This window comes from Podarcis tiliguerta (assembly GCF_965153285.1).
Source record: "Podarcis tiliguerta genome assembly, chromosome: 4".
Lineage (NCBI taxonomy): Eukaryota > Metazoa > Chordata > Lepidosauria > Squamata > Lacertidae > Podarcis > Podarcis tiliguerta.
Genome location: NC_139537.1, coordinates 83,144,305 through 83,288,483, shown reverse-complemented (window position 1 = coordinate 83,288,483; position 144,179 = coordinate 83,144,305). Strand labels below are relative to the sequence as shown.

The 144,179-nt window shown below is 44.2% G+C and overlaps 1 protein-coding gene and 3 long non-coding RNA genes across 4 annotated transcripts; 2 read left to right on the top strand and 2 right to left on the bottom strand.

Annotated features, from left to right (window-relative positions):
• Positions 1-8,100: 8,100 nt before the first annotated feature.
• LOC310676401 lies at positions 8,101-31,706 on the bottom strand. Its single transcript, XR_014510537.1, has 3 exons — positions 30,937-31,706; positions 22,582-22,690; positions 8,101-8,476 (listed from the first exon to the last, which is right to left on the bottom strand). It is a non-coding gene; the product is annotated as an uncharacterized lncRNA (long non-coding RNA).
• Positions 31,707-31,921: 215 nt separating this feature from the next.
• LOC310676316 (uncharacterized protein) lies at positions 31,922-34,993 on the top strand. Its single transcript, XM_083438145.1, has 10 exons — positions 31,922-32,208; positions 32,812-32,888; positions 33,271-33,302; positions 33,437-33,553; positions 33,682-33,761; positions 33,907-34,000; positions 34,107-34,190; positions 34,278-34,382; positions 34,511-34,562; positions 34,779-34,993. The coding sequence occupies exons 1-10, from the start codon at positions 32,198-32,200 to the stop codon at positions 34,802-34,804; spliced, it is 678 nt and encodes a 225-aa protein (XP_083294271.1). The 5' UTR covers positions 31,922-32,197; the 3' UTR covers positions 34,805-34,993.
• A 14,886-nt stretch (positions 34,994-49,879) lies between these two features.
• On the bottom strand, positions 49,880-56,313 carry LOC310676429. Its single transcript, XR_014510565.1, has 2 exons — positions 56,237-56,313; positions 49,880-50,947 (listed from the first exon to the last, which is right to left on the bottom strand). It is a non-coding gene; the product is annotated as an uncharacterized lncRNA (long non-coding RNA).
• LOC310676351 lies at positions 56,245-100,060 on the top strand. The gene is made up of 4 exons (XR_014510481.1): positions 56,245-56,488; positions 64,654-64,753; positions 99,167-99,758; positions 99,833-100,060. It is a non-coding gene; the product is annotated as an uncharacterized lncRNA (long non-coding RNA).
• The last annotated feature ends 44,119 nt before the right edge of the window (positions 100,061-144,179 follow it).

Below are 144,179 nucleotides of genomic sequence, written 5' to 3'. Positions count from 1 at the left end.
ATGATATCCAGGTGGATTTTCCCAACAACTTTGTCTGGACTTCCACTTTTGGAAATATGGCAACCCTATGTTAGCTGACTTAACTTTTAAAGTGAAGACTTGCATTTCATACTTGTTCCTGGCCTGGACAACAACCAGCTTTGTGTTTACATGACCTCTCTGTTGACTTGCTCCTGGCCTGGACAACCACCAGCTTTGACTGTGTTTGCATGACCTCTTGCTCAGGCTTAGGAATGGGGAACAATAGGGGAAATTGTTCCAGGCCTCACCAACAATGGGGACCCCACCAATACTGAAAACAGTGCAATCCAGCCTAGAAAAACGTAATTGACACCAGTGGCTCCAAGGGTCATCCTATAGACCTACACCAAATTTACTTAGGGGTAAGCCCCTTTGAACTCAGTGGGACTGATTTTGGGTTAGAGAGATATAAGATTGCATTATCAAAAAAAACCCCATGGGCTTCCCTATATTGCCCAACTATTTCCACACCTACCTATGATTTCCTTGAGGTCCCATTCTCAGAAACTCACATCTTCTGCTTCCTTCCTCAGATCCGTTAAGATTTAGCATCAGTGTCCAATTTCATTGTAAGGCTGTTAAGATATGGCTTAATTGAATATATGAGCTACAGGGCTTCATTATCGTCCATGACAGGACTTCTAGAATGGGCAATGCCCATTCTCACCAATGCCTAGCAGTTTGCTAAATATAACTGCAATCATTAAAAAAATAAGAAAGAGACTCAAGAGACTCAAGAAAGGGAGTCATTAGTGGGTAGATGTTGTAAATTGGTCACTGTTTACCCTAAGGAGTTTAATATGCTTCAGTTATTATGTTATTATAAATTTAATTACTGTTTATTCTGTTTTCTTCTATATGTTGTTCTCCTCCTAAGGAACTGTTTATGTAGAAACATGGGAAACAAATTTCAATAACAATGACTTCTGCCACTGCTAACATTTTCCTCAAAATGTGCCCCTCTCCTAATATCTTAGCCTTAGTTATATATATATGTTTCGTAGTGTCATGATCTGAAAAGCCAGATTTTAACCTGTCATGTTGCATCATGACTCTTTTGGCCCTGACACCATCTCTAACTCCAAACTGGTTCCACTGAAAGGAGGAGGAGGAGGAGGAGGAGGAAGAAGAAGGCATTGCCTTCTGTTCTGTCTAACATTTGTCACATGCAGCACTGTTTCCATTCTACTGCAGGTCGGCTTCCAACAAAAATATTATTTGTTTCACTGTCTGCTAAAGTGGAAATTAGATAATTAGATATGTAATTAATGACATTGTAGTTACGTTATTCCACACCTTTCATTTCAATGCAAAGGACATATAATTGCTGGGGGAGGGGCACCATCAATTACATGTTGTTTCTGGACTGAAAAGAACAACAACAGCAAATACCAATTGTATTCTCTGGATTAATTTCCATTCCGGACATAGGATGAATATGCAAACATTGGCAGTTTCCATCAGAATTCTCCTATATCCTCTGTGTGTGAAGACATTTAAACATCACCTTTCTTATTTCATACAGAACAATTCACACAGGAAAAAGCCCAAATTCATCTAGTCCCAAAGAAGACGAAGGGTGAATACTAAATATTAGGGCTTCTATATTTACTGCCTCTTTCCATTTCTCGTTTATGCTGCTGACTTTACATTTCTTTTCGTTCTTCTTCTTTTCTTTCTCCTTGCATTCCCAGGCTTCCACTTCCTGTGTGTGGAGCAGCTCTTCCAAATGCATTATCTCCCAAACTCCCTTGATAATAGCGAATCACTTTTGCAGTTCCTGGGGAAAGCTGCTGACATGATATGCTATTATCTCTTTTATTCTTTCCTCCTCCTCCATCCTCCCTGAGGGAGGAAAACATCTGTGCATCCATCACCAAATGAATGAGTAGTTCTGTTTCACTGCCCTTGCAGACCTCTCCTTTCCGCCCTGACTGTTCCTGTACAAGGGGGAGCGTTGGGATTCCCAGCACATGCTGTATAATTGTGAGTGACTACTTTACGGGCCATCACTGACTACTAAAGTCAATCTTATGTATCTGTTTGTCTCCCCACAGCAGAGTCCAAGACTCCACGCAGGTCATCAATACTGCTCCCCACTATTGGTAAACAGGGTATTGATTACCATACATTAAGCTAAGATTAATTTCGCTGGCTTGCAAATTTTTGCCATAAGGTAATTCTTTCCGTTGCTTGAGTTACAACAACTTTCAGCTAGCATATCCATTACCTCCCGCATCTGAGAAACAGTTTGCAATGGATCTAAATGTTAGACGATTAGTCTAGGGCTCTACATATATAATGTGATTGCTACATAATGGTTTTTGAAAAGTGTTACTTGGTTTTAAGTATCAGAGCGAGCTAACCCTCAACTTCCAGTTGTTATTTCTTATGTAATCTACCTCTTTTTTATTATTTAAATATTTCCAAAGGATGTTACAGATGTTATTCTGAGTGATTTTTTTATTTTGCATCAAATTCATATGTAAAATGTAAATGGCCTTAAATCCATAGAATACAAAGGTACAGAAATATGTGTCAGCCCAGTACTTATAAAAGCTTAAAAACAGATCAACTCAATGCTTGTAAAACACTATTTGCATCCCGATAAGCAAATAAAGAGGCAGACACAAAAGCTGGGGTTGAACTGGCCCACTTTTATTAAATTAAAATCAGCAGAGGGGGATGGCTATGGGGCAAGGACTAACTTAACTGGGTAACTATAGCCATTGGGTAAACCCCCTTTGCCTAAGGAATTAGGGCATAGCTCCCTAACCTACCCCAATTGCAGGGCCACACCCAGGCCCCCTCAATGTTCAGAGCCCCCCTCCCCCCAATGTCAGTATAGTATAGCTGTGATAGGACCCTGTGCTTCTGAATTTGAAATGACAGGGATCGAAACTGGTACCTGTTTCATTTAGGATAGATACTCTACCACTGATCTATGAACCTTCCCTGAAAATAAATATGTTTAGGAGTATGGCGTAATTTAGAAACACAGACCAACTCTCTTTACACACAAACAGGGTTGCCAGATGTTGTGGTGTATAGGACTCCTGTACATATTTAATCATTGTGTAGAAGATGGAAATTTCAGTTGGATCAGATATGCTCATCCCTCTATAATGAACTGTACTTGCTACACAAGCCTCTTCAATATAATTATAGATAGATGATTCATTGATTGATGATAGATAGATATATATAATTATGAAATGTCACTGCTCTGTCCTGCTTCAGATCTGGTTGCCCTTTATCTAAATATGGATAGATCAGGCATTGATTTTTGGATAAAGATATAGCTCATTGCTGAAGATGTAAACATTTGTTGCAAATAGCATTATTTCAATGCAATGAGTAACACGTTTGTTCCCAGTTACGGCGATAATAGTCCTTGAAACACGGGAATAAAAGGGCATGTCTCTGAAATTTAATTGCATGTTTTAAGGTTGCTAGAACACTTCCCTGGAAATTATATATATATAATCATTCATAGAAGACGAAGTAGACAAGTGAATGGATTTTAAGTGGTTGCATTTGTATTGATTTTAATGTTAAGTGTTCTAAGAGCAGGAAGATGGGGAAAATATTAAATATCTGACGCTTTTTTCTGAACTGCCAGACATTAATCTGGCCCATTGTGTGACTCATTCTGAAAGTAAGAAGGGAATGTGAACCAGTAAGAATGGCAGAAACTATCATTTAGGTCGGGGGCGGCGAATCGCTGACCCTTTAGATGTTTTCAAACATCAGCCCTGACCATTGGCCATGTTGGGTAGCGGCAGCTGAGAGTGGGAGCCCAACAACCACTGGAGGACCACTGGTTCCCTATCCCTGGTTTAGACAATTGGTCTTCAACTGACAATGTACAGCAGGACTGCAAGTTTCCCTAAGGAAGGTTGCTCCACAGCTATCTTTCAGAATGAGAAAAGGAGAATGAAAACACATGGAACAAAATAGATCAGACCCTCCAAGTGTCCCTACTTTCCAGGGACAGTCCAGGATTTAGAGAAGCCGTCCCAGTTTCTGATTTGATCCTGGAATGTCCTGCTTTTCTTAGGACACCCTTATTTCCATCAGAGAAATGCTGGAGGGTATGGTAGACATCCCTGTTTTCAACAGAGAAATGTTGGAGGGTATGGTAGGACGTCCCTATTTTCATCGGGAAAATGTTGGAGGGTATGAATAGATTGGTCGTATATGAGTCATGACCCTACTTATAAACAATTTCCATTAGGTTTAACTGGTTTTTTTCATGATAGATGGATATAGCAGCATAATATATAAGAAAACAGCAAGAGAACCTCTATTTCAGTAGACCCTGGGTTTGAAAATGTCAAAGGCTTCATAAGTCTCCAAATTTAGAAATCAGATACTATTAGGGACTTACTTTAATCTCGGTGGCTGAGGCTCATTAGATTGCACCACCATCCTTTAGCATATTGCAGCAGTGTGTTACTGGACATACAAATCCTTTTGACAGCAAAGAATCTATTTTTTTCCAGTAGATTTTATTAAATCTAGACCAGTATTCCATTACTCAAAGTGGACAGCCAGATGCGTCTTGGAAGCTGACTATGGAATGTCCCTCTCCTATGGCTTATCCCCAGAATTATCTGTGAAACACAGACATTCCACTTAGCGATCATAGCAAATAGAAATTAATAAGATGTCTCCCATAAATCTGTCTAATCTGCTTAATGAGCTGTATTTTCACAATAGCAATCTACATGGATTCCAAGTAACTTTACTAAGAGGATCAAGCTGCATTTGTTATTGACAAAGGACACATCTGTCAGCTCCACATCCTGATCTTGACAGCAATTGCTCTTTAAGGACACAGTTGCCTTTGGGATCTGATTCACAAAACATACCGTATTTTTTGCTCTATAAGACTCACTTTTCCCCTCCTCAAAAGTAAGGGGAAATGTGTGTGCGTCTTATGGAGCGAATGCAGGCTGCGCAGCTATCCCAGAAGCCACAACAGCAAGAGGGATTGCTGCTTTCACTGCACAGCGATTCCTCTTGCTGTTCTGGCTCCTGAGATTCAGAATATTTTTTTCTTGTTTTCCTCCTCCAAAAACTAGGTGCGTTTTGTGGTCTGGTGCGTCTTATAGAGCGAAAAATACGGTATAAACCTAGAGTTCGAAGATTCGCACATTTGGTTCTGCATACCCCAGGGGATTTAGGACCTGTGCTTCTTTCATCGGCATCCCACCTCAGTCATGCTGAAACAATTTTGCAATCAGTTTTTTTTTAAATAGGAAAACATCTGCTGTCCCTAGGTGCACAGAAGATCATGGTAACATCTAAAGTAATCCTTTGGCTCTCCGCTTTAGGAAAGCACCATAAATATTACTGCTACTAATATTGAAACACCAGTAAGTATAAAATATATTTGTTATTATATGTGGAAGACCCATAAACAGATGAAAGGTGACCGTGAGATCTGGTATGGGTTAACAGTACTTCCATTTATTTGAAAAAAACACGGTTTCTCCACTCTTTTTTCAGTACATTTTCAACTTTTATTTGGAGAGCTATTATATTTATATAAAATCCTGCAGAACTCTTAAACCCACTGGCAGTCCCAGTGGCAGTACTTTGCTTGGCCTTGGTATCCAGTCTAGGGCTGTTGAGGACTTAAAGAGTACCTTTTGTTCTGAACAGTGTTTGCACATATGTTACAAAGGAGAGTCAAACACTACTCAGATTACAGCAGAAGTTTGTGGCAAACTCTGACCTGCTAGCTCCTTCATTCCGATGAGTTTCTATCAATGCAAACCAACAGCTTTACGAAGATGCAACGCTTTTCATCCACCTCAAAAGATTATTATTATTATTATTATTATTATTATTATTATTATTATTATTAATACCTACCTTCCCGGCCAGAGCCGGGCTCAGGGCGGCCGACACTAGTAAAATTACAATAAAAACATAATGGGAGGGAGGGGGAATCAATTTAAAATACGGGTTAAAATACAATTTAAAATGCAGCCTCATTTTAATAGTAGCCCATAGATCAAAACCATAAGGGGAGGGAAACATAAGGGTCAGACTGAGTCCAAACCAAAGGCCAGGGGGAACAGCTCTGTCTTGCAGGCCCTGTGGAAAGATGTCAAGTCCCACAGGGTCCTAGTCTCTTGTGACAGAGCATTCCACCAAGTCGGGGCCTGTACTGAAAAGGCCCTGGCCCTAGTTGAGACCAACCTAACTACCTTACGACTTGGGACCTCCAAAGTTTTGTCATTTGTGGACCTTAAGGTCCTCTGCGGGGCATACCAGGAGAGGCGACCCCAGAGACGCACTCTCTCAAATGCCATTAGACACCCACTGCCCTGCACCTTCAGCCCAAATGTTACACCCTTTTCCTGCATCCCCGTGAATTGTAAACCATCATTGACCAACCATGTGGCACGCTTGGGGGGGGGGGAGTGGGAAGCCTCGTGGCAGAGTGTCCAAGTATCTTACTTCACAGAGAACAGTTTTCTATTTGAAGCATCTTCTCTTAAAAAGCGCTGTTTTAAAGCTAAAGAAACCAAGGGACTTGAAACTGCCCAGCAGCGGTTAGCACCTGGCAGCAGAGTGAAGAGGAACACAGGACTCAGCTACACGCAGTTGTAACACCATTGTACAGATGCGACACCAGATGGCACTGTAGAGCACAAAATTTGTCTACGCAATTTTACACAGGGTTTTTTTTTTCTTTTGTTATAACAATCTAACTTATGACTTATTGATAGTGGATTTTTCCCCTGTGTGTAGATCCAGCCACAGTCACAGTCTTCCACAGTATGGTTAGCAGAGGAAACCTTGGCTGGATCTACATTGACCTGTTTAACGTTATTAGAACAATATTAGAGATATCATTCTAAAATGTAACAGCATACTTGTAAATAAACTCTCTTTTTTCACCTTTGTTTCTTTTGTCATAACGCTGTTTCCCTACTGTCAATAGCTGATTTCTCTGCCATGCCCTCTAGTGTCACATTTTAATAACACATTATGAATGTTAAAAGTAGTCACATGTTCATATAGTTATCAAAACCATTCCTTAACCCTTCCTTAACGTTAAAAACCATGAGTGCAGATCCGCCCCTTAAAATTAAGGCATTGCGATCCAGCAAAAAGGAACATATCTGATGCAGATGTAGGCTTTGACTGGGTTCCTACTGACCTTCATGGATGTATTTCAGGAGAGTGAGTGACTCTGTTACCTTTTTACAAGCCATGCTGGATCATGGTTTGTAAAAAGGTGCCCCCAAAACAATGAATTAATCTGGAAGGCTTCTGGGGTTATGATGAACTAAATCATCACTATCCAGGCTAATACCAGCAACATTAAAGAGCATGCCGTGAGAAGTTAGCTGAGATGATCATTAACTTCCAAGTTATTTTTACATTTCACTTCTTAAGACTATGGTGGTTTGAAAACAATTTGGATTAAAGGATTCTGCTCCAGGCCATTAGAAACTGACTCATTGCAGACAGATGCCCAATGGGACTTTGTGAATCTACCTTGGTAATATCTGCAGGAACAATTTCCAAGTACTGGCTAAAGTGCATTCCTGTGTATTTCCACTTAAACCATCTGCCAATCTTAATGCTTATTCCTGAGGGAGGAAACCTTCCAGAGCTGTTTTTCATTTAATTTACAAGGACATCCTGTTTAGGTACTTATCAAAAGAACAGAAGAAATGATGCCAAATACCACAGCCTCAAAAACTAAAAAAATAACCTAAAAACTTAATGGGTTAGGCTGAAGTAGAAACCTACATTTCAAGGGAGTTGCAACATCCCAGTTTTCTCCTCATTAAATCCAAAATACTTTTCTTTTTTACTTCACTTGGTAATAATTGTGCATTGTTGAGATAATTCTGTCACTAAGGAGTGTTTGTGTCTCTACAAACATGGGAATTAAACATTGTGAAGTATTTAAGTGAAGGCTCACGTAACACTCCCTGGTGCTAGATCTAAACCACATTGGTTTAGAAAAGGCATCCTGTGACTTTGGGATCAAAATGGCATATAAGATCACTGCAGACAGACAGACAGACGGACAGACAGACAGATAGATGAGGTGCAATGGAGCAGATTTTGAATATGGTCCAGGAAGACACTCATCCATGAAGCTCTTTGAGTGGCTTTGACCAAACTTTCCACCAATTTCTGTTTCTCTCTTTCATTTTTCAAATGCTAAATGAAGCCATTGGTTCAAGTAGTCCTGCCCTCCAGAGCAGGAGAAAACAAGTTTGAGATATTTGAGGTTGGCTATTATATCTCCTCTCAGTCTCCTCTTTTCCAGGCTAAACATACCCAGCTCCTTCAACCGTTCCTCATAAGGCTTGGTTTCCAGATCATCTTGATTGCCCTCCTCTGCACACATTCCAGCTTGCCAGCATCCTTCTTTAATTGTGGTGCCAAGGATTGGACACTGTATTCCAGTTCTGGTCTGACCAAGGCAGAAGAGAATGGTACTATTACTTCCCTTGATCTGGACACTATACTTGTGTTGGTGTAGCCTAGAATAGCATTTGTCGTTTATAAAGACGTTGAACAACAACGGGCCCAGGACAGAACCCGGAAGCACTCTCCTAAATTTCAGGTCAAAGTCTCTCAGCCCTACGTGGAGTTGCCAGAAAAGGAGTTTTGCATGCAGAGTCTATGCTCTTCCCCTGACCTACAGTCCCAACAGTCCTGTTCATATGGGTGGTCAACCTACCCTCTTTTTTCTGTTTCTGCTAGAACTATTATACCCTTAAGAATGACACTGTAATTGTGGATGCATTCCTCTGCATTCTGAAGCTTGCGCCTGTCAATTGGCCCTTTATGGCACTCAGTAGAAGCCGGATGTTTGCTGTGGATGGCAGCTGTTGTTCAATATCCAGCGAACAGCTGATAGACTGGCCGTGTTACATGGTGGCGGGGGGGGGAGTGCAAGTCAGAGCCTGGGAAAGGTCCTATTGCTGAATGCTCTTGACTCTGACTAGTAATTAGCTGACTACATGCAAGATTAGGAAAAAGACCAGAGCTGGAGAAACCGCTTTTCAGAAGTCATTCGGAATTAGAAACGGCCATTCCATCACACACACACAAAACACTGCAAAAGAATTTATGAATGGCTTTCCTTTCCTAAAAGGGAGGGGATGGATCATGCCAGACAAAGTCTGAAAATGTCATAACTAATGGCGCAAATCATACTCTTTCAATTTCTGTGGAAGGGAATCGGAGAGCTATACTATCAAATACTTTTCCACGTTGTCCTGCTGAGATTCAGCCATTGCCAAGTCAAAACTTTGTTTTCTTGTGGCAGAGAATTAAGCTACAAGCTAAAATGAGATAATTTGATTGAATGGGCTGCATCTTTTCTGTTCCTATCCTCCCTTCTTCAGAACAGCACTCTTCATGTTCATGTTTACAGCAAAATCGACAAACTTCACACCTGCTTCTCCCCCCCCCTCCCCACACAAATAATGTATTTAATAACCTACTTATTGCCCTTTCGGTGGTGAAAAAATACTTTGGGCTTGGCCAGATTCAGTCTGGAAGTGTTGTAAACTGAGGTGTCTACTTCCTCAGCAAAATTAAAGGGAATGACCCATGTCTCAACAGAAGGGGGAACAAAAACAACCAATAATGGTGACATTAGATGCTATGGCAAATGTTTGCCTACTGCAAGTATGTAGTTGTCTTCCCTAGAGCAGCTGGAAACGATGCATGCAGCATAACAGTATTGGGAATATTTTTCAGACAGAGGGCATTATTCATTTTTTTGGCAACTTTACGAGGGTCAGATGACAGAAGCAAAAGTGGATGAAGCGAGGAGCCCGTAGTTCACCTTTGTGCTCTCGCACATTCCTCTCTATCTTCCGTTCAGATGAGCCAGAAACATTATCAGAGGTCAAGAATACATTCCAGCCAGTCAAAATAAAATAAAATAAAACCTCAATGAAAGCATAAGGCAGGACTAGTAGGGGTGTGGCTTGGGGAGAGTGCCATGCGCCAGACAGTGAAGCCTGGAGGACAGCCAAGGAATTAGAGGAAGGCAAACCTCACAGTACAATGTCAGTTTGTGCTTTGAGTCCCCCTAGATGTTTGCAGGGGAAAGACAACAGCGATAGAAGGGGCAACAGATTTTCATCTGCCATAATATTTAGCTCTAGCTGTTTCCAGCACTTCGTAACCAGAGACAAAATAAAATGGCAAGTGCTCAGTCCTGTTCTGTTTTTCTATTTTGACTGAAGTGGCAATTTTTTATTTTATTTTATCCACATAACTTTTTAAACAAATGTTCTATTTCTTGCCTTGAGGATTATCTGGTGAAAAAGGTACCGGCTCGCATATGATAAATGAAGGAGTGTGTGTTCCCTTTTGTGCCCTTTCTTCTACTTTTATGTGCACTTAGTAGCTGCAGATTAACATCTTACCTAACATGTGCATGGGGAAAATGGAAACATGCCATTAAGTGACAGAGAAAAGGCGGAACTGCTCAACACCTACTTTTCCTCTATCTTCACCCAGAAGGAAAGCACTGCCCAAACTGGTGATAACAGAGTAAAAGACAGAGGGAAAGCAACAGACCCCACCAAATGGCCCTATTTTCAAGTCCTGGATTTACAGAAGCCATCTTAGTTTCTGATTTGATCCCAGAATGTCCCACTTTTCCTTAGAGCAACTCTATTTTCATCGGAGAAATGTTGGAGGGTATGGAGTTATTTGATTCCCAAGCCAAGGAGATAAGTAACTATACAACTTTTAGAAGACATCTATACAGGCAGCCCTGTATAGGGAAGGGTTTTTTGTTTAAGTGTTTAATGTTTTAAAGGTAAAGGTACCCCTGCCCGTACGGGCCAGTCTTGACAGACTCTAGGGTTGTGCGCCCATCTCACTCAAAGTGGCCAAGGATCAGCACTGTCCGAAGACACTTCCGGGTCACGTGGCCAGCATGACATCGCTGCTCTGGCGAGCCAGAGCCGCACACGGAAACGCCGTTTACCTTCCCGTTAGTAAGCGGTCCCTATTTATCTACTTGCACCCAGGGGTGCTTTCGAACTACTAGGTTGGCAGGCGCTGGGACCAAACAGCGGGAGCGCACCCTGCTGCGGGGATTCGAACCGCCGACCTTTCGATCGGCAAGCCCTAGGCACTTTAACCCACAGCGCCACCCGTCTCCCTGTTTAATGTTTTACTATGGTTTTATATATGTTGGAAGCCACCCAGAGTGGCTGCAGCAATGCAGTCAGATGGGCAGGGCAAAAATAATAAAAATATTGTTTTTCTTAGTCTTATAGAATAGGAACTCCCTATTTTCATTGGAGAAATGTTGGAGGGTATGACAGAAGCCTTTAAAATCGTGTTCTATGCCAGAGGAGGAATGGTGGAGACCACTTCCCTAGCCTGACCCTTCCAGAGAAGAAGAAGACAGTTCAGAATTACAGCAGTGGTTTGTGGCAGATCACAGCTCAGGGGAAGATGAGGGAGAAAGCTGGGAAATAATGGGAGAGGAGGAGGGGGAGGCTGGCTGACACATTATCACTAGAAAGCATTCCAGACCCACCATCTCCCAGAACCCGGCAAGCCTTAAAAGTAGGAGAGCTCGGGGACAGATGGCCCTAAGCAGCAACCGTACGGGTGGTGGTGCTGTTGATGAATGAAGCAGAGGGGTGGGGGGTGGGGTAGAGATTTACTCAGGACACGATTCTTCCAAGAGGCTGCATTTCCAAGCCTCTCTCTGTGAATATTGAATAAAAAGCAGATGGTAAGGACTTTTCCTTGTCTTATCTATTCCTGGCAACCTGCCAAGAGGGATGGTTCCTCTGCTGCCTGACAGGTTGCCAGGTCATGTGACAACACTGAAAGGGCTTAGGATCGAGCCTAAGCCCCACCCCACCCTGGTCCTCATCCCACAATGCACATTTCTGAAGATTTACATTGGCCATGGCTCAGCCAGCATCTATGTAGCAAGCTAAGCTGGCATATATGAGCTGAAGAGGAGTTGGGGACCTAACACCTGCTAAACTGGGAATCAACCAACCGAGCCAGAAATCCTCTGCATCCTAAACTGCTTATCCCAGCAGATCTTGCCGTCGGTTTGCCCCCTTATGGCGGAATTTATATTGCTGCTTAGAGCGAATGTACTTCCTACCCATTCTTAACAACTGTACAATTATTTATATTGCTTTCTACTATCTACAGGAAATCACCATCAGTTTTATTACAGTCAACAGACCAGAAATGCAACAGACAATAAAGCCAATCAGAGGCCATTTTGGTAATACTAAAACCTCAATTAAGCATAGCGGAGCTATTAGCTGAGCAAAAGCAACATCTGGAAAGCCATGAGAAAAATGAAATAGCAGGGTGGCTGAATCCACTATGAAAATCTACAGCATACACATTCATTTTCTTTGGTTGGGCATTTTAAATGTGTAAAATGAAGAAGAAACAAAATTAAGGCAGTTCTAGGAATAGGTAATCTTCCTAAGACTTATATGGTTTGATAAGAGCTCTTTAGAAGAAACAATGTTGATATATATTTTGTGTTCAAAAATATTATTGGTGTGAAAAGCACAGCTCTCAACATTCTGCTGAATAAAGGATAATGTAACAGTTGATAGTGATCTTTTTTTAAGTCAGAAAGATGATTTCAGATACGTCTTGAACTGGGGTTGCATTCTTATGGACTGAAATATGCCTCTGCATGGACCTGGGGAATTCTATTTTTTTTTCAGTCAGCTATTTCTCTTGGATTCTTTGGAAACTGTTGGTGTACAATGCTTATGGGACGGTTATATAATGTGGACTGTTGAACTTGGTCATCCAATTATTTCAGAGTATTCACTCCATTAAAATTCAGTTTTGCTTACAAATAATGACAGTTGATAATGGAGTAAATTTGTTTCTGGAGTAGATGGCTTTTCAAACTAGTTGCAGACATCTTGTGACAGACTTTTGGGGGTGCGGGGAGCCTGACAGCATTTTTCACAATAATGAACCTGATTCTTGCTTTCTCCACTATAGCTATTCATTTAGGATTCCAACTCAACAAATCATTATTACTACTACAACTGTAAGACCACGTTCAGAGAGCATATATTCTAGGGTTGCCATTTTCCCCAAAGTGAAAATCCGGTTGCTGAGCTTTTTTGGGGAACATCTCCCCCCATAAATTAAGTTTTGGGCTTTTGGGGGGAATTTTGAAGCTTTTTAAAATTATTTAATTGCCCTCCTTGCTATATGTCTGGGTTTTTCTGGACATTTTGCTGATTCGGCAAAAATCCGCCCGGACGCCATTTTGCGGCCTGATTCCCAGAAGTGTCCACAAAAACCCATACATGTGACAGCCCTATTTAAACAGCATGGCTTCCCCCCAAAATCTTGGTAGCTGTAGTTTAAGGGTGCTAAGTGTCACTGGTAGACCTTACAGTGGTACCTTGGGTTACATACGCTTCAGGTTACATACGCTTCAGGTTACAGACTCCGCTAACCCAGAAATAGTGCTTCAGGTTAAGAACTTTGCTTCAGGATGAGAACAGAAATCGTGCTCCGGCGGCACGGCGGCAGCGGGAGGCCCCATTAGCTAAAGCGGTGCTTCAGGTTAAGAACAGTTTCAGGTTAAGTACGGACCTCCGGAACGAATTAAGTACTTAACCCGAGGTACCACTGTATTCCTGTCCCAGAGCTGCAGCTCCCAGATTGGTTGAACAGTTCATCCTTCTTTACAGGGAACTCTGGGAATAGTAGCTCTGTGGCAACTAAGAAACCTACAGTGATACTAAATCACTAGCAAAATGTCAGTGATTCCATTACAGTGGTGCCCCATAAGACGAATGCCTCGCAAGACGGAAAACCCGCTAGACGAAAGGGTTTTCCGTTTTGGAGGTGCTTCGCAAAACGAATTTGCTATGGGCTTGCTTCGCAAGACGAAAATGTCTTGCGAGTTCTGCGGGGGGTTTGCCCCTCCCCCCCTTTTTCCCCAGCCCCTAAGCCGCTTAACAGCTGTTCTCTAAGCTGCTTGACAGCTGATGCTAAGCCGCTTGACAGCTGATCTAAGCCGCTTATCAGCTGATCCACTAAGCCGCTAATAGCCTTTTAGCAGCTAATCCGCTAATCCCTTAATAGCCGCTAATCCCTTAATAGCTGCTAATCCCTTAATAGCCGCTAATAGCCACTAAACCGCTAATAGCGCTAATAGCGCTAATCCGCTAATGGGCTTGCTTCGCAAGACGGAAAAAACCGCAAGACGAAGAGACTCGCGGAATGGATTCTTTTCGTCTTGCGAGGCACCACTGTATAAAAATTGCCAGGTATTCTGCCATTTTGAGCAAGCCTCATCACTTTCCTATGCAGGTCACAGCCTGCCACCTGCTGGAACTGCCCAAGGTGGTTACATACCCCATACGTTGGTCATCCGACAGAGCATCTAGTGCCAGCCTCAAAGCATCTCTCATTACTACTCCCAAGGCCTATATTAATACAAAGTTAAAGAGAGTTATATACATCATATGCACTATTTTGAAATGTGGCTTGAGTTAACTTCATACTAGTCCCAAACACTACAGATTATTTTTCTTTTAAAAGCTCTATTTGTAGGAAGGGCATTTTTTCAATAATCTCATATATCCATTTTAAATGTTTGCAGATTTCCTGTTTCCATTAATTCTTCCCAGAGGAAAGTGGGGGAGGGCTAGATAAATCTGGTCCGAGCATTTGGAGAGAGCGCTTCACATTGTGCGTGCAAACACACTTTCAGGTTATCTCGACCCCTCGATCAATGCAGAATGACCCAACACTGACAAATGGGACAGGAAGAATATAAACATTATCTTGATGAATGGGAGAACTTGGCTCTTGTGTAAAAGCGAAACTGAATAATGCCACATGAAGTATTATAAGAAGGAAGGGTAAGAAACAAACAGTTGTGTGTAAGGTGTGGAGGCAGCCTCAGTTCTTCTTATATTATCTTAGTTGTTACCTTTTAAAAAGTTTTACATTTCAAAAACGAAAGCGCAAATGTTAAATCACATCTAGGGCAACAGACCAATAAGATCTAATCATTATCAGTAACAGATCAGAAATATCAAGATCCGAGAAATATACGAAGTGTTACAAAGCAGAAAAACAGGGCGCTACTGCATAAAAGACGCGTTCTTGTGTTGCCACCTTCCAGACCTCTTGAGGAGGAGGCACACGAAGGAGGGCCTCAGAAGATGATCTCAGTGTCCAGGTAGGTTCATATGGGAAGAGGTGGTCCTGAGCAATAATGTTTCAAGTTAATCAAGCACTAGCTAATATGTTAAAATGGTGAGCAAACACAGTGATGCAGCAAGAAGGGACCTCAAATACCTGCTCCCATAGAAGAAGAGGTCTACTTTTTCAATGGAGATGATGCCAACATCATAATACAGTGTGTGTGTGTGTGTGTGAGAGAGAGAGAGAGAGAGAGACTACGTTGATGATTTGAAAGGCAAAACAACAATATTCTTTCTATTGGAGCCACGCAGGGTGAGTTGTATTTACACAGCCTCTGTTAGTTTCCTTTTACCACGAACAAGGCGAAAGTCCAAATGTTCCAGCCTCCCGGCTCTTATTGTACATCTGCTGCTGTATTATTCTTTAGCACACTAAGAACTCATTGACCAGAGGGCAAGTTAACATATTGGTTCCCCCGCAAGACATCAGCTGCAGCAGATGTTTTAAAAAATGCATATTATGTTATTTTGAGATTTCTCCCCCCAAAATATCTTGGAAGCCATCAAATGCAGAGTCTACATATGTAGCCGTAAGGTAAACGCTTTTGAAGAAAGGGAAATGGCACCAAATAAGGAACAGGCTTTCCTGTTTTGATATATTATTTACGATATTTGAGGAAGTATTTTCCAAATGGCAAAATGCCACAGAATAAAGGACTGGCTTAAAGTGTATAGGGTACGAGTTAGTCAAAATAAAGCATGTTGGAGTCCCACAGATTTCAGTAGCATGGAATGAAGCATGTGCTTTAGTCTACCATGGAAGTGAATGGAAGTTAACAGGGTTCTACTTTGGCTGAATTTCTGAGAGAAAGAGAAGATATACAAGGGAATCCTACAGAAATTTAAAGTTGACCAATTTGGCTAGCATACACCAGTCCCTCATTCTTGAACCTTAAGAAACAGTGAGTAACCAAATGGCAGGTTTACGCTTTAGTCCCACTCTCTCACATTTTATTAAATACAGGACAGTCTTCAGGAAGGGAAAGTGTTTGCCCTGACAGGAGTAATATGTGACCCAGAAGAACAGCAAATGAGCTGGCAGAACACCAGGAGTTGGAATGAAATCTTTATTGACCGCAGCAGGTAGGGTAGGAGTTGGCATGGCTCCAGCATCAGTACATCATTCCATTCACCTGATGCTGGTGGAATGGAATCCACAGGGCTGGACAGAGGCAAAAAAGCTTTCCCACGAGCCCTTGCAAAGGGATGAGGTCAAGGCCATTTTGCCTTGAGAGATTCCTGCCCACCCACTCTCAGGTTAGAGACTTTACTGAGAAATTATGGGGCGCTGGTTAATAGGGCCAGAAATAATTTTTTCCTCTCTCAACCGGATTGGCTCTTTTTCCACCTTTCCCTCAGTGACATTATGGCCTTACTTTGTTAGGCAGAAGAATGTAGTTTGTATGAGGGCAGAAATGGTATTGGGCAGATCAACATAGTATAGGGCAGGGGTGTCCAACTGCTCGACCGTAATTGACAGGTCGATCCCTGGTGATAGCGGTTGATCGTGGTTGATCGTGTGCTGACTTTCCTCCGCAGGGGGGAAAGAGCAGCTGGCCTGGCCCCCTCGCTCTGTCTGTCACTCACGCACGATTGCCAATACGGAAGACGGAGTTATCACTATTGGGTTTACTACCTGGTAAGCGATTTATGACATGTTCCCCCCAAGCAGCATCAGAAGTATGCCCCCCCCCAAAAAAAAAGTGCTCAAGAAGTTTGGCTTGCCCCCTAAAAAAAGCTCAAGAAGTTTGGCTTTGCCCCCCACCCCCAGTATATCACTGCTAGTTTTTTAGGGTTTTTTCCCCCGGGAGTAGATCGCATTCTCTTGGGAATTGAATGTCGCTGGTAGAGAGGAGCCCCCATAAGGTGCCTAAAGGGAGGATTGACTGAAGCTCAGTGCTGGGATATCTGCCTGGTAGGAATCTGCACCCTGGTCACGCAGTGAGACTTTGCTTGCTCAGTTTACACCACAGCAAGGTTCAACACTGGCCAACTCCCATGGAACAGGTTTGGGGCAGATCCATTCCATCAACGTGGGGCTTGTGGAATGATCACCTGATCCTGGGACCCTATGCCATGCCAACCCTTGCCCTGCCTGCTGCTGTCAATAAAGATTTGGCCTGGATTTTATCCCATCAGCATTGTACAGTCTGGTTCTTTTGCTGTTCTCATGGGTCACATAATGTGCCTCCCTGGGCAATACATGCATCAGAAAACTGGTTGGACAAACATGCTCATTCTGAGTATAAATTGAGAGATCATGTTACATGGGGCTATAGCTAATAAAGAGGCACTAGTGCAGAATTTTTGGTTTGAGCATCTATTTGGAGGAGGGCGGGGATGTTGCAAGAACAAAGCTTGAAGGCCAAGAAAACAATATAGCCAGAAACCCAAGCATTCTTGGCCAAAGCAAGTGGCCTTTGGCCGTCTTTGTTTATAGCTCATTCTTCATAGACTAAACTCTGGTAAATTGCAAACTTGTAGATGGCCTCTTCCTCTCTCCATATACACAAACTACACGCATACACAGTTTACACTGCATTCTCTGTAAACACAATGAGGGAGGTAAGGAAATGGAAGCCTCTGTTCTCATGTTAGTGGAACTGACCCACAGATATTTAAAAGTATTTTGATAAGTTAAGAGCAAGGTTTTTAAAGACTTCATGAATTAGAACAGAAAATTTCAGTTCACTCCAGTAGATCTGAAAACCTACAAAGATTTCATTTTCAGCTAGACACAGAAGCTCATTTAGAAGCCTGTTTCAGTGGAAAACATTTTCTGTTTGCATATGTAATTGATAAGTGCCCCTCCAGTACGAAGCGGAGCGGTTTGAGTTTTAGCTTAGTTTTCAATGTTTACAAGGCATTGACAGCATTTCCGTTGAACTGAAAATCCTTTAAAAAGCCTATTTTCCAGGGTTTTTGACTGCACACTCTTTGCATCCTGGCATAAGCATAGTACACGTGTCGAATCCCTCCCATTCCCCTGATCCAGTTATGTCCATATGTGCTCAGTTCCCTAGCTGCACCAGGAACTGCAGACTCAAATGGATACCATGTGTGCATTTGGCAAGGCCCAAAAGAGGAAATCCCCATGGAGGGATTGGTCTGTATAACACATGCTCAGTCTGGTGGCCTATCACGCATATAGGGGAGTTGGGACTGAGCCCTTCACCCCATTCTATTCCTGAATGGATCATCTCTCTTTGGTGGCTGCTGACTTGTTTTACACACACACACACCAATGGCAGATTTTGGGGTCTCACATTTAACCAGCGCCCTGCACAACCAGTGTGGTGTAGTGGTTAAGAGCGGTAGGCTCGTAATCTGGGGAACCGGGTTCGTGTCTCCGCTCCTCCACATGCAGCTGCTGGGTGACCTTGGGCCAGTCACACTTCTCTGAAGTCTCTCAGCCCCACTCACCTCACAGAGTGTTTGTTGTGGGGGAGGAAGGGAAAGGAGAATGTTAGCCGCTTTGAGACTCCTTAAAGGGAGTGAAAGGCGGGATATCAAATCCAAACTCTTCTTCTACTTCTTCTAAGGTTGCCATACCTTGAAGAGCAAAAAAGAGGACAGCCTGAGCCACAGCCAGCCCGAGCTGGGGAATAAGGTGTGTGGGTGAAGGCATGCAGGGCCACCGCTGCCATGCCCATGCCCCTCTTTCCCCGGCTTGGGCTGGCAGAGGCCATGGCATGAACAGCAGCCCGTGCCCACACCCGAGCTGCTTGCGTCTCAGCCCAAGCCCAAGGCTCTGTCAGGCTTTGGAGGAATTCTATCCCTCCCCTGGTGGCAGCAAGCAGCAGAGAAAAACAAAGAAGCATTCTTACTAGTAAGTTTATTCAGTCGTCACTGTGAGAGACAAAGGAATGGAGTTTATCTGCCGTTAATGGCGTTGCTCCAACTGAACTCCTCCTACCACTCTTCCTAGCTATAGCAGTTCCCCTTATGGTGGCCGCCAGAGGCTAATTGTCTCTGAGTCCTTTGCTCTTGCACTCTCAACGAACACCAGGTTCTGGGAGAAGGGGAACCAGAAACACTCTCCAGTGATAACGTGTCAGCTGGCTGCTCTGCCTCTGTCTCCCCCTTCTCTTCTCCCAGCACCTCCCAACTCTTCTGTTCAGCTGTCTCTGAGCTGTGACCTCCCTCAAACCATGCTGTAATTCAGGCTTCCTCAACCTCGGCCCTCCAGATGTTTTTGGCCTACAACTCCCATGATCCCTAGCTAGCAGGACCAATGCTCAGGGATGATGGGAATTGTAGTCTCAAAAACATCTGGAGGGCCAAGGCTGAAGAAGCCTGCTGTAATTCGATACTGCCTTCCTCTTCCATGGAAGCTTCAGGAGAAGGGGGGATGATCTCCACCATTCCTCCTCAATCTGGTCCCCTTCAGTCCAGTCCCTGACAGCCACTCAAGCCATATGCCCCAAACCCGAAACATTTCCCTTAAAATGTAAAAATCCACTCAAATGGGCATGTTGGCCCCCCAAAAGAGGGCATGTCTGGGTCTTCCTGGACGTATGTTGACCCTATGCAACACCAAAATTTGGCACCCCTTTGCCACTCTATTCTAAATCATAGTTGTGGCCTTCCCAGTAGCACCCCAGAGACTCCACACCCAGTGCAAGTGAGCCAGTACCACTCTGCACAATTCACCTCTGCACAAACACACCACTCAAATGTAGGATTACCCTGAGAAGGACATGTGAGAAGAAGGTGAATTTCTGGGAGGGGCGTCGTGCAGGGAGGCTGGCATAATGAAACGCCCTAGCAGAGTCAATCTTGTTGGTGCAACTGCACTATATTGACCTTCCCACCATCTCACCCCTGTCTCCCAGTGAACAACAGCTACCCACCTGCCCGGAAGCTAACAATCTGGCAATCTGGCAAGCTACTTCTGACCTAATCCTCAAGCAGCAGTGTAACCTTGTCCAGAACAGGTCAAATACCACTTCCAAGCAATTCACCAACAGCACCTGTCTTGATCTTGATTATTTTGTTAGCCTTAATCCCACCCAAGTTAGCCGACTCCGGACGCCCATTTGGGGCCTCCACCACTACTCATGGTTTAGATGAAAGAGAGAGAGAGAGAGAGAGCTGGGTGTTCTCTGCATATCTGTGTCACCCAACTCCAAACCACAAGTCAAGACAGTATTAATACATTGACAGTGAATGGAAGGTGATGCTAGGCTTTTCCATCTTCGTCGATGGCTGTTGCTAGTCCAACAGTTATGGTGATCTCCGCAGCCCTATGCAGCCTTGTTTTTAAACAGCTGAAACCCCGCTGATTTGCACGTTGGATGGAATAGGAGATGTAAGCGATGCTGACTCCAGTTCCCACACTCTCCCATAACCAGCTGACCTGTGGAATTTCAAGTATGTTGATTGTTGTATTGCAAAGGAGAAACATGTGTGGACATGTGGGTTATTCCAGCTAGGAATACGTGCGCCAATTCCTGCATTTTCATCCCGGTGGTTTTGGGGTGTTGCCTTATGTTTAAAGATGGGAACAGAGGGCGTTTCTTTGGCACCAGAAAGGTGAATGTGACCTGAGACAGTTTTCTTGACACCCGTCCTGATTTATTTCATCCCTGCTTGCAAGATAGATTCGTAATTGACAGAGACAGGCATTTCAGTTGAAGTCAGGACTCAAAAGCATTCGTCCCTGGGCTTGGTAGGCTAGTCTCTGATGAACAAATACGACATAATTTATTGATGGACAACATGATAGCATCAGATCTGTCTATGGGTAGAACTGTGCTCAGATTACTCACTGTTTTGCACAAATGTTTGATTGTATCGAAAACTACCTGGAGCAAATCCATTGGGAGAAAGTTGGAGGACTATGCAGTTCTTCATCTTTCTTTCCATGTGTTTGCAAGTGACACTGATATATATATATATATATATATATATATATATTCCCTCAGGCACTGATACTTCACTATAGAAACGCAACTGTTAATATAGTCAAGCACCTGGTCAAAGATGAAATGCAGAGCCCTCAGCAAAACAATAGAAGGTATTGTTGGTGCTCTGTGCAGAAATTGCACACAACAGTTGAAGCCAAATTTGCATACCTTGTAAACTGGCCATAAAGCTGAGCCTGTCCCATAGGCAATCTCTTATTTATTCCTATTTTCTTCTAGCTGGAAACATGGAGGCCGGACTCAGTTGATAGCCATTGGGTTCCAAGTTGTGTAGACTCAGTCTAAACTGATTCTGAAATTCCTCTACTGCGGTAAATTGGTAGGTTTCTATTAACGGAGTTTTACAAGTAAATCAAACTTTAATTTCATACCCTCCAACATTTCTCCACTGAAAATAGGGACGTCCCATTCCATAATTTACTTTTTATACCCCACACACCTTACTGGGTTGCTCCAGACACTCTGGGCAGCTTCCAACATATATAAAGACATAAGAAAGCATTAAAAAGAAACCTTCCCTATACAGGATTGCTTTCATTCTTTTTTCTCATTTTGTGTTCTTTTCTTAATTGCATTCTGTTGTATCAAAAAAACCTCTCATGACCGCCTTACTTGCATCCCAAATTACTCTTTTTTTCCACTGTAGTATTCATGTTTATCTCAAAATAGTCTCTCAGAGTTTTTTGGGCCTTCTTGGTCACTTCCTCACTTCGAAACAGGGCATCATTCATTCTCCATCTAAAGGAACCAGTTGGTGTCAATTTCATTTCCATCTTCACAGCATTATGGTCGGAGCAAGTTTTAGGGCTGATTTCTACTTTATTATACAGGATTGCTTTCAGATGGCTCGGGAGTCGGATAACTCCATACCCTCCAACAGTTCTCCAATGAAAATAGCCACATCCTAAGGAAAAGTGGGACATTCTGGGATCAAATCTGAAACTGGGATGGCTTCTCTAAATCAAGGACATTCCTGGAAAATAGGGACACTTGGAGGATATGTAATTTTTTTCTTGGGCATAATTATGATTACCAATGGAAGTGTGTTTTCCATGTTAATTTTGTCTCAAGTTAATGTGAGGCCTCTTCTAATACCTGGCAAGTTACCTGTTCTGGGTGGGGTTGAATTCCCTCTAAAGGAGCAAGTTTGGGGTTACATCTCTTTCACTGGAAGCCCAAGTGTCTCATTATCCAAATATATAATAAGCTGACTAGTTCTCCACACTTGCATTTAAGGACGGAAGCAGCATATTCAGAGCTATGCAATTTCAAAGTGTTTGTGAATTTTGACTTTGACATATGCCCTTTGGATATATGCAGCCAACCACTTTACCAGATGAATGGCAGCATGATGTTGAATTGCTTTGGAGGTGACCTACCTTTTCTTCACATATTTACCACAAATTCATCCAGCTATAGACGTTCTCTGATGGCTTTAGCATGAGGGTTGGCTTGGAGTTCAAGGCAGAAGTTGTGGTTGACCACATCCTAGCAGACAAAATATAATTGCTATATTAGGATCTTATACATATTTCAGTAGATTCCCTATAAATAATCCCCAAAGCTCAACTCCTTTACATGAAATATATTCAGATTTTGCCCTTGGAAAAAAAGAGAGAAAGATGGGGCTGGAATCCCTGATTCAGCATTTACTGACCACATTGCCATATTGTAACTTTTATTTGACTCGAGCACATCCAGTGATCAAACAAAACACTTTGAGGCTTAAGCAGGGATTGTTATGCAATGCCCTGAGGATTTACTATTTATTTATTTTAAAAAATATCCATGTCACCCTTCTGTAAGATCTGGAGCAAAATATAACCAACCAGGACACTCTATATTAAAATCTCTCTCTGCCCTGATTTTCCATCTCCCCACCCCACCCCACAATCCAATTCTCAGCCAGCATCTTGTAGAACAACTCTGAATGTTCATCCTTATTGGGCTGTTTGGGTGTCCCCCTCTCCCTGCTAAGGGTTCTCTTTGTCTCTTTTGGTAATTAACCTTTGGGTTCACTCAGCCCTACAGATGTGGATGGTGGCACTGATCCACACTCAGGGAATCAGCACTAGGGAATTAGCATTTACTAGCCTTCCCCAACCTTTTGCCCAGTGGCATAGCATGGGTTACCAGTGCCCAGGGCTGCACAGAGGGGTGGGAGGGAGGGAATGCATGATTAATGGTCAAGGGTGATAGGAACTGTATTCTAAAAGCATCTGACAGCACAAGTTTTGGGAAGGCTAGCGTACATAGGCTATACTGAGCAGATGCTACTTCGTATGTCCTTAATTAATGTAAAAAAACATCCCAAACCCAACAGGGAATTTGTGGCACATCTGGGCAGCAGCAGGAAATCCTGTGGCCATAGAGACAATTCTGCAGGGATCCATTGCCTCAGAAGAACAGGCCAAATGACAGATTTTATGTACTTTATCATGCACTAGAAAGGCATTTGCTTCTGTTTTGCACATTATTTGGGGGTGGGGGTGGGGGTGGGGAACCATGACCATCACTGTTTCTGGAGTACAGTATTCTTGATAGGGCATGCACATTTAAAAATGCAAGTTTGCTGGCTGACCTTTGAAAGCTAACATCTTGGAGCAAACCCCTGAATCACAGATGATGGGGCAAGCTACTTAACAACATACATACATTCAGCTCTATTAAAGGGCATGAACATTTTCTATGGATAAGCTAGCCCAGTCCATGAGGTCTATACAGACTAGCTAAGAGTCATATTTGGCGACAACACTGATATTTAAGCATATTGACCATTTGAGAAGACCCCTTCTAGGGTTGAAACATCTTTGGTCTATAGCAATATCGTTGGTCACATTTTGCTGGCCATATAAGATGATGTTCTGATGTAATTTTATATTGTGAAAACATGTGTAACAGACAAGTACACTCACCCAGGTTCTGTTGAGTTATTCTTCCCTGATGGGAATAAACTCAGTGTGGCAACTTGAACTGTCTACCATGTAATTTGTGAAACAGCCCTGAGCAAAGTAGAATGCTTTTTCTTCGTAGTGCATAAGCTTAGGATCACAGCCTTAGTGATCTGAGCAACTTAAGATTATGACACGCTGCCTACCTTGTGGGGCATAAAGAATCGCAGGAGAAATTTCTCCTTAACGATCTACTGATAAGGTGATGAAAGTATGAATATCCCTGCTGGAAAACAAGCATGCAATGACATTCCGAGATTGCATAAACTGTGTTTCAGAAGCGAGGTATTGGCATTTTTACAAAACTATATGTACTCTGAAAGAAGGGTTAGCTCAAACAATGCCAAATATGTACCACAGTAGAAAACAAATATTTGCCTAAGGTGCTGAGCAAGCAGCAATAAGCAAGCTCAGGTAAGATCCATTCATAGGCATTTTTCTCTCTCTCTTGTAAAGAGCTTTCCCTGAGCTGCAGCATTAACACTGGAGTTCAGTGTCATGGCTATGCTTTTTTCTTTTTAACTAGCAAGATGTCATTGTCGGTACGTGTGTTTTGAGAAAAGCCTTCAATTCATAAAGAGCCCTGAGGGTGCAGTGCATTCTGCGCAGAGACAAATTTACACACACATACACACACCATGCCCTCAACAGGACAGTATCCCCAAGGACATCACTTTACCTATTTCAGATCTGAAAGAATGGGAACCATTTATTTATATGGGAAAAACACCATTGGGTTAATGGCAAGCAAGAGCTGCTTCTGGCTTCCTGCAGTGAGCTCAGTCACCAGCAAGAATGAACAAACTTCTCTCTGTCTCTCAAAAGAAAATACGAGAGTTTCTGTTGTATGCGTTCATTCTAGAAGGGAACTTGAAATGTTCAATACATTTTATTATTATTATTATTTTGCTCTGACCTTATTCTTTCTGGTTAGCTCCAGCAAATCTTGCAAGGTTGAGCAGCTTGTGTACAGCTCTGGGAAAACAGATTTGCATAAATATTTTCAAACCCGATCAGGAATATAGCCTCACCGTTGTCCCCGTGGGAACTGACTTGTAATCATTGCAATGCCATGAGCGCAGGAATGCTGCACATCCAAAGCTAAAGGGTAAGGGAAAGAACCGAAATCATTCCAATGAGGGCTGGGTATACTCAGTGGTGACCGAATACTGAAACGAAACCTAGAAAAGAGGGAATGGAATGGAGTATCCTGGAATGGAACAGCCGGCTGACTGGCACTTTGAACAGCCATCCTCACATTGTGTTGCGTGTCGAGGTTCCCAAGCCACACAAAATAAAACACAATTCACACAGAATTTTTGTTTAAGGCTTTTGACATAATTTTGGCCACAACTTTATTAAAATACAAAAAATGTGAGTGGTTGCTGAGGCATTGGTTGCAACTATCTGACCCCACACGGGGACAGACTGACATTCGCACGCCCGCGAAAGTCAGAAAGGGAAAACATTTTGGGGAGAAAGATGGAGCTGGGTACCATGCCTCACCTCTCCCCAAATGCTCCCAAGGGCTCTTGCGTGGCCCTAGCCCCTTGACAGGATTTGGACAAAAGCATGGCAAGCCCCTGGATTCCTGTAACAGAATACTCTTGCAGCAGCAGCACTGGAGGGGCAGGCACAGCCAATCCATGCCCCTCCACCAACCAATTCATAAAACCAATGCCTAACTGCAACCTTATAAGTTGTGACGATTTGCTGCGCAGTAGGCAAAAACCAAATGGCACCAGCCGATCAGCCAAATGAACAAAATTCCTACCAGGCCCCTGCCCCCAAAGCAGACGACCCCATGACAGGCATAGCAAGGTCAAGCAAACAACCCTAAATATAGGGAGGGTGGGTGGGTGATCCGATGCACGTAGCGAAAAGAGGAATCTCAATGCTGCACGCAGGGAATATAAAGCTTATGGCTGTCAATCACAAAATGGCAACATTAAATTCTCCCTAACGATTGGAGGAGCCCAATTGCAATGGTGGCCAACTTATCTGGTGGAACACTCTGTCACAAGAGACCAGGGCCCTGCGGGACTTGACATCTTTCCGCAGGGCCTGCAAGACAGAACTGTTCCACCAGGCCTTTGGCCAGGGCACAGCCTGACTCCCTCCCTCGGAAATCTTCGCAGAGCTCTGGCCCAATGGTTGCCAGTGGCTTGAATTAATTAATTTTATAATGAATGATTTTAGACTGTTGTTTGTGCTGTACGTCTGTACTGTTTTATTGTTGTTAGCCGCCCTGAGCCCGGCTTCGGCTGGGGAGGGCGGGATATAAATAAAATTTTTTATTATTATTATTATTATTATTATTATTATTATTATTATTATTATTATCTTTCCCGCCCAGCAACAGTGGGATGTCTTGTTAGACTCCACCACAACACGTGCTCTCCATGAAGGAGAACACGCTTTGTAGTTCTCACTTCTTTGCTTACATGTGAGAAAGCAAAAGCGTACTCAGCTGAGGAGTGGGATAAACCTGTTACCTGTCTCCAGTGACCCCATCCAAATAAGAACCAAGCTTGGAGAAGGAGAGGCAGGCTGACAAATCTAAAAAGAGAAAACGCAGAAGGGGAGGGGAATGGAAGGGGGAAAGGGAGAACAGTTTGACAGTGCCAGAAACAAAGTGGTGAACTAAAAACAGGGATTTATATACAGTTTGGGACCAGGCTGATCTTCCAGCCCTGGTGGTCTTGCTTGGATGGAGGGTCTGAAAATGACCCAGCAGTCTTTCGTCCCCTGGCTGATGGATGGGGCCATAGTGTACTTCCCTTCTGCTCTGCAATTGGAGCCAAGTGTTCTTTCTGGCAGGCAAGGAGGAAACAAACTCATTGCTTCCTGATGGATGGGGACAGACTTGTCTTCCTCCGGCCATAACGTTCTTCCTGGGAGGCAGGGGCTGTGGCCTCCCTCGGTCCCTTGGGTCCCTGGCCAATGGCAGAGGCCAGAGTGTACTTCCCTCAAGGTCTGATGTCTGAGGGCAACAGGCAGATCATGAACACATGGAGAACATCTCCGGTGCTATTAAATATGTCAGCATTCAAATACTTCATAATGCTTAAATGGAGTTTTGTAATAAACCACACACACACTCAAAATTCCAGATGGCTGCATTGGTTCAGCAGAAGAATTATCTCCAAGCAAAAGTAGAGTACCTTCACCAGGACCAAGCAAACAGCCGCAATAAATCCTTATGCATTGAGGCCTGACCCATATATTGAGGATTGCTAAGGGCATTGTCAGGGACTGACTAGGTGAGGTGGAGTGGTAAAAACCTCCTGACCGAGAGCCCTCTCAGGGAAAGTGCAAAGAAAGAGAATTTGGATCCGGGATCCTGGGCAACTGGACGCACCCCAGAGGAGGGGAAGAGCTGAGATGTACTAGAGACTGGAAGCTTGGAGGATGAGGAAAAGGGGGAAACAGGCAGGTGCCCCAGCACAGAGCAAAGAGAGGAGTCAGACTTAGCAGCTTTACAGAGCTCCCCGGAACAGTGTTTCTGCTGGCAGCCTGGCAGCTCCTCCCATTTGCGACATATAACAGAGCAGAGAGCCAAGCAGAGACAGAGAGGGTCCCTTAGAGCTCACCATAGACAGAGGGAAGGGCCTGACACAGAGGGAATGGAGTGAAGTCAGAGGTGCAAGACAGTCTGAGAAGCTGTTCGCTATGGTGGAGTATGTCGCTCGAGTCTCCATGTGTTTTCTGTTCTGATTCATTAATAAAGGGACTAGGTAAAGGTAAAGGTAAGGTAAAGGACCCTTGGGTGGTTAAGTCCAGTCAAAGGCAACTATGGGGTTACGGCGCTCATCTCGCTTTCAGGCCGAGGGAGCCGGCGTTTGTCCACAGACAGCTTTCGCGGCACGTGGCCAGCATGACTAAATTGCTTCTGGAGCAACAGAACATCATGATGGAAACCAGAGTGCACGGAAACGCCATTTACCTTCCCACCACAGTGGCACCTATTCATCTACTTGCACTGGCGTGCTTTTGATCTGCTAGGTTGGCAGGTGCTGGGATAGAGCAACGGGAGCTCACTCCATTGCGGGGATTCGAACCGCCAACCTTCTGATCGGCAAGCCCAAGAGGCTCAGTGGTTTAGACTACAGCGCCACCTGCGTCCCTTAAAAGGACTAACTGCAAGTTAGCAGGGGTTGCCTTCTCTCTCTGCTCTGCAAAGTGTACTATGTGTCAGCTCCCTTGACAGGCATGGGGGATGCTGGGGATGTCAATCCCATGTGCAAAAGGTTGGCACAAAGCAAGCTGGTGTAAAGTTACACCACATTGGAACACATTCAACAGCAGGGCTTCTGCTGTTGCTCTGCCTAAGCATGGCAAAGGGGAAAGAAACCTTTAAAATAGTGTTTTATGTTGGGTTGCCAGGTCACATGACTGAGCAGAAGGGGCTTGGGATCCAGCCTAAATCTCCTTCCTTTCTGAATGTCCCTTTTAGGTGCACTTACACCCAGTGGCGTAGTGTGGGTTGTCAGAGCCCGGGACTGCATGGAGGGGTGAGTGGGACGGTGGGAAACCGGCAGAGTATGCATGCGCATTAAATGTCTAACAGCGTCCGCATCACCCAGGAGCTTACAGCCACCAAGATAAGAAAAAAAGAGTTGTTCCATTGCCTGGAGATCACTTCCTGGTTCGCATGGAGAAGCCATTTTCAACCTAGCCCAACAACAGAAGCATGCGGCTGAATTCAGGCAGCGCCAGGTGTTGAAATTTTGTGCCCCCTAGCAATTTTGGGCCCGGTGCAACCTCTCCTGAGTCTCCCCCCCCCCATTACACCACTGCTTACACCAGGGGTCAGCAATCTTTTCCAGCAGGGAGCCAGTCCATTGTCCCTCAGACCTTGTGGGGGCCAGGCCATATTTTGAAGAAGAAAATGAACAAATTCCTATGCCCCACAAATAACCCAGAGATGCATTTTAAATAAAACGACACATTCTACTCATGTAAAAACACTCTGATTCCTGGACTGTCTGCAGGCCAGATTTAGAAGGTGATTGGGCCACATCTGGCCCCAGGGCCTTAGTTTGCCTACCCATGGCTTATACCATAAATGGCTCCGTCAACTTCAACTCAGCCAGCTGAGCTATGGCTGAGCTGGGATGAGCAAGTTATGCTGGCATATCTTCAGCTGAGCTGGGGATGGGGGCTTAACACCAGCTGAGCTGGAAATCAGCCCGCTGAGATCCACAACATCATAAACTGCTCATCCCAGCAGGGTTTCCCACAGAGCTGTCCCTTCCGATTTTTGCAGGAAGTGGCTTTGTTTTATTCGGCATTCTAAATGAGGACGTGGATTGGACTTAGATTTAACGTCAGCTTTTCAAAGACTTTGAACACGAGACTATGTAAGGAAAGAGAAAATCACATCTGAGCATGTAGGGGTTACCTTCAACCAAGGACATCAAATCATTAGTCATGTTCAATTTCTGACTCAAAAGTTGAAAGTCAAAAGAAGGACTGGTTAGTATTTCTGAAAGTATATGGTCACTTTTGTATGGGTATAATAAACTGTCTCAGTCAGTGGCGGAGGAAGGGGGTGGGGGTGGGGGTTGCCCCAGGTGTCATCACTGAGGAGGGTGAAAAAAATGAGGTTTTCTTTTCTTTTTTTGAAAAAAAAATGGGCTCACGAAACTTTTTATTTTTCTCTTTTTTTATAATATTTTATTAAGATTTTCACATAAGAAAAAGGAAAAATACAAAAGTAATAAAGAAAAACAATTAAAAACAATTCAATTTTCATAATATATCTTGCATTTGCTTGCTTCCCGGACCTCCCCACACCTCCCCTCTTTGTATTCCAGTTCAGTTTATTTATTCAGCAAATCCTTTCCCTCTATCCTATCCTTATCTTGGTCTTAACATATTATGCCTTTAAGTTTTCATCTGTTAACATTCCATTTTTCCATGTTCCTTCGTACCGTTGTTACTAAAAACCCCTTTTTAGTTCAGTCAAGAAACGTAACAAAACGTGGCTGGTACTGGATGCCACACTGCAGAGGCCAGAACTTACCTCAGGGCCTTCAGCGTGCCCAAGCCACACATCTCTCCTGGGAGTCACATGGTGGCTTGGGGGCCTGCAGGCTCTGCGCTGCCTGAAACGGCAGCGTGGGACTTGCGTCTACCCTCTGTATCTCCCTCAGCTGCCCTACAGCCAAGGGGGAGGCAGCAGAGAGGCTCCACACAGCACATCCTGGCTCCATGGGTGGCTTGCCCCACCCCCGGCTGCAGGACGCACCGACTGCACCCCGCACCCGAGCGGCTAGCTACACCACTGAGAAGAGCCCTGCTGAATCCTATCTGGAACAGAATCCTGTTCTCACAGTGGCCAGCTAGATGTCTATAGGAAACCCTCAAGCATATACCTTCCGATACGTATTTACCCACCAGCAGGATCTTGCACCTTTGCTAGTGCTATGCACAAACATTTGAAATGCACAATATGATTGCATCCTGCCCTATCCCCAGCCCAGTTGTGCGGCAACGGAAATGTCTGTGGGTGCTTCCAGCTGGGGACTTAATATTGTAAACTGGCCATTCAGAAATGGCAAATGGGACGTTGGCAGCAGGGTTATTGTTTTTTTGTTTTTTACTTGTCTGGTTTTCTGTGAAAACTGCGAAACTGAATATAAAAGGAATGAAACACAGCCCAGCATTTTGATGCTGATGTCATGGGGGTGTATGCGAGAGCAGTGCCAATCCCACAATAAAAACCTGTCTGGAAGCAACCTACAATATACTAGGATGTGGCAAACTAGGGAAATGTACCTTTTAACTCTTCAAAACTGCAGCGGCAGCACATCTCACCTTGCTCTCTCTTGCAGCCCTCAGATAATGGAAGATGGCTTTCCTCTCTCCTCTTCTCCAGGCTAAACATACCCGGCTGCCTCAACTGTTCCTCATCAGGCTTGGTTTCCAGACCCTTCATCATCCTGGTCGCCCTCCTCTGCTCACCTTCCAGCTGCTTAATATCCTTCTTCAACTAGCCTGCACTGACTGGCAGCAGCTATCCAGGGTTTCGAATGGGGGGGGGGGACATTCCCAGGACAGAAGGCCTGCATGCAAAGCAGATGGTCCAATGTTGCGCTATGGATACCCCTAGCCTGCCTTGAAGGATGTGGGGGTGGTCTTCCTTTGGAAATGGGGCTGCAGCAAGAAGGGTGTGAAATGCCGAGTGAATCTGTGGATAGAAGATACAGCCCAGCTGCAGGTGGAACAGAAGGTGCCTCAAAGTTTTGACAGAGAAGCATCACCTCTCAGGAGGGGCCAGGTCCAGGTGGAGGGGTTGCCATGGTGACAAGGACCTGCCCTCCTTTGTGACATCTCTTGCTCTTCCCTTAAAAGCCTCTGACTTCCAGGCGGCCATTGTGGGTTAGTGAGGAGAGTCAGGAGAGAGAGGTAGTGGTGGTGGTGGTTATAGAAGAGGAGAGGTTTGCTTGCTATTTTTCTTTTTATTTTATTTATTACTTTTATTTGATTCATTTTATTTTATTCTATTTTATTTATTTTTATTTTATTTTTTATTTTACCTTTTTTATTTTAACACTTTTATTTTTTATTTTTTATTTTTTATTTTTTTATTTTTTGTTTTTTGTTTTTGTTTTTTATTTTTGTGCATATTTGTGCACATTTGTGCACATTTGTGCATATTTGTGCGCATTTGTGCACATTTGTGTGCGTTCCTGCATATTTGTGCACATTTGTGCGCATTTGTGCGCATTTTGTGCATTTGTGCACATTTTGTGCGTTTGTGCATATTTGTGCACATTTGTGCGCATTTGAGTGTGTTTCTGCATATTTGTGCAGATTTGTGCTCATTTGTGCAGATTTGTGCGCATTTGTGCACATTTGTGTGCATATTTCTTTTGTTTATAGAGAAATAGTTAGGGGTAAGCGTAGGGTTAGGGTGGGGGTTAGGTTTAGAGTTAGGGCTGGGGTTGCGGGTGGGATCAGAGTTTGGGATTAGGCTTGGGTGGGAATTTTAGCTAGGTAGTTAGCTTAGATAGGGGAGGGGGGTTTCATCAAGAAGATGTGCCGGCTGTAAGTACCATTCCTTTGCTTTCTCTTGGTCTCCTGGGGGCGGGGTGTGAGTCCTGGGTCCCCTCCACAGCTTTAGCTCTCTGGTCCACCAGGGAGCTTCATGGCTGAGTGGAGATTTGAACCCTGCTATCCCAGGTTCTCCCAGTCCAGCCCTCCAACCACTACACCTCTGCCTGGCTCCATTTTGCATCTCTCCTGGGGGTCTCTCTGGCTCCAAGGAAGACTCCACCCCCTTCCTCATGTTCTGCTCCTCTTCTGGGACACCTTGATGCTTGGAGGACCCTCCTAGGGGTCTCCTCCCTCACCAAGGAAGGGCAGGGCTGTCCTAAGAAGACAAGGCAGAGCAGCCCTTTAACAGCTGGCAATGCTTGTCTTTCCTTTGGGCTGGAACTCTTGAACCCATAGCACTTGGGGCCTCCTTTCTCTCTCTGCCAGCCATTCGTGCTCTGGGCTGCCTCTTTCCAGCTCTGCTGATGCCCTTTCAGGTCGCAGAACTGCAGATGGAAGGCAGGAATTGGGCCAGACGCCGCTCCTCTCTCTCACACACACACACGAATTGGGGCTGCCAGCTTTTGAGTCGCTCTCTCTGCTCATCTCTTCTAGGTTCAGGCGCTTAAGGCGGCTGATCAGCTGCAAGAAGGTGGCACCCCTAGAAGTCCTAGAGCAGCCTGCGGTGTCGGGTGAGCAAGTGGCCCGCCTTTTGGGGATGGAGGAGGGCAGGAATGGGCTGGGGGGGGCATCTAGTAGAAAGATGCACGGAGCCAGATGGCTGGATCCAACCGACAGCATCTGGAAAACACGCCCCCCCCCCCAGCAACCACCCCGTTTTGTGGGGTCTGATGGGAGAATCAGGGGGCTGGGCTGCGGGGCAAGGCAGGGGGGCAGTTGTCAGCGGGAGGGGCACCTTCCCTGGGGAGCCATGTTCTGGGGGCAGGATTGGCCCCCAAGCCCTGGGGTGTCCTTCTCCTGTAGTAGGACTTGGAATCCAGGAGAAAACTCTTGGGAAAGCCTTGCAAGGGCTCAGGGAATAACTCACCAATCCCCATGTCCTTCACTTTGCAGATGTGCTGGGAATCCACATCCCTTCCGTTGCGGTGAGTATTGGATAAAACGAGAGCAGGGAGGGGATCCCTCAGACCTGCCCCCCTCTTGCACTCCACTCTGCACTTTCAGATGTGGAGGAGCCCTCCCCCCACAAGGAACTGACAGCCTGACTTTTGCCTTTCAGCTGCTTGACAAAGATCAGTTGCAGCTTCTGGGCATCATCCAGGACTGCCAGGCAGCTCGGCTCAGGGGGCTCCGAACCCTGAAGTACTCCAAGGAGGAGACGGCCAAAGCCATTCTGGTGAGTGATGGGTGGTGTGAGGGACCCCCATGGGGAGGGAGGGGCAGAGAGGGGCTGGCATTTGGGATTGGAGCCGTCCTCTGGAGACTCCTGGAAGGAGCTGACTTTCCTCCTCTGCTCTCTTCTAGAACATCCTTGGGCACTTGGAGTACTTCAGGGATCGCCCCCTGAGCCTGGCCCTGGCCTTCGAGGCCCTCCTGCAATTGAGGTGAGTGGGATCTTTGGGGTGGGTGGGGCTGCAGGGGGACAGAACTCCAGGGGGAGCTTTGGGTGGGCAAGTCAGGCAGGAGGGATAAGGGTCAAGGGAGACTTGGAGGAGGCAGTGTCTAACTCCCTTCCCTCTCTCTCTCCAGTTTTATGAGACCCCACTTCAGTCTCTCGATGGTGAGTGCAATCCTCCATAAAACAGCAGAGGCAGTTCTGGGGAGCGCAGAGGAAGACAAAGAGGTATGTCCTCTGCTTTAAGTTCTCTTTGCACAGCTCTTTCTTCTTTTTACACTCTTACAAAATTTAACTCAGCAGCATTCAACCTCTCTTCTCTCTTTTCCCACAGGAACTGAAGAGACCATTCCAGAGCCTGCTGGGGGGTCTCCTCCTAGAAGCCCCCAATAAAGGCACCCTTCTCCAGTTGCTTACCGTAAGTATCCTAATAACATCAGGAGTGGTTTAGGGTTGCCCCGCTGTCTCTTACCCAACTGACTGTCCCATTTCTTTCATCCCGCAGGACCTCCGATATTACGCCCTTTTGGGGAATGAAGATGAAAGGAAATTAGGGGCCAGCAGTATATCCCTGCTGCTGGCCCTTTCACGAAGATTCCCAAACCTCAGAGTAAGTATTTTGCTTTCCTGTATTCAGTTCTTTGGTTGCTTCCATCCTTCCTGGGTGGGGCTGCTTCTCTTACACCCATCCAGGGTGGGGTTCATGTCAACTGACTCAGATTTGTCTTTCCTCTGCAGAACACAGTGATTCGGCCGGAGCTGACTTGCTTCAGAAATAATCTGAAAGAAGGTAAGCCCCACACCTTGGGGACAGTGAACTCCCTGTCCCTTGTTTGCCCAAGACACACCTCCCAGGTCTTCTTGCTGGGAGTCCTGCAGGACCTGCTCCCTGCCTGGCAGGCCTTTCCCACCTGGCCTGGGAGGGCAGCACCCAGACTGACTCCAGCTACAAGAAGCCCAAGAGGACTGAACAGATTTTCTCTCTTTTTCATTCTTTTCCATCCAGATGACATCATCATAGAAGAGTTGTGATTTTCCTCCTTGCTCTATTTGGATATCTCAACTGGCCAAAGACTGGCAGAAGAAGAGGCGCTGAGAATCAGGAGGGGAACAGAAGATTTAAGCAGCCATGAAATATGGACTGAGATTGGGCAGAACAAGAAAGAAAAAAAGAAGGAAAGAAAGAAAGAAAGAAAGAAAGAAAGAAAGAAAGAAAGAAAGAAAGAAAAAGTTTTTAATGGATTTTGAATAAACGTGCAATAAATTGTTACTGTTTTGAATTTCATTGTATTATTGTCTTTCATTGATCTGGACACTTTTCTGTTGTTGCAGCCTAAAATAGCATGAGCATTTTTTGCTGCTGCATCACTCCTCGGGTTGACTCATGTTAAGCTTGTGGTCCACTAAGACCCCTAGGTCCTTTCCCCATGTACTACTAGCAAACCAGGTATCCCCCATCTTATATTGGTGCAGCTGGTTCTTCCTGCCAAAGTACAGAACTTTAGATTAGTCCCTATTGAATTTCTTTTTGGTTTTGGTCATTTATGATTAAGTTATTAGGGGGGAAATGGAATTAGGAGTCATTTTCATCAAAGGACTTAAGGCAATTTATACAGATCAAACTGCAAACCTGATTGTAAATAATGCCATTACAGGAAAAATGTAAGGTATAGAAGGGGACAAGGCAAGGATGCCCCCTATCAAGAAGAACTACCGTCAATGGAAGAATGGAGAATGAAGTTAATGGAATACGCAGAACTTGATAAATTAACAGGAAGGATCCGAGGCCTACGAGACCACAGATTCACCAAAGACTGGAGTAAATTTGCAGATTATTTAAAAAGTATATGCGATGAACAAATAACATTTGTAGGTTTGCAAGAGGCTTTGTGGGGAAAAAATATTAGAAATACTGTAAAAAAGGGAATAAGAGGGAGGAGGTTTATAATAAAAGGCAATATAAAATTAAGAAATGCGGAAGAAGGATTAAAACGGAGGAGTTGCAGAAGAGCTGAGGGAAGCACAAAAAAATGTATATGTGAGAAATTTTGTTATGTGTTTTTATATTTTTGTATTGTAAAATGAATATATATATATATATATATATATATATGCTTTCGTAGATTTTCACGGGTACAGGAATGCAGGTTTTGGTGTCCTCGGGTGTCTTCCCGTGTAAAAGTTGGGGTGTCTAGGCGACGTTTCGACGAGGTCTCACTCGTCATCTTCAGGCTGGTGCTTTCGGCTTCTTGTTACTGGAACAGAGCAGGATCTCAGTGTTTGAGTTCCTATAAATACTGTTGAGGAGGTGTGGTGTATAGCCTCCAATGTTCTGGGCAGAGAGGAGGTTCCCAGGCTAGTGTGCCTTTTCTTCTTTTGTTCCTTAATTACTTGAGGGATATCTTGAGTGATTTCTTGAGTGATTTCCTGAATCCCACTTAGGCACAATCACACCACCACCCTGCACAAATAAACTCCGTAGCCAAGACTCTCATCTCCAGAACCAAACGCCTGGCTGACGAAGACCACTTGACAACTGAGTTACAGAATCTCTCAAATGTGTTAATTGCCAATGGATACCAGCAAAACAGGGTTACGAAGCTAATCCAAAAAGAAACACCCCCCAAAAACCAAGACACAGAAGAAAACAATGGCATAGCCCTCCTTCCTTATATCAAGGGCACTACAGATAAAATTAGCAAAATCCTCCATAAACACAATATCAAAACAGCCTTTTGCACCAACCAAAAAATAGCCAATATCCTCAGAAACCCCAAGGATAAAATTCAGTTGGAAAACCAAGGGGTCTATGAAATACCCTGCAAAGTCTGCCCAGCCACGTACATTGGACAAACAAACAGACGAATAAATGCACGGATCGCAGAACACAAGAATGCCGTCAAAAAAGAAGAAAAAACTTCCTCTCTTTTCCAACACATGAAAGAAACAGGACACGAAATTAATTTTGCAGATTCCAAATTGCTCTTTAACATGGAACATCACCACAAGAGAATAATCATGGAAGCCATCGAGATAGAGAAACACCCTCACAACATGAACAAGCGTGACGACACATCCCGCTTGCCAGACATCTGGAAATTAGCCCTCCCCACAAAATCTGACACCAGATCCAGAGGCACACAGAACGCCATCACCAATCAACCATACCAGACCCAAACCCAGACCCTCTCCACAGATAAATTACAGACACCATCCAGTAGCCAAACCAGGGTGGCACCTCCGGATGCTGCACCCCCCTGCAATCCCTACACAGATCTGGCTGGCACAGGCCACAAAACCACAGCTCGCCCCTATACACGAAGCCAAGCCAGAGCACAACCAAGTGCAGTACAGCCATCTTCTCAGAAAAACTCTTCACAAAGTTCAAGAGTTCAAGACACGAAGGCTTTAGCAACTAATCCACACCTAATGACCCACCTAAGTGGGATTCAGGAAATCACTCAAGAAATCACTCAAGATATCCCTCAAGTAATTAAGGAACAAAAGAAGAAAAGGCACACTAGCCTGGGAACCTCCTCTCTGCCCAGAACATTGGAGGCTATACACCACACCTCCTCAACAGTATTTATAGGAACTCAAACACTGAGATCCTGCTCTGTTCCAGTAACAAGAAGCCGAAAGCACCAGCCTGAAGATGACGAGTGAGACCTCGTCGAAACGTCGCCTAGACACCCCAACTTTTACACGGGAAGACACCCGAGGACACCAAAACCTGCATATATATATATATATATATATATAAAAGGATGCCCCCTATCACTGCTTCAATCTATATCAGCCCTAGAGGTGTTGGTGCAGAGGATAAGAAATAATTCTGACATAAAGGGGATATCGGTGGGCCAAGGGAATTATAAGATAAAAGCCTTTGTGGTTGATGTGGTGTTTTCTGTAGAAGAACCATTGAGTTATTACCATTTTCAGAGTTGGTTACCTTATTGGCAACTACATGAAATATACAAAGAAGATAACAAGAAAGGATTTAGCTATACGACATCCAGATTCCAAAAGGAAATTGTAGAAGGGAGGGTGAAGCTGCTGAAAGGTGGATATAGTAGTCTGTTAGAATGGGAAACAAAAGATGAAGAGGTGAAATCAGTAATGATTAAATGGGCACAGGATATAGGTCAAAATATAATGTTTGAAGACTGGGAAAGATTATGGAAAACTGATTTAAAATTTACAGATTGCTCTCTGTTGAAAGAAAATTATATGAAAATGATGTATAGATGGTATACAATACCAGTACAGATAGGAAGAATGTATAAAACCGGTTCAAACATGTATTGGAAATGTAAGGAAAAAGAAGGGACTTTTTACCATATGTGGTGGGATTGCAGTAAAATTAGAAATTTTTGGGAAATGATATAATGAGTTGAAGAAAATGTTCGAATTAACATTTGTCAAAAAACCTAAAGCATTTTTGTTGGGGATTTTAGGGAAAGACCTGCCAAGGAAATTTAAGAATATCTTTATGTATGCAACAACGGCAGCATGAGTCTTAATAGCACAAGGATGGAAGAATGAAGAAACCCCAACTGAAGAACTATGGCAAGAGAAACTGATGGACTATGCGGAATTGGCGGAATTGACATGCAAACTACGTGATAAGGACAACTGTGACTTTAAAGAAGAATGGGAACCTTTTACAAAGTATTTAAATAAACAACAAAATGAACTGGACTCCTTGGCAGGTTTTGAATAAACATTCACAAATTTATTATTAATAACATATAGACAAATAGGTTAAGGATTTTTACAATTTTATAATATGCAGAAAATTCTAAGTATGGAAAAACGAGAGAGAGGAGCTGAGGGAAGTCTGGGGGGTGGCGGGAGGGGGGGTTGTATTTTGGGGAAGGGGAAGGGGAAAATGGAGGGGGGAAATGAGGATGATATGTTTTACTGATAAAATGTTATGTTACAATTCCTAATAAAAATATCTTATAAAAAAGTGTACCTAAGTTATTGGTGGAAAGAAGGAAATATGGAGAAGTTGCAGATCTTAAAACAACTAAAACTAAGGTTATGGTGAAAAATATGGATGCACAGGCAAAAAAAGATTGGCAGATGGCCAGTGGGCTGACAACTGAGAAAAAGGTGAAGTATCTGGAAATATGGTTAACAGTGAAAAACTCCAATATATTTCAAGACAATTATGACATGAAAAGATATAAGAAAAAACCTTGAGTCATGGGCAAGAATGAAACTGTCTCTAATGGGAAGAATTTTGGTTATAAAAATGAATATATTTTGCCCCAAATTCTATTTTTATTTCAAACCACTCCAATAGTATGCAGAACAAGATGCTTCAAAGAATGGCAAAAATATGTTTCTAGGTTTTAACAACAACAACAACAACAACAACAACAACTTTTTATTTATACCCCGCCCTCCCCGGCCAAAACCAGGCTCAGAGCAGCCTTGTCTGGCAAGGGAAGAAACTGAGAGTTAAATATAAAATTTTAATAGATATAAAATAAAGAGGTGGGTTTTCGTTGCCAGACATATGGTTGTATGATGTGGCGGCTTGTCTGCCCTTCTCCCCCAAACTGTTCTGCAGTGAATCAGGCCAGCGTCCAGCTTGCCACCTGGTTTGCCAGGTGCTGCCGCCCACCTTTTGCCAAGGGAAGGAGAGACTCCCCAGGGAAGGCATCTGGATTTGTCCAGATTGGGGGGGGGGGGTGAACCAGAGACTGGAGGGAACCGAAGCCCCAAAGTCTCTTTCTCAGAGGCCTGAGGCAAGAGGTGCTGCTGGGAAAAGAGGCAAGGAGAGGGGCTGGCTTTGGACTCAGAGCCTAACTGATGAGCTGAGGGGCAGTGGCATAGCAAGGTCAGGTGGTACCCGGTGTGGAAAATTTATTGTCACCCACCCCACATATTGAAATTATTAAAAGATGGAAAAATAAGATACTTACAGCTGCAAGTGTTATTTTCTAGTTTATTTGCTTAACACTGTGAGCATAAGCACTTAAAACCAGTGTGGTGTAGTGGTTAAGAGCGGTAGTCTCGTAATCTGGGGAACCGGGTTCGCGTCTCTGCTCCTCCACATGCAGCTGCTGGGTGACCTTGGGCCAGTCACACTTCTGTGAAGTCTCTCAGCCCCACTCACCTCACAGAGTGTTTGTTGTGGGGGAGGAAGGGAAAGGAGAATGTTAGCCGCTTTGAGACTCCTTAAAGGGAGTGAAAGGCGGGATATCAAATCCAAACTCTTCTTCTTCTTCTTCTTTTTTCACGGTGGGAATTTCTTATGAATGAAATTTTTTACTTCATTTCACTATTTGGCAGCCTACTGTTGATGTGGAGTGAAGGAAGCTGAGGTGCTGTGTGAGTGCAACTGCAAAAAACAAGCTCCTGTGCTGATAAGTGATACCCCACTTACCTAGAATACAAGAAGAGCCAGTGGTGGAGGAAGGGGAGTGCAGGTGGCGCGGGACACCCCAGGTGTCATCACTGAGGGGAGTGACAAAAATATGAGTTTTGGTTGGTTGGTTTAAAAAATGGGTTCACTAAACTTTTTAGTTCAGTCAACAAATGTAACGAAATGTGGCTGGCACTGGGCGCCACACTGCGGGGGCTGGCACTTACCATGGGGCCTGCAGTGTGCCTGAGCCATGTGTCTCTCCTGGGAGTGACATGGTGGCTTGGGTGCCTGCAGGCTCCGTGCTGCCTGAAACGGCAGCGTGGGACTTGCATCTGCCCACTGCCTCTCCCTCAGCTGCCCTACAGCCGATGGGGAGGTGGCAGAGAGGCGCCACACAGCTCACCCCACCCCCATGGGCTAGCTATGCCGCTGGTCTAAGTCACTGGAAACAGGCCTTTTTAGTTTACAGGTTACAGACGCTTCAGGTTACAGACTCCACTAACCTAGAAATAGTACCTCAGGTTAAGAACTTTGCTTCAGGATAAGAACAGAAATCGTGTGGCGGTGGCGTGGTGCGGCGGCAGCGGGAGGCCCCAATAGCTAAAGTGGTGCTTCAGGTTAAGAACAGTTTCAGGTTAAGAATGGACTTCCAGAACAAATTAAGTTCTTAACCCGAGGTACCACTGTACTATGTTTGCTTGAGATGTAAAATATCTCTCTCTCTCTCTCTCTCTCTCTCTCTCACACACACACACACACACACACACACACACACACATTTCTAATAAAGCTTTTGCCCCACTGTTACTTTTACGAAGTGGGAGCTACTGCAAATCTATCTAACATTGCATGCAATCCTTTTGTGCGAGCTTGATCATGAAAGAAAAAGTTCGTGCTTTATATGGATTTCAGGCTACAATGTCTTCCCATCGCCAGGACAGGGCTCTGCAAACAGCTGGGGGGTTATTGACACTGTAAAATCCTGCTCATTCTAAATCAAGCGGGATGAAAACCTCCAGAGAAAGGTCTCTTTGCAAGAATTTGCTAGCACATCCCACACATGCCGCTAAAGAATTTACAACACAATAGCTACAGTTGAGTTCTTAAAAGCTATTAAAACCTCAAAAAGTTTTAAACCAGCTTGCTGGCGAAAACGCTATTTTGTCAGTGTCTGCGAGGGGGAAGCATACGGCGAGTAATTTTTGGAATATGCTCTGACAAAAGAAAAAAGAAAAATCTGATCTCCCAGATGAAGTGAACCTGTCCGTTGCGATCATCATAGCTGTAGATTCAGAGGCAGTTTGCTACTGAATACTAGCTGCTTTGGGGTTGGGGTGAGGTGAGTAATGAAACAGAGCTATTGCTGGTGGGCTTCTCAGAAGCATGTTCTGGGCCATTGAGCCAGATCAGTGTTTGGTCTGCTTCAGAGCAGCTTTTCTTACTTTTTTAGGATTCCTAGAGAAATCTCCTCTTGGCATTTTGGGAAATTAATTTTTAATATCATTCTATATTATACTGGCAGCAAAATGAAGTTATTCAAAATCAAAACAAAGGTAAACAAATATTAGGTGACTTTATAGAGTGAAGTGTGGTCACGGGTGGCACTGTGGGTTAAACCACAGAGCCTAGGACTTGCCGATCAGAAGGTTGGCGGTTCGAATCCCCACGACGGGGTGAGCTCCCATTGTTCGGTCCCTGCTCCTGCCAACCTAGCCGTTCGAAAGCACATCAAAGTGCAAGTAGATAAACTCCAGTGGGAAGGTAAACAGAGTTCCCGTGCGCTGCTCTGGTTCACCAGAAGCGACTTAGTCATGCTGGCCACATGACCCGGAAGCTGTACTCCGGCTCCCTCGGCCAATAAAGGGAGATGAGCGCTGCAACCCCAGAGTTGGTCACGACTGAACCTAATGGTTAGGGGTCCCTTTACCTTTACCTTACAGAGTGAAATTATAGACTGAGTTATCCCCTTTCCCTTTTCGCTTGACTAGTGTTTATTGGTTTGTGTGTTGTGGATGATATATTTGTGGGAGGTTTTCTGTTGCCTGCTTGTTTTGCTCTTATGTTCACTGCAACCAAATGTATATGTGTAGATGCTCCAAGTTTTGATTGTCTGCTTGCTTCTCATTGATACAGTAAGTCTTAAAAACAGCAATAGCAATGGGAATTATGCAGCAAAGAGTTTGGGGAATGGCTTCCAGTTCAAACCTAGGCATCTCCGGATTCCCCATCCCTGTTTGGAGGTGAATGAGAGGGCCTGTGGAGTCCAGAAAAGTTGATGGTTTCCTAAGCCAGCCACAGAGGAAAGAAAGTCAATCTCTGCAACCAGCACAGAAACACAAAGGGCTTGCAGAGGAGTGCTGGATCCTCCTCTTTTAAAGAACACAACCTGCCAAGGAGTCAAAAGCTCGCATTTCCCGTGAGCTGCGGAGGATGGGATTGCCCTCACCTGCACTCAACACGGAAGCCTTGTGGCAAGCTAGTAAAGATTTCTGCAGGCTAGTAAGTTCTGTTGGCATATATACAAGTCTGGCCAACTGCCTTCCCCTGTAGTAAACTATAGAGAGAAAACAAGAAAATTTGCTTCCATATGCACTTGGCCTATATACCAGCTTCCCATTAGGTAGATCACTGTTGCTTGCCAGGAGGGCAGAACGAAGGATGAGGCAGCTGAGAGACCAACACAGTGCAAAGAGACCAGCGAAAATGGCAGGTTGCCTTCACCAGTGCGTTGGCACCACCAACGGTGTGTGGTCAGTGGACACAGGGGACTAGGCTAGCCCCCTGAACGTTCCTGGTAAATTAGAGTATTAAAGTATTAAAGCTGGGCACCTCCTTCCGAAAACCCGAGAAGCTTCTGCCGGCTTAGGGAGGGAGGCATGATGCTCTGACGGGTCCAAGAGCTCTTGCCAACTTCCTAAAGCCCACCTGGTTTTGGGAAGGAGGCAGAAGGGCTGCAGCATCCTGGGAAGTTTCTGTCCAGCTTCGGGAAGGAGGCACCATGCTCACGAGCATGACATCAGGAAGTCGCATGTGCGTTCTGCCCCACCCAATCTCCCTCACATGCTGGAACCTCTAGCCCAAACTCTTCCCCTAAAACAATTTTTTTAAATAATATTTTTTATTAATTTTAACATATAAATTATAAAATGTACCACAAAGCTTATCACTTATACAATCTTTTTGGACTTCCATCAGCACCTCTGATGATCCACCGCTTTAACCACTTCTTATGCATTTCTTAACTTTATATTGCCCTTACATTTCTTAACAAATCATCCTCCCCCTTACCCATTTTTACAATACTTCTAATAGTACTCCTCACAAAATGTCTTAGAACCCTACAAACATCGTCTGTTCTTCACAATTACTTTTCAAATAGTCCGTAAATTTACTCCAGTCTTCCATGAATTTCTGGTCTCACCGGTTTTGAATCCTTCCTGTTAGTTTATCTAATTCTGCATAGTCCACTAACTTCATCCTCCATTCTTCAATCGGCGGTAACTCTTCTCGCTTCCATTTTTGGGCCAATAATATTCTTGCTGCTGTTATTGCATAGAAAAAGAGCTTACATTCCTTTCTATTTATATCACTCCCCACAATGCCCAATAAAAATGCTTCTGGTTTCTTTATAAATGTATATTTCAACATTTTTTCAACTCATTATATATCATCTCCCAGAAGCATTTCACCTTTTTACATTCCCACCACATCACCTAAAACAAATTTCACCGCACACCATTGAACACCACACTGACTTCTCTGCACAACAACGCCACCCTACCCAGTGAGTTGCTTCTGCTTCTCAACAGGGTGGAGCAGTTTTATTGTTATAAAATAATTCAGAGGGAATCCAGTTGGAATGCTTATATAATGCAGCTTAGGGTGTGGAAAAAGCCCCAGAAAGTCTTGCAGCTACAATTTTTACAAAGATTTCAACGACAGGACCTTTCAAGTGTAACTTTTAAAGTGTCATACATACAGTACTTAGTCAAACACACTGGCGTTTGAAAGGAGGCCATACAATGGCTCTAATTGTACAAATCATGTCCCACTAGAATTAGGTCAACTTGTAATGAGGATAAGCACTGAACAGTTGCAAGCTCCACAAAGAAAAAGAAGGATATTTACAGAAGCCTATCAAGAGAGGGGTTTTGGGGGGGGGGGGCTACCTAAACACACTTACAGTAACTATACATATTCTTTAAATGTTGACCAGCAGCAAAAAAGGACATTCTCGCCATGCAAAAAAATCTGCACAGTATTGCATGAAACTAATTGAGCTTCCAACCATGAAAAGAAAGAAGGGAAGACATTGGAAGAGGCTTTGAGATGGAGAGAAACAGATATATATACCTGGGCCTTTAGGACAAGATTTCAGTGGTGAGGAAAATGTTTGGCGTTTATTGGAGTGGGGGGATATTGTATCCTGGAATAGCATGGCTGGTTTCACACCATTTTTTTTTTTTAAAAAATGGAGCTGTTTAAAGGCTTCTCTGATATCTTTCCTAACATTTCTACACAGATAAGGAGTCTGTCTCCCATTAAACACAGCGATCATGTGTCAACGGCCCCACCCTCAACCACATGTAAAGGAAGACTGGCTCACTCAAGTCAGGGGACTCCCATAAACAGCCCTTCAGGACTATCTAAACTCTTTCCTTGTCATCTTGAAGACCAGCTCTGAAACTTCTCAGCCCAAGACAAGTCATTCTAGGTGACTGAGAAGCTGCTGGGCTGGCTCAGCCCCAACAGACCAGGTATTATCAATTGTCACATACCGTATTTTTTGCTCTATAAGACTCACTTTTTCCCTCCTAAAAAGTAAGGGGGAATGTGTGTCCGTCTTATGGAGTGAATGCAGGCTGTGCAGCTATCCCAGAACCCAGAACAGCAAGAGGGATTGCTGCTTTCACTGCACAGCGATCCCTCTTGCTGTTCTGGCTTCTGAGATTCAGAATATTTTTTTTCTTGTTTTCCTCCTCCAAAAACTAGGTGCGTCTTGTAGTCTGGTGCGTCTTATAGAGCAAAAAATACGGTGATTTGCCCAATGATTCAGCAGAAAGTTGTCAAAAGGTCAACATTTGAACTGAAAATTTGGTGTGCACAGCCCTAGTTGCAAGGCATTTCGCCAAGAGGGTGCTCTGTCAATCATATGCTGAATTGAAAGGATGGATTTCCTCACACAAATATCAAATTCAAGGTCACAATGCTTGGAGGGTTCTTCTATGGGTTTTGGTTGACTCAGTGGTAGTCATGCTACCACAAGTGTGTGAGGGAAAGATAGGGCCATCTGATTGCACTTTAGAGACATGTCTCGTGAGTTTATTCTGGTGGTTAGGCCTTTATTTTGATCTTTGCCGTCTAGTCTGTTCAGCACATGAAATGTTCTTAAGAACGCTTATTCTGACTTCATCATAAATCCTTTGGTCCTTTCTTTTAAGTGGTGAGCAAGGGTTACACAGACGATGAAAGATGCATGAACTTTGAAAGACTTGCTTTTGATGGAAGTTTATACATATTTGGAGTAGTCGCTTGATGTTATGATTGGGCCCATATGAACCCACACTGTCATAAAAGGGGGGGGGGGGGCTAAATAAGAAATAAAAACACTTTGAGCGCTGTTCAGTTCTTGCTTGGTGACACAAATAGACACTAATGGGGACGTCAGTGGGCTGTTCAGGTGTCAACTACTGAAGTTTTAATATTTTATCGGGAATTTATAAAGGGCAGGACATTCCTCAAGTGATGGGTCTAAAATGGCTCCTAAGCAACACTGAATGTATTAGGCAGAAGCAAACCACTAAGTGTAAACTCAAAGAGTTACAACAAATTGAAACCCCCTGATGAGCCCATACATATGGTCTATGTGTTTGCAGGCAGGTATTTACAGTTAGGAACTGACTGGAATTTTTGAAAGGTTAGCACGGTTTTTTATCTTTTTCTGACTTTGTCCTTTCAAATTGTGAAGGAGAAAGAGCTTTTTCCAAGTGATTTTTCAGAAATAAATAGCAATCAATAATGCTGCAGTCAAGACCTGCCATCATTGCCTGTTCTGTTCTCCACAGAACGGGATCATCTGAGAGAAATTACTTCCGATACTCTCAACATTTGCTGCCAAGAAAAGTGGTAGAAAGATGAGATGATAACTTTCACAATATAGTTTATCATTATGTATTTATGTGTAAATATTTTCCTTAACTTTGTTTTTGATGTTTATGTTAGTTGACGAAAACTGAAAAGAGCCCATATGCAGAAGGACTTAAGGAGGGAAATACATGGTAAGTGAATCAAAAGCCGTATTTTATTTTATTTTTGTCTCTCAGTTTTGGATACATAAAACCTTAACATATTGCTTCTGATGTCAAATATAGATGGCTCTTTTTAAAGGGATCATAAGCATATTTAGGGGAGGTTTTTTTGCCAACCGAGAGAAGAGGAATGACATTGACACATGCTGCAGTCAGAAGGAAGTGAATTTCAGATGCTGGACCTCTCAGCATCTTAAAAGGAGTCTGGTTTAAAATGTGATATGTGAAGCTGTTCTCCAAATGCTGGTCTTCTGGCAAAACGAGGGAACTTAAAATTGATTTAACATAACCAGAACTGCTGCTCTTGAATTCAACAAGGTGAAATACTGCTGCATGAAAAGCATTCCCTAGTAGGAGGACACCAGGAGCCTGCTCACACATATAAGATGTTGAGAAACTGTGTACGTGCAGCTACTCACACAGAGTCAATTAAGCTTTGGCAGACAGCCAGAAGGCAATCTGAAGGAGTAAGTCTGCCTGGTGATAACAGAGACATGGAGACCGCTCCCTGATTAGTCAAGCTCTCTCAAGGGAGTGATAATTAATGGCCTACTAACTGGTAGTTCAGAGTTTGGGTTCAGTGGTTCTGTGTCAGTGAGTGTAGGAGTTGTGAGTCGTGTCAGAGAGAGCTAGCTAAAGATCTGTGTTCTGTTCCTGTAAATAGTTCACTGTATATAATAAACACCTAACTACAAGTTCCTGGTTTCTGCTTCGTCTATCCTGTCTGCAGCCAAGTCGCCAATTGCTTCTGTGGATTCTGCGTGTACTATGCTAGGTCTGGCTAAGGTCCTGCAACTAATCAGAAAGTTGCGAAACACCAGATAGTAATAATAATAATAATAATAATAATAATAATAATAATAATAATTTATTATTTATACCCCGCCCATCTCGCTGGGTTTCCCCAGCCACTCCCCAGCCATTGGTTTTGCCAATATAGAAGTCTTGGGGTAGCAGGGTGTGTTCAATCAATCAATCAATCAGGTACCTTTATTGGCATCACAGTATAAAACATTTCGTGTAACTGGAATAATTAAAAAGGCAAGGGTGAAGCTATCAAGGGTCACACTATGGTTGTGTGCATTTGGATATTCTGCTATGCCATGTCTGTTTCCCGAAAGGATAGTTCATTGGGAACCCTTTCGGGTAAAACTGTGGCTAAAAGGGAAGCTACTAAAGCAGTAATGTCTTTGTCCCAATCTGCCAGGAGAAACCTTATTTGGCTTCTTCTCAGAGTTGTGGGCCGGATGTCCAACATTTTGCTCAGCATCAGCTGGTGAGGTCTGCTGTGTAAAGGACAATCTAAGAGAATGTGCTCCATTGAATCAGGTACTTCTTGATTGCAGGCACACAAACGGGCTTGAAATGGAATGTGTGAGAATCTGCCTTTGGTCACTGAGGAGCAGAAAGCATTTAGTTTCGCAAGCATAAAAGCTCTTCAATGGGAAGGGAGTAGTAGATCCTTTAGATATTTGGCACAGGTTCCGTGGGATGTTGCGATACCTAAGGCCTCTGGAGAACAAGATCTCAGAGTATGAGGTAACAAGTGCTGTCTTTTGTGGTCTTAGAGCCACTGCTTGATTTTCATCACGTACTTCAAGGTTCTCGAGGGCAATGGCCAAACTACAGATTTTGTTTTGAATTGCTCTATACCAGGGATGTCCAACAGGTCACTCACGATCTACTGGGAGATCCCCGGGTCGATCGCTGTGTCCCTTTCCTTAGCGTTGTTAAAATAGAATCCTGCCCCACCCTCCATTGTCACATGATCTGCAGAACGGAAGACGGAGTTTACTCACTGAGGCTGTTTCTCCAGCAATCCATTGGTGAGTGGCTGTTCCCCATTCTCCCTTGAGCTTAGGTTTGAATTCTCAAAAATTGGGGCTTCCCACCTCTCTCAAAAAGCTCAAGAACTTAGCCCTGTACCCCTGGCTGTCCTCCTTCCTTAAAAAAAGTTCAACAACTTTGACTTGAACCCCCCAAAAGGGGGTAGATCACTGCCAGTTTTTAATTCTGTGAGTACATTGCAGTCTCTTGGGAGTTGGCCACCCCTGCTCTATACAATCTGGATAAAATACGGTCTTTAAGCATAGAGGTTAAGAAGGAATTAGATGTTGTTGCGTGTCGAGGTCCCCAAGACACCCCCACCCCAATAACACACACTTCACACAGAATTTTTGTTTAAGGTTTTTGGCATAATTTTGGCCACAACTTTATTAACATACATGGATGTGAGTGGTTGCTTAGGCATTGGTTAGGACTATCTGTCCCCCCGCCTGGGGACAGAACTGACTTCTGGATTCCAGCAAAAGTCAGTGAGGGGGAAACAATGTTGGGGAGAACTGGAGCTACGCTACAGGCCTCAGCTTCTCCTCGCATGCTCCCAGGGGCTTAAGCAGCCCAAACCCGATTCCAGGTGTTTGGACGAAAGGATGGCAAGCCCCTGAATTCCTTTAACAGAATTCTCTTGCAGCAGCAACATTGGAGGGGCAGGCCCAGCCAATCCTTACCCCTCCTCCAACCAATTTTAACCAATGCCTAACCGCAACCTTACAAGCTGTGACGATTTGCTACGCAGTCAGCAAAACCAAATGGCCTCAGCCAATCAGCCAAATGGACAAAATTCCTACCAGGCCCCTGCCCCAATGGCAGACGACCCCATGACAGGCATAGCAAGGTCAACGCACAAGACCCAAACTAAGGGAGGGCGGGCGGGTGATCCGGTACACGCAGTGAAAGAGAAAGCAGACCGCTGTGAGCACTGTTTAAAAAATCTCTGTTCCCACCCCCAAACTGGCAACATCAAAATTACCCCAGCAACTCAGGCTACCATTCCCTGCCAGAGGCATCCCATCCCAAACTGCCTGGCAACAGAAGGGTGTCTTGGCTGCCCCCACCGCAACACATGCTCTCTTTTAATAAGAACCTGGACTTTCAGCCAGGCCTTGATTGTGGAGAGCCATGCTTTGGTTTTCTGTCAGATGTTGACCAGATTCAGCACATAAGGTTAAATAATTTACGCATTTAGGGGCACCAAGGATTTTATGAAGAAAGGTTGCTTGAATTTGTTCAACTTCTCTATTAAATGCTTGTATCCAAATTGGAATACCACATGTTTGAGTGCACACATTTTAAAACACAACTATCACTGGCGTGCTGATGTCACTCGCACATGGCACACGGCGTCACCTCCCTCAATTGTGGGGGCCAGGCAATGCGCTTGTTGGTGGGGGGAAAATGTTACCTCCTTCGCTTACATATGAAAAGAAGGGAGTCCAGGTTTCAGCAAAAGTATCTCTCTTGGTAACCATTTTTGCTTCTCTTCTAAGTTGAATTGGTCACTCCAAGATACCCACATTGCAATTTTATTATTTTTCCTGGCTCATGCCTGTTTTATTTATTTTTTACCAAAAAAAATATTCAGTTTTACTCTATGCATTTAAATTCAAACATTAATCATCATCATCAACATTCAGAATTCCAGAAAACTTGAACTTTCCTCCACCCCTCCATGGTTTCCATTATCAAACTTTTTCCACTGCATCATATATTTTCTCTGCTTTCTTGAAATAATCCCTTTCCTCCTTAGTTTTTAATACATTACAAGCGTTACTCAAATCCCACCAAAGCTTTTAGTTGTTTAGGGTGTTCTCTTAAGTAAGTTGTAAATTTCCCCCATTCCTTGTTAAAGTTTCTATCTTCTTGGTTTCTGATTTTTCTGGTCATTTTCGCCATTTTGGCATAGTCCATCATCTTCATCAGCCATTCGTCTCTGGTCGGGACTTTATCTTCTTTCCGTCTCTGGGCCATTAGTATCCATGCTGCTGTCATCGCATACATAAACGACCATTTCTGCTCTTTTAGTATCTCTGCATCTAAAATTCCTAGTAAAAAAAAGCTGGTTTTTTTCACAAAAGTTATGTTAAACATTTTTTTTCAACTCATTGTATATCATTTCCCAGAATGCACATTCAAAATACTTTTGAACCATAGCTTGAGAGGTAGCTCAGCCCGAGATTTCCAAAATCGACAGGATATTTATCGAGAAAAGTTACACGATTCGACATGACAGTGTTTTCAAAGGAAGTCAAGCAGAATTTGGCAACAGTAAGGCTTCCGGTTTCAGCTGCAAACTTCCTATTTTAGAGAAACGTTCTCCATTCTGCTGCTAAAACATGATGCTGTTTAAAAGGTCTGGGGGTGGTGGTAAGAAAATAGATGTCACAATGTTTTCGTGGTTTTGGTTTTTTTAAAAAAATGCAACCTCCCACGTTCTTTCACTTTGGTTTAAATCCTTCTTTTTGTGTGTCAAGCCTTTATTTAGTTTCACAGTTCATGCCTTTCATGTTGTCGCAAACCTTTACCGAAGAAGGTGAGGCCCCTTCTTTTTCTTCCCCTCTGAACAACTCTTTCCTGCTGTTTTACATCACAGCTGCTACTTGCTGGTGGTCTCTGCTGCTCTTCCCTGTATCTCTGCACCTATAGCTGCAGACAAAGTCAGAAGGAGAAAGGAGAAAAATTAATGGCATTCCTTTTAGTAGCACTTGCAACACTGGGAGAAGTTAGTTTGTAATTAGAGTGCTGGAAAGAGAGGATCGACACTGGCTGTTCAGCAATATCTGGAAGAAACACAGACAGAACACAGGAGGAATTGGGGGAAAAGGGCATTCCTGACATTTCACCCACTTCTCAGAATGGCTAGTTGTTCTGTGGGTAGCACTTACCCAGTTATAGCTTCCTCTTGGAAGAGAAATCACAGGAAAGCCATGGTGTTGGGGGTGGCAGTACTGTTTGTAATATTGGGTTTATTATTACTAATAATAATAATAATAATAATAAATATTTTTTAAATTTATACCCCGCCCATCTGGTTGGGTTGCTTCAGCCACTCTGGGCGGCTTTCAACACTCACAAAAAATAACAATAAAACATCAGACATTAACAGTAACATTCTGATCCTATATAAAAAGTCACTTTAAAATAGACAACTTATCTCAAATAAAGCAATATGCAACGATCCATTAGAATCCAATAGTAAACACTAAAATTAAACATCAGCAAGCAATAAACAGTTTACACTTATCAATTATAATAAATAATTACTCATCTGTAATCAATAAAAATACCAGCAAATCGCAATGCGACTGAAACTGCCTTGGTCGCACTGGTTGATGATCTCCGGCGGGCTAGGGACAAGGGTGAGAGCTGTTTCCTAGTTCTGCTGGATCTCTCAGCGGCGTTTGATACCATCGACCATAACATCCTTCTGGACCGTCTTGAGGGGCTGGGAGCTGGGGGTACTGTCATACAGTGGTTCCGCTCCTTCCTCCTGGGCCGTGTTCAGAAAGTTGTGGTGGGGGATGAGTGTTCAGACCCCTGGGCTCTCACTTGTGGGGTGCCTCAGGGTTCTGTCCTCTCCCCCATGCTTTTTAACATCTATATGCAGCCGCTGGGAGAGATCATCAGGAGGTTTGGGCTGGGTGTTCATCAGTATGCAGATGATACCCAGCTCTACCTCTCTTTCAAATCAGAACCAGTGAAGGCGGTGACGGTCCTGTGTGAGTGTCTGGAGGCGGTTGGAGGATGGATGGCGGCAAACAGATTGAGATTGAATCCTGACAAGACAGAAGTACTGTTTCTGGGGGACAGGAGGCGGGCAGGTGTGGAGGATTCCCTGGTCCTGAATGGGGTAACTGTGCCCCTGAAGGACCAGGTGCGCAGCCTGGGAGTCATTTTGGACTCACAGCTGTCCATGGAGGCACAGGTTAAATCCGTGTCCAGGGCAGCTGTGTACCAGCTCCATCTGGTACGTAGGCTGAGACCCTATCTGCCCGCGGACTGCCTTGCCAGAGTGGTGCATGCTCTGGTTATCTCCCGCTTGGACTACTGCAATGCGCTCTACGTGGGGCTACCTTTGAAGGTGACCCGGAAACTACAACTAATCCAGAATGCAGCGGCCAGACTGGTGACTGGGAGCAGCCGCCGAGACCATATAACACCGGTCTTGAAAGACCTACATTGGCTCCCAGTACGTTTCCGAGCACAATTCAAAGTGTTGGTGCTGACCTTTAAAGCCCTAAACGGCCTCGGTCCAGTATACCTGAAGGAGCGTCTCCACCCCCATCGCTCTACCCGGACACTGAGGTCCAACACCGAGAGCCTTCTGGCGGTTCCCTCACTGCGAGAAGCCAAGTTACAGGGAACCAGGCAGAGGGCCTTCTCGGTAGTGGCGCCCTCCCTGTGGAACGCCCTCCCACCAGATGTCAAAGAGAACAACAACTACCAGACTTTTAGAAGACATCTGAAGGCAGCCCTGTTTAGGGAAGCTTTTAATGTTTGATGTATCACAGTATTTTAATATTCTTTTGGAAGCCGCCCAGAGTGGCTGGGGAAACCCAGCCAGATGGGCGGGGTATAAATAATAAATTATTATTATTATTATTATAAGGACACATAACATAAAATAATTTTTAAAAAACTGTTGCTGAACTCCTCTCTTCCCAGCTGCTTCTGCTATTCTCAAAGTCATGCTCTGGGAAAGGCTCCCTGGGCTGGAGGGTAGGACATGGAAAAAGCCATTACCTGATGAGCAGCAGGGTTGACGAGAGTGCCTATCCAGCAACATGGTGCATTCTGGAGATTGTTGTACCATTGCCTGCATTACCACTCCATGCAAGCCCTAATCACCTGGATAACTCAGTTGATTTGAGTGTGGTGCTGATAATGCCAAGGTTGCAGGTTCAATCCCTGTATGGGACAGTTGCATATTCCTATATTGCAGGGGGTTGGCATGGATGATCCCCAATGTCACTTCCAACTCTGCAATTCTATGATTCTGTGATCAGCTGCCCCTTCATGGATCACTGCCTTGCCATTGCGAAGGGGCTTGAAAAAACTCCAAGAAGCTTTGAGCTATACCATGCAGGGCCACCCAAGATGGACAGGTCATAGCCGAAAGTTTAGACTAAATGTGATCCACCAGGAGAAGGAACTGGCAAACCACTCCAGTATTTTGCCAAGAAAACTCCATGGACATAAAAAAGGAGGAGCTTTGAGAAGAAAGTGAGAGTTTCCAAGGCATGCTCTGGTTCATGGGGTCACGGAGAGTCGAACACGACTAAGATGACTAGACAACAACAACATGGTCAGCTGCAATATGTGGTGCCTTTACCTGCAGATTGCAAATTCTGCAGGCAAAAGCAGGTCATCTCACATCACCTGTCAAACCTGGCCCACAGTGGGTGGGGGAGATAAGGATCTGCCCCATTGCCTGGATCCAGTTTCCCAGCCCTGATTTACAAAGCTATAGGTAGGCAACAGTTGGAGGCAAAGAGTTTAATCATTCATCCATGCAGCAAAGCCCTTGTCCTACATCAGAACCCTAGTTGCACCCTGAAATATGCTTCCAGTTCCAAATCTGTCTCTGTGGAGTGAATATTCTTCTCATAGGCACCATCTGGGGCACCAGGGAGACCAAGGGCCCCCCAAAAAAAATTCAAGTAGGGAGCTGCCCCCAAATGCAGAGGCTGTGTATGCACACTGCATGATGTACTTACCTTAATCGCACAACGCACGTGGCTTGCCTGTCTCACTCACACATGCCCTGCGGCATGCATGTGATACGTTAGTATGTCATGTGACATGTGTGCACAGTGTCAGCACATCATGTGATGCGTGTGCATGACATCAGTTGTGGGGACAAGGCAGCACACTTGATCCCTATCCATTCCAAAAACTATATTTGCCTTTACAGACACAAATTAACTCCCTCCTCTTACGTGGGGACTAGGATAAGGATGCGTCTTCTCCCCATAGCCTCTCCTTGCATTCCAATTATTTCCAAGTTCTTCCAGGCCTTTGACCTGAAATTTCCCTAATGAGGCATGGCTGGTACAGTCTGGCCACTGACCAGAACATTCGCCAAGCCTTCTGGTCCATTCCTTTTTTGTCCAATTCCAAATTCATTCATGGCAATGAAACAGATATCTCAGTCACAGTACTGCTTAGCACATAAGAAGCTGTTGCTTCAGACAGCATCTATGGGGCAAGAGTACAAGAAAGTGTCCCATTCCACAACCCACCTCCTCCCCAGGCGAAATGCAGATATGCCACACAACATCTGTCACCCGAGCCACTTGTAGCATCAGTGCCTTCATTTGGTCAGCTTGGACACCTTTCTGTTGTTGTTGTTGTTGTTTAGTCATTCAGTCGTGTCCGACTCTTCGTGACCCCATGGACCAGAGCATGCCAGGCACTCCTGTCTTCCACGGCCTCCCGCAGTTTGGTCAGATTCATGTTTGTAGCTTCGAGAACACTGTCTAACCATCTCGTCCTCTGACATCCCCTTCTCCTTGTGCCCTCCATCTTTCCCAACATCAGGGTCTTTTCCAGTGAGTCTTCTCTTCTCATGAGGTGGCCAAAGTATTGGAGCCTCAGCTTCAGGATCTGTCCTTCCAGTGAGCACTCAGGGCTGATTTCCTTAAGAATGGATGTGTTTGATCTTCTTGCAGTCCATGGGACTCTCAAGAGTCTCCTCCAGCACCATAATTCAAAAGCGTCAATTCTTTGGCAATCAGCCTTCTTTATAGTCCAGCTCTCACTTCCATACATGGACACCTTTCTAACAAACATATATAAAAACATAATGAAATTTAAAAACATAATAGAGCACTAAACATTAAAAACTTTCCTATACAGGATTGTGTTCAGATGGCTCAGGGGTCAGATAACTCCATACCCTCCAACATTTCTCCAATGAAAATAGGGACATCCTAAGGAAAAGTGAGGCAACCTAGGATCAAATCAGAAATTGGGATGGCTTCTCTAAATCAGGGATGTCCCTAGAAAATAGGGAGACTTGGGGGGTCTGAAATTCTTTGGACCTGCTTTGGTGTCCATGTCCATTGTGAATTGGAAACTGTCATTATCTCAAAAACTACATGAACTGCAGAGTGGAACTGGCAGGTTATATCCCATCCCTATTTTCAACCAAGGCAACAAAACCCATCCCATAACATAGCAAAAGAGGAACCATGATTTCTGGCCAGACTCCCTTAGAGCTGGTTCTGGTAACACAGCATTGATGGACTTGTTGAAAAACACACAAGAGAGTTGCTTGCAAGAGTGTCAAAACACAGATGTCACAAACTCAAAGTCATAGCTCCTCTTCTGTGAAAAGAAGAGCAAAAGAAATGTTTGTTTTATTTGTTCATTTATTATAAGCCATTTTATGCAACCTTTCTCTGATATTCCCAGGGAGATTGCCCCCACCAAAATAATAATAAAATAAATGAATCCTTTGAGAGGCACATTAGGTAGCTGTTTCTATGCCAGTCACTTGAGCCAGCATACATGCATGGGGATGATTCCCAGGTAGGTCTGAGTGCAGCTGACTACCGCAAAGCAAGAATCAAAATCTGGTTCTCTTAGGCCCCAAGACCATTGCTATTGCCTTAAAGCAGGCATAGGCAACCTTGGCCCTCCAGATATTCTGGGACTACAACTCCCATGATCCCTAGCTAACAGGACCAGTGGTCAGGGATGATGGGAATTGTAGTCCCAAAACATCTGGAGGGCCGAGTCTGCCTGTGCCTGCCTTAAACCAAGCTGGCTTTCTGTCCTTCCAAATGTGTCCTTTAAATCAGCTCCAGTTTGCATCATCTGCAGTCAATCATCCGGCATGTAATTCATCCCTTTGGTATTCTAAAAGGTCTACTTTTAGAAAGGATGGTTTCGATCCGAAACTCTTACAATCAGTCATTTCTTATAACGTACCTGGTTTTAAACTGGTGTGTGCATAGGGAGTGGGGAGTGGTCTGTTAATCTTGGGTGGTCTCTCTCTCTTTCTCTCTTTTAAGCCAAGGTTTGATTAAGTGTCTTTTCTCAACAGGTGACTCTTTTTAAATTGTTTTCTTACGGCAACCCATTTATTCCATGGCCTTTGTTCAGCAAGACTTGCTTTTCAAAGTTAACGATCATGTGTGACAACATGCTGAGTACAGATGGCAAACGACAAGTTTTAAGAATGTGGGTATTATGTAACCTGTGCAGGAAGGTATACATTTAATTTTGCTAATTAATGCACACGGAATGTATCTGCCCTGCTTTATTTACTTGAATATTCCCACTGAGGATATGATTCCTGACTACTTCAGTGTTTGTTACCTTGTATTAAAGGGTAACATGACAGAGAGAATTGATAATAAATGGCACATTGGATACAGGGTATCTATTAAAACTCAATTATCTTTAAGTTCCTGGGGCTGATTCAATTATTATAAGTGCTGCACTGACACTATCAGAAATCCTAATATAACCAGGCATTATTGGATCAGAAGTGAATTCTTGTTTACCTCAGTATCCGTACTCCCAGGGATCATTTATTTATTAACAAAATGTATATCCCACTTGCTCAACAGAAGGTAAGTTTATAAAGAAGACTCTAAAATATTTTTTTTAAAAAACCAACACCCTTTTTCCAATACTTTTCAGATTATGTAGAACAGCAATATTTTCTTAGCATAGAAAATATGAAACTGTAAGAAAGGAAAACAAATTATTGATTAATTAGTTCCATTTATGGATTGCTTCTCTTGCAATATCTCAAAGCGATTCACAACGAAAAAAATAAAATGATTAAATCAATTCTATATGTAAAAAGAATTGAAACCAATTGAAAGAGTAGGGTTGGGAGCCCCTAGTTTGCACAGAATGTTGAAAAATTCAGATGTTTTGGGATTTAATCAGCAACACAGTGAATTAAGTGAGAGGTGGCTCCTCATCTCTGGAACCAAAAACTTTGCTAGAAATAGACCTGAAAGTAATAGTTAACCTGTTAAGAGCTGCAAAAATCTGCAGAGCTAAAAACTGGAAGAAAAGCAACCCTCAAACAACAACAGACTGGTTCGATAAAATTTGATTGATTATAATGGTTAAAATGCATACTTCAGAAAGGCTTCAGCTGAAGCTGGTTCCCTCTTGGAAAGACACAGAGCATAAAAATGATAGTCACGCTCCTTTTGCTCATAATCACCATCAAGTGATTAGAGCAGGCATGGAATACTCTCCAATATTTCTCCAATGAAAATAAAAAGGTAAAGGTAAAGGTACCACTGCCTGTACGGGCCAGTCTTGAATTCATTTGGATCTCCATTCCGGCAAGCAAGGGTCATTATCAGAGTTTGAGGGTTACAGACGCTTCAGGTTACAGACTCCGCTAACCCAGAAATAGTACCTCAGGTTAAGAACTTTGCTTCAGGGTGAGAACAGAAATCATGCGGCAGTGGGAGGCCCCATTAGCTAAAGTGGTACCTCAGATTAAGAACAGTTTCAGGTTAAGAACGGACCTCCAGAACGAATTAAGTTCTTAACCCAAGGTACCACTGTATATTGCCTTCAAACATTGCTCTGAATTGTGTTCTTGCTGATTTGCTGCTTTGGAAACTGACAGCCATCCTATGGCAGGCTGAATGTGGACGTAGTTATTTCAAAAAGTTTTAATATTGTTCACATTTTCTGGACCATGTGAGATATTTTTTCAGCAGAAAGGTCTATGCCTTGGGAGGGAGCTCCTTGTTTTGCTAATGTTGACAGAAGAAACAATATTAATTTATAGATCAGACCTAGTATTTCTGAGCTCCTGAGTTCCTATAACTTTATAAATGATCCCCCTGGCATGGCAAGTTTCACATGAGAAATCGACTCCCATGAGTCCCTTCTTGAGGTTATTCACAAACAACTCCATGCTCTTAGTAGTCAGCCAAATAAGCATGAGAAAATAATAAATATGGAAATAAATTTAATCTCTCTCTCTCTCTCTCTCTCTCTCTCTCTCTCTCTGTGTGTGTGTGTGTGTAGATACCTTATGGAGCAGGAAGCAACTATTCATTAAGGAGGGCTAGATACCATACATTAATAGCAATCAGACCTTCAACTACTTGTTTTTTATTTCTTTTGAGTATAAATTGAGCTTCCTGAGATGGTAGGACTTCCTTTTTCTGCTGATGGGGCAGACATACAATCAAATGCAAAGGATTTGTGTTCTTGTGTGTTTTGTTTGATTCTTTAAGTCCCTGAAATGTCAACACCACTTAGGACAAATGTCAAGCATTCAGAATTCATGTAGTCCTACAGCTGCATAAAACTATGAGCTGTTGAAGGACCGTAAAATGTGTCACTGGGTGTTGGCTAACAATTTGCAGCTGCATATCATCCCAGGAAACCTTTCCAATCATGTGAAATTTATAGGCTATGTCTGAAGCCCACAGCGGATTCATCCAAGCAATTAGTGTTCTATGTTTTTATGGGTCTTGTTAAAATTGAGTAGAAAGAAGGAATGGCAATCTACTATATATTTTGGAAAGTGATTTGTCTGTCTGATCTCTATGGGTTCGGATGCCATTCAGCATATCATCACCCAGTTTGGCATCAGGGTTCCTGCAGTAGAGGAGGTCTTTGTCTGCATTGGGATGTTGGACACCATTTTGAATCAAAACAACAGACCAAAACATGACTTCACCCAATTTGGTGTGATGGTTCAAAATTGGACTGATTTGGATGCGTCTAAAGATATTGTCACCCAGTCTGCTATTACATCACCCAAACCATAAACAAAAATATAAATATCAATGATGATGATGATTAATTTACACCCTGCCTATCTGACTGGGTTGCCCCAGCCACTCTGAGCAGCTTCCAACATATATAAAAACATAAGGTAATGGAAAAGGACCCCTGGATGGTTATGTCAAAGGCGACAATGGGGTTGCAGCACTCATCTCATTTTCAGGCCGAGGGCACCACTGTTTGTCCACAGACAGCTTTCCGGGTCATGTGGCAATCATGACTAAACCACTTCTGGTGCAATGGAACACTGTGAAAGAAACCAGAGTGCACAGAAACACTGTTTACCTTCCCGTCACAGCGGTACCTATTTATCTACTTCCACTGGTGTGCTTTTGAACTGCTAAGTTGGCAGGAGCTGGGACAGAGCAATAGGAGCTCACCACAGTCACACAGATTTGAACTGCCAACCTTCCGATCAGCAAGCCCAAGAGGGACTAAGGAATTCCATGAGTGTAGCCATAGATAAAGATGTGTCTCTCATCCCAACTAATTGTGCCTCCATTGCAAGCAAAATACAGAAAATGGCATTCTCTCTATGTATATCACCTGTATGAAGCCTCTATGTTTTCCTCTCCAAGGTTAACCTCAGCCCCATGGCTGTTTAGGGTCATGACTCACACTCCACCTACGTTGCAGCCCCAAACCAAACTGAGGAAACACTGTTCATTGCCCCTTGTGCGTCAGAAGCATACCAGCTCCCATGCTGTGGAATACGCTTCAGGCAGAGTTTCAGCAGACATTCTCATTTATGATTTTCAGGATTCGCTTGAAGACCTTTTTCTGTTGACAGGCTGATGCAGCTGTTTAAACTTCCTTGATTAGCCAATCGTTTTAATGATTATTTTGTCTTGTTTCTATGATGTTTTAGGTTTTATTGTACATGTATTTAGAGCCGTTCCCATCTGCTTTTCTCCTCCTAGGCTTGCTTATCTTTCTTCCTTCTTTGGTCTTCTCCTTTGCTTTTCGGCTAGCCACGCTGCGGAGGGCAGACATGGTCAACTTTTTTGTGTGTGGCTGGCTGAACGGACATGGCCTGTAGCCAATGTCTGCCCAGCCAGCAAGGCACTGCCCATCTGGCAGGGCCACTGATTAGTCCATTTAAAGTTGGCATTTTTGCAAGGGATCCCCGCCCCTTGATTCTGCCGGCCAGGGAATTCCCCTAATAACATGGACCCTAGTGGTTGAGGGTGGTGGACGGAGGCAAGTTCCGCAACCAGCATCCACATGAAAAGGGGTGAGAGGCCACTGCTGTACACAATCATGATATTTTATATCAGTCGGCCGTATATTAATCTTTTGCTTAATAAAACACGTGGTTTCTTTCTAAACTGTATTCGGCAACGAAGACGGAAACCCTTATTGCCACGATAGCATCAACTAGCCTACAAGGAAGGCTAACTGTGTACGTGTGCTGTAAAATCAGTTTGCAAGAAAGAATTCCTCTCCAGCTCCTGGATCATGAGTAATATTGCCAACTTGCAAAACTGATCCCATATCTATCTTTGGAGCAGAGCAAATATAGCATGTGTCAGTGGTAGAGCCAGGGAGCTAAGTCCAAGAATTGGACAGATCTGGGGCAGACCCAACAGCAGATTTGGGTGCTCCAAGGGGCAAAACCAGAGTCTTTTGTTCTGCTTGGTTGGCAAGGCATAGTTGGAGAACAGACAGAAGTTTGATATCTCTATTTTAGACAGTATTTTTATGGTCACAGGACAAAGTAAAGGCCTACTTTACTTCCAAGAGACACAGTTGTAACACATAATGCCATGATTTCAGCGGCCATGTGGACATTTTGGTTACCCAATTCTTTGTGTGTGTTGTGGTGACTCTGAGACTTATCCCTGTTTGGCAGTCATCCTGTTTAATTCATTTGGATCATCTTTCAGTTGTAGCCACTTTAAGTCAGCAATCTGCCCTCAAATATATCTGTTTGTTGGAGTGTACATTAAGGTTACCAGATTTTTTTTCAATGAATCCGGGGGCCACTTTTCATCTTCAATTGATTTTGTATGGGGACTGATTTGTAAATCCGGGGACTGTCTCCAGGAAACGGGGACGTCTGGTAAACTTAGTGTGCATGCACATTTGTGCTCTCAAACACCAGAAAATGATATTTGGTGCTTAGTTTGCAACAGCTAAGCAAGCCATAATGAACTTTAGGATGAAATGTATTTCATGTTTTGTTTAATTAATATACTGAGTCTGGTCCCATTTGTTTTATGTTATGTATTAATTGTGTGCCACCCCAGCCAAATCCTTTTTTAAGAAAAGAAAAATCCCTCTTTACTAAGGTTGTCCTGGGACATGAAGAACAGCAGTAAGCAATCAGCCCCATAGAAACACAACAGATTGGGTATGCAGGGCATATGGTGAACACTTGCGTACAGCTTTTAAAAGCTCATTCCACAGGAAGTATTAAAAGTCAGCATTGTTAGCCTGGCCACACTTCTAGACAAGTGAAACTACTCGGCTATCCACATTTGTGACACAATGCAAGGATGAAATACGTGAGGTTCTAAATATGGCTATCAAAAAAAAAACAAAAAAAAACCCCAAAGGGCATTCTATCTTCCTATATGAAATTAAACACTATACTCCAATCCAATGGGCTGGCTCTGGAATTCACATAATAATTCTTCCCCTCCATGTATTTCTTCCTTAGATATGGGGTCATATAGATCATGGTGGGGGAGGTGAATGCATGAATTGGTGCACATACGTCAATCATGGATAATTCAGGGAGCCATGTGTGAGCTGTTCATCCTATTCATGCCTACTCACATTACACTATGCCATAGTACTTTGCCTAGCCATGTACCTTAGAGCTCTGCTTCAGGTTCTGGACATGTGTGTATGTAACTTGATCTACATTTAGAAGGATTTGGGAATAAAGCCTGGGGTAGCCAAGACAAAATTGGGTGGCATGCACACACATCAAGTGAGAGAAGAAGAAGAAGAAGAAGAAGAAGAAGAAGAAGAAGAAGAAGAAGAAGAGTTTAGATTTGATATCCCGCCTCTCACTCCCTTTAAGGAGTCTCAAAGCGGCTAACATTCTCCTTTCCCTTCCTCCCCCACAACAAACACTCTGTGAGGTGAGTGGGCTGAGAGACTTCAAAGAAGTGTGACTAGCCCAAGGTCACCCACCAGCTGCATGTGGAGGAGCGGAGACGCGAACCCGGTTCCCCAGATTACAAGACTACCGCTCTTAACCACTACACCACACTGGCTCTCATTACATTTCAAGGCATTATTACAGTTCAAGGAGACCTTCTAGTCAGGCAAAAGCACCCCAAGGGTGTATCGATGTGTGACTGTGTGCAGGGGGAAATCTAGCTAGGCGAAGCCCAGAGAACCATTCAGCCCAGACACTGAGGTCCAGCTCCGAGGGCCTTCTGATGGTTCATTCACTGCAAGAAGTAAGCTTACAGGGAACCAGGCAGAGGGCCTTCTCGGAGGTTGCATCTGCCCTGTGGAATGCCCTCCCATCAGATGTCAAGGACATAAGTAACTATACTACCTTTAGAAGACATCTGAAGGCAGCCCTGTACAGGGAAGTTTTTAATGTTTGATATTTTATTATGTTTCTGTATATGCTGGAAGCCACCCAAAGTGGCTGGGGCGACCCAGTCAGATGGGGGGGGTATTACAATTATTATTATTATTATTATTATTATTATTATTATTACAGTGGTGCCCTGCAAGACGAATGCCTCGCAAGACGGAAAACCCGCTAGACGAAAGGGTTTTCCGTTTTGGAGGTGCTTCGCAAAATGAATTTGCTATGGGCTTGCTTCGCAAGACGAAAATGTCTTGCGATTCCTGGGGTTCCCCCCCCCCCCTTTTCCCAAGCCCCTAAGCCACTTAACAGCTGATCTAAGCCTCTTATCAGCTGATCTAAGCCGCTAATAGCCTTTTAGCAGCTAATCCGCTAATCCCTTAAGCCTTTAATAGCCGCTAATAGCCTTTTAGCAGCTAATCCGCTAATCCCTTAAGCCTTTAATTGCCGCTAATAGCCGCTAAACCGCTAATAGCGCTAATAGCGCTAATCCGCTAATGGGCTTGCTGCGCAAGACGAAAAAAACCGCAAGACGAAGAGACTCGCGGAACGGATTCTTTTCGTCTTGCGAGGCACCACTGTATTACTATTACTGCCTTTTAGGCCTTGTTTGCCTCGTTGAGAAGTGCAGACTTGCCTATTATAGTCGAGATGAAATTTGAAACAGAACTTCCTTCCATCCTGGCTCACTCTTAGCCTCTATGCTACATGAGCTCTAAAAAAAACGCTATTTCCCATTATCTAAACCATATGTTCTGCAGCAATGCTTAAATTTCTAAAATAAGTATTTCTGACCAAGTGGAAATGCCAAAAAAAGAGAGATTCTGTTCTGATCATTACTGCATATTTGCGACAGTGTGGCAGATGTGCAATCCATACATATAAATGCGATGCCAGGAGCTCAGTCTTTGCCAGGGCCACAGTTGAATTATATTTTGATCCAAGCTGGAGCACACGTGTTTAGTTTTCTTCCATATTGCTGTCATTTGCATGGGAACAGAGGATGGCCAAGTCATGCAAAATTTATTAAAGAGTAAAAAAAACACACCAAAAAAACGACCCAAAACCCAAAGATGGACTCTTTCAATTTATCTGACTTGTTTTAATTACTCAAAGGTCCATGATGGATTATCGCTCTAGCCTGGGGTACAAAGAGCATCGCAAAAAGTAAGCTGCATTATGAGTGATCACAACATAGCTTATTCTTGATGTCCTCTATAAATCCTACATCATTATCGTCAAAAGAACATGTCTTCAGACTGTTCTACTCCCTGCATGTACTCTTCTTTATGAACTGCTCTTTTGGAATTCGTTAACAATAGAGGGGGGACAAATCTCCCAAGGTTGGGCATATGGATGTGATCAATATTTGGTACTGTTGGCTCTTTTAAAAACTACTGGATTAGCTGCCCATTTCGATGTATTAAAATGAGTTGCATGGAAGGTACCTGCCGCAAACGGACTCATGCTTCTATGCTATCTCATTGGGATAAAAGGTAAAGGTAAAGGTACCCCTGCCCGTACGGGCCAGTCTTGACAGACTCTAGGGTTGTGCACCCATCTCACTCAAGAGGCCGGGGGCCAGCGCTGTCCGGAGACACTTCCGGGTCACGTGGCCAGTGTGACATCGCTGCTCTGGCGAGCCAGAGCCGCACACGGAAACACCATTTACCTTCCCGCTAGTAAGCGGTCCCTATTTATCTACTTGCACCCAGGGGTGCTTTCGAACTGCTAGGTTGGCAGGCGCTGGGACCGAACAACGGGAGCGCACCCTGCCGCGGGGATTCGAACCTCAGACCTTTCGATCGGCAAGCTCTAGGCGCTGAGGCTTTTACCCACAGCGCCACCCGCGTCCCATCTCATTGGGATAGCAAAGGTCTATTATTTCCTACAAAAGACAGTGAAAGAACGAGGTGGTGCAATTTTAAAAACAGTGCTGGAAATAAAGGGGGAAACATCTTGTACATCGAGAAAGACTGGACATATTTTGACCTCTAAATCTGATTTTCAGCTGCTGATGTCTATCTGTGCTTGATGAACCCACTCCAGCGGGAGGTCAAGGGAAGGATGGAATGAACAACAGATAAGAGACAGCAAGGAAAAGAATATTGGTGAGTTTGTCTAACAAAGTTATCGACCTTTTCCTGCTTTGCCATCTGTCTGGGAGGAAAAAGCAGGAGACAGCATCACTGCATCTTCATCTTCACCCTTTCTGCCAATGAGTAAACACATGACCCATTACAATTCATACCTGAGTCACTCATCTCTTACTTCCCCCTGCTAGATGCTCTTGGAGGAAACTGATTTTCTAGATCTATTTCAATTTGATTGCCCTATATGGTGACCTGTGTTGAGAGAGACAGGGGAAATGTGCCCCTGTTAATTCTCCTTGACCAAAGTAAGCTTCCAAGGATGATTTTGCTCTAGGGGGCTTAGTTTGGTCAGAATTGAGTATACACTTCCAGAGTTAATACTAAATACATTACTTTCGGTAAATGAACCACCATAGCTGCTAGAGGGCCATGAAAATTTGGGTGCTAGGCTTTTTAGACTCATCTACCCATGAGCTGAGGGACGCGGGTGGCGCTGTGGGTTAAACCACAGCGCCTAGGACTTGCCGATCAGAAGGTTGGTGGTTCAAATCCCCGCAATGGGGTGAGCTCCAGTTTCTCAGTCCCGGCTCCTTCCAACCTAGCAGTTTGAAAGCACGTCAAAGTGCAAGTAGATAAATAGGTACCGCTCTGGCGGGAAGGTAAACAGCATTTCCGTGCGCTGCTCTCATACCCCAGAAGCAGCTTAGTCATGCTAGCCACATGACTCGAAAGCTGTACGCCGGCTCCCTCGGCCAATAAAGCTAGATGAGCGCCGCAACCCCAGAATCGGCCATGACTGGACCTAATGGTCAGGGGTCCCTTTACCTTTACCTTTTTACCCATGTACTATCTGAAACCAAAGGGGCACATTGGTTACCAGATATGAATTCCACCCCGTGGCTCTCCTACCCCACTAATGGGAGTTTGAGTTCAACAATAAGTGTCAGCCACAGACTTCCAATCCCAGCATTAGTGTTCATTACAGTGTGGTCTTCTTCTTCTGAGTGGGGACACTCCTTTATTGTTTTTGTTTTTCACAAGCTGTATGCAGGATGCTGGTTTTTGTATTTTAATTAAAAAAGAAAATATAGTATGTAAAATATAAAATTATAATTCCCTGGATTCCTAGGTCCAGGTTTGGGGTACATACTCTTTGGTTTGTGAGCCCCAGCAGAGATTTAAAATTACAAAACATGCAGCAAAGTAGAGCATGGAAATATAGCCTGTTAGACCATTGTAATATCCCTTTCTAAGTTCCGTCCAAAGTTCCCCACTTCCCTTAGCCTAGAAAGAGACCACATGTTTAGTAAGTTAAAAATGATTGATTTACAAACTCTTCAAAGGTAGATTCATGTGCCGTTTCATACAGCAGCAAGAAAAGACAGACAGTTTAACTTAGATTCCAAAAATTGTAAGAGTTTCTAAATTATTTGACTAGAAAGGCAAAAATGGCATGCTTAAGCCATGTGGTCTAAATTTGGAGCATCCAGCTTAGACTTCCTTACTGCTAGGGTTCAGTAGAGAGAACAAAGAGTTTGATAAGCCTTCTTCCCAAGGTGAGACGGTGTGACCTAGCTAAGCCTGGCAAGACTCTGTGGACTTAACCCCTTCATGCATTAAAGTTAAGTATGTTGGTTATATGAGGCTGATTTGTCCCACAGGGGACACTGGCATATTAGGTCTACTATGGAATTATATGGAACCACACAGAGTGTTAGAACTATGGTCCTTTGATAACCACCAACAGTGCTTAGTTATCCTGCACCTTCTGTAACAGGAGAGGTTCCTCAGCTCCGATAAATAGTCCCACAACCTGACATTTATTTCATGCAACTCCACTATTAATACTATTTGTGTGGTAAACAGAAACAAGAGCTGTCAACCTTCTCAAGTTAATTTACTATACTGGAGAAAATACATAGTCCATGTGTGAATAATATTCCACCAGCAGTTATGGATTAAAAGAGGGTGGGTGAGATGGAAAATTAGAGAACATCATCTCATGTAGAATAAGGTCCCTTGTTGTTGCTAATGAAATAATTCACTTCTGGGGTGTTTAAATTCATGTTTTTAATAGTATTTCCAAAAGTGTTCAAGGTACAAACTCCCATACACATGCAGACACACACACGCCCGCAAACATGTCTTCAATTTTAAGCATTCAGTGATCCCAATATGGAGAAAAGCTTCCTTCCATCTGCTTCCTCGGCAGTTACTTATTCCTTCAGAGTAAACGGAACAGCTCTGGCAGAAGATTTACAAACAATAGAACACTATTGCATAACTGGCATTCACTGCACTGCACTCAACACTTCCCCTATATCTGCTTCTCATATCGAGTGCAACTTATGCATTCTGGGGATAGTGCCTAAAGTCAAAATCTCATATAGTCAAAACCAGTGGGGGGTTTTTCTGGGGAGACGCAGGGGTACACATACCCCTAAATATTTTGTGAATCTAAGGGGAGAAGAAACTAATTTTTTAAAAATAGTTTCTTTTCTAGAATGGTGAATCGGCCACATTTCCTGTCATGGTGTTTCCTGAGTCTCAGATGGAAGTGGGCGTTTAATGTGTGAAGTAGGAGTTGGAATCTAGCACTGTGATTGGTCAGTTTTGTTGTTACCGCCTCCAATGGTGGCTTCATTTCCTTTCCCAGTGTTTCCTGAGTCTCAGATGGAAGCAAGCGTTTAATGTGTGGAGCAGTGTAATATGTGGATGTGGGCTGTTTTACTGATGAAAGTTTGGCCTCAATATGAGTAATGCATGTTCTCTGTACTTTTGGCCATTTGCTGCATTTATTTTTCCCGATTTGAACTATAAAAAGGTGATTTTCTTGAGTCAAAATGAGAGAAACATTTTTAAAGGGGGGGGGAGCGCTGGTCAAAGCACATTGGGTGCAATGGTGGTTGCTACAGCCTCTTCCCCACCTTCCCCCTTTATTTTTCTTTTTAACTTTGTCAAGCGTATAAAACTAAATGCACACAAGTTAAATGTGTGTAAGTTGTGAATGTGCTGTATACAGATGCTTAACTGGTTGCTTCTTAATACTAATAGCTTGAATACTAATAGCTAGAAATTGGAAAGAAGCCAAATGTACACCAGTGGCATAATCTGGAGCATAACACTTTCTGGAAAACTCTCTCTCTCTCTCTCTCTCTCTCTCTCACACACACACACACACACACACACACACACACACACAACCTGTGTGGCAAAAGAAAGGAGAGACATTCATGGCAGTCTGGTGGCTATTCATCCAGCAAATGAACAATGACTCTAGGACAAACTGTATCTGACGCATTCTGTAATATATGGTTGTTAATATTTTCCTTCATATTGGTATTATTGTTTGCATCTGAGCTATGCCTTTGGGTTTGGGGAAAAGGAGAGGGAGGATATTCCAGTTGTTGTTTTTAGAAGTCAATAAAAATTAAGGGGGAAAGGTTTATGCTTGGGTGACATGCATATTCTTTGAATAAAGTGGACCTCTTTTTAAAATAATAATAAAAAAACCTGAAACGAAAAACCAGCCAGTGGGTGGTGAACAGTGGTTACTGAATAACTGTTGACACTGAAAGAGCGGCCAAAGTAGGAATTATCAAATCAGGTGACTATCATTGTTCAATACGTTTAATGCTACAAGTACCTGGTTCTTTCTTCATTATACAACTTACAGAAGACCAAAGAGTATGCCAGTCTATAACATCAAAATAATTATTCCATGTAGCAAAAATTTGATCCAGTGAATAAAAAAGTATTTTAGTGACTTGACATTAGGTAATGGAAAGAAAAGCTGAAAACTGCCTTTCAGTTTGCATGCACAACCCAAAATTTCTATGTTAATTACACAACAAACCTGGGGCTTATGAAATAAAGAACACAGGGTTTATATGTTTTTTAGCAGTACCCTCCATGGAAAAATCCCTCTTCGTTCTCCACTGTAAGAAGAAAAAAACAGTATTTTCAATAAATGTCAATTTTTATATAGTATACAGGCTTTTATAGTATACAAGCTTTACGAGAGAAATCTAATTTGCAAAGATAAACCACCATACATATTTATGCATTTATTTGTACTTTATTACCGTTTGGAAACATTAGTATAATACATTGGTACCTCGGGTTACAGACGCTTCAGGTTACAGATTCCGCTAACCCAGAAATAGTACCTCGTGTTAAGAACTTTGATTCAGGATGAGAACAAAAGTCGTGCTCCTGTGGCGCGGTGGCAGCGGGAGGCCCCAATAGCTAAAGTGAAACCTCAGGTTAAGAACAGTTTCAGGTTAAGAACAGACCTCCAGAACGAATTAAGTTCTTAACCCAAGGTACCACTGCACAGGGAGATATGAAATCAAGCCGAGTAAGATTGTCTTCTATGAGCACGGTCTTCATGGTGAGTCCGTAAGAGACTGTGGAGGTCAATTCTGGATCCACACATCTTTCCACAGTAGGGACAGAGGTTTCTGTTTGGGAGTTGATCACAGTGAGAGTTTGCCAAACATGCCTTCCTCTTAGCACATTTCTCCCTTTTGTCCTGAGTTTGAGCGTCTTCAAAGTCCACGACACCTTTGGTAAAGGCTGTTCTCCAATTGGAACGGTTGCAGGCCAATGTTTCCCAGTTGTTGGTGTTTAGACTACATTTTTAAAGATATGTCTTAAGAGATCTTTAAACCTTTTTTGTTGACCACCAGCATTATGCTTTCCATCTTTAAGTTTGGAATAGAGTAGTTGCTTTGGAAGACAATAATCAGGCATCCGAACAACATGACCAGTCCAACGAAGCTGATGTTGAAGAATCATTGCTTTGACACTGGTGATCGTTGCTTCTTCCAGGACACTGGCATTAGTTTGCCCAAAGCTTGTCCAATGCCAGTGCTACTAGGTGGTGGTCAAAAAGCATAGAATCATAGAATTGTAGAGTTGTGGCACACACTGAGTGACTAACTAAAAAATCATAGTAACGTTTCTGAACATAACAATTTTTTAGCAAGTGTCCCGGAAGCCAATTCATTCAGCTCTGTGAACTTGTGTTGAACTACTTTCTCTCCCCTTCGAAGAGAAGCAACTTCAGCGCTAGTCAAAATTTCCCTGCCATCGAATAATGAATGCAAGCTGTTCCTTGCTCTGGCAAACAGGACATTTTTTTGGTAAAGAAAACAGCTGGGGCATGAAAACAAAGTGTTTGCATTTCAATATACTGTATTTTTTGCTCTATAAGACTTACTTTTCCCCTCCTAAAAAGTAAGGGGAAATGTGTGTGCGTCTTATGGAGCGAATGCAGGCTACGCAGCTATCACAGAAGCCAGAACAGCAAGAATGATTGCTGCTTTCACTGCGCAGCGATCCCTCTTGCTGTTATGGCTTCTGAGATTCAGAATACAGTGGTGCCTCGCAAGACGAAAAGAATCCGTTCCGCGAGTCTCTTCGTCTAGCGGTTTTTTTGTCTTACGAAGCAAGCCCATTAGCGGATTAGCGGATTAGCGCTGTTAGCGGTTTAGCGGCTATTAGCGGCTATTAAAGGCTTAAGGGATTAGCGGATTAGCTGCTAAAAGGCTATTAGAAGCTTAGTGCCTTAGAAAAAGGGGGTGGGGAGCGGGGGAAAAACCCCAGGAATCGCAAGACATTTTCGTCTTGCGAAGCAAGCCCATAGCAAATTCGTCCTGCGAAGCACCTCCAAAACGGAAAACCCTTTCGTCTAGCGGGTTTTCCGTCTTGCGAGGCATTCGGCTTGCGGGGCACCACTGTATTTTTTTTCTTGTTTTCCTCTTCCAAAAACTAGGTGCGTCTTGTGGTCTGGTGTGTCTTATAGAGCGAAAAATACAATTTCTCTCTCAAAAAGGGATTTTTTAATTTAAAAAAAATACTCTTCCCTCCCCAGCAGTGGAGGTTGGTGCATGTTAGCAAATGAGGCATTGCCCCCACCAAACTCAGCTACCACTCACTTTCTTGGTTAAAGCCATTCCACAGAGAAGCATCCCTTGTCAACTTCCTCGTCCTAAGCCTCAGTGTTGTTCTAGAACAGGGGTAGGCAACCTAAGGCCCGGGGGCCGGATGCGGCCCAATTGCCTTCTCAATCTGGCCCGTGGATGGTCCAGGAATCAGTGTGATTTTACATGAGTAGAATATGTGCTTTTATTTAAAAAGCATCTCTGGGTTGGGACGCGGGTGGCGCTGTGGGTAAAACCTCAGCGCCTAGGACTTGCCAATCGCATGGTCGGCAGTTCGAATCCCCGTGGAGGGGGCACTCCCGTCATTCGGTCCCAGCGCCTACCAACCTAGCAGTTCGAAAGCAGCCCCGGGTGCAAGTAGATAAATAGGGACCGCTTACCAGAGGGAAGGTAAACGGCGTTCTGTGTGCTGTGCTGGCTTGCCAGATGCAGCTTGTCATGCTGGCCACGTGAACCGGAAGTGTCTGCAGACAGCGCTGGCTCCCGGCCTATAGAGTGAGATGAGCGCACAACCCTAGAGTCTGGCAAGACTGGCCCGTACCGGCAGGGGTACCTTTACCTATCTCTGGGTTCTTTGTGGGGCATAGGAATTTGTTCATTCCCCCCCCCCCCAAAAAAAGTAGTCTGGCCTACCACATGGTCTGAGGGATGGTGGACTGGCCCTCGGCTGTAAAAGGTTGCTGACCCCTGCTCTAGCAGAACTCAGCAGGAAGAAGGATGAGGACAAAGAATTAGTGGGCTTTGCCTGCCGTTGGTTCCGGCGTCACCTGCTGTTTGTCTCCCTGCCTTCAGCCCTACCAATTTCAATGGGCACCAGCCACCACTGCTCCTCAGCTATAATCTCTCTGAATCACTACCACCCTGCACTGCACTTAACAAAAGGGAAAAAAGAGGAAAGAACACTCATTATTAACACTTGATTCCTGAGAATCTGGTCCTTAATTTAATTGATCCAGAGTGATTGTTTGGTGCTCTTGTTTTAAATAACATTCAGATGCACAGGTATTCTTTCAGCATGCCGCGGGTTATTTTGTTAACCGCAGAAGGCGGGGATTTAATCTGGTACAGCACCAAAAGCAACGCGACCTGTGACCTGGGGGGGGTCACCGATACAGCACCCACATTGAATGACATTTGCCAAGTCCCCCCGGCCTGTTTCACACATTTGTCTGCATCCTTATGGAGCGTACAAGCAGGGAATGATCTTTGACACCCAGACACCTGTGTCCGATACTTTTATGTGCAGTCATTTCTGCCTGTGGGACACATGTTGCAGTTATGAGAGTCAGCCGCTACCTGAACAGAGTGTGTTTGTTTACTGGAAGTGGCAGGAGGTAAATCGAGGGTGAGGGACATGTTGACCTCCAGATGTGGCTGGGCTCCAACTCCCATCAGACGCAGTCGGAGCATGGGCAGAGGTCAGGAATGATGGGAGTTGCCATCTAGCAACATGTTTCAGAAACTCTGGTTCATTGGATTCCATGGTTTTACTCTGAAATATCCCAACTAAGTGTACATTAAAGGTTTTTGACCATTTTGGCCGCAGCCTGGTGCATGTTCTTCAGGCAAAGGAGGCCATCACTTGTGTACCACTTTGGGTTCCAAGATGGACGAAAGAGAGGATGTAAACGTAAGTGTCAGGGGTTCAGGAGCAGAGGCACAGGAGAGGGAGGAAATGGAGAGCGAAGGGGAGGAGTCCGAAGGAAATGTCAGCGATGACAGCGATCCGAGGTCTCTGAGTCTGTCCAGTGAATCAGAGGATTCACAAAAAGGGGCTCCCATGGTCAGGGCAAGGGGAGTACCCAGGGGGGCACTTCAGGGAGAAGGGGCCAGAGGGGACTCAGAGAGCAGCAGCTGGAAATCTGGACCAGCGTCCACACCAGAGGGAAGTAGGGGGGAGGAGTCCCAGGCATCGGGATCAGGCGGCGCGCTACCAGCGGGAGAACATGAGGCAGGATTGACCACGCCTCCGTCAGGGAGCGAGGAAACGGTTAAGAGGAAGGTTAAACGCGCGCGCGCGCCAAGTTCAAATGTACAGGAAGGCGGCACAGTTGGCAGCCCGGGTAGGGAGCCAAGTCCTAAAGCCCGCCGAAGAGAGCGGGAGGAGTCAGGAGGGTCAACGTCTGCGTCAGAGGAGTCCAGGAGGGAGGAGACCCCGGGGGGCAGCAGGACCCAGAGGAGAAAGGAGAGAAGGGAGAGGTGGAGTAAGATTAGAGTCTTAAACTGGTGTACAGGGGGCGGAGATTCAGACGGAGCTTCGCCGGTCTAGACTCTAGACGTAGAGCTGGGGCGCTGAGGCTTGGAAATGGAAACTATTCTTCAATAAAGACTTTGATACTTTACTACCGGCTAGCGTTGGTCCTTTGTGAGCTGGGACCAGGAGCCAGCTCTGACAGTAAGGAAAATTAAATAAATAAATCCCATTCTATACCCAGGAATAACTGAACTCAGTGAGGACTTACTTCTGAATAAATATGTGGAGTGATTTCTCTGCATGGCTAATGGAATTCCTCACCGCAGGAGTTAATTCTGAAGCCTTCTAAAATACTTCACCAGCCAGATAAATGTAACCTTTTCGTTTTGGAGAAGTTTTGTAAATACAGTAGTACCTCTGATTACATAACCCTCTGGTTACGTAAACTTCAGGATGCAAAAGTGGAAAACCTGTTAGTATTTGACTGGGTTTCGCCACACGCACATGCGCAGAAGCTGTCCTCAGGTTGTGGAAACCTCAGGATCCAACCGGACCTCCGGAATGGATCCCATCCGCAACCGGAGGTACCACTGTACATCCCTGGTTTGGGAGGTATTACATCAGTGTTTTCCAAACTTGGGTCTCTAGCTGTTTTCAGACTACAATTCCCATTATCCCTGACCACTTGCTAGCTAGGGATGGTGAGAATTGTAGTCCAAAAACAGCTGGAGATGCAAGTTTGGGAAACACTGAATTATACCATCACACCATTTTGTGACATGCATTTTGAAATTATCTGATTGCTGTGGGGTTTTTAAGAAACAATCCAGTTTAAATATATAGATAATTAAGATGCTAAACCACAGAGCCTAGGGCTTGCTGATCAGAAGGTCAGCGATTCGAATCCCCGCGAAGGAGTGAGCTCCCATTGCTTGGTCCCAGCTCCTGCCAACCTAGCAGTTCAAAAGCAGATCAAAGTGCAAGTAGATAAATAGATACCGCTCTGGCAGGAAGGTAAGCAGCGTTTCATGCTCTGCTCTGGTTCACTAGAAGCAGATTAGTCATGCTGGCCACATGACGCGGAAGCTGTTCGCTGGCTCCCTCGGCCAATAAAGCGAGATGTGCGCCACAACCCCAGAGTCGGTCACAACTGGACCTAATGGTCAGGGGTCCCTTTACCTTTTAAGATGCTAAAATGTGACTTTGGGGGAGTGCTTCTATCTCATCAGAGACAAATAACACGAGACCTTAGCCACCATGTTCCTGATAAGCCACTTTACCATTTTCATGAGTTACAAAGACATGAGACTTATCAGAAGAACCATATGAGAGATCCAAAACCAACCTTCTTCCACCCTATCCTGCCACCAGCACTTAATAGACTCTTCCTTGGACCTCTCTGGTACTCCTATGTCCATTCATATTTCCTTAATAGGATGTTGCCTGTCCCGGGAACCTTCCCCAGAAACTCCTATTGTTCAAGAACCATTCTGTTAACACCAAGTTGCCTGCTCAGCTCCCATAAAACCGAGGCAAGCCAAATGACTTCCAGGGCTGCTGGTCTGCAATAAAACACCATATCATGCACAGTCCTGCCTCATCAAAGGCTACACTGTTTTTAACATCCCATTACTTTATTGTACTAAATAGGGAAGAGTTGACAATTCCTAGTCCGTTCATAAATATATCTATCGAGACTAGTCTGTTTCATCTGTTTCTTTCCTCTTTCGCTTTTGAGGACCCGTTTCACTTATAAAAACACCTGACTGCTCTTACAGTTATGCTCTCTGTACCATTAATTTCAGCTGCTCTTTGATCCGAATTGCAGCTGGAGCTTAGCATGCCAAGACTGTAACATCTTGCAGCTCGCATTGAAATGGAGATTAGACCACAACCCAATAGTTCTGGGTGGTTTCACTTGATGGGGGAGGGAGGGAGGGTGGGTTGGCAACGTTGCAAAAGGCAACACTTCATTTGGCAAAAGCCAACAAGAATGACAGGGTTCAGATATCAGAAAAATAGAACGGGAAGAGACCTAAGAAACTTCAGCTCAGGAATAAAGCACACAGGCTGTCTAATATGGAAAAGCCTGTGGGATGCCAGCTTATCAGAAACAAACAGCCCATGCTACTCTTGTTCCTTTAACAGAAGCACAATGTCCAATGATAATCAGTTGAGGCTTTTCAAAGCATGGTCATCAGCTGATGTTGGTAAATTAAGCGGTTATCAAAGGAACAGCTATAGGACCAAGTACAGACCATGACAGCCATATTGCCTATAGCACAAATGTGGAGCCTGAGGTCCTCTGTCTCGCATCAGCACCAGCAAACATGGTCAACAATGAAGGATGATGGGAGCTGAAACCAACAACATCTTGAAGGCCACTGGTTTCTCCATTTCTCCAATTCATTGAATTATTTTGCACTTGCATATCGGAAATTCTGTTAATTTTATTCATTTATTTGGAATTAACTTTACACAGATTTCCTGTGGATGCTTTGTCTCAGAAGGACCCTCTAAATTCATCTCACGTGTTGCTTCAGATGTTGCGTGTTGAGTCCCACAATGCCACCCCCCAAAAAATTCACACTTCACACATCAATTTTTGTTTAAGGTTTTTGGCATAATTTTGGCCACAACTTTATTCAAAATACAAAAAATGTGAGTGGTTGCTTAGGCATTGGTTATGACTATCTGTCCTTGCCCTCAGGGACAGAGCTGGCCTTCCAGACACCAACGGAAGCCAGCATGGGAAACAAGTATTGGGTGAGAAAATGAAGCTGGGCATCAGTCCCTCACTTCTCACCCTCATGTTCCTGTGGGGCTTGCACGGCCCAAGTCCGATGCCAGGGACAAGGACGAACAGAATGTCAAGCCCCTGGATTCCTTTAACGGAATTCCCTTTCCGCACCATTTGGAGGGGTAGGCACTTACCCCTCCAAGAACCAATTTAACCAATGCCTAACCGCCAACCTTACAAGTTGTGACGATTTGCTACACAGTAGGCAAAACCCAAATGGCACCAGCCAATCAGCCAGATGGCAAAATTCCTACCAGGCCCCTGCTCCAAGGCGGGCGACCCCATGACAGGCATAGCAAGGTCAAGCGATCAAGAACCCCTCCCCCCATTAAAGGGAGGGAGGGCAGGTGATCCGGTGCAAAACGGCCAAGAGGACGTCCAACGTCTGGCCCCTGTATTTAAAGACTCTGACCCCTCCTCCAAATTGGCAACAATCAAAACTCCCCAGCAACCCAATTTTAACCATTTAATGGCTTGGGTTCCTCCCAAAATCTGCCCAGTAACAGCAGGGTGGCTTGTTCCCCCAACCGCAACACGTGCTCTCTGTTAGGGAGAACACGCTTTCTTAAAGGTGAAAATACCTCTTTCAGAGCCTGGACCTAGGCTTTCTATGAAGTGCAATGAGACAGGAGGGCCTCTTTGGACCGATTTCTACAACAGTCTGCAGAACCTTCTCTTGCAATAATTTATGTAGTTGTTACAAACGCTAGAGAATTCTATTGCTCTAAGGTATTTTAATCATACTGGAACTTTTTGTTCCATTTAAAATTGAAAATAGCTTTCAAAAGCCCCTGTGCACGATTATTGCACAGCATTCCTAGACTCCTTCTAGGGGGTGATGGAAACTTTCCAGCAAAAATGAAAGAGCCAAGGAACCTACATTCGTAGTCGAGTTTGTCTTGCTATTACATTTACCTGAGGGACAATATATGACAGCTGGATGGAACAGCCAGTCCTGAAATCTGATCAAAAAGAGCTGTGCTCAGCATTCCTGCACAAAATATTTAAATTTCCTGGAAACTCATTTTCATTATCTTAGTTTTACTGTTGCGATTCCTCTTGGATGTTTCAGCTGGAGGATATTGGGATTAGACCGGAGCTATTGACCACTGTACCAGTAACCAGACTTGGAGTACTTCTCCTTCAAGCAAAGGGTCACTGAAGTTGAACGGTGAAGTACTTTGACAGTGCAGTACTTTGGTCCAACCAGCTACTTGCTCAGTTTAAAAAAGATAGGTATGCTCACATGCTACGTGAAGAAGCATCTCCACTCCCATTGTTCAGCCCAGACACTGAAGTCCATCTCCGAGGGCCTTCTGGTGGTTCCCTCACTGCAAAAAGTGAGGTTGCAGGGAACCAGGCAGAGGGCCTTCTCAGTAATGGCACCCTCCCTGTGGAACGCCCTCCCATCAGATGTCAAGGAGATAAAGAACTGCACTACTTTTAGAAGACATCTGAAGGAAGCCCTGTTTGGGGAAGTTTTAAATGTTTGACATCTTATGTTTTTTAAATGTGCTGGAAGCTGCCCAGAAGGGCTGGGAAAATCCAGTCAGATGTGCAGGGTTCAAATAATAAAATTATTGTTGTTCTTATTATGCGCCTTTTAAAAAGAGGCTGAGAATTTGCATACTGGTATAATCTGAGCTTATGGTGGCAGATCACATTATCACTTCATCTAGTGCAAGGAGGCAGGGAACTCCAACCAAGGTTATGAGGTTATGAGGACTGGCTCATTCGTTTTGAGAACAGTTGCTTTGGAGAAAGCGGGCACTGATATTTCCTGCACTGTTTTTGTGACAAAAAAGAATGCCACCATTTCCAGCACTTATGTCTCTTTGCACCCATGAAACTGGCAGCCTTATGAGAATCCGATACTTGGTGCCTGTTGTAAAATGTTCCATTGGTATTGCGAATCACCCTCATTTTGTCGGTGGCTCTGGACATGCTGAGTGAATTGGTGAGCTTTGTGTTATGAATTAGATCAGAATGGAGAGCTGTAATGTTCTTTCCTGGCCATGCTCCATGTTTCCATTAATCATTTTTGCAACTCTACACTGCAGCTAAGGAGATTAGAAGTTTCATAAACCCAAACACAGGCCAGTGCCCTTCGGTCTTCCAGGGCTGTAACTGCCAGCTGTGATACAGTTAGAAGCTCCTCTGCCTTCTGCCTGCTACCTTTTCCTCTCCAATTTGGAGCAGCTCTTCCAAATCAGGGCGATGACTACTGTGAACACAACTGCTTGGTGGAATTGGCTCCTATTTACTTTCTGATCCAGCTCTGGGGTTATTCCTTCTGTTTATTTCCATAGTTACTCTCCACATTCCGACCGATAGCCAAAAGATAATTCCACCTGTTCATAGGAAATCCACATAGCGCCATTTCTAAGTGATGACAGCATTCCACGCCATTAAATTTCCTCTAGTTTTGGCTTGTGCAATATAGGACCCACCTTGCGCCTGCAAGATGGTCGACAATTGCTCCCTGCTCCATTTTTATCATTGTTTCTTTGCCATCCTGACAGCTTCCATGGAGCTGATGAGCTTCAACAAAGTTAGGCTGCTATTAACACACGAGAGAGAGAGGGAGGGAGAGAGAGTCAGACACACAAAATTGCCAATGTGAACATTTTGCATACTTTGAATCATAGAATTGTAGAGTTGGAGGGGACCCTGTGGACCATATATTCCAACCCCCTGCAATGCAGGAATATGCAGCTGTCCCATACAGGGATCAAACTATTATGGACAGTAGCAGTGGCGTAGCGTGGGGGGTGCAGGGGGGGCCGGCCGCACCGGGCGCAACTTCGGGGGGGGGGGCGCTCGCACTCGCAGCTCTCTACCCCTACCTGGCTCACTCACTCTCTCTCACTGCAGTGCTGGCTGTGCGAATCTGATCCGAGCCGCCGGGTCACCGCCCACTGTGGAGGGGAGGGTGCCAGGTGTGCGGTGCGGTGCGGAGAGAGAGCGAGGGACTATCTGGGGGAGGGACAGTGCAGCGGGGGGGGGCGCAAATTACTTGCCTTGCCCCGGGTGCTGACAACCCAAGCTACGCCACTGGACAGTAGTTCATTACTGTTCAGTTGTTGTTGTTGTTGTTATTATTATTATTATTATTACTACTACTACTACTACTACTACTGTTAGGATTGTTCCAATGATGATGATGATACCAGTGCTATTCTTGCCCCCCCCCCCAAAAAAGAGGTGCTGGAACTCGCCATAAATGCCTCCCTTGTTCTCTTATACAGTGGTACCTTGGTTCTCAAACACCTTGGTACTCAAACACTGCAAACCTGGAAGAAAGTGTTCCGGTTTGCGAAATGTTTCCGGAAGCCGAATGTGCACCGTTTTGAGTGTTACACTTCCGTTTGGAGTGCCACGCTTCTGTTTTGAGTGTTACGCTGAGGTCTGCTTGTTTTTGCTATTTATTTTGCGTTTTTCTTTTTGCTGCTTTTTGCTTTTTGTTTTTGTGACTGTGTGGAACCCAGTTCAGCTACTGATCGACTGATTGTGTGACTGCAGTACATTGCTTATTGCTTTCATTTACGGATCAATGGTCTCGTTAGATAGTAAAATTCATGTTAAATTGCTGGTTTAGGGGTTATTTTAAAAAGAGTGGAACAGATTCATCCATTTTGCATTACTTTCTATGGGAAAGTGCACCTTGGTTTTGGAATGCTTTGGTTTTGGAACGGACTTTCAGAACAGATTAGGTTTGAGAACCAAGGCACCACTATAATGGCAATGGCACCCACCTGAGAAGTGCCTGAAAAAAAGCCTTGACTACTATTACCATTATTATTACAGTGGTACCTCTGGTTACAGACGCTTCAGGTTACAGACTCCGCTAACCCAGAAATAATACCTCAGGTTAAGAACTTTGCTTCAGAATGAGAACAGAAATCGGGCGGCGGCAGCACAGTGGCTGCAGGAGGCCCCATTAGCTAAAGTGGTACCTCAGGTTAAGAACAGTTTCAGGTTAAGAACAGACCTCCAGAACAAATTAAGTTCTTAACCCGAAGTACCACTGTAATGATAACCACTAGGAGAAGTAGCAACAACAACATCATCCACATTATTACTGGGACATTGTTGTTGTTGTTGTTGTTACCACCAAACTACCAATAATATGCCCCCAGTTCCCCAGCCTTTTAGAAACGAAAGTGCAGTGTGCTACATTCCTAGAGACAAAGTTAACCAGCCACATAACTGCCTTTCCTCGTGGCCCACAAAGTGTGGCACTGCTCTCTAGCCACCCCCCAGCAGCGAGTGGATTGGAGTCTGCTGTTACCTCTTGCTTCCCCTCGGCACTGCTCTCTTGCCACGCAATTTACAGGGTTCACAACAGCTTAGAGGGACAAACAGCATTTCTCTCCACACTTGAGTTGCAACTCAAGGTCATTTATGCTTATCCACCTTTTTGCATGTTAAAGTAATTCACTGGCAAAAAGCCAACATTCCTCAAGGAAGCCTCGGGCGGATTCTAATCCAGGCTATGTTCTGTTCCAGATTCCATATCTCTTCTGTTGTCTTTAATCATGCTGCAGTTTGCTGCTTTCTCTCGCTGAGTCTCTGGTGATCAATTATGCATCTTCCTCTTGTTATTAGTTCTCGGAACATCTCTGTTTACCTCTTAGCGAGGAACATTTCCCAGCATACGGTTATATATATGTTACACAATTTGGGCATGATCCAGCTATAGTTTAGACAGCTTTAAATAGGGCTGAAACGGCCTCTCCGCCTTCCCCTTCACAGCCCCTTCTCATATTGTGAAAGTGGAGAGACTGTGTTTTCTGCCATTTTGGTGTGGGGTGGCAAAAACTGATTTAATTTTCACGGGGAGCTCTTACGTTATGATTTATTGGCAACTTAGGTGAATTTTTCCAGCTGTGGCTGTAGTACACCCTTTGGCAAATTCGGCCCTCAAAGCCTTTGTGGGAGGACATTATATCACAACGGTTATGTACTGAAGTTCTCACCCTGGGCCAGCAGGGGGATACTGTAGATAGTTATGCAAATAAGGGATCAAAAGTGACGTTCAGTGATTGGATAGTTTTAGAAAATTGTTACAGTTACTTTGTACTGGAGCTCTATATAAGCAGGCTGTCTGAACCCTTCAGTTCAGTTCTGTTCTGGCCTGTGAATAAACAAGAGCTGTTAGAAGAATCGCTGTGTCGTCTGATATGTTCACCCACAACTTAACAAGAACGATGTCCTCAGGACCCTACTGGGAGGAAAAAGCTGCCCCCTGTGTGGTGGCCACTCACCCCCTAACAACCTGATACCTTCTGGACAAAAATCCAAATCACTACTATTAAGATGTAATCCAGTTCCTACTGAACTGAACCACCTAACCATTTGGTGATGGAAGCACATTATCTTTGTAGCAGGAGATAAATAAGAAAATATCACTGCTTACAATTTGGGTACAGTAGTTAGTGCATAGTGGATTACAGGACCTGGCTGTATGGCTTGATAAGATTGCTTCCTGCTTGTTTTGCTTCATATCACTGGCTAGTTAGGTCCATGGAAAATATTGTTTTGTTGTTGGCTTCCGTCTGTCTTGAGAGACATTGACATGCACTTCCGGGGGTGAAAGCAAAGCACTGTCCTAGCAGCACCAAAGTAACCTCCCTGGAGTGCAGGAATGGGTAGTGAGTATGAAGGCAACAAGACCCCACTTCTTGGCCTCGTTGATGTGGTCCAAAAGAAAGCAGAGCAATACATTTAGCACCAGCTTGGCTGCAGGAATGGCCAGGTGGAGGCATATAAGGTGCCATCCAACCATCTTAGGGACTCCACTCCAGATTTGTGTAAGGTTTACTCCTTAGCCTTTTCTTCTACTAAAGATATCCCGCAAGGCAGTGGAGGTTTAGCATCAGAGTTTTCCTTCTCCTAGATGGGCTATCTTCCCATATGGGTAAGCCCCATCTGTCTCTTACTTCCCTCTACCACACATGCAGATACTGCCTTCTTGACCTTTGGGCCCACTATTGGTCTCATCGGCTCAATCTATCCCTGATTCATGGAGGGTTTCAGACCCATTGGCTACCCTCACCTGGTTTAGCCGATTGAAGCCATTTCCTGGGTTGTGGCCGCTGTTGCATATTGACAGCCACAGGTGAGAGCTGAGTTCAGTTGTGGACCTAAGGTGGACAAGCTACCTCAGAAGGAGTAAAATGTGTCCCCTCACCAGAGGTACTACCACTCCCTTAACACCCTGTCCACCCCAAGGAAAATATACAATATGATAAAGGCTGCAAGCACTTAGGACAGACCTATGCGCTCTTCAGCTGTGGCAGACGGGTGTGGAATAATCTCATGAGACTCCTCCCAAGCAGCCAACATCTCTCACAGTTTTAAGTACATTTCTCCTCAGATTCCTCTGCAACAACTGGCTACATTATAAGGCTTTGGACATTCACCATCTTTGCCTCAAAGGAAGTGCATATATGAAGTGGGTCCATGCTGGTTAGATTGATGGGAAGTTGTAGGCAGGGCCAGCCTGCTTATGAGGTGGGATGAGGCAGCCATCTTTGGTGGCATAACCCCAAGAGGCAATGCCCCCTGTTGGCATCCCTTCCACCCCACTGCCTCATCCTGCAGGGGCAGCTTCTGGTGAGATCTCGCTAGAATCTTTTGCGACCTCATGAACGTGGTGAGATCTCACGAGAGCTCCATGAGCACTCATGAGACCTTGCCAGAACCTGCCATTGTTGTCGCCACTTTGAGGACCCTGCCACATGACCCAGGAAAGGGAGGCTTTGGCGGGGGCAGGGTAGTGGTGCAGGGCAGGGCAGGGCAGGGCAGCACATTCATTGTTTCTCCTCAGGCAGCAAAACAGGATGTGCTGCCCTTGGCTATAGGAAGCAAACAGGAAACAGAGTCTGCAGCATCTGTCTGCATCTTCCACTTCCAAGCGTCCAACAGAGACTGTATATATCAGTTTCAGTCCTCAAGTCCCACACTCTGGCATTGGATCACTAGAGTATTCAGAAGGCCTACTTCAGAGCAGTGTCGTCTGGCATTTTTTGGACCTCACAGGGGTGCTAAGAAGGCATGGGCAATGACAGGGCAGGGGCAGGACTAGTTGGTCTCCTCCCCGCCCTCCTCCCTTGCAAATATACTACAGACACTTAAGTGCTACAGTCGTACAACTACTTAGAGTAAACCATTTGAAGATTTCAGCTATTGACTTGCCTAGCGAAAGCACAAACCATGAATGAAGCTGTTTTTAGCTTTGCTGTCTCAAATTTGGATGATTGGTTGATTTCATCGTTGTGACCATTCACTCCCCCACCCCGGTGCCTTCCTGTGTGTAACAGAGGAAACCCAGTCTCAGTTACTGTGGAGATCTAAATGTATGCAGGAAAGGGATTAGGCACTGATTGATACAGACAGTCAATTAGTACTTCAAAGGGAAGCTGACTCCTTGTTTTATACACACAGAGCATGGGATAAAAAGATTGTAGTTTGATGTCTTGTAATCTCTGTTGCTTCAGTGTTGACCAGGACAGCATGATATTGGGAGGTTTCTCAGAAGTTAAAAGAGCCCCGCATTGGCTCCCAGTGGAATGGCAGCATTAGGAGAGACAATGACATTGTGTGATCTGTGCACACTAGCTTTTCAAAAGTATTTCAGGCTGAACTGACTCTCTGGGACTCTGACTGTTCAAGTCAAAAAGTGTTCTTAATCTCCATGATGTGCTGATCAAACCTTAAACTGTCAGGCCACATTATTTCCACGGAGCCAGTTCTATTGGTGATTAATTAAAATTTCTTCTTGATTGCATACAGTCCTTTTAAATGCGTAATCCATTTATTGTGTAGTGAGTTGAGAATAAGGGACCAATTCCGACAATGTCGGGGTAACACTGACTAGCGTGCCCTCCTCTGCTGAACACCCATGCCGGCATATGTTGTGTTTTGTATGCTGGAAGGCAATGGTGAAGTTCTGGGAAGAATACAAAGGGTTAGGTCAAGGATATTATCACTGGGGGAAATCATTACAAAAATCAAACTAGATTGATAATATATGCACCTGTGAAATTCTGTATCATAAGGTAGGGAAGGACCATGTTTTTGTACCTGCTGGAAGCTGCCCAGAGTAGCTTAAGCAACCTAGTCAGATGAGCGGGCTACAAATAAATTATTATTAATATTCAGAAGGTCCCAGGTTCCATCACTTGCATCTCCAGGTACATTTCTATACCAGAAGAGAGAGGAAGAGGTGTGAGGACAGCACTATGCAAGCCAGTGGATGCTCAGGTGTGTAGCAGAGCCCTGCCCTGTTTTCCACTACTGGGAAAATGCATTCATTAGGGTAACATACGTATTAAAAATGCATGTATTCACGATTTCTTCTATTTTACTTGTCCCACAGTGTGAGTAGGATAAACAGACCAAGAAGCTTTGGCTTTCCATTACAACAAAACCACAGGTTGTGGTTTGTTGGCTTCTAACAAGACATGAAGCATACGGGTGGCGCTGTGTGTTAAACCACAGAGACTAGGGCTTGCTGATCAGAAGGTCGGCGGTTCGAATCCCCGTGACGGCGTGAGCTCCTGTTGCTCAGTCCCAGCTCCTGCCAACCTAGCAGTTCGAAAGCACGTCAAAGTGCAAGTAGATAAATAGGTACCGCTCCGTCAGGAAGGTAAATGGCATTTCCGTGCACTGCTCTGGTTCACCTGCTGGCCACATGACCCGGAAGCTGTACGCCGGCTCCATCAGCCAATAAAGCGAGATGAGCGCCGCAACCCCAGAGTCATCCGTGACTGGACCTAACAGTCAGGGGTCCCTTTACCTTTAACAAGACATGAGCATCAAGCTAATGACAAACCATAGATGCAGGCTGAATCGTGATCATGTTGTTAGGGTTCAACAGACCATGATCTCCAGTTTGGGCATCACTATCTACCAAAGCTTACTGGTTTGTTTATCCCATTTGAGCTAGGGATGTGTGAGTGATCATGCCACGTATACTAGCATGTGGCTCATTCAAGATAAACCAAAATAAATGGGAAAATCTACCTTATCAATAGATCCAAACGTAACCTCTGCCTCTAACGTAGGCCTGTGCAATTGCCAGGCTTCATGCGACCTTCTAACCTAGATTATGGAAGCTCACCAAGATCATGGTACACTCCTTGCTTATGCCGCTTGCCTAGCACTGCAAAGGACAGGGAGTTTCCTGCATGCATGATCGCTGGCCTACATTCAGATTGGTAGCTCACTAACTCTGCAGATCCATACCCTCCCAACATATCTCTGATGAAAGTAGGGATGTTCTATTCCATAATAATAATATTTTTATTGTTTATACCCTGCTCATCTGACTGGGTTGCCCTGGCCACTCTGGGCAGCTTCCAACACATATAAAAACATAATAAAACATTAGACTTTTATATATATATATAAAAAATCCCTATACAGTGCTGCCTTCAGATGTCTTCTAAAAGTTGTATAGTTACCTCCTTGGCTCAGGGTCACATAACTCCATACCATCCAACGTTTCTCCAGTGAAAAGAGGGACATTCTACCATACCTTCCAACACTTCTCTGATGAAAATATGGACTTCCTAAGGAAAAGCGGGACATTCTGGGACGGCTTCTGTAAATCTGGGACTGTCCCTGGAAAACAGGGACACTTGGAGGGTCTGTCAGATCTTCCCTAATGTATGCATGGCCCAAGCTATCTGCAAGTCACAAAGCCCAGTAACTGTATCTTAAGTAAGATGGCGTTTTCTGAGACCTTCAGCATTTTTTCTTGTTTTCCTATCAATTATTTTAAATTGAATCTCAATGCACTATCCATTTCTTTCAAATTCTTTAAAATGATATAACAGAAATGTCTTGTTTTCCCCAGCTTAATGCTGAAAATCCAAGTGAGATCTCCACAGCAAACAACAGGTTTATTGATTTCAGGAGTCCACAGCACTGTTTTCTTGCCAGAAGGGGAAAAAGTTGGAAATGAGCCATCTTTATTTTAAAGGCCTACTCTCTCCGCCACCCCCATTACCCACCCCAATCAACCTGTTGCCTCAGCAACCAATGTCCCTGCTATCTGGCAAAAGACGGCTTTCTTTGGTTGAATTGCGACATGAAGCTGAAAGGGGTGCAGAAGGGCAAACCATGAAAACTCACCATTTCATTATTTGAAAATGTGAATTGCTCTGAAATGGAGCTGCACCATGAGCTAGCCACAGCACCCCTCAACCCGCATTCAAATCCTTCAGTACCACAATGCTCCATTTCCGTTAATTAAATAATTACACCAAACTGTCTAAAAGATAACATTCAGCTGAATTCATGCATTCCAAACTGTTCTTTGGTCTAAACGAAGCTGCCATTGTTCTGCAATGAATCAATGAAGGGTTTTGGTTTGGTTTTTTTTCTTGGCAAAAGGTGTTGTTGCTGTTTCTTCAAAGCGTTTAATATTCTGCAGAAATTATGGCATTTTATGTAAATAGTGTAAAACACTATCTTCAAAACCTCAGCTGTTCTTTTAATCCGATGAACTTGACCTTATGATCGAGTGCAGTTGATGCGTCTCCAAGATGGTGCTCAAAAAAGTTGATTAAAAAAGGATTGCTAGTGCTTATCTGAGATGGAGCCCAACATTATTAATGGAAAAAGTAGAAATATTAATTTGGTGGCTCCTGATCTTGGCAATCTGTCCATCCGTATAGATTATCTTGGCAGGCTAACTCTTGGAAGAGTCAGAAGGTGGCCAAATCGTCCTGTTACTGTTCCACAATGGTCCCAGGTGTTTACTTAGATTTCCATTCTAAATCCTAAAGATATAAATGGATGTTTGATTTCCCCCCGAGATATATTTAGTGTAGTATATGAGATCATCATCTTGCCTAGGGATGAGGAACGTTATTCGTGCTGAGGGCCAGATGTCCTTGCGGGAAAGGGCCACATTCCCCATTGCCCAACCCCTCCCAAAAAAGGGAATGAATCAGAAGTAAAAATAAGGGAAGGAAGAACGTTAGGCAGTTTATTGAATGTCAAGGGTTTTTAAAGAAGGATGAAAGCCATTCTAAAACTATGTAAGAATGGCTGTGGGGGGAGAGGAATTCTAGTGATGAACACTCCTCTCAGTGATAGCTACCCTTCCCAAAATTCCTTTTCTCAAAGACAAATCATTTTGGTTGGGAAAGTGACACCTGACAAAGAAAGAAGGCACATTCCCAATTTCTAAGGAAGAGTATTTCTCAGGAAGAAAAACATTGCAAATACCCAAACTATTTCAACAAGCTTGGAATGCAGTCAGTTTCCACTTCCATCAAGGGGAGTCCACCCACATCATGATTCCAAAAAGACAAGCCTTACCATCAGTGGTGTAGTGGAAGAGGAGCACAGGTGAGCTATAGGGCCTCTAGAATCACAAGTTATATGATGGGCCCTCCTTGCTGTGCAAAATGAATAGGATTTCAAGTTTGGTTACGTGGCAGATTAGCATATGAACCTACCTGGATCCTGAGATCATCTTCTGAGGCCCTTCTTTGTGTGCCGCCTTCTCGAAAGGTCCAGAGGGTGGCAACACGAGAATGGGCCTTCTCCGCAGTGGCTCCCCATCTGTGGAATGCTCTCCCCAAGGAAGTTTGCCTGGCGCCATCATTATACACCTTTAGGCACCAAGCAAAAAGGTTCCTTTTTAACCAGACCTTTGCCTGACTCGATTTACATTCTGTACCCTTTTTAAAATGCTGGCTCTCTTTGGGGGGTGGGTATTGGGTTGTTGTTATTTTGATTTTATGTATTTTTATGTGAACTGCCCTGAGACCTTCGGGTATAGGGCAGTATAGAAATTAAATTTAAAAATAAGAAATAAGAAAAATAGAGGCAGTCAGAGGCTGTATACTCACTTCAATGCGGATCCTACTTTATGCCAGCAGTTTAACACCAGCAAGACTGTTAAGAAGACTGCTTGCAAGTTATGCTAGCCAGTTTGTTTGCATTTCTAATTGAAGGCTAGAGGTTGCATTTCAATTAGCTGAGGATCTTTTGTGAGAGCTCAATATTGTTGCCCGCCACCCCAATCGCAGACCAGCAGTGTGAGATTCCAGGAGTTTCAGGTGCTTATCCAGGGCTAATGTCTCCTTTTGGAGTGAGGCAAAGCACAGACTGTGGTTTATTTATGACAATTGGGTTTATTTATACATATTTTCAACCTGAGCCCACAGCGGATAGACTCACAGCATTAGCAACCCAAAAGGGTATTGTTTCTCCCATAGCTGCAGCATTGGATTCAAACTGAAATCAAACATTGCTCCCTCTCTATGTTAGGATATTTCCGTTCCACCTTAAAAGGGAGCAGGCTTTGAGTCACAGAGTCTGCGCATTTCCTGTTTTCACAGGATGTTTCTGTTGTGTCTTGGCTTTTGTTCTCTCTCTCTCTGCCGGAGACTCTGAAGCAGGCAGTCATGTTTTTCTTTGTTCTGATCAACGCTGAATAAGCTTCTAAATAATGCTCTTCTGGGTGCATCTTTCGCTGTGTGCATATCTGCTGATAGAGCGTGCTCGGCTTTGGAATGTGGGAAGCTATTTCTGGAGCTCCTGTCACTAATTGCTGATACTGCGTGTCTTCGGGAGATCAATGGACGTCCGGAGATGATGTGGAGTCGAGATGGACTTTGTCTCCCTGGCAGTATCCCAACACTCTACCTGTCCAGCATACAGCTTTTCTTCTAACCAAATTATTATTATTATTATTATTATTATTATTATTAATACCCCATCTGATGGCAACTTTCAACTCTAAACTCTGGCTTCACCCTTCTAACGAATTACAACTGATTTTCCATCTCACACAGAGCTCCTTTTCCTTTGTTCTCCTAATGGCTCATCGCCCAGTCAATCACCTCAACCCAGGAAAACAGCCTAGCTTATATTTGTAGGATCTCACATGCAGCCTGCTTTCTTCCTCCCCCCTCAACTCATAACAATTGCTTTTATAAGTTGAACCCATGCTGTCTCACTTGTGTGAGACAGCAGTGGTGCTTTGTCACATCTTTAGGATTGTCCTCAGGAGATTCCTGGAGATTGAGGTTCATTCCAAGGCAACCTCCAACACCGGAGTGAAGGAAGTCAGGACAAGACCTCAATGGAGGCTGCACCCCTTCACACTCCAGCTCCTTCCTTGGCTCCCCCTCTCCCCTTGCACCTTCACCCGCCCATCACCACAGCTGCCACCTCCACCACAGCTTCTGTGGCCTCCGCCACTGCTGTACTTCCAGAAGCTGGTGTCACTTCCAAGAAGTACATCAGCTAGAAAGCTGCAGTGGAAGGAGGAAGAAGTGGTGGCTTGCAGCAGGAAGCTAAATTTTACTTACATTTTTTTTTCCTTTTTTTGTCCTGACACAGCGTGGGGTGAATGCACATCTTTTGGTCCTGCACTCTGATACGGCCAAAGCACAGGAGCCAACATAGACATCTGGGTTTGGGATCTAAAGTCAGGGCAGCTTCTGTAAATCTGTGGTGCCCCACTTAAAACAATATAGTTGCATGGTATGCTATTGGGTACTGGGGAGGTATATGAGAATTGCAAGGACAAGATACTGAGGCCAAGAGGCTCATGTTTTCCTTCTCGCGTTGAAATTCTCAACCCACGTGTATAAGGTCTTCTGTGTGTCAGAAATGGCAAACATGGGTATCTGTTATCATAGGAGAAAATAGAAACAAATGTGGTCTGTTTCACAAGGCTAGAATGAAGACATGATCATGGCTTCAGTTTAAAGAAGATCTGAAGTTTGATTTTCAAGTCATTTGAAGTCTCCTTGCTTTGTGATGCCACTTTCTCACGACTGTATGAATGGCTCGCTCATGAGGACTATTATGAATGTCTGTTTGGGTGTTGCTCAGCGGTTGTGATGGCCTGGGAATCTGATTCAGAAGCTGAATCTGAGGAGTCCCAGCCTGCACAGGAGTCCACGCCTCCTGGGCCGGCTGAGCCGGGGCAGGGGCTTGAATCTGAGGGGCCTGCCGGGTCCTCAGGAGCAGACACCAGATGTATCCACTCTGGCTCCGGAGGTGATTGAGGACCCATTGCCTGCAGGTGTGCCTCTCCCAGAGGCTCAGGGCAGAGAGGCGGAGGGAACTGGTTTCTCTCAGGAGGAGTGCTCGCCCTAAGGCCAGGAGAGGCGGGTCACCTGTGGGCTGGGACCGCCCTAGGCCCCAGAGGAGATAAAGGCCAGTCAGCCCAGTCCCAGGTTGCGGGAGCAACGTTGTTGGAAACCTGTTTCTGCCAGCACCCAGACCTGTTCTTCCGGAGTTCCCGACCACGCCCGGCTTCTTGCTTTGGACCCATTTCGCCCTTGGTGGACAGTCTCCAGACCCTTGACCCAGGACTGGACTCTGACCACGCCTCTCGGTAACCACCCCCCCGGGTCCAGCACAGTTGTAAAGCATCTGCCTTGCCCACAGAAGTTCCGAGGTTCATCTCCTGCCATCACTATGCAGGGAAACTTCTCCCTGAAACCCTGGAGGACCTCTGCTGATCAATGTACATAATACTATACTAGACAGATGAGCAGCAATTTCAGATGCTCCTCTGTTTGGCAACATTCTATCCATGCACCAGATCCAAATGTGTGATGGCTCTGAGAATTTAAGAGGTCGTTTCAAAGCAAAGGAAGAGAGCATGTGGCAACAATGCAGGCATGTTCCTCAGTTCAGAGATCTGGCTGGAAACATTCATTTGTGATTCGAGGATAGCTCAGTTGGTTAGACCATGGTGCTGATAACGCCAAGGTTGCAGGTTCGGTCCCTGTATGGACCAGCTGCATATTCCTGCATTGCAGGGGGTTAGACTAGATGATCCTCAGGGTCCTGTCCAACTCTACAGTGCTATGATTCTGCCCCCTTAGCTTGGGATAAGAAAGACACATGGACACAGTATGATAGGTTTATGGGCTGGAAAAGGCCACAACTTTATTGATTACAGCATGTGAGAGGTATTGGCTTGGGCATTGGAATAACAGCAACGTTGACTCCACCCACTCAGTGAGGGGTGAGTCTAGCGGGGGTTAATCACCAGTAGGAGGAGCCTGTTGATGCAAATACAACTGTAAGCTCTCCCCTGATGTCACCGGGGGTCGCGCCATGGCCACCAGTCCAGCAGGACATCGGACAGGATCCACGACCGCTGGATTCCTTAGACAGATGCCTCCAAACCTTGCCGCTGAAGCGGATGCCACTTCCGAGGAGTCCACTCCAAAGCCGCGATGCTGTTTGCTAGCTGCATAAAAAAGGTGTGCCGACAAGCTGGGGAGAAAAACGAAGCCTTCGAAGTCCTGTGACTGGCAAGCTTGCAGAACGACGAAGTCTTCAAAGACGGGTGAAGCAACCGGCAGCGCAATGAGGGAAGGAGCTGCTGCGGCCGTGTTTAAGCGGCTAAACCCCGCCCCCGAGCCTGCCACTGATAGGCAGACTCCCTGGGGGCATGGCGCATCAGCGATGATGACGAGCAGGGGCATGGAAACGGTTCCCGATCACAACGCCTCCCCTCCGTGAGGATGAGAGGATTTCTGCATACCCCTCCCCTCAAGATAGGAAAGAGCACATTCTCCAGATGTTTCCCTCACCCCAGTGTAGCTGGATCTCTGAAGTTATGACCGCAGCATGAGCATCCCGTTTTGGTTCAATTGCTCTCAACAGAGAGTGCATAAAGCAGAGCATAGCCTCAAGAAACTGGGCAAGAGCATAGCGGAACTTGGTTTAGAGATGCCGTTTCAGAGTCTCAAAGACCGTACGGAACAAGCCTTGGATTAAAAACACCGGGCAAGGAGACAAGCATATTTTGGCTAGAACCAAATGAGTTTTGCTGAAGTTCAGAGGAAGTAGAAGGGCAAAAGTAAATGAAATCTTGCTTATTCTAATTGGAGCTGAAAGTCTATCCCTTTGGATTTATTTAAACATATTACTGAAATCATGGCTGGCTCCAGGATGTTGAATGTGTCAAGGGTAGGGCCCGGTTTCTCGCACACCCAGTCACACACTCTCTCTCTCGCCATCCTCTCTCTTACACACACACACACACAAAATGAGACCACATACCGCTTCCAAACACATTTCCTTGTGCTTTGCAACTTGTGGGCCAGCAGGTTACTCTCTGGGCAGTATCCAATTAGCATGGATTTATTTTTGCACAATGAAACTCGCCCAAACCACACACCATAGCCACGTCTGTTCTGGAGGGTTCGGGGTGGGGACCTGGAACAGATGGGGTGGGGGCATGGGAGAGGGGAAGAAGATCCACTGCTCCAATGTAAATCCTGTTACTAACAGAATGAGTTCCATAGCACTACATTTAATAAAAATGTCTCTGTGCCCCATCTTACTGCTTCTGTCTTTCTGACTGCCTCCACCATTAGAGCCTCTTGGTGATTTCTTGATAATTTCTCAGGCTGTCACCCAGTTAAAGAAAAATGTTTAAGTCCTTTTGGTTTCTTTGTGTGGAATGAGTCTACATGCATACACTTCTGGTCTGTTTCTGGTCTTTTCAGGGCTTTTTGTCAACCAGAACACACAAGAACTCAGGTGGGCGCCATTGCCATTATCAGAGGACAAGGTAATAATAATAATAATAATAATAATAATAATAATAATTTATTATTTGTACCCTGCCCATCTGGCTGGGTTTCCCCAGCCACTCTGGGCGGCTTCCAACAAAGATGGAAAATACACTAAAATGTCACCCTGAACAGGGCTGCCTTCAGATGTCTTCTGAATGTCAGGTAGTTGTTTATCGCTTTGACATCTGATGGGAGGGTGTTCCACAGGGCGGGCGCCACTACCGAGAAGGCCCTCTGCCTGGTTCCCTGTAACTTGGCCTCTCGCAGTGAGGGAACCGCCAGAAGGCCCTCAGAGCTGGACCTCAGTGTCCGGGCAGAACGATGGGGGTGGAGACGCTCCTTCAGATATACTGGACCAAGGCCAGTAAGCATTCCTGGTGTCTTCCAGCACTTATTTTTATGGAAAATTGGTCTATTTCATTTCCTCATATGTTCATTCTTTAATATGTTTTGTCTGGTTTCTGCATTCATCTGTGTGGTTGTTGTTTTTAACAAAATATTTAAATGTGTATTCTTGAACGTATTTTCTCAAGAAGTATGTATTTCTAAGCATATTTTTTCTCAAATATCTAAACACACTTTATGTCGGATCGAGGGATAACTTTGTTCCATCTGCAAGGTGCAGAATGGGCCAGGAGGGCTGTACAATAGCTCAGCAGTTTATCAGATTTCGATGAGCTTTGTTTGCTGTTAGATTTGGACAAATACATTCAGCAGCGTAGCATACCTTCTGAAATTTCTCCGATGAAAATAGGGACGTCCAGTGCTATTTTTCTAGAAAAAGAGGTTCCGGAACTCACCATGAACACCTCCCTCATTCTCTTAGAATACCAATGGCGCCCATCTGAGAGGTGCCAGAACTGAGTTCCAGAGAGTTCTGGCTAGGGGGGAAAAGCCCTAGGGATGTCTTATTCCATACCTTCCAACATTTCTCCAATGAAAATAGGGACATTCTAAGGAAAAGCGGGACATTCCGGGATCAAATCAGAAACCGGGGTGGCTTCTGTAAATCTGGGACTGTAAAGCTGCTAGGAGGCAGGGAAGCAAGGAATGTGCAATCAATCAGGAATCTGCCTTTTCCCAGGTCAGACACTTTGTCTGTCCAGGTCAGCCTTTCCCTAACATTGTTCCCTGCAGATGTTTTTGACTGCATCTCTCATCAGCCACAACCAGTGTGGCCGATGATCAGGGCTGATGGGAGTTGTACTCTAAAACCTCCGGAGGACACCAGATTGGTGAAATGTTGGTGTAGCCCAATGTTGCAATGGTTCTCCATGAACTCAAGCAGAGGGTCTTTTCATTTCCTTCCTCAGCCTGGAGATGCCAGAGACTAAATCTGCAGCCTCTGGCATGTGAAACAAAAGTGTTCTTCCGCCACTGAGCTATGGTCCCTTCCCTTCAAGCTTCAGAACTACATTATTCCAGTGACCATCTGATGTAAAAGAAGTTATGCAGACTAAGGTGACCCAGGAAAAATGATTTGCCAAGCAGGAGGCAAGGGCTGAAGACCAATGAAGAAGAGAAGAGAAGAGTTTGGATTTGATATCCCGCTTTATCACTACCCTAAGGAGTCTCAAAGCGGCTAACATTCTCCTTTCCCTTCCTCCCCCACAACAAACACTCTGTGAGGTGAGTGGGGCTGAGAGACTTCAGAGAAGTGTGACTAGCCCAAGGTCACCCAGCAGCTGCATGTGGAGGAGCGGGGAATCGAACCCGGTTCACCAGATTACGAGTCTACCGCTCTTAACCACCACACCACACTGGCTCTCAATGCCCAAGAAAGACCATGAAACACCATGATAAGCAAATAGTGAGCATCCAGCAGCCTTCTGAGAGGACTGTTAAGTCTACCAAGAGACCTGAAAGAGTGGAGATTTTTACTTTAGGGGTTACAGTATCCAGGGGTGTCAACTTGAATAAAATATTGGGCGCTTAGGTAAGCCCTGCCCCACATAATCAATCACAAGATACAGCACACACCATCTCAATGATAAAGTCCATCAATTTTGGGGGAATCAGCCACCTCAAACATTTTAGGGGGGTGGAGGGAGCTCAGTCCCTAGGAGTTGGCTCCTATGAGATTATTTTACAGCTGGTATTATGATTTAGAAACAACAGCAATTGCCGTACTTGCAGTTTCTCATTGATCCTAATTTCATAAAGTTTAGCATAGCGAAAGTGTGTTGTCCTGTTCATGACCACAGACTGTGCTAGCCCGAGACTCCCCTCCCCTAAAAACATACTCAACACAGCCGTTGTTTTCTGAATTGATTTTGCTGTCTCAGCCTCACTAAAGCATCGATGCTTTTTTGGCTTCCAACTGAATGAACAATTTCCTAGTTAGACACACTGGATTTGGAGTTGGGTCAATAAAAGCTTTACTGTGCCCTTTTCTCTTCCCTCACAGAGCATACAAAAGAGCACTAAATTCCATTCATCCTTTCACTGGCCACTGTGGAATATTGAGCAACGCAGTTTTTGGCTTGGATGAAGAAACATGGCAAAGAACTGGAGGCGGCACAAATAGGAATTTTCTATTTCCCATGCTCGCTTGGGGATGCATTTGAATTTCCTGCACTTTTTAACAGTTTGTCTCTGCCACCAAATTGCTCTGGAAAGCATAACACATTAGGTATCAAAAGGAGGTTTAGCTTAATCCCGGTGCATCTTATGTGGTTAACTGTAAGTTATTTGCAAAGAATCCACTGTGAGCGCTACTTGGCAGTTGATTTAAATGCCAAGGACTGTAGAACCAGTTTGTGAAAGCTCTCGCTCTCACTTGCACACATTGGGGAGAGGGGAGGGGAATGGCGAGCTCTAAGCACTGCAGGTTGGTGCTTTTTTAAAAAAAAAAGAAAGGAAGATTGTTTTCTTTAATCCTCCTGAGTAGCAAAGCCAGTTTCTCCTAAAAGTTCTGCAAAATTGCACAGCTGCTTATAGCAGAGGTTTTCTACCAGTGTGCTGTGGCACGCAGGGTGCCTTGAATGGTGGTCATGAGTGCCGTTGGCAACACTGGTCTCTGTCCTTCTTTTTCCCCACCCTCCTCTGATGCCCTCTTGCATACGGTTACCAGATTTTTATTTTTGGGAAGTTTTAGGGATGTTTTTAATATTTAATGTTGTATTGTTTTTAACACTTGATTGGAAGCTGCCCAGAGTGGCTGGGGAAACTCAGCCAGATGGGCGGGGTATAAATAAATTATCATCATCATCATCATTATTAAAGCTGAGAAGCAACAGGGAGTCAGTAGTAGGGATGGTGAGGCAAAAGACCCTGGGCCCAAGAACACATGCATATTGTACAAAGGTGCAAAGCCCTTCTTTCTCACCCTGTGAAACATAAATGCGCAGAGTTTTTAAAAAACCTGGCAACAGCGCACCACCCGCCCATGACTCCTGAGCCTCCCCCAATCTCCTGCTTCCTTTCCTTTGTTTTGACTGATCGGGGGAGGCTCAGGAGTTGCGGACAGGCTGTCATTGTCCAGTTTTTTAAAACAACTCTGTGCATTTATGTTTCACAGGGTGCGAAAGAAGGGCTTTGCACCTTGCCTGGCAGAGAAACTGCACACCTTGCGCCCCTCCTGGGCAACAGCCGTCCTCCCGCGACTCCTGAGCCTCCCCCGATCTGTCAAAACAAAGGGGGCAGGGGGCAGGAGGTCTGTACCGCCGGACATCCCTGGTTCCCCTTCAGCAGCGAACAGCTCCTGAAGCCAGCCAGAGCCAACTGCGCTACCAAGCTGGCTCTGGGCTGCTGAGGCTGCCGCTGCCATGTTTCCCGGGGACAGATTTGTAAATCTGGGAACATTTTGGGGACAGAATTTGTCCGGGGACACATTAGCAAATCTGGGGACTGTCCCTGGGAACCAGGGGCGTCTGGTAACCCTACTCTTGCATCTCTGCCTCCCAAAGGCTTGCATAGCTGTTTGTTGCGGCAGCTCTGGCTACAAGCTCCGCAGGCGAATGGTGCCTCAGGGGCTGGTCAGATGTTGCTGGTTGCCAGGAGCTGAGGCAGCCTTGGAGTAAGCAAGCAAGCAAGCAAGCAAGCAGGTGAGGGAGCCCAGCCAGCCGGTCTACCAGCCCTTGCTGTTGGGAATGGACAGACAAGTCCCAGGCCCCTGTGGGGCAAGGCAGAGCAGATGAGAGACCAGGGGTGGCAGCAGCGCCTGCCCAGAGGAGAGGAGAGGAGGCTGAGGGAACACTCCACAAGGGAGGGTGTTCAAAAAAGGGTGAGAGGCTGGTAGCTCTGTAGGCAAGGGGTGGCATAACTGGGTTCCTGAGCCCCACAGGGGAGCTGCAGAAAGAATAGAGTTGGTCAAGGGAGCCATGAACTCAGAAAGGTTGGAAACCTCTGGCTTACAGTGATCACATTCATTGTTAGTCTTATTCGTTAAATATAGAAATAAAAACAATGACAACACGTTCCAGAACAAAAGGTCGCAAGTAGTCATGGTGACTGACAATGTTACAGTTACTAAGAACTAGGGATGGGGCTTTTTTTAAAAAAAGAAAAGAAAGAAAAATAATAATAATCTCCATGTTGAACTTATCCCCATGGATGTTTTCTAGTTTTTGTTTCCCTCCTTGATCTTAATTAGAATTGACTTGTTTTTTTACTGGTTCTGCTAAAAATATGAATAATTATTGCATATTATATGCATTATAATCCTGCAATACACAGCAGGGTTCCTAAAGGAACCAGCACAAGAACAGATGCATGCAACATTTCATATAACTATAAAAAGCTCTCAGTTACTAATGCATGAAATTATGCTTACAGAAATACAATACCGAATGGGATTGACTCTGTTATATTTATTATATGCATGATATATCTCTTTTTTTTGCATGCAATTTTACATTTAACTTGTATAGAATTCTTTTGTGTGTTGTTCTTGTTTAAGTTTCACAATGCATAAGAGGCTTGGATATAACTTGGGTGGCCAATGCAAGAAGAAGGTAAAGGGTAAAGGGACCCCTGACCATTAGGTCCAGTCGTGGCCGACTCTGGGGTTTCGGCGCTCATCTCACTTTATTGGCCGAGGGAGCTGGCGTTTGTCCGCAGACAGCTTCCAGGTCATGTGGCCAGCATGACTAAGCCACTTCTGGCAAACCAGAGCAGCGCACGGAAACACCGTTTACCTTCCCGCTGGAGTGGTACCTATTTATCTACTTGCACTTTGACGTGCTTTCGAATTGCTGGGTTGGCAGGAGCAGGGACCGAGCAACGGGAGCTCACTCCGTCGCGGGGATTCGAACCGCCAACCTTCTGATCGGCAAGTCATAGGCTCTGTGGTTTAACCCACAGCACCACCCGTGTCCATAGCGCCATCATCCCCACTCAGCCACAAAGCTCACTGGATGACCTTGGCCCAGTCACCAAGGATGAAACAGGGAGGAGAACCATGTGCACGACCTTGAGATCCTTGAGGCACTGTGTAAATATAACAAACAAGCAAACAAACCTCAACATAGTACGCTGTGTAGAAATCCATTCAGGGTGGATTTCCCCTCCATCCCTGCTAGGACCAGGATTGTATTCATAAGTAAGGTAAAGGTAAAGGGACCCCTGACCATTAGGTCCAGTCATGGCCAACTCTGGGGTTGCAGCGCTCATCTCGCTTTATTGGCCGAGGGAGCCGGCATACAGCTTCCGGGTCATGTGGCCAGCATGACTAAGCCGCTTCTGGCGAACCAGAGCAGTGCACGGAAACGCCATTTACCTTCCTGCTGGAGCTGTAGGTATTTATCTACTTGCACTTTGACGTGCTTTCAAACTGCTAGGTTGGCAGGAGCAGGGACCGAGCAATGGGAGCTCACCCCATTGCGGGGATTCGAACTGCCGACCTTCTGATCGGCAAGTCCTAGGTTCTGTGGTTTAACCCACAGCGCCATCTGCGTCGCTCGTATTCATAAGTAGCTTGCTGGATAAGGCAGGGCTTCTTTCTGGCAGGTGTGTTGTTGTCACCTACCAGGAGGTTCATGGTGGCAGGAAGAATACTGCCAGAGCTCATTTGTCACTCCTGCCGGTGCATTTGCACCATGCTGAGCTCCTCACCAATTTGACCCTCCAGGAAAGCAACAGAGACCCACCAGTCCATAAACTAGCATGGAGGCTCCATCCTAACTGGTCCCCATTCTGCTGCACATCATTAAATTGGAGGTGGGGGAAACGGCAGCTTGCCTAAATCTGCTTGTTGAGTTTGTGGCCAAGATGACATTTCAGCCAGGGATATCCCAGATTTGATGTCTACTCTTAGCAACTTCATCACATAAGATTTCAGATCTCTTTTTCTTTTTTTAAAAAAGTTTTATTTATAGATTTTTCAAAATACCACCTAATTTTAAAAAGAAAAAGAAAGAAAAAAGAAAGAGGAGAAAGGAGAAAAACGAAAATTCAACCTATTTCAATCAATTCATCAAATACTTTCTTTTAATGAACTTCCCTTCCACCCTTCCATGGTTTCCTCAAATTGTTTATTTCTGCTGCATATTCTGCTTATTCTAATTATTCATACCTCCATATTTTTTTTCACATTGCATTTTTATTTTTACTGCTGAGCTTACTCCAAACCGGCTAGTGTTTTAACATTCTTACAATGATTTCTTAGATAATCTACAAATGGTTTCCAATCCTCTTTGAAAGCTGTCTCTTCTTGTTCTCTAATTTTACTTGCTTAACAAGTTTAACATGAGGTTTGAGTTCCTCTGCTGATTTTATTTATATTTTTGATACAAACAATTATGTTCACGTGTTTGATTTTATTGGTATTTTTTAAAAAAAAATATTTTAGATTGTTCTTTGTAAACCACTTAGAGGTTTTTTTGTTGAGTAAGTTGCATATACATTTTGTTAAATGAACAAATAAGTAAATTGAATCACCTTATACACAAAATTTAATCTCTGGTGCAGAATGAAGTCTCAAGGGAGTAGTCCAACGTCTACTAAACTCCCTACAGGAAAGACCCACCTAAACCCAACACTTTTTCCCCCAGAAGAGAATGAAAATTTTCCTATTTTGGTAAGCTTTTGCATGAAGGGTAGCATTAACTTTCTCATTGCCAAGGTGAGAGTTTACAATGTGGATATATGGTGGTTTTTAAGGTTGCTACATTTTATTGTAAGCTGAACAATATAACACAACACGATGGCCAATAACAATGACACTAAACACTATTTATAGACTAATACAAATGATCAGAAATTACAACCAAAGGCTCTAAATCTTCACCAATCACTGTAGAATAATTCAAAAGTTCGATATATACATAATCTGTCACCAAATATCGCCTGGACAGAGTTTCCGGATAACCATCTGTTTCATTCAATGCTTCATCAGCCAATATTGATCAATTTTTCATCAGCCAGACTTGTAAGAATTAATATGAGAAGGATGCAGTTCAGTTTCTTAACAAGCCAATCTTACATGCAAGCAAATATAAACGCTGTAGAAAATATGCTCTGGATCAGTGCTCATATGATACTGTAGTCACTGTTGAACTCTGTTCCAGCTATATTTGGTGGCAGATTATGTATATATCGAACTTTTGAATTATTCTGCTGCGAGTGGTGAAGAAGATTTAGAGACTTTGGTTGTAATTTCTGATCATTTGTATTAGTCTATAAATAGTGCTTAGTGCCATTGTTATTGACCATTGTGTGGTGATATATTGTTCAGCTTGTCTATATTGCAACACAGGGGTTCGTTTACGGATTACATTTTATTGTAAGTCATTTTGGGTTTTCTCTCTTTTAAAAAGAAAAATAGGTTACATTTTTAGAAATAAATGAAACAGGGCTTTTGAATTAGAGACTCAAGATAGATTTGCATGACTTATATTTCCTCCACAGCAGTCTTTTTTTTCCCTTTTCTTTTTAATTCAAGAAGTGCTACAAGAAAAAAATGGAATGATGACTATTATTACTATAGGCATAGACCCAGATCAGGGGAAGCAAGGATGGCGGAATCAACAGAATTTAACTGAAGCAAATCCCATTCCATTTGTAATCTGTATTTTATTATTTTGATATGAGGGGGAAGAAAGGAATGAACTCCAAAAAAGGAAGTTGACCACTTGGGGAGGAGGGGGTGGAGGAGGCAGAACCAGAGAAAAATATAAAATAAAATAAAAAACAGCTGTTTGGCTTAGGGGAAGAAAAAGTCTTCCCCAGTGACAAATTTAAAATCAGAAGGAAATTGCATCCAAAGAGATGGCCAAGTTGATTGTCTCAGAACTTACATAAAATAGTTTGGCATCAAAGGGGAAGGAAAAGGAATGTCTCCAAAATCCAGGAAGCCACAAGGAACCTTCCAGAAACAGAACAAGAATGAGAGGGATGTATAATGCAGTCCTTTAAGGAGGGGGAAAAACACCCAAGTTTCAATACATTTATTTTTTTTAAGCTGCATTATTTGTGCATCTGATCTGCTGTATATCAGCAACATATATTTACTGATCTTCAGGAAAACATTAAAGCCATACGTCCTGTAGCACCAACTGGACCATTCCCAACAGCGTTTCAAGATGGATTGGGAGGAAGAGCAAAAACGGAGCCATGTGTGAATCTGCTTCTGCCATAAGAGGAGAACACATTCTTGGCTTGCTCAGACACCTTCCTGCAGTGTACACAGACTTCAGGTTTTGCAGCACTGATGGAATAAACAGGGGATGTACAAGACTGAAGACCAGTATCTCAAACTCAGGAATTGAATGGAATCCTGTCGCCGGACCCAGTTTTATAATAAAACCCAGGCACCCTCTTCTCTACAGTTGGGAATGGCTGACCTGCTCATTCCTGTGCTACATCAGCCATCACCATTGCTGCAGTTGACAAGAGGGTGTACTATAGTATTCAATCCCTCAGTCGTCACGTGACCTGAGGAGCCAATAACATCCCATCCGACCTTACAGACCTGCTAATCCTTCCTGGCTCTACAGTCTGAGTTAACTGGTTGCTAAGCTGCAGGCTGAACTGCATATAGACTGCTTGACTCCTAGCTGAACCTCTGTAGGATGACCGGCTTGCCTGCCTGCCGCTTTCCAGGCTGCTATTCTTGACATATTTTGCAACCCAACACCCAAAACACCATTAAGTATCCAATAAACCGTGCAGTGCTCATTTGCCTCACGTCTGGACATTGGGGACTATTGTAATGAGAGAGGTGGTGCTGGATGGAATTGGTCCGCTCAGTTTTTACCGCAGAATGGGGATTATTGGAGCATGCCGGTTTCACTCAAGCCTAGTTTGGGCTCATCACTTAAGCACTGCCTATAAAGAAACCCAGAGGCAGTGGAAGGTAGCAAATGGGGCACTGCTTCACCAACTACGTGTTGGCATCAATCAATTCTTGCCTCCCTGCCTTCCTATTTATATCCAGTCCAGGGTTTGGCATTGCCTGTCAGCTTCCTCCTCCTTAATCTTCAGGGGCATTCAGACACAGAGAATATCTGTCAGGGACTGGGCAGAGGAGGAATGGTAGAGACCGCCTCCCCATTCTGACCCTTCCAGGGAGGAGGAAGAGGAAGACAGTATAGATTTACAGCAGGGGGTTGAGGGAGCTCACAGCTCAGAGGCAGATGAGGGGAGAAGCTTGGAAATCATGGAAGAGCCAGATCAATGCCCAGAGGACAGAATGTCATTAGAAAGCATTCCAGACCCTCCAACTCCCAGAACCCAGCGAACCTTAAAAGTAGGAGAGCAAAGAGCTCAAAGACAGAGGGCAGGTAGCAGCACCCGTAGGAGAAATGATGAGATTGACGAATGAGGAAGTGGGAGAGACGGGTGGTGGAGATTCATTTGGGACAACGCCATTATCCAAGAGGCTGGGTTCTATAGCCTCTCTCTGTAAAGACTGAAATAAAAAAGGACAGAACAGTGGTACCTTGGGTTACAGACGCTTCAGGTTACAGACTCCGCTAACCCAGAAATAGTACCTCAGGTTAAGAACTTTGCTAAGAACACAAATCGTGCAGCGGTGGTGTGGCAGCAGTGGGAGGCCCCATTAGCTAAAGTGGTGCTTCAGGTTAAGAACAGTTTCAGGTTAAGAATGGACCTCCAAAACAAATTAAGTTCTTAACCCATGGTACCACTGTAATAAACTTTTCTTTGTCTTTATACTTTACTGGGCAACCAGCCAGGAGCCACTGACAGAACCCTGACAATATCAGACCCTCCAAGTGTCCCTATTTTTCAGGGACAATCTCGGATTTATATAAGCCATCCCAGTTTCTGATTTGATCCTGGAATATCCCACTTTTCCTTAGGGCACCCCCAGGGCTTTTTCCCCCTGGGGGTACGCAGCAGTACACATACCCCTAAACGTTTTGTGAATCTAAGTTTGGCCTCATTGAGGGACAGTATTTCAGTATGAGTAGGAAAATGAGAGTACCCCTTAACATTTTTGGAGGGGGAAGCACTGGGCATCCCTGTTTTCATCAGAGATATGTTGGAGGGTATGAAGTTATCCAAACCCCCAGGCCATCTGAAGGCTGAAGTATAGGGAGGTTTTTTTTTAATGTTTCATGTTTTATTATATTTTTATTTATATTGAAAGCCAGCCAGAATCGATGGGGCATCCCAGTCAGATGGGTGGGGTATGAATAGTAAAATTGTTGTTGTTGATGAATAGGGTATCCCTATTTTCATCGGAGAAATGTTGGAGGGTATGGACTATTGCAGTGGATTTCCTGATTATAATGCTAGCACTTATACGCCATTTTCCAAAATTGCTTTCACACCACATACCTGTTGCATTATGGAACTGGGACATTTTGACCAATATACCAGCATATCATGCGAAATTTCATTCACAACAATGAGCGTGGTGTGACACAGTGATGAACATCATTGGACAGCACACTTTGTCCACACATTGGACATCATTGGACACCACCCTTTCCACGCATAAGTGTTTCTGTCCCCCTGAAATTCACCATAGCAAACAGCAAGGAAGAACTGGTATGCAATTAGCCTAGCAAGATGGGAGGGGTTGAATAAGATTGGGGAAACTAAGAAGACATGAGAGGAAGTGAAATATAAAAGGAACCAAGGAAAAAGAGGAAGAGAAGCCTCTCAATGATTGTATTTTTGAATGTGATAGAATATGTAATATGTAGCTCATTTTTTCCTATTTTCTTATTACTTTCAGTTTTTTCTTCAGTTGAAATGTACCAGAAATGCAAATAGAAGAAGAAGAAGAAGAAGAAGAAGAAGAAGAAGAAGAACAACAACAACAACAACAACAACAACAACAACAACTGGTATGCTGGTATGTCACTCTGAATTTTGTCACTTTATCCCCTTGTCTTAATGTGGTTGCAGACAGATATTTTTTTTTCTGGAACTGATTAGCATGGAAATGAGTACTACACTTTCACTAGATTAGTCTAGATTTCTGGAAATGACATTTCTGCCATAAAAAAATTCAAATATAACGCGGAAAATAGCAACTAGTGATTTGCTGGGGAAACGGAATATGCTGCCATGTGAATTCAGACATAATATTGCTCTTATGGAACTCAGCAAAGAGGCAGACAGGGACAAAGCCACTTCCGACGTAGAAAGGAGGTGGGGTTGCGGGCTTCACCCTCCCACCATGCGCGCGGGGGCTGGCTCTCAGCCTCCGTGCGATTGAGGGAATCCCTGATCGCGTCATCCCCTGGGGGGGGGGGTGGCCTGCTCCATTTAATGCAGGGGCGGCCGGGGATCTCCCTCTTTGCCACTTCCAGCTGCTCCAGTTTCCCACCCTCCCGCCCTTTAAGGTTTTTTCGTCTTTGACCTTGCTATGGACCTCGGTTGGTCGCCATTAAGGGGCCTGGTAGGAATTTTTCCACTTGGCAAATTGGCACCAGCCACTTGGTTTTTCACCTACCTCGTAGCAAATCGTCACAACTTCCTTGGTATTGGCGGTTAGGCATTGGTATTGGTATTGTTATGTAGATGGAAGGGGGGAAGGAAGCACCATCACCTCCCCCGCATATTAAAGGGTAGTCCGATAAAGGATTCTGGGGGGTGTGGCCCTGTCCAAAGCCTAGGGAGGTGAGGGCCTAAGGCACGCCCCCTATTGGTGACCCCAGGGGAGTTCCTAGTTGATGTGCATCAGCAGGACTCCCCCTACTGGTAGTTAACCCTTCCCGGACTTCAAGCAATTGGGCTGAAGCTGCAGTCGGTTAGGAGCAATGCCTAAGCCAATACCGCTCATCACCTGTAACCAATAAAGTTGTGGCCATATTTAGCCCATTAACCTTAAATATCTGTGTCATGTGTCTTTATTTCCACTGGGGGGAGGCGGGAACTTGCCATGCAAATACCTGCCACTCCAGACTCAAATATTGAAAAATCTCACAGTTTTGCAGAAACTAAGTTTTGCAAAATGTTTGCTATCCCGGCTGATAAGGGTTAAAAACAAAAACATAAACTCCGCAGAATTGGAATATTCTTTTCCGTTTGTCCAAACTCCAGAAATATTTCCTTGCTAACAGGAAGCTCTTGTTTTACATAGACACTGGTCTTCATCAGAAAAATGTCAGGTTTTGATTTTGTTTGTTTCTTTTTTTGCATGTGTGTGTCTTTCTTTATTTCCCCCTATAGGCAGAATACCTTGCCAATATTATATGTTCCCCTCCACTTTCCGGCTTTAAACTGAGAACCAGATGTGCTGAAGGAATAGGAAAACAGTCAGCATGGACAATAGATTTTATTTCTTAAAAAAAAAACAACCCAACCCTCCTCCTCCAATTCATCTCAGGGTTCACCCTTCCCCACAGCTACTTCCAAATTAAAATCCATATAACAGTTGAGCCCTTCACATTTCATTACGCAGGGGAAAGGCTTTATTAAAAGCAGGTACAAGCAGATAGAGCGGAAAATCCTAGGGTTTGGGGGTGTCATTACTTATATTAAGGATCATTGCCAAGCTAGCCATTCTGAATCTCCTTCTTGGTTCACCTTCCTGGCATTCAAAAGTACTAAAGGCTCTATGTAAATGGACGAAAAGCTCATATTCCTAAAGTGAAGATGGACCCAATTTCCTTTGGCCTAGAGAAATTTAATCCAACCCAGTTTTATTAATAATTGAATCCTTCTGGGCGCCCCCCCCCAAAAAAATAACAAAGATAACCATGGATAGAGTAAGTTTGCATTGACAAGTACAGCAGTGCTTTTTAAAAGAGAGTCTGGGGCCTTGCTTACATCACCTCCAAGTGTTCCTATTTTCCAGGGACAGTCCCAGATTTACAGACGCCATCCCGGTTTCTGATTTGACCCTGGAATGTCCTTCATTTCCTTAGGATCTCCCTGTTTTCATCAGAGAAATATTGGAGGGTATGGAGTTAGCCGACCCCTGAGCCGTCTTAAAGCAGCCCTGTATAGGGAAGTTTTCTTGGTTTGATATCTTATTATGTTTTTATATACGGTATGTTGGAAGCCCTACCCAGAGTACGTGGGGCAAACCAGTCAGATGATGGAATAGGACGTCCCTATTTTCATTGGGGGACGCGGGTGGCGCTGTGGGTTAAAGCCTCAGCGCCTAGGACTTACCGATCGAAAGGTCGCGGTTCGAATCCCCGTGGCGGGGTGCGCTCCCGTCGCTCGGTCCCAGCGCCTGCCAACCTAGCAGTTCGAAAGCACCCGAGGGTGCAAGTAGATAAATAGGGACCGCTTACCAGCGGGAAGGTAAACGGCGTTTCCGTGTGCTGCACTGGCTCGCCAGAGCAGCGATGTCACGCTGGCCACGTGACCCGGAAGTGTCTCCGGACAGCGCTGGCCCCCGGCCTCTTTGAGTGAGATGGGCGCACAACGCTAGAGTCTGTCAAGACTGGCCCGTATGGGCAGGGGTACCTTTACCTTTTTATTTTCATTGGAGAAATGTTGGAGGGTAGGTGCTTCATTTAATATGTCTCTCTTTAACAGTCCCCACTGTTCAGAGACTCTGTACTTAGTGGTTGCAGCAATGAAATCTGCACTCACGGGCACTCATCTTTGTTCTTATTTTACATCTTCCTCGTTTAGGCCTGGAATTGATTAAATCATACACTCCTACAGGGCCTTTTAAGTTGAGGCACCAAGGTTTTAGCATCCCTTACCCCAGGAGACCCACTTGCCTTCCTTTTAATGGCATTCCTATATGTTCCCACCAACCTATGTTGTTCTGTGGCACCTTTGATTTAGTTTTTCCTTCTATTATGTATTTTTTTTTAAAAAAGAAAATCCATTGTCTGGATTTTAACTCGTTCCCCCCATTTACTTTTATAGATTCTACATTGCTTTTTTAAGGGACGTGTGAGCTGCTTTGGGGGACGAAAGGAGGGATATACAGTGGTACCACACACACACACACACACACACACACATACACACACACCATTGGTTCATCTAACACATTGAGTTCTCAATCTCAGCTCGCCCTTTGGTTTTAGCCATTCCAATGGAAGGGGTGTATTGTGATTGTGGCTGAAGGTCTACCACTTTTGCATGCCCAACTTTGATATTTTGGACATTTTTGGGTGCGGAAGCTTGCCTGTTCCCTCCTCCTCTACCCACATATATGTACACTGAGAGATACAAGGAGGACCTAGAACAAAACATTGCACTCTAGAACGCTCCTTTTCAGATTTTCAACTACTCCCTCCAAATCAGCTTTCCATCGTTCTAATGATGAGTATGTTGGGGTTAGCCTTTGGACTGCTTTTGGACTGATCCAAACTACAAGAACGAAGATTCCACCTAAACATTAGGAAGAACTTCCTGACAGTAAGAGCTGTTCGACAGTGGAACTTGCTGCCAAGGAGTGTGGTGGAGTCTCCTTCTTTGGAGGTCTTTAAGCAGAGGCTTGACAACCATATGTCAGGAGTGCTCTGATGGTGTTTCCTGCTTGGCAGGGGGATGGACTCGATGGCCCTTGTGGTCTCTTCCAACTCTATGATTCTATGATTCTATGCTTCCTCCCTTAGAAAAATTTCCTTTTTTACCTATCCAAACATTGAAGTTCACCCCAATTTTGCTGATACTTCCTTCTGGCGTGTCAATGATGCTAGGGCGTTTGGAGGAGGGGCAGGGCAGGGTTGGTTACATACAGACTAAGGATGGGGAAGAAATTTGGTTCAGTTTGCATTCCAATGCGAACCTACCTACTTCACCTCGTCCAAAGCAATATCCAAACCAAAACACAGCTGCCCTTCAAAATTCGCACTTCCCCAGATTTCGCAATGCAATTCTCCAATGAAATAAGGAGTGCAAAATAAAGAAGTATCTATTGGCGAAAATTCACACAAACATGCCAACAAACGTTCATGAGAACTTTTAAAAAATAACAATCACAAACTGATGTTGAAATGTGGAGAAGTGAGCTTATTTTTTGGGGGGGGGGGGGAATGAGAAAAACCAAAGCTGTCAGGTTCATCCATCACTAATAAGGAATAGAACACAGAAAATCGAGTTCCCAGTCTGTATATATGAGAAAAACACCCCATAACTCAGCAATAATTTATTTTCACAATAATCCTGTAAATTCTCCCTCCCCAAAGACACACATACCTTTCTACTATTTCAGGAAAATATGCAAACACTAGCTTACATTGTTTTATTGATGTTTGTTGTTGTCGATATGTAATGATCACACTGATTAGGGTAAGTAACACCAAGGAACCTGGTTATTGGTTTAAAAGATTGGAACAGACTGAATAACATTAAGTTTTTTTCAGTGAATGCTGACATCTACCGCAGGCCCTTTCCACATATTTTGTCCAGTCCTTGACTGGCAGAGTGAATGTCTGCATTGTGGAGAAGCAATTTCATTCACTGATTATTACCTCCGGTCTGAGTGCAGCAAAACAATCTCCAACAACATCTGTTAATGTCAGCAGGAAAGCTTTTCCTATCCTAATTGTATCAAGGTAGGATGTGAAATGTGTTGAATCATTACATAAATTATAGCTGCCTTGCCGAATGCATCCAGTATTCCGGACATCACTTAATGGTCATTTATGAGACAGGCGCCCCACTATAACTGAGCATTAATTCATCAAACAAACTCAGATTTATTTGTTAAGAAAGAAATACTCAGCCACTCAGCAACCTAGAAGCTAGCCAACTGCTTTAAAGCTGGTAGACTGCATTTCATCTAAATGATTAGAAAGCAATTTGGGGATATTTGTTCATTTTCTTTCATATACTGGCAACAAAATAACCTACAATAAATTTGGTCTTTTAAATGTAGCATTTATTTTATTTTATTACTAATTTCACCACTTCCATTTCTCCAAAGGCTCGTGATTTAGCACATAAACTGATGTTATGTTCATTCCATTTCCACCAACATTAGAAGGTTCCAGAACCTTTTTACAGGGTCAGCTTCCTTGTAATAGTTGGAGCTAGCTGAACTCCACAGCACCATCAACCCAGAATCCTAATATTCTGGAACAATGGTTTGTAAAAACTTGAATTCACAGTGAAAAATGTTTGAGATCAATTCATTTGTGTGTGTTTGCTTAGGATTCTTATAGCTCAGGCATCTATATGGGATTTCTGGGGCCCATTGGACTTTACTGTCATAGTCAAAGCAACAGGAGGGATCAAACTTAATTAACATTCAATTTAAACAGAAATTGTCGCTTAGATCACACGCACCCCTATTGTGCATGTACACATTCATAGGTTTTACTGTAATTATATATATATATATATTTCCTTATTTAGCACACATGCAACATTCTTAGGCACCGCCAAAGAGGACACGGTCTTGCATGATATTTGCAGATGTTATTGTACAAATAATTTTTATCATTTATCTGGAAAAACAATACATCTCACAAGCATGGAGAAAACTTTGTCACCATTCATAAACAAGAAGGAAGCATCAGCAAAAGCTCAGGGAAGCAGTAGCATTTAGGTAAAGGTAAAGGGACCCCTGACCATTAGGTCCAGTCGTGGCCGACTCTGGGGTTGCGGCGCTCATCTCGCTTTATTGGCCGAGGGAGCCGGCATACAGCTTCCAGGTCATGTGGCCAGCATGACTAAGCCTCTTCTGGCGAACCAGAGCAGCGCACGGAAACGCTGTTTACCTTCCCGCCGGAGCGGTACCTATTTATCTACTTGCACTTTGATGTGCTTTCGAACTGCTAGGTGGGCAGGAGCTGGGACCGAGCAACGGGAGCTCACCCCGTTGCAGGGATTCGAACTGCTGACCTTCTGATCAGCAAGTCCTAGGCTCTGTGGTTTAACCCACAGCGCCACCCGCAGTGTCCAAATATAGGTATCATACAGTGTCCAAATATAGGTATCATACAATGGAAGAGGATGTGCAAACTACTCTATCAAAATTGTTCTCTTTTTTCTGATAGCTGAAAATGAGAATATCAATCACAAAGTCTCCATTACTATATGTAACATTTGAGAGCCCAACTCCAAACTGTCTTTTTTAAGCCAAAGGCCCGAGCCCCTTTGTTCAAATTAGATTAGGATATACAACTTGTACCCCAGTGTGCATCAGCAGACCACCTAAAACCTGAGTAAAGAAACTTCTCCAAACTACCTTCATCTTGGATCAATCACCCAATGAACTGTGTAAAGCATTCTAGGCACATAGGGCTCGGACAACATGGCCAGATGTAAGTACCTAGAATATGCCCTTTGACCTTTCGGTTATGCTCCATTTTGCTCTTGGGCAACTCCTGTTGAGAAGATCCTGCAGAGCAGATTTTCTGTGCATCACCTGCTGTGGGTTCTTGCAGCCCCAGGAATTCATGCAGGGCCCATCTGGTGGGTAAATATTAAGGTAACCTAGAGGTTGGCCACGTCGGTTTAAAATATGCAGGTGTCAGAATCATTATGCCAGGACGTGCTATCACAAACACAGTGCTGAAGCCCTCTTATTGTTTAGTTACCTTATGTTCTGTGCTGCGTTAACATAAAGCAAACAGATCCAGTGGTCCAAGACTCAATTTTAATCATATCAAATGGCTCACTCTTCCCAGCTGGAGGCCTCACTTATATTAAAAATGTGTTCACTTTGTTCAAAATATATTCATTATTGGGCACACACCCCCCCCCCCTCCAATGCATGCCTTTTTGTAACTATCCCTTGTTTGAAAAACTTCATCGCAAAATTCAAATCAGTGTGAATTCTGGAGCATGGCTGTGTTTGGGTTCTCAAATTGTTTCCGAATGTGAGCACTTGATTGATTTGCCTTTAAATGTGAGCTGAATCAAATTTCTCTCTTATACCTAGTCGTCATCACAGCCTTATCCTCCATGAATGTTTTATAGCTATCCAAGTTGGTGGACATCGTGGCCTCTTGTGGGAGCAAGTTACTGTGTGCTGTGTGAAAAACTGCATTCTTTTGTTTGTCCTGAATCTTTTGAGCTTCAGCTTCATTGCTATATACCTGAAGGAGCATCTCCACCCCCATCGTTCAGCCAGGACACTGAGGTCCAGCTCCAAGGGCCTTCTGGCGGTTCCCTCACTGCGAGAAGTGAGGTTACAGGGAACCAGGCAGAGGGCCTTCTCGGTAGTGGTGCCCTCCCTGTGGAATGCCCTCCCTTCAGATGTCAAGGAGATAACTATCTGACCTTTAGAAGACATTTGAAGGCAGCCCTGTATCGGAAGGTTTTTAATGCTTGATGTTTTTATTATGCTTTTAGAGATCCTGTAAGGCACCCAGAGTGGTTGGGAAACCCAGCCAGATGGGCAGGGTATAAATATTAAAGTTGTTGTCGTTGCTGTTATTAACACTTAAGAAAGCTGACATAGCCACTCATGATGGTGGTGGTGAGTGGTTGGGGAGGGAGAATTGTACCTCTGTTGGTGAGTGATTCTCACACTGCAATCCCTCTTAGAAATGCAACATTTGAACTTATTCAGTCTCAGATGTACAGTTCAAAGGGAACTGTATCGGGAAACATTTCCGCAGCAATAACTGGGTGTGAGATCATAGAAATGGGAATTAAGAAACATTTTCAACTCGGAATGGCATTTTCAACTTGGAATCGGCACCTCTGTCTTGTGCAAAACCAGACTGGGCCGCGAGAGTTCTGGTAGCACAAGGATGGAAGACTGAAGAAACCCCAAATAAAGAATCATGGCAAGAAAAATTGATGGACTATGCAGAACTGGCAAAACTGACATATAAGCTACGGGACTTTAAGGATGAATGGGAACTCTTTACAAAGTATCTGAAGAAGCAACAAAGCGAACTGGACTCCTTGGCAGGTTTTGAATAAACATTCACAAACTTTTTATTGATAATAATCAGCTAAATAGTTTGAGGATCTATACAACTTTGTAACATGCAGAAAACAGCATTCTTAGAGAAACCAAAGACTGGAACTGAGGGAAGTCGGGGGGTGGGTGGGTTTTTTTTGGGGGGAGGAAAAATGGGGGGGGACAAGGGTGATATGTTTTTGGATAATATGTCTTGTTATAATTTTGAATTTTAAATTTTTTTAAAAAAACAACAGACTGCAGGTTTTGTGCATTTATAGCAGGGGTAGGGAACCTGTGACCTTCCGGTCATTGTTAGACACCAGCTTGCTTCAGCCCCAGCCAGCAGCTTGGCCCATGGTCAAGGATGGTGGGAGTTGTAGTTCAGCAAAATCTGGAGTGCAAAAGATTCCCCACCCCTTGCATAGAGCAATGGGAAACATTACAGGTGACCGTAGTCTGTAGCACTGAACTCTAACGTATTTCTTGGCACACTTTTGCAGAGCTGAACCTGGCATGGTTTTGACGTGCATACTTTGGGCCTGTTGAAAGTGCATCAGGAAAACTCAACTATAGCAGATGCTGTTGTGCGCAAGGCCCTGTTCCATGACACATTGGAGCAACTTTCAATGGCTTTTGTGAGTTCTTAAAAAAAAAAAGTTACGAATAAAAGATGTCATCTGTTTATAATATGCAATATAATCTAGGGAGAGTTGAAAAAGCAAATGTTTTCTGGCGAGCAATGCCTTTCGGGCCATCTCATTAGCTCCACATAAAATGAAATCAATATTTTTTCATCACACTTTAAGACTTTCTTTTCCCTCTACAAAAAATAATTTAATAGCCCTGAATTGTTTTACAACTTCCACCTCTCCCCCCCTACCCGCCATAACCTCCCCTGCTTTCATACGACTTTTGTCTTCACTCCGGAAACAGACATTTAATGAGCTTGTTTGCCGCTCGCACCTTCTGCACATGGTGAAAAGATAGTTCAACTGCCCTGGTTTGCATGCCAACAGCTGTTGATGAAAAACAGGTCCACATATTTGAGAAGAATGATGAATGGAAGCTCATGCTTGCCTTTTGCTAATGGCCCATCAGGAAAATACTTCATCTTCTGTTAAAAAAAAAGAAAAGAAAAAGAAAAAAATCTTGCCACAACAGGATAGTTTGCTTAACTCACTGGGGATGTAAATAGCTGAAACTAATCCTCTAGTCTTAAAAAAAATTAACTGTAAAAAAAACCACAACCCTTTGCATTTATTTGTTTGGTCTCCTTTACAATTCGCATAATCAGAAGCTTCCTCTTGTGATATTTGAAATCTATAATCATTGCTGACAATGAGGTGTTCAAATTAAATTATGCAATGACCCCTGAACAAAACACAGCTGCGACGGAGCGAAATGAGCACAAAGGAAGAAGGAGAGCAATTTGTATGAAGCGAGGTTGGGTTTCAGAGAACTTCCTGGTACTGTCAGTCTCCAACTTTCCCCACAAAGGAATTAAACAGTTGTGCTTTGGGCCAAGGGCCAAATGAGACAATAAACATGTAGCTGCCATCAAATCCAGCAGTCACATGTCTGGTTCCTCCCTCCCATCTATAAAGTCTAATAGAAGTTATCCATGCCCTCAGGGAAGGGCCATAATTCAGTGGCAGAGCGTTTGCTTTGTGGGCAAAAGGTTTGGAGTTCAATCTATCGCATCTCCAGGTAGGACTGGGATATTTCTCTGCCTGAATCCCTGGACAACTGCCACCAGCCTCTGTGTAGATTAAGCAGGACAGCCCAATGGAAAAGGAAAGGGCTGGGCATAACAAGACTTTTATGTTGGGGGAGGTCCAGGAAACAAGCACTCCTGGATTCTGCTAGCGATTGAGGCAGACATGAACTTTGGGGTTCTGCACTGTAAATAGTTTTGCACCTAAATAAAACCTGTAAAAGACAGGTCAGAGTCCTGCCTGGTTACTCGTGAGCAACCACCTTTGCCATCTGACAATCATCATTATTGAATTTATATACCTCCCTACACCCGGGGGTCTCAGGGCGGTTCACAGCATAAAATCAAGATATAAAACCACAAAATACCTAATAAAAATGAAAACAACAACCCAATAGCCCCACCCCCCCAAAAAAAAACCATTTTCAAAGGGCATAGAATGTAAATCGGATCAACCAAAGGCCTGGTTAAAGAGGAACGTTTTTGCCTGGCACCTAAAGGTGTCTAATGAAGGCACCAGGCGAACTTCCCTGGGGAGAGCATTCCACTTATGAGGAGCCACTGCAGAGAAGGCCCTTTCTCTTGTTGCCATCCTCTGGACTTCTTGAGGAGGCGGCACATGAAGAAGGATCTCAGAAGATGATCTCAGGGTCCGGGTAGGTTCATATGGAAAGAGGCGGTCCTTGAGGTATTGCAAGGCTTTACAGTGGTACCTCAGGTTACTAACGCTTCAGGTTACATACGCTTCAGGTTACAGACTCTGCCAACCCAGAAATAGTGCTTCAGGTTAATAATAATAATAATAATAATAATAATAATAATAATAATAAATTTTATTTATACCCCGCCCTCCCCAGCCAAAGCTGGGCTCAGGGCGGCTAACAACAGTCAAAACAATCCAACAGAACTTTGCTTCAGGATGAGAACAGAAATCGTGCTCCAGCGGCGGGGCAGCAGCGGGAGGCTCAATTAGCTAAAGCGGTGCTTCAGGTTAAGAACAGTTTCAGGTTAAGAACGGACCTCCGGAACGAATTAAGTACTTAAGCTGAGGTACCACTGTATAGGTCAAAACCAGCACTTTGAATTGGGCCTGGAAACTCATTGGTAGCCAGTGCAGTTGGACCAAGATTGAAAGGCAGTTCATATGCTCCCTCCCCTCTTCACACCAAAACACTACAGCTGCTCCTGGATGGGGGCAAGGAGTGTGTTGGAAAGGTAAGTGCATGTTTTGTGTGCTGTGGCACAGGATGGTTTTGCTGAAGCAGGTCTGATCCGTACCAGGATGGGAGACCCTGAGGTAATCATACCTTGACTTCTATAATGGAGGGAAGAACTGTATGCAAGTAAAGAAATAAATACAGAAAAGAGGAACTGGGACGTGGTATCTGCTCTGCTGTCAGTGGCGTAGCATGGGGGGTGCAGTGGGGGGCCGGCCGCACAGGGCGCAACATCTGGGGGTTAGGGTTAGGGGGCGCAAATCCACGGGTTAGGGAGTGCAAATTACTTGCTTTGCCCCGGGTGCTGACAAGCCATGCTACGCCACTGTCTGTTGTAAAGGGAAGTGAGGGGCAGACGGAGCTCATCAACCTGGGAAGGTAGCCTATCTAGGAGAAGGAAAACACTGATCCTAAACCTCTGCTACCTTGTGGGATATCTTTATGAGGAAAAAAGGCTAAGGGGTCAACTCTATACAAATATGGAGTGAAGTACCTAAGACAACTGGATGCTTCCTTGTATACCTCCTTCTGGCAACTCCTACCACCAAGCTAGAGCCAAACGTGTTGCTCTGCTTTCCTTTGGGCCACATCAGCAAGGCCAAAAGGTGGATATTGGCATCTGAGCAGCCGAGGACCTTTATACACACTGCCCCGACGTGCCCCAAGGAAGTCACTTAGGTGCTGCTAACACAGAAGTTGGACATCACCCCCAGAGGCACACTCCATTATCTCTCTAGACAGACAGGTGCCAACAGCAGCAACAACAACAAGCAAACAAGTAGCATAAATGAGATCTCTGTAGCCAATAAATATCTGGACTGGGAAGGATGATGACATAAAAGGATGCATAGGCATTGCTATTAGAAATTTAATAATAATAATAATGATAATAATAATAATAATTTTTATTTATACCCCGCCCTCCCCAGCCAAGGCCGGGCTCAGGGCGGCTAACAAGCAATAATAAAAACAAGTTGAATGAATACAAGTTAAAAACAAGATTAAAATACAACAATTAAAATATTGAAACATTAAAATATTAAAATGCAGCCTCATCACAGGAGGAGAAAGGAAAAAGAAAAAAGAAAGAGGGGGAGGGAATCAAATTGGCTCCAAGCCAAAGGCCAGGTGGAACAACTCTGTCTTACAGGCCCTGCGGAAAGAAATCAGATCCTGCAGGGCCTTGGTCTCATGAGACAGAGCATTCCACCAAGTCGGAGCCAGTGTTGAAAAGGTCCTGGCTCTGGTTGAAGCTACTCTAACTTCCTTAGGGCCCGGGACCACTAGGGTGTTGCTATTTATGGACCTTGAGGCTCTCCGTGGGGCATACCGGGAGAGAGGGTCCTAGGCTGTCCATTATGCCCCATTATGTATCCAGACAGCCATTTGACAAGGGGTAGGTAATCTAAGGCCCGTGAGCTGGATGCGGCCCAATCGCCTTCTCAATCCAGCCCACGGAAGGTCCAGGAATCAGTGTGTTTTTACATGAGTAGAAGGTGTGTTTTTATTTAAAATGCATCTCTGGGTTATTTATGGGGCATAGGAATTCGTTCTCCCAAAATATAGTCTGCCCCCCCCCAACATGGTCTGAGGGATGGTAGACTGGCCAACGGCTGAAAAAGTTTGCTGACCCCTGCATTTGACCATAGATCCTATTACATATTTTACCTTGTCTGTTGGTGAAATCTTCTCACGTGACAGGATGCTAGAGACAATGAAGCTTCAAGGACATTAGGAGGTGGCCCAGAGGATCTAAAACTCAGGTGTGTAGTGGTTGGTCCCAGATCTCCTGCCCCTCCACCCCTTCTGAAACTTTCTTTAAAACAAAAACTTTGTCTACAGAGTTGCTAGGAGTATTACAAAGTTCAGTACTGGTGAGCACATCCATTATCTTAATTTCCCAGAAGTTTCTATGCATATGAATTATCATGCAAATTTGTACCATGGACCTATGCCCCAAGTCATCGAAGTACCTTGCAACATCTGTGCTAAGATTATTTGGGCATGTAGCCTGACCATCTCTGTATGGGCTCAATTTCTCAATGTTTTCTAGAAGTGATGCTTACAAGAGAAGGGGCCAGGGGGTGAAACTTATGAGATACATTTTTTAGTTGAGCATTAATGCTTCAAAGGCCTGTCTGGTATTGTCTCAAAGAGATTGTGTTTAACATTATTTTTTTTTACCTAATGTAGTTACAAGAAGATGCAGTTGCTATGAATTTGTGTGCACATTCTGCATCTGTTTTGGCATCATGACATTCTGCGTCTGTTGCGAACGTACGAGTTTTATGCATTTTGTAATAGTCCTGTGTGAAAGAAAAAGTTCAGAAAATGGGAGGGCAAACTAGCAAACGTGAAGCATTTGTTTTGGAAACCAACCCATGCCCAACAAAAGGCATTAAGATCAACAAACGGAACCTGATTACCATAGTTTTGCCAATGGGTTGATGATTATCAGGTTGTAACACAGAGGCGGGCTTTTTCACAAGTAGCACCAGTCTTCCTGAATGCTCTCCCTGCGGAAATAGGTGAGGCTCCATTGGTATTGGCCTTCTGTTGGCTCTTCATGACACACTTGTTTAGACAAGTGTTCCCCTGCTCTTCCGACTCGCGCCTCCTGATCTAATTGTTTTAATTGCTGTTTTCACAGTTTTAATGGGCTTGTTTTATTGTACATTTCAATTATGGTTTTTTTTAACGTTCTCTCTTTTAAAATGATGTGCCATTATATTTTTTACAATTGTCTTCACACTTGTCAAAAGCTTAGAAGTCATTTGGGCAAGTAAGCAGTATATAAATAAATATATATCAATCAAATAAGCAAATGTCTCTTTTATCTGCTCTACCAAATATGTGTTTCCCTTCTTTGTGCACCATTAGTGCAACCTCTCCTGGTGTGCCCTGCAGAGGACCTTAAGGTCCATGAATAACCATAGTTTAGAGGTCCCAGGCCCTCAGACTATCCTCCACCAGGGCCAGGGCCTTTTCAGTGATGGCTCCGACCTGGTGGAATGCTCTGTCCCACGCGACTAGGGCCCTTCAGGATTTAACCTCCTTCCGTCGGGCCTGTAAGACTGAGCTATTCCCAACATTTAATTTGAATTCAGCCTGATCTTTTATTTCCCTTCTCTTCCCTCCCCCTCCCCTTTTATGAAGATCACCCGTTCTGAGACCCCACAGCTAATTCTCCCCTGGCCTCCTCGCTGGCCCAAGTAGGACTAATTCAGACAGCTAGCCCTGGAGATTATCTAATGCTTATATCCCCTAAATTGATTTTTTATTTTTGAATTTTATTGTTATTCATGTTTTTATACTGTATTTTATGCTGCTTTTAGAATTAAGTGTTTTAAATTTGTTGTTAGCTGACCTGAGACCAGTTTTTGAACTAGGAAGGGTGGGGTATAACTAAAAAAAAATTATTATTATTATTATTATTATTAACTATCCTTTCCTGCTGAATCAACTTTGGACTGACAGACATTTCTCAACTACAACTACAGTGCTATTTTTCTAGGAAAACAGAGGTGCCGGAACTCACCTGTTCTGTTATAATGGCAGTGGTGCCCACCTGAGAGGTGCCACAATCCACCTGAAAGGTGATGGAACTGAGTTCCACCAAGATCTGGCTTTTTAAAAAGCCCTGACTACATTCATCCCTGGCCATTGACCATGCTTGATCCATAAGATGCTTGCCATCTTTTAGCAACTTGCCTGGGAGTAAGCCCCCTTGAAACCAATAGAACTTGCTTCTCTGTAGACATGAACCGTATCACACGGGCAGTGTGGCTGTCAGAGGCTGGTGGTGAAATCCCGTTCCACTCAAAAGCAAGCCTTACTGAAGTCAACGTTACTTACTCCTGTGTAAGCAAATACAGAAATGCTGTTAGAAAGGGCCATGGTTAGACTCCAAGCATCAAAAAGAACAGTAAGTTTGAACAACTTGTCTGAGGGACGTCAAACAGGTCCTTCTTTCTATGGTTCAGTACAGTCATATCAAATCTGTGTATCACATGGAAAATTAGTTTTGACCCTGTCAGCTTTAGCTCCAACCCTTTCAGATATGGATCATTAAATTCAATCCTTGATACTGCCGGCAAGAGGCTCTAGAAAAGCAGTTGTCCATCTTTGCTCCTAGCATTAGACAGCAGCCCTTTGCATTTCCAGAGAGAAATTTCTTGCATGTTTGGGGGATACATGATTATTAGCTCATTATTAGTTCATGCTCTAAGTTCTCAGAAAATGTGCAACTGCCACCTTCAGATTTGTGATCAACATTTTCCCTGAGCAATTGCCCTGAAACAATTAAATAGCTGTTACATATTTATCAATAAACAAGGACCTTTAAAGACCACCAAAAGCACCTGTAGCCTTGAGTAACCAAGTGACTTTAAAAATTATTATTAACAGTTTATTTCAGTTCCCCCCTCCAAATCTTACAAAGACTCAACTGTGCAATTCCACCCAATTTTCCTTCTTCTTTCACATTCCACCCTCCCTCTTCCTCCCACAACTCCCTTCGTATTCTAGCGCACAGTAAATAAGGCATACTTGCGTAAACTAGGGGATGAAAAATAAACGATAAAGGCAGGAGGGAAGAGAGGAGAAAGGGAGTAAGAGAAGAAAAGGATGGGATAAAAGAAGAAAAAGAAGAACTTAGCCAGTTGTTTAATCTTTTCAAGATGAGCCAGCCATTATTCTGATGACTTTGTACTGTTTTTGAAATATACTCGGAGTCGAGTGTGGATTTCATGCTCTTTATTCAGCTCATAGTAGTGAGGAATGGAAGTTCCCCCCAAAATATCTGCTTTATATACATTATTTACACAATGGGTCGCATGTGATTGGCTAATTCTGGGATTCTCCTGTAGGCCAATCAGGTTGCGGATTCACTTCCACCCGGAGCTGGATTGGGTGGCTCCTGCGGACCAATCAGACTGCTGTATTGTTCTAGGACCAATCAGACTGCTGCATTCTGGACCCTATTGTTCTAGGACCAATCAGACTGCTGCTTTTTGGATCCTATTCAACTCAGTACATAACAGTTTTTAATGGTATTTTATGCTTTGTTGCATTTGTGTTGTTTCTTGTGCATCACATTGATATTTTATATGCGTGGGCAGTCTTTAAATATTTTTAGAAATGCAATTAAATAAATACCTATGGACTGATTTAGAATGAAACAGCAAATGAAACATGTTTTTCCTTGCCCATGTGACATAGCCAAAAGTGTTCTCGGGCCACTTTCCTCTCTAGTGATTAACTCATGTACATTCCACAGAACTATGATAGAAAACTATGTTTAAGCAACTTTAAGGACTGCAATTCTCCTTTACTGTCATACAGCTATGTATGTTGGGGGACAGAGGTGGCATTGAGTTGAAATGCTCTGAAAATAATGGGTTTGTCTCCTTAGAAGATGTCTTGCAGTAGAAATTAATTGACACCAATTAAATATCTCCCCTCAACCCGTAACATTAATCTTCGACATTGTGAAGGTTTTAATAAGCTCGTAAAGAGAGTTCGTTTATGACCATTTCCATTGCATTTATTGCCTTACTGGAGCCTTCTGCCCTGTATATACATAGATCTTGTGTGAGAAAGTGGTGTAAAACGGTGTTTTCAGGTTACATGCCTTACATCAGTTTTCCACCCACATGTTACATGGCAAAAAATTAAATCTGCCCATGCTACAGCACATCTTCCATTCATTTCAATGCAATTTGAATAACCTGGCTCAATTCCCTTTGAGTTACAGCAACAACCAAATACATGATCTACACTCCCTGAAAACATTCAGATCTAGTGTGCATATACCTAATTGTTCCCATCTTGTCCACTGATCTATCAGGGAAGGGAATCTTCCATCCTGCTGCCATTACATGCCATGGAAGAAAGTAAATTTCTGCCTTCAGATTGGAGCAATACTAAAGGTAAAGGTAAAGGTACCCCTGCCCATACAGGCCAGTTTTGACAGACTCTAGGGTTGTGCACCCATCTCACTCAAGAGGCCGGGGCCAGCGCTGTCTGGAGACACTTCTGGGTCACGTGGTCAGCGTGACAAAGCTGCTCTGGTGAGCCAGAGCCGCACACGGAAACACCGTTTACCTTCCCGCTAGTAAGCAGTCCCTATTTATCTACTTGCACCCGGGAGTGCTTTCGAACTGCTAGGTTGGCAAGCGCTGGGACCGAACAACGGGAGCGCACCCCACCGCGGGGATTCGAACCGCCGACCTTTCAATCGGCAAGCCCTAGGTGCTGAGGCTTTTACCCACAGCGCTGCCCGCATCCCCCGGAGCAATACTAGGGTTGCCATATTTCAAACAGTGAAAATCCAGACAGAAAAGTTGTTGAGTTTTTCTTGGCAAAGTTTTTTTTGGAGTAGCAAAGTTGTTGAGCTTTTTCAGGGGACCTTTCATAGTTCTGCCCAAAGTTGCGCTTTGGGGGCAAAATCTGAAAAAAAGCTATTTCGGTGGAAAATCTGATATTTTCCCAATTTTTGCCTGGACACTTAAGGAAACAAAGGAAGTGGTTCAGCTCCAGAATATAAATGGGTGCATCCTCGTTCCTCAACTGGCTGGTACTATATTTAGAAAGACAAAGGCCAGAGTTGAGAGTTGTGTGATGTGAGCGAGATACAGTGGTACCTCGGGTTAAGTATTTAATTCGTTCCAGAGGTCTGCTGTTCTTAACCTGAAGCACCACTTTAGCTAATGGGGCCTCCTGCTGCTGCCACGCCGCCGGAGCACGATTTCTGTTCTCATCCTGAAGCAAAGTTCTTAACCCAACGTACTATTTCTGGGTTAGCGGAACCTGTAACCTGAAGTGTATGTAACCTGAAGCGTATGTAACCCGAGGTATCACTGTACTAGAAGCTGGAAATGGAAAGCAGCAGGTTGGGAAGCCAAAGAAAAACCCATGCCCAATTTCTGCTTGCACACAAGGCTGTGACTATGGGTGATGCAAGACCTTTTGCTGATGCTGTGAACTCCTCCATTGTAGGCACAGATTGTATACAGTGGCACCTTGGTTCTCAAATGCCTTGGTACTCAAACAGCTTGGAACCCAAACACTGCAAACCCAGAAGTAACTGTTCTGGTTTGTGAACTTTTTTCAGAAGCCGAACATGCTCATTTGAGTGTTTCGCTTCCTTTTTTAGTGCCACACTTCCGATCTGAGTGTCTGTTTCTGCTTTATATTTTGCATTTTTGTTTTTGTGGTTCTATTTTTGTTGTTTTTGTGACTGTGTGGAACCCAGTTCAGCTACTGATTGATCGATTAATTGTGTGACTGCAGTACATTGTTTATTGCTTTCATTTTATGGATCAATGGTCTCGTTAGATAGTAAAATTCGTATTAAATTGCTGTTTGGGGGTTGTTTTTAAAAGTCTGGAATGGATTAATCTATTTTGCATTACTTTCTATGGGAAACCTCGCATTGGTTTTGGAACGCTTTGGTTTTGGAACGGACCTCCAGAATGGATTAAGTTTGAGAACCAAGGTACCACTGTATATCTTCCTCCTTCTCTCCGCAGCCAGCAAGGCACCCTTTTCCACGGGGAAGGGTTCAGACTCAGAGGCAGAGAGACTCTGCCTCCGCGTCTGAGCCCCCCACCCCAGAAAAAGGTGCCTTGATCACTGGCTGCCGAGGGTGGAGGTAAAGTGCTTCTCTCTCAGAGGCAGTGGTGCTGCCACCTGCCAGCTTTGTTCATTGATTTTGTAGGTGCCCAGCCCCCACAATTATATTATGGTGGGTGACCAAGAACCCACAGCCCCCTAAAGTTGGCTCATATGATGAAATGTTAGCATGACCTGGGGGGGTGCGGGGGAAGAGAGAGGAGAAATTGACTTGCTCAGCTCCCTCGGTCCCCTTCCCTGCAGGATTTGTAGAATGATCAAGCTACCCATATTCAGTCAAGAGTAGTGTCACAGGGAAATAATTATCTTTAAAGATAGCAACACCTCTTAACAAGTTTCAGTCTTGATTTCTGCTCCTCCCACTACAAGGGAGCCTTCAACATTGTCACATTTGACACCCATTTTCGCTCAACGTATGGATTTGTGTGATGTGTTGTTTATTTGCTTGCATGCACCGCTGTTGTATTTTTATTATTTTTTATTTTAACTGTAATTGTGAAATCAGCATGTGAAGGGACAAATGCTCGTTTCTCTTATACAGAAGAGCTGCTATATAGGCATGACTTTTCTTGTTGAAATACCTTTCTCCCTACACATGCACAAACATGAAATCAAAATTATTCAGGCACAAAGATTGTTGCCTGGCTGCCGCTGAAGACAGAGGGACACTGACAAACACGCAAGAGAGAGAGAGAAAGAGACAGAGGGAGGGAAAACATCATAGTGAAAGATGTACAGTATGGATACTCCATTGGGAACTGAATTGAGCCTACCTCGACATATTTTGAATTACCCATTCAGTTAATAATCAGCTGTTCCAGAGTGGGTCACTGTCTAATGTCAGCCAGTAAATGGGTTTTTTAAAAATAATAATAAAAAACCTCAGGCACTTTGTAGGCATTAGGTTTCGTTTGCATTCTACACAAGGTTGCCTTTGTTAAGAGGACTGAAAGTTACATGTATCCCTTCACGTTTTGCTAATGGTCTCTTCTACATTACTGTTCCATTATCAGGCTATCCTGACACTTTAATAAACCCCCCACCGGGTTTGCAAAAGTTGCTAACATAGCTACTTTCGGGAGGGGCAGTGGGGGGAAACAGACATCAAAGACTGCTTCAAGGAGAAGACAGAAAGAGAGATTTGTGATGTACACACGCTATTACAAAACAAACAAGGTCACAACCGGCGCACAGAGAGAGCTGATTGCAGAAGAGAAATCCACTGCCTCTCTGTCCTCAGGTATCAGGCAGAGTGCATAGGAGAGCCCTGTTGGATCAAACCAGAGGCCTGTGTCAGGGGTGGGAAATCTATGGCCTATATTTGGTTCCCAAACAGCGCCAGATTTACGCATAAGCTAAACAAGCTATAGCTTAGGGCCCCACTCTCTTGGGGGGCCCCCCAAAAATTAAAGTAAAATACCTGGATGTGCATCTCCAAAATATAAGATAAAAAAACAAATAAAAACCTACATACAGCAACAGTGGCAAATGGGTTTAGATACCTATCAGGTCCATAAATTACCATATAACCTATATTCAACAACAAGAAACAGTGACAATTGGTTGTTGACAAAGGACAGCTAGACATATAAAGGGCCATCATTACTTTCAGTAGCTTAGGGCTTCATCAAACCCAAATCTGGCCCTGCCCACAAACTATTTGTTTGCGTGCCGAGGTCCCCCAAGCCACCCCTAAATAGTTCACAATTCACACATAATTTTTGTTTAAGGTTTTTGGCATAATTTTGGCCACAACTTTATTAAAATACATAAATGTGAGTGGTTGCTTAGGCATTGGTTATGACTATCTGTCCCCACGCCCAGGGACAGAACTGACTTCCGGATTCCAGCGAAAGCAATATTGGGGAGAGCATGGAACCGGGCACCAGACCCTCATCCCGCCCCCCGCCCCCCGCATTCTCCCGGGGGCATGCCCCATTCAGGGGTATGGACGAAAGAATGGCAAGCCCCTGGATTCCTTTAACGGAATTCTCTTGCAGCAGCAGCATTGGAGGGGCAGGCACTTACCCCTCCACCAACCAATTTTTTAACCTAACCGCAACCTTACAAGTTGTGACGATTTGCTATGCAGTAGGCTAAAACCAAATGGCACCAGCCAATCAGCCAAATGGACAAAATTCCTACCAGGCCCCTGCCCCAAAAGCAGATGACCCCATGACAGGCATAGCAAGGTCAACGCAATAGCCCTAGATTATTTATCCAATGCATGCAGCAAAAGAGCCCAGTCAGTGCTACGTGACTTGATTTTATAATCTTTGGTCCATCCCCCTAAATGGCAACACCAAAATTTGCCCAGTAACCCACCGCCCAATCACTGCGGATGGTCATCCATACTAACCCACCCAGCAACAGTGGGGTGGCCTGCCAGACCCCACAGCAACACGTGCTCTCTATGAAAGAGAACACGCTTTGTATGTTTTTTCATAAATTTAAAATACCACTTGGTTGTAAACAAAACCTCAAAGCAGTTTACAAAAGATAAAGCAGTAAAACCAAGAAACAAACCACACCCACCTATCCAGGGGTGCCAACTTAAATAAAATATGGGGGGCCCAGGTAAGCCCCGCCCAGCACAATCGATCACATGTCATGGCACACACAGACCATTTGAATGGCAATGCTCATCGACTTGGGAAGGCGAAGGAAACTTGGCCCCTAGGACTTAGCTCCTATGCATCTATCAATCAGCTGGTGTCATATAACATCAGGCATAGAGATCTATGATCTCTGACGTAAGCATGAAGTGCTAAGATCAGAGACGAGGGGTCTCTTATCTCCTGTCTTAGCACTAAGTACTGCAGCATTAAGGATGGAGATATGCCTTTGCTTGTTCTTTGCCTGTAAACTGTCAGAGAGAAGGCAGCATATCTGATCTTATCACTGTGGGATGCCATCTCCAGATGGTGTTGGAGAGCAAAAATATATAATTGCAATTTTCCATAGCGTTTTTTTTTTCTTTTCTTTTGTTATAACGGTTTAACTTCTGAGTTATTTATAGCGATTTTTTCCCCTGTATGTAGATCCACCCACCTTAGGAGTTAGGAGAGCTCCACCATCCTGACAAATTCAGTCAAATCTTGCTGTTTCATTTAAAAAAACTTTAGGTAGGCAATCCACCAGTGATTAAAGCACTTTTGAGCCTTTGAGATGATGCCATATCAGGTTTTGGTGGCCGCATAAGAAGCTTGATTTCCAGTTGCATTTCTAGCTTCTGCCACTTGTGAACAGGTGCATTGTGGGTATTCCATCTGCTATTGATTCACCAAAGTGCTAGCCTGAGCATCTTCTGGAAGCACTGTATGACATACCTGGTTGGTCTGGGCTTTTGGAGTTCAGAAGTAAGCCAGGGAAAGATGATGAATTTTCAATTACAGTGGTACCTCGGGTTACATACGCTTCAGGTTACATAGGCTTCAGGTTACACATTCTGCTAACCCAGAAATAGTGCTTCAGGTTAAGAACTTTGCTTCAGGATAAGAACAGAAATTGTGTGGCGGCAGCGCGGTGGCAGCAGGAGACCCCGTTAGCTAAAGTGGTGCTTCAGGTTAGGAACAGTTTCGGGTTAAGTACGGACCTCCGGAACGAATTAAGTACTTAACCCAAGGTACCGCTGTAGTACTGTTTTGATGCAGGATCTTTCTTCTGTTGTCTACCTTAAGGCACACTATGTATCTAAATCACGGTTTCCCTAAGTTGGGTCTCCAGTTGTTTTTGGATTACAATTCCCCTCATCCCTGACCATTAATCCTGCTAGATGGAGGTTATAGTCCAAAAACAGCTGGCGATCCAAGTTTTTGGGAAACCCTGATCTAAATAAATAAAGGACATAATGTATTTTTTAAGCAATTTAAAATTCACCAAAATCAGTCAGTGGATTTCAAAACGATAAAGGAACATAAAACACCACCCCACCAGCTGCAAATAAATCGAGAACAATCGGTTTGTTGGCTATTGAAAAACACTTCCCATTCACGATAAAAGAACAGGCAGGCAGCCATAAGGTGTTAGGCGGACAAATGAAGTACATATTTGCAGGCATGCCTTGTGCGGAAAGCAATGGGGGGGGGGGTGTCATGCATCTTATTTTAACGAGAAGGCGGGGAGATGAGAAAGCGGGGGAGAGAACCCAGAATGGATTTGGAATCACATTATGTTGCCTATAAAAGAAATAAAATGTTGAAACTTCTTGCCTTGTTAAAAAAAGAAAAAGGAATGGTGTGCTTGCCCTGTGGGTAATGGAAGCTTTGTGGATTTGCAGACAATGGGGCAACAGACAGAGTCACCTGATCTACCTTTCAGACCTGGTGAGAACGAGAGAATAAAATAGGCTACAAAACACCTGAAACTGCTGGCATCGGGAACACTTCCTGTCGAATTTGGTCGGACAACAGACACAAAGCCTGCCCTGTAATTAAATCCCACCCTGATCTACATTTTCCAGTCATGTAATTAATACTTCCTCTCCGCAAAGCAGTGGAATAATTTAAAAAGCAGATTTCCCCCCCCTCCCGAGGGTGGGGGTCCCTTTTCCCTTTCTTCCTCTCCCTTTCTCTCTAAACCGGAGCCTGTAAGAGAGTTTGGCATGTACCTTTTAGCTAGCGGGGGGAGTGATTTGCCGGTTCCATTTGCTAACAGAAAGCTGCAATTAGATGCTCAGAGCTCTCTTTGTGCTGGGAAAAGCAAATGATACTTCCTTCCTGTTTAAAAGCTGTGAGTGGAGCAGGAGCCTGGGCTGGAGGAGGGGTGGAAAGGAGAAGGAGAGCTCTACCTATTCAGCAAGCTTTTATGGAATTTATAAATAGAGGGAGGACACAGAGCGTTGCCCCAACAGAGTAAATATTGTCCTACAACTCAAAAGTCAAGGTGTATCCAATTATGGGAGCATGGCATGCTATTCTCTAGGGAGGTCTTTGTGTTGATTTCTCTCCTCAGCAGATGGGATTAGGATCAGAATAAAACTCAGTGTGGCCATCTTCTCTCACACCCCTCACTGGTAAAGGTAAAGGCACCCCTGCCCGTACGGGCCAGTCTTGACAGACTCTAGGGTTGTGCGCTCATCTCACTCTAGAGGCCAGGAGTCAGCACTGTCCGCAGACACTTCCGGGTCATGTGGTGAGCGTGACAAGCTGCATCTGGTGAGCCAGCGCAGCACACAGAACGCCGTTTACCTTCCCGCTAGTAAGCGGTCCCTATTTATCTACTTGCACCCGGGGGTGCTTTCGAACTGCTAGGTTGGCAGGCGCTGGGACCGAACAACGGGAGCGCACCCCGCCGCGGGGATTCGAACCGCCGACCTTTCGATCGGCAAGTCCTAGGCGCTGAGGCTTTTACCCACAGCGCCACCTGGGTCCCCCCCCCCCACTGGTAGAAATCTTCAAAAAGAAGATTAGATAACTTTGTGGAGGATAAGGCTGTATTAGTGGCTGAGGTTCACAATAGTTAATGAAAATATATCATGGAGGATAATTCTATCAATGGCTACCAGGCATGATGCCTTATGTTCCACCTCCACTGTCGGAGGAAGCATGCCATACCTTCCAACCTTTCTCTGATGAAAATAAGGACATCCTATTCCAGAATAAATAATAATAATAATTTTATTATTTACACTCCATCTATCTGACTGGGTTGCCCCAGCCACTCTGGGAAGCTTCCAACATACAGTGGTACCTCAGGTTACATACACTTCAGGTTACATACGCTTCAGCTTACGGACTCCGCTAACCCAGAAATAGTACCTTGGGTTAAGAACTCTGCTTCAGGATGAGAAAAGAAATGGTGCTCCGGCGGCATGGCAGCAGCAGGAAGCTCCAGTAGCTAAAGTGGTGCTTCAGGTTAAGAACAGTTTCAGGTTAAGAACAGACCTCCGGAACGAATTAAGTACTTAACCCGAGGTATCACTGTATATAAAAATGTAATAAAACATTTTTTTAAAAAAACCTTTCCTATACAGGGCTGCCTTCAGATGTCTTCTAAAGGTTGTATCGTTCCTTATCTCCTTGGCTTGGGGGTTGCATAACTCCATACCCTCCAATATTTCTCTGATGAAAATAGGGACATTTCAGCATCAAATCAGAAACCGGGATGGCTTCTGTAAACCTAGAACTGTCCCTGGGAAAATAGGGAAACTTGGAAGGTCTGTATTCACTCCATATTGAAAGAAAGAAAGAAATGGCTGTTTTATTGATTAGCCAAAACTGGATTCTGAGCCTGAGACCTAACTGACATTCATTCATTCATTCATGGTATATTTATTTTGCCTATATGCTATTGCGCTTGTGCCATGGAAAAGCAGTTTGAGGAGGGCTTTCAAAGAAGGAAGCAGAATGACATAGCACAAGCGTTCTGCAGACTACTACAACTGCAAGAAGCGGCAGGGAAGAATGGGTGGAGAATCTTGAAGAACTAGGTGGCTTCTGAGCAACAGAGGATGATGGAACCAGCATTATCAACTAAACAATTGGCATGTGGACCCTTTAAGAGGAAAAGCTATGACCCAGGATGCCAGCCCCGCCAGAGACCTGGCTCAAGTGTTGTGGCATGGTTAGAAGAATCAGCTGCTACTTTGTGCAGGCTTCATCAATAATAAAGTTTGATTTAGCACTAACTCGGCTTCTAGTTACAGAGCCAATGATCAAATTTGTATCCGCATCCAATTCCAATGAGCTTGGGACAGTATAAATGGGGTTTCTTCATGACAACAGCTCCGTAAGGGAGGTTCAGCACAACTGACCCAAAACCACCAGGTTAGCTTCACAGCTAACCTGGCCAGAGATTTGAAACTAGGGGCAGATCTACACTCATGGTTTTTAATGTTAAGAAAGGGTTAAGGAAAGGTTTTGATAGATGGACACATGACACCCTACTTTTTACATTCATGGTGTGTTTTTACATTGTCTTTTTTAGAACTTATTTTTTTTCCCCTAAATTATTATTAAAATAATTCAGCATTAGTACACACATATTGCGAATATACAAGCATACAAATGTACATTTCATACAATCCTTAAAAATGTTCAAACATACCTACGCTCAATCCCACAGATAATTCGTTTTTCCTTCACCATCCACCACCCCTCATCCCACCTTTGTGTTGGACTTCCAATCTACTCAATTGCAATTTCTTTCCACTTTTATTACTTTCTTTCACACACCTTTAACCTAATTTCATGCTTCTTTTTCTGTTACACACTGTTATCCATCTTATTTAGTATTTCAGTATTTAAAACAGAACTTGTTTATTCTAATAGGAGTTCTGATTTTTCAATATGGTTTTGCAAGTATCCTTTAAACACCTTCCAGTCCCTGTCTATCTTCTCTTTTGAGATCCTTCCAATTTCTTCCATTGTTTTAGATATATTGTAATACTCCAATAATTTGGAAAGCCACTCTGTTTTTGTCGGTATAATACCACTTTTCCAATTTTCCATAGCACATATACTAAAATTGGAACGATACAGAGAAGATTAGCATGGCCCCTGCGCTAGAGCTTAATTTTTAATTGTTTATGCTGCTATATTTGTGAAACTCTGCTCATATGGCCCTACGTTTCCGAGCACAATTCAAAGTGTTGGTGCTGACCTTTAAAGCCCTAAACGGCCTCGGTCCAGTATATCTGAAGGAGCGTCTCCACCCCCATCGTTCTGCCCGGACACTGAGGTCCAGGCCAAGTTACAGGGAACCAGGCAGAGGGCCTTCTCGGTAGTGGCGCCCGCCCTGTGGAACGCCCTCCCATCAGATGTCAAAGCGATAAACAACTACCTGACATTCAGAAGACATCTGAAGGCAGCCCTGTTCAGGGAAGTTTTTAATATGTGACATTTTAGTGTATTTTTCATCTTTGTTGGAAGCCGCCCAGAGTGGCTGGGGAAACCCAGCCAGATGGGCGGAGTACAAATAATAAATTATTATTATTATTATTATTATTATTATTATTATTATTATTTAGCATTTTTACCCTTTTTCTTACTGCATTCAAACTCCAAACCCCACCTCCAATGGTGTTGGGGGGCAGATAAGAAAAGGACATGGAAGGCAAGAGGAAGAATTAGGTAAAACGTGACACCAGAGGTTAGAGCAGAGCAACCAGAAGCAGGGGAAAAACAGAATTTTGGGAAATGGTTTGAACGGGACATAGGTGCCAACTCCCTGGGGCCCTGGGTGCCAGAGCACCCACAAAAATCCCCATGAAGCGGCAGGGCACCCACAAATTTCGGTGCCAGGGCCATTCACGCTACATGGCACCCATGGTCCTAGGCACTCATGATTACAGGGCCAATTTGGCACTCCTGAGCCAGGTATTACTTACATTTGATGGGGGGAAGCAAGGTTAAAAAACACAATTTAATTAACAAGTATGCCCTGTGAAATTTTAGAATGGCATATGTAATAACGTTAAACAGGTCAGTTTGGTTTATTGAGACCTGGTTTAGAACTGACAAAACATTCTAGTCCCAAATTACAGATTCACAGGACAATTCATACTAGTGGAATCCTTGCTCAAAGGAAGAGGAAATACTTCTACTGCTACAAAGAAAACCAATTATTATCTTTTTTCACATTTTAAAGTTTTCATTCCTCTGTGAATCCTGACCTGGACAATGCATGTTTCCTGGTGTTGCAGGATTACATCCCAAGCCCCAGTATAAATGAAATATGGGGTTGTTTTGTTTGAACACTTTGATATCACTCTTAATCACATTATTTCAGGGTGGCTTACAATAAACAGAACTAAAATCATACTTGATCTTAAAAATGCCTATAAGCTTAGGTTTTACAATGCCTCATATTGGCTATCGCTGCAAGGTCAAAACGGAGAGCTGGAGAAAGCAACAGAGAAAGCGACCGGAAAAAGCTGGTTTTGAGGCATAGTGAATTTGGCAAAGCAAGATAAAAATAAAAGAAGCCCCTCCCTCTCAAAGTGTTTCCTCTGTGTAGTGCAATCATAATAGGAAATAGAAGTTTATCCTAAGTGCTCTGTCGGTATTTTTCTAAGATCCTTTTCAGAATACACTCCTCCATCATGATTAATTCATTGAGAGGGAAGTGCACTGTTGTTTCATCAGCTCTGATGTCTAGATTTTACAAGAGCTTACCCTTAAGACAGTATTAATTAAGGCCAACATTCAGATTTCAGCGGCTCCCTGGACATGGGAGCGTCTGTAGGCTGCATTAACCAGAAGGAACTCTAGTAAAAGCACAGATTCTTATGTATGCAACAACAGCAGCCAGAATCTTGTATACTCAGAACAGGAAAGAAGAGAAAACACCAATGAATGAAGAATGGATTTAGCGATGGCCAACTCCCGAGGGACTGTGATCTACTTTCAGAATTAAAATCTGACCTTTTTAGGGAAGGGAGATGCCCCGTTTTTTAGGGGTTCAGGTCAAAGCTGTTGAGCTTCTTTTTTTACAGGTGGGGAATACCCCGTTTTATGCCCATTTTGTTGGGGTTCCGTTTTGGGGGGGACTTTTAAGGGGGAAGGGGATTAATCATGGAATGCGGAATGAACATGATGGACTGTTCACAGAATGGAAGCCCTTTTTGGAATATATATATATATATATATATATATATATAATCAAATGAAATCATGAGCAGGATTTGAAATATGAGTAGTGTTAGAAGATTGCTAATATATGGAATAGAAAAAGATGTCTTGGGTGAAGTGTTTATTAGAGTGCAGTATGTAAATGAATGGGATGGGGTTAAGAACAGCATGGAAGAAAAAGCAGGAAGTCAAAGTTTAAAGAGAAATGTAGAATTTGTATTGTTAAAAAGGAAAGCGGTCAAACCATCGCAAGAGGTGTTGAAATTTGGTGGGGTTGGATAGTTGCAAGGGAATGGTCTCAGTGGTGCAGTGCACAATTTTATTCTTATTTATTTATAATTATTACTTTGTCAAAAAAAATAAAGAAAATGAAAATTAAAAAGAGAAAGAAATGTAGTAAAAATTCAGAATCTGGAATATATATGATAAGAATTTAAAGTTTAATAAAAATTTGACTACAGTGGAAGTCCAAATAAATAAATAAATAAATAAATAAATGCTCAGATCCACTGTGCAAAGCAAAAGCAAAAGCTCTAACACATCCCTGAGCCAAATGTACTCCTTCACCTTTGGAGTAACTGTATTTACAGGGACAAATAACAGAAGAAATGTTATCAAGGACCCATATACTTAATTGCTCAGTGCCAACTACTTTCAACAATATCCTGTTTATGTTTGCATAGGCCTAATGGAGTGTTCTCTATTAAAGTGCATGAATAGGCATAAGTCGGACATTAAAAACGCCAAGAAATTGGCAAAGGATTATTTCAGCTTCCTTGGATACTTTGATGGTGACCTCAATGTGCTGCAAAACAAATCAAGGCATAATTAAGAGCTCATGCTACACCAGGCCACGGCCCTAGATATTTAAGGCTCTCAGATCCAAGTTAATAGGGACTGTGGTGGGAAGGCAGGGACCTTCAATTCCCAAAACTGCCTCATTGGGGATAGACCTACCAGGAAGAGTTACTGCAATCACTAGGCCTGAGCTGTTTTGGTTTCTTTGAATGAAGAGTTGACGTCACTGACGCCAGGTCTTTTATTGCTGGCCTGACTCTTGCTTGTGACATTAAGCCACTGGAGGAGACCATCCGACAGCTGCAGCAGTAACCTCCCAACAACAGAATCAGTGCCGCTTACCAGAAGGGGAGAGACAAAGCAATGAGGTCCAAGCTACACAGGGACACCAGCAAGATTGACTCTGCTAGCGTGTCCATGCAGCGCCTTGCCTCATCCTTCCCCATTCTGGTAAGTGGAAGGGACTATGCTGCAAGGAGGCTCTTGATATGGCTCTGCTCCATTACACAAGCCATTCCTGACATTCTGCAAGTACAGTCATACCTCGGGTTGAATGTGCTTCAGGTTGAGCGCTTTTGGGTTGCAGAAGTGGCAAAACGCGACCCACGCACGCGCAAACGCACCGTCACGTCTTATGTTCCATTCAGGATGCGAACGGGGCTCCGGAACGGATCCCATTCGCATCCCGAGGTACCACTGTAATGACTTTGACTTTAAGATGTCAGTGTATTCTATGAGGGTCGCTCATGAAATATTTCCCCTGACCCACTTCCGGTTATCGTAGGAGGATGAAATTGCACATGTATAATGATACATCTCTCCATAGGTAACGTGGTAATTTGTACCTCTGAACTCATAACAGTTTCTCTGCTACAGGTACTAACATTGAGTAATGTCTGATAATGGAACCAGTTGAAGCAGAGCAGTCATCAGGTTCCTGTACACGGAAGATGTTCAATGAGATGAAAGGGACTTATGGGGAAGGTGCCACACCGTATGACATAGTCAAGCACTAGCATCATCAGTTCAAGTGTGGTCGGACTTCAGTGGAACGGCTCCCATTCCTGGGCGACCACAGTCCGTCATTGATGAAGACACCATCCAGCAAGCAGAGGCCGCCATTTTGGAGGATCACCATATAACTGTTTGCCAACTAGCTGCAGATGTCAAGATCAGTGTGGGCTCTGTAGAAAAAAATCATCCATGACCATTTGCACATTGGAAAGGTGTCCACATGGTGGGTTCCCCGGCTGCTCATGCCTTTCCAGAAGCAGGAACAAGTCACATGCTCACGGGCTCTTTTGGCCATGTGTTATGAAAACCATGATGACTTCTTTGCCAGACTAATTACTCAGGAGGAAACATGGGTCCATCATTATGACCCAGAGACTAAATCTCAGTTCAAACAATGGAAGCACTCTGCCTCACCACCTCCAAAGAAGGCACATGTCCAACCATCAGTGACCAAGGTCATGCTCATGGTCTTTTGGGACCAGTGTGGAGTAGTGATGATGGATTTCCTGGCAAAGGGTACCACAGTTACCAGGACATACTACACTTCACTGCTGTAGAAATTGTGGAAGACCATCAAAATCGAGAGGCGTGGTATGCTGACCAAAGGTGCCTGCCTCCTGCAGGATAACGCCCCAATTTACAACTAGCATGTTGCTCAGATGGAAGCACAGTCCTATAGCTATGAAATCCTTCCTCACCCCCCTTATTCTCCTGACCTCACACCATCTGACTTCCACCTCTTTCCAACCATGAAGTTATTTTTGAAGAGCAAGCTTTTTCCAGACAATAAAATGCTGATTTCTGAGGTCAAGTCGTGGCTTCTGACGCAACCTGCCAACTTCTACAGACGAGGTCTCCACAGCTGCATAAAGCGATGGGAGAAATGTGTGACTCTTGCTGGTAGCTATGTAGAGATGGAATAATAACTGTGCCAAGTTTCATTTGTCTCAGTCCATGGGAAGTACATCAGGGGAAATATTTAATGAATACCCCTCGTACAGTATCGGAACATGGTGACATGGTGCTCTGTGTCAGCTTGCATTTCTTAGTGCAGAAAGTATTGATCTGATGTGTAGAGATCTTTCCTATTCTAATTAATTCAAGAGGGTTCTGGAAGCTTCTCTGTGTGAAAGAAATAAGCAGAAGGTTCATGATGTTTGGGTTATTCCTTCAGAGAAGCTAAGTGCAGCTGGTTTAAACTGGTTCTCCTTTCTCTTTCTGTCAAGGTCATGCTGACTATAAAAGGAAGGCCAGAAGGAACCTGGGTTTCACTTTCTCCTTCTATCTCTCCTCCTTCTGGTGTGGTGTTCTGTATATAGTGTTAAGGTTTATACTTATTATAAGTTATTGCAAGTTGCAGTTAAGTCTGCTGCAACTGGATTTCTTATGGACAGTGCCAATCCTGAATGTATTGGATCTGTGACCATTATGCTCATTTGCTTTCAGTAGCAGTAAAGCTCTGGATGAAACATGAATTGCCTCTGGTCTATTTTTTGGGAAACAAGCAACATGTTTAAGTTTTTACTCTGCCAACTATATGGCGGAATCTGGTCTGGATCAATCTTGAGTAGAATTCCATGACAGGAATTCCATGAAGGTGGTTTCATATGTTGCAGCTCACCTAAATATGAATGGAAGCTGGGGCTCCTAGTTAGGAGGGATCTGAGTAGTCCTCATAGAATCATAGAGTCATAGAGTTGGAAGAGACCACAAGGGCCATCGAGTCCAACCCCCTGCCAAGCAGGAAACACCATCAGAGCACTCCTGACATATGGTTGTCAAGCCTCTGCTTAAAGACCTCCAAAGAAGGAGACTCCACCACCCTCCTTGGCAGCAAATTCCACTGTCGAACAGCTCTTACTGTCAGGAAGTTCTTCCTAATGTTTAGGTGGAATCTTCTTTCTTGTAGTTTGGATCCATTGCTCCGTGTCCGCTTCTCTGGAGCAGCAGAAAACAATCTTTCTCCCTCCTCTATGTGACATCCTTTTATATATTTGAACATGGCTATCATATCACCCCTTAACCTCCTCTTCTCCAGGCTAAACATGCCCAGCTCCCTTAGCCGTTCCTCATAAGGCATCGTTTCCAGGCCTTTGACCATTTTGGTTGCCCTCCTCTGGACACGTTCCAGTTTGTCAGTGTCCTTCTTGAACTGTGGTGCCCAGAACTGGACATAGTACTCCAGGTGCCCAGAACTGGACACAGTACTCCAGGTGCCCAGAACTGGACCCAGTACTCCAGGTGAGGTCATGAACATAGCTTGCCTGCTTCTTAAATAAGAAACTCACGTTGGTGTCAATCATTTCACAAGGCCTCATAGTGTGCTCCCTAATGCTTCTTCCAATTGTCCCTCAGCATGGGGACAAGAAAGAAACTCCTGACCCCATGCATCAAACATTTGCTGGACCTCCCAACCCACGAATTCCACATCTGTTGTGTATTCCAGAATGTTTGGGGGGGTGGGAATCGCCCCTTTTTTGACACTTAAGAGCATTACAGTATCCAGTGATAAGTTAAAGATGGAATGTGAAAGTACCAGATGTCCCAATTTCCATGGGACTTTCCACCCAGAAATATAAAATTCCCATATCCTCTTGGCAGGAACAATTGGCTCAAGACCTGCAGATGCAGCACCCTCCTAAGACGCGCGATGTGGGAGTGTCACACTCTCAGCTTCTGCACGGAGGGCGTCTCAGATTCCTGCAGCTGCATCGCATCTGATGAGGTCTCTGGGACAAGAGAGAGAAAGAAGCAACATATAAGTCAGAAACTAAACTGGGAATAGTGAAGACATCTGACTGGCTGATGAAATCAAGATATATGAATAGCAAAGGACTTCTGCAGGGATGCTGAGGATATCTTAGGGTGTACAATAAGTGAGGGAGAAGGCAAAATGCAGCGGATTGCAAGACACATTAGAAGAGTGTTTCGTTTCCAGACTTGCTTCCAGATTTGTAATGTCAGCATTTACCTTTAGTTGGGTGAGTGTAAGGACGCGGGTGGCTCTGTGGTCTAAACCACTGAGCCTCTTGGGTTTGCCAGACAGAAGGTCGGCAGTTCAAATCCCTGCAATGGGGTGAGCTCCCATTGCTCTGTCTCAGGTCCTGCCAACCTAGCAGTTCGAAAGCATGCCAGTGCAAGTAGATAAATAGATACCACAGCAGCAGAAAGGTAAACAGTGTTTCCATATGCTCTGGTCTTTGTCACGGTGTTCCATTGTGCCAGAAGCGGTTTAGTCATGCTGGCCACATGACCCAGAAAACTGTCTGTGGACAAACGCCGGCTCCCTCGGCCTGAAAGCAAGATGAGCGCCGCAACCCCACAGTCGCCTTTCACTGGACTTAACCATCCAGGGGTCCTTTGCCTTACCTTTATCTTTAAAGACATCCATTTTATTTAGCACCCTATGAAACCAGGTTGGCAAATATGTCTACGTTAGTTAGCAGCCGGCAATGTTTTTACGCAGATGAAGTTTGTAATTCCCTGGTTCAGAATGCAAAGTGATCCGGCTTGTAATGCTCAGGTGCATTACAAGCTGTTCCCCTCTGAAGTCCTCCTCTTCCATGGAATCAAAGAAGAGGAGCTGTGTGTGTTCAGTCAGTATTCAGGGTGACCAGACAACTGTATAGATACTGTAATGGTTCTAGGGGTTGCTCGTGCATAAATCGGCGCCACACCTGGGTGGGTTGCCTGAGTGAACCCTTTCTGTCTGGACAGCCACTCGCCCGTGGCTGTCTCAATCGCTGGCAGAATCCGTCAGTGGGCGTTTCTTGAACTTCTTCCAGCATAAAAGTTCTTTGACGCCTAGTCTTCGCCTACTCTTCCTGCGCGGAAGCCTGCTGCGCAGGGAGGGTGTGGGCATCGGAGGACCCGTGCTCTCCCCGCTGGTCCCCGGCGAGGAGTCTTGGAGCCACCTCGCCGATTCACCCATCTGCCCCCCTTCTCCACTGGTGCTACGCTGATTTCCTTCCCCAGAAGATGTGCTGCTTCTCTCCCTCCCGGGACGCTCTCCGGAATCCCTCTGGAGCCCTCCCTCTCCCTCTGGCTCCGATGGCAGTTCCCTGACAGATACGCAAACCAACACTCCATAACATAGGCCTATCATTTTGCTGTGAATGTCACGAACAGATCAGCCCCTCTGGAAAAAAGAAAGAAAGATCAAACTTCTGTATGGGAAGCATCTTCTCTTTACCCAAGAGTAGCCCAGCTGGATTAGAACTAAGGCATTTCAACCACAACATCCTGTTTCCCACAGTGACCAATTAGATCCCTCAAGGAAACCCACAAACAGGAAATGAGGGCAACAGCCTTCTCCCACTGCGGCTACTACCTCTGATCTTGGTACACAGCCATCATCGCTAGGAGATAAACTAGGAGATAAACAATTTTATGACTTTCCGTAGACATCTGAAGGCAGCCCTGTATCGCGAAGTTTTTAATGTCTGGCGTTTTGCTGTGTTTTGTTATATGCTGTTGGAAGCCACCTAGAGCAGCAACCCGTCAGATGGCCAAGGTACAAGTCATAAATTGTTGTTATTGTTAGCCATTGATGGCCTTTTTATCCCTGGATTTATTTACTACCCTTTTAAAGCTGTATAAGATCCCATCTACATTATACATTCAAAGCAGCATTATATCACTTTAAACAGTCATGATTTCCCACCAAAGACTCCTGGGAAATGTAGTTTGCTAAGGGTGCTGAGGGTTGCTCAGAGACCGTTATTTCACCCTCAGAGCTACCATTTCCGAGGTTCCCTGGAAACTGGGGTTGATGATTGAACCATTCTGGCAATGGGAACCAGGCAGAGGGCCTTCTCGGCAGTGGCGCCATCCTTGTGGAACGCCCTCCCATCAAAGGTCAAGGAGATAAAGAAATACCGTATTTTTCGCCCTATAGGACGCACTTTTTCCCCTCCAAAAATGAAGGGGAAATCTGTGTGCGTCCTATGGGGCGAATGCAGGCTTTCGCTGAAGCTTGGAGAGCGAGAGGGGTCGGTGCGCACCGATCCCTCTCGCTCGCCAGGCTTCAGGAAGCTATCAGCAAGCCTGGGGAGCCCGCGGGAGTTCCTGCAGGGCTCCCTAGGCTGCGGATAGCAGCCTGCTGCATGGAGCGTGGGGCGCGCTTCTCCCCACCACCAGCCCCACAAGCTCAGGGGACAGCGGGGAGGCGGAGCGCCGCCATCCCGCTGTTCCCCGACCTGGTTTGGATTCCCCAACCTGGTTTTGGGGGGGGGGAATAAAGGAATTCCCCCCCCTTTATTTCCCCCCCCAAAAAAACTAGGTGCATCCTATGGGCCGGTGCGTCCTATGGGACGAAAAATACGGTACATAACTTTTAGAAGACATCTAAAGGCAACCCTGTATCAGGAAGTTTTTTAATGTTTGATGTTTTATTGTGTTTTATTCGTACTGGAAGCTGCCCAGTCCGGCTAGGGAAACCCAGCCAGATGGGCACGGTATAAATAATAAAATTGTTGTTGTCGTTTATTTGCAGAAGTTTTTTTTAATGTGATAATCCCTACTTTGCAGAGGTGAGTAGCAAGCACCTGTCTTGAAATCCACATACAGTGGGTTTGGTTTTCTACCTCTTGACATCCAAGCAACTTCTATGCACAAGCAAAGGCATCACATGTCAACATCAACATTTGGCAGCTGAATATATTTAAAATGAGACGCGGGTGGCGATCAGAAGGTCGACTGTTTGAATCCCCGTGACAGGGAGAGCTCCTGTTGCTCGGTCCGTGCTCCTGCCAACCTAGCAGTTTGAAAGCACATCAAAGTGCAAGCAGATAAATAGGTACCGCTCCGGCGGGAAGGTAAACGGCGTTTCCGTGTGCTGCTCTGGTTTTGCCAGAAGCGGCTTAGTCATGCTGGCCACATGACCCAGAAGCTGTACGCCGGCTCCCTTGGCCAGTAAAGCGAGATGAGCGCCGCAACCCCAGAGTCGTCCATGACTGGACCTAATGGTCAGGGATCCCTTTGCCTTTACCTATATTTCACATATCTCTACTTCCTCTCAAAACACCGTGTTCTTTTATACACAGTCACAACTACAATTGGCCTCAAGAAGCAGAGTTGCATTGTAGCTGCAGAGAGAAGGCCCAGGGGCTTCCGAGAAAGATGAGCTCTCCAGCGGCACTTCACATTTCAGAAATGGCCATGAACTCCCAGAGCTGTCCCCACAATCAGGACAAACAGCTGCTCTTGGAACAGCTAAACAAGTCGTTTTCTTTCCAAACTATGTTGCGAGGGGAAACAGAGACAAGGAGCAAAGAAAGGGCAGCCAAAATCTTGTGGATAGGTACAGTAGATGCTCATAGGCCCAACGAACCACATTCAGGTCAGCGTTGCTTAGTGTATAGCTCTTTGCTCATCCCATGGCAAGACCTGCCAATTTCCCAATATGTTATTGATCTTCCCTATTATTTGTCATTCGCAAACAATAATGAGGCCAGACCATGAGGCAGGGGCAAGGAACCTTTTTTTCCAGCCTGAGGCCAATCTCAGGGACTCAAGAAACTTCCAGCTAACATTATCGGTGAGTAAGATATCAGTTCATGAATCAAGGATTCTCTACAGCTGCTATAGTCCCTTCTAAAGCAGACATGCAAGAATTGTGACACATGGACAACCCCACCAGAGAAACAGCATATTTTTTTCTGGATCAAATACAAAAACAGACCTCATTTCCAGGACCAGTGCTTTTATTAGAGCAAGGCAGCTGATTATAGCATACCTTGAAAGGGTAGTAAATTGTTAGGTGTTTAATTTAATTTATTATTACAGTGGTACCTCGGGTTAAGTACTTAATACATTCTGGAGGTCCGTTCTTAACCTGAAACTGTTCTTAACCTGAAGCACCACTTTAGCTAATGGGGCCTCCTGCTGCTGCCACACCGCCGGAGCACGATTTCTGTTCTCATCCTGAAGCAAAGTTCTTAACCCGAGGTACTATTTCTGGGTTAGCGGAGTCTGTAACCTGAAGCATATTTAACCTGAAGCGTACGTAACCCGAGGTACCACTGTACTGTATTTGTTCTGCCAGGGAGGCTGAAGGTGCTTGTGAGGTTACCTGTCCCAGGTACCAAATAAATTGGCTGTGATGTACCTTTCCTTGATGTATCTGATTGTTGCTGATACACCTCAGCCAGTGATTGGACCAGCAATTGCCCCCAACTCTGCCACTGGGGGCCCCATGTGGTTTGCATCATCATTATCATCATGAAATGGATATACCACTTATATGCCAAAATGGCTTCTACGCAGTTTGCGACGGTAAAATTTACACATAATCAAAATACGCAATAACAATTCCATTGGTACTAAAAAGAATCCTTAATTAAAATGTACAATGAAACAAGCAATTAAAAAGTATGCCACTTAAAAGAGTGGGAGGGGGGAGAGTTAAAACAATAAAATCAGAAGTTCAGTTCAGGGGAATGCGTGCCTAAACAGGTGTGTCTTCAGGAGTTGGCGGGATGTCAACACTGATGGAGCACCTCATATTTCAGCAAGGAGAGAGTTCTAAACACTGGATAGCTCAGTTGGTTAGAGTATGGCACTGATAACACCAAGGTTGCAGGTTCGATCCCCTTATGGGACAGCTGCATATTCCTGCCTTGCAGGGGGTTGGACCAGTGGCGTAGCGTGGGTAGTCAGCACCCAGGGCAAGGCAAGTAATTTGCTCCCCCTAACCCGTGGATTTGTGCCCCCTAACCCGTGGATTTGTGCCCCCTAACCCGTGGATTTGCACCCCCTAACCCTAACCCCCAGATGATGCGCCCGGTGCGGCCGGGCCCCCCTGCACCTCCCACGCTACGCCACTGGGTTGGACTAAGTGATCCTTAGGATCCCTTCCAACAAGACAATTCTATTATCTTTGGTGCCACCAGGAAAAGCCCACCTCCATGTTACCACAGCCTGCCTCATGGTTAGACACAATACTGGAATGTTAACAATAAAGGTGTTACTGTGTAATTGTAGTAGGGGTGGTAATATATGAATTACAGTGGTACTTCGGGTTACAGATGCTTCAGGTTACAGACGCTTCAGGTTACAGACGCTTCAGGTTACAGACTCCGCTAACCCAGAAATAGTACCTCAGGTTTAGAACTTTGCTTCAGGATGAGAACAGAAATTGTGCAGCAGTGGCATGGCGGCAGCAGGAGGCCCCATTAGCTAAAGTGGTACCTCAGGTTAAGGACAGTTTCAGGTTAAGAAATGACCTCCAGAACGTATTAAGTTCTTAACCTGAGGTACCACTGTATAATTATAGGAGGAAATGACAACAGGTGTGTTGTGTGATGCTTTGCTGCTTACGACAGCGAGTGTTTGTGCACACAAAAATCATTGCAATCCACAAAGCTGACTAGCTGATTGGCTGAGAAATAATAAAACGAACTAAAATTGCTGGACGCAGACTCAAGTGGGCATGTGAAAAAGCCACACATATGAAAAAAGATACTCAGAGTTTAAGAACAGAGGGCAAACAATGGCTGAATGAAATAATTTGAAACAGATTAAATAAAACAGGCAGCTGAGCTTAAAGCAAAATTATCCCAAGGGGAGAAGGGAGGGGAGACCCAGAATAATCTTTTTATTTACATGCTTGAAAAATATCCAGTTTGTTTCAAGGTATCATTTTTTGAGGATTCACATCATATCATCATGATTATGTCACTATTTTGCTGATTCCCCTTGCGTTTCCATTTTCTTTTGACATTTTTGAATTTGAATTGATGGGAGGGGGCTAAGCAGTCAAAACATCCCCACTCTCCCTCACACAATTCTAATAAGGTATGGATCTCAAATATCCAAATGTTCACACCTGAAGAGAGATCTTGCTATATCTAATCTGACAATGCTATCACTGTTACTAATAAGGATAAGAGTCTAAAAAAAACCCCCAACCAACAGAAAATGATGCCTATGAGACAGTCATAGAGACTGCAGATGCAAACAGAAGCAAGCTGGCACAATAAAGGGTAAATTTGAGGTTGATCTTTTGGGAAATTCCCTTCTCTCCTCTTTTCCTCTAGAAATGTTTGCTAGAGAACATTAATCTCAGCTCCAGATTCCATTTGCCAAAATAATGCATTCAAAAAACAGTGGGGAACATCAAAGAATTACTTCATTTCCTTCATATGTTTAGGGGTGGGGGGAAGTCTACCGTGTGAAGTCTATGTGTGAACTCATTGAAATCCATAAATATCCATAAGAGAGGCATAAAAATATTTATGACTAAACCAATAAACTGGGCGAGGTCTTTAAAGGGTGCTTATGGAATGTCGTATTTTGCAAGCAAAGGCTTGCACAGCCTTTTGGTGTCAAAACAAAGTCTGTGAAACATGATAAGATCTGTCACATTACAGCCAAATTAGCCAAATAAATGGAGAAAACAGGAATGTAATCTGAGGTGAATTCATATGAAGATGCATTACAGCTGGCTGCAAAAGGTGGTTTAAAAATTAATTTCTTTTTTTAAAAAAAAATATGAATTACTCTGAATCATGAAATAGGCAGATGTCTAAAAGAAAGGGAAAAAATGTTTTATTTGCACAGTGGTCAATACACACAGAACAAAAGTCAAGAAGTGTTTGAAATTTCAGTTGGTTAGAATGATAGCTGCTGCCACAAACATGGTCATTTTTACCCGGTTCTATCTAAATCGTGGTATATTAGCATATCCCACAAGAGTTTAAAGTATTAACATACATGTTAAGACCTAAGACAAAAAGAATCAAGCCAACTCCTACTTATTGAGGTGCCGTCTTAAATTTTGTTTCTTTGGCATGTGATGATCGCAGGAAGCCAGATTATACCTGGTCTAGTTTCCAAGACATTTTATTAGTTTTACAAATAAAAAGTACAAATAAACACACCTCAATAAAATCATACTGTATGTGGAGATTCTCCGAATCTCGCGACTTCCCCCCATCCCATCCATGGAGTCTTATTTTAAACATCTACAACTGCATATTAGTCTATGCTCCAGTTTTAATACTGAACCACGTTATCCATAATGTTTCTTACACTACAAGTGAGTCAAAATCCTGCTCTTGTTTCCATCTGCTTACAGTGGTCTCCTAGATAAGTTATAAACTTTTCCCATTCTTTTATAACAAAAAAATTGTCCTCTTTGTTTCTGAGTATTCCAGTCAGCTTTGCCATCTCTGCATGCAGATTATACCAGGTCTAACCCATTTCTTTGGTTGTGGAATGTCAGGCAGATAGATATGAGAGAGAGAGAGAGAGAGAGAGAGAGAGAGAGAGAGAGAGAGAGAGATTTAGGGCAGTGTGGGTGTTCCCACCACATGGAGCACCGAGCTGAGGGGGTGCAAAATTGAGGAGGTTCATAATTGAGAAGATCCATTTGGGATGTACAAAGTTTTGGCCTTGCACAGGGCGCCATATTTTTATAATTCCCTCTCTCCGAGGAATTCTGGGAATTGTAGCTCTTAACCACTCCTGGCACCTTTTTCAAAAAGCCTACATCTCCCATGATTCTTTGGTCAAAGTCATAGTTGTTTATAGGGCAGATTGGGCACTAATACATAGATGCTTCAGTATCCTCCCACTGCAAGATCTATCAATGCAAAGGCCTTGTCTGATCTGAAGCACATCAACTTTTCAAACCCTTTAAGGACTTTATTGAGGTAAATGTCTCTGCTCACTCTCAAAACGACCGCAAGGAGATGCAATATTTATTGCTTCTGAAATGGGTTTCCGAGTGTTTCCGAGTGTGGAGAGTTTATAGAAACCGGATGAGTTGTTC

What these genes read in the sequence shown, in the direction of transcription:
- LOC310676316 (XM_083438145.1), top strand. An exon ending in GCGCAGAGGAAGACAAAGAG is followed by an intron (nt 34,001 to 34,106) that starts GTATGTCCTCTG and finishes CTTTTCCCACAG; the next exon opens with GAACTGAAGAGACCATTCCA. An exon ending in CAGAAATAATCTGAAAGAAG is followed by an intron (nt 34,563 to 34,778) that starts GTAAGCCCCACA and finishes TTTTCCATCCAG; the next exon opens with ATGACATCATCATAGAAGAG.